The 144,179-nt window shown below is 39.9% G+C and overlaps 1 protein-coding gene and 1 long non-coding RNA gene across 2 annotated transcripts; both read left to right on the top strand.

Annotated features, from left to right (window-relative positions):
- Window positions 1-42,824: 42,824 nt before the first annotated feature.
- On the top strand, window positions 42,825-75,626 carry LOC129726795 (protein hedgehog). Its single transcript, XM_055683906.1, has 3 exons — window positions 42,825-43,840; window positions 60,902-61,163; window positions 74,021-75,626. The coding sequence occupies exons 1-3, from the start codon at window positions 43,487-43,489 to the stop codon at window positions 74,674-74,676; spliced, it is 1,272 nt and encodes a 423-aa protein (XP_055539881.1). The 5' UTR covers window positions 42,825-43,486; the 3' UTR covers window positions 74,677-75,626.
- A 2,565-nt stretch (window positions 75,627-78,191) lies between these two features.
- LOC129718128 (uncharacterized) lies at window positions 78,192-128,128 on the top strand. The gene is made up of 2 exons (XR_008726810.1): window positions 78,192-79,033; window positions 127,482-128,128. It is a non-coding gene; the product is annotated as an uncharacterized LOC129718128 (long non-coding RNA).
- Window positions 128,129-144,179: the final 16,051 nt, after the last annotated feature.

Genomic DNA, 144,179 nt, shown 5'->3' with positions numbered 1-144,179 from the left:
CTTTTCTTTAGAAAACGCCGAATGAATTGTTTTTTCGGGTAAAAACAATAAAAAACCTGTTTTATTTAATTTAATATAAGGCAATTTAACCGTACGATTCATGATTTCTTTGCTGAACGGACTACTGTCAAATTGTCTTCAATCATATTTTGGTGTCGGCAGGCACGTTATTTTGACTCACGCTGCATTTCACATCTACCGAGTTTCCGGGAATCTATAGATATTTATTTGCCAACCGGAGAACCTCAAGAAACCGTCCGCGTTTCGAATACTTACCAAAATTATAATATCAATCTCACTGTTGCGTATTTTAAAATATGCAAAAATGATTGCTCTAAGTAGGTACATCTTTCAACTTCGATTTTGCACACTCTGGAACTCTATCATGCAGGTCTCCAATCGACAAAATCTTTGCTCTAAGAGGATCTAGTAATCGAACCGTCCGAAAACAATTCAACCCAGGCTGACAAAATCTCGTTGTAAGAGAGTATTAGTACTATTCCATCTTATTGGTTGCATAAGAAAAGGCCTCCCGTTGCCATCGAGGTGCCCAATAATCTTTAGATTTGTTCGTGTTGCAGGTTTTCGCGGCATTTCGCGGATTTTTGGTAATTTCGCGGCCGATGCTAGATTTCGCGGAATTCGCTGTTTCCGCGAAATCGCGATTTACTACTGTCCCTAAATATGATGTACTTCTGGCCATTTGGAGTCATTTGAATAAAATGTATCAAAAAGGGCTAAATTTTTGTTAATTTTACTCAAACTGCGTAATAAGTTTTTGACAAATTCTTGAGCACAGGTAGTTTCACTGTTACGTTTTTGAAAAGATTGAATACTATATTATCAAGGAAAAAAAATGACATTACTGAAATATGGATTTCAAAAATTAATTTGGTTATGTACCTTCGCGGGAAATGTGCACGTTGGAGTTTTATTCAAACTGTGTTTCCTCTGTAAATTCCGATTCGTAATCGGGTAGAAACATGTTCCCCATCTTAAGTTATTCCTTTCACCTTTGAACATGCTTGATCTTTCATCCTTCTCTTTCAAACTATTCCCGAGTTGATGCCCGCTCGAAAGGTTTGAACAACGAACTAATCGCTTTAACACTTTTAAGTTCACTCTTCCAAAAATAACGTTAAATTGAATGGAACGGATGAGTACGGGAAACTTAGCGAGCGGTCGCTTCTGCTTGCACTTAGTATCGAAATGATCCAACCGAACCATCTCTATTTTGTGGCCAGGAGCAGAGCTTCGACGCCTCGCAGGAATTTCACGAGTAGCCTAACTTTCAAGATCGCGTGTCGCGTATCTACCATTCGACATTTCCGAGCCCATATTACCCACCGGGAGAGAAATGCCAACAATTACGAACCGGGCCTCGAGCTGAACAGTGAATGGGATACGATTACTAAGACCAACCGCAAGTGTTGACGCATCAAACATCACACCAGGTAAACCATATACACTGTATGATGCGCACTTGAGACCATCGGGCGTTGCGCATGAAAAGTTCTTTGCCGCCAGCGATAGTGTTTGTCTACACTTGTTCTGCCCTAGACGACAAACAGTGAACAGCCGCTGCTGCCATGAAAGTACCATCGGTGTGCGTCGGCTGAGTCCTACCACGGTAATGGAACCAACATCATTTGGCACGGGCGTTAGCGCTTTGATGCGTCAGGTACTTTGATGACAAATATTTGTTTATTTCGACGTGCCCGAAGCCGGCTTGGCAGAGGCTGTTGTTGAATTTATAATATGAGCTTGAGTTTATCAGTATCGAAGATACAGACAGAAAGCTTAGCAATAATCTGTTTCTATTATGATATCGTCAGTTGGATTCGAGACGGGCACAACTTAAAATCGATAGTTTTGAGAAAAACGTGTTTGATCATTTTTCATTTCCACGAAAACTTCAAATTTTAATTGAACCTATTTGAGTCTTTTATGTGCATAATGTGAACAAGTTGTACGAGTTAAATCTTTATTTTTTTAGGATATTTTGGATTTGTTGTATTAAGATACATCTACTGATAACTCTTTACTATTCGTTTTCGTCCCACTGAGCACTAATATGCTCAGTCATTTCTATAAACGTGTTATTGGATACTAAAAAGCCATTCTCAACTAACCAAAACCAAGGCTTATATTCGTTTCTTAAACTATTACGAGCAGATAACATACACACATACTGCCCTGCCTGTCAGCAAGGTCACTGTCAAATAAATTATGAACGTACTATATTTAAATACAAATTGATAAAGCAGCTTGGCTTCCGTTTAGATGTACTGCATATCACACAGATGTATTTATAACTATCCGTGGGTATGATTTGCAGCTGGGCCAGTACTTTTGCAAGAAAGTTTTCCTGTTCCACCAACGTCGTCTTTTAATAAATCTGTACCCTACGGATTGTCCAGCATATCACATTTCAAAATCACAGGCCGCCAATTTGCTTGCAGTTAAAGATAAACGATTTCCATAAATTATCTCCCCAACTGTGAGTCTCGCTGCCTATCGTTGAACCTCGTAAGAAGTCCATAATTTCTCATTTGGCTGAAGACTGTCACTGCATTTTCCCTTCTTCAGTTCCAATACCGGGCAGCAGAGAAATAGTGTTGAAAGGCTAATAACGACGTGTATTGATGTTTTCAGTGGTATGTCATCCGATACGAATTATATTCAAATTAGCAAGGTCATTAAAATATCTGATATCAGGTAATAAAATGTCACAGCCATAAAACGAAGCGAGTTAGGATTTGCACAACGAGTGTCACTGCACTTTATTTGTACAGCTTGGGGTAAATTTGACCACGAGCAAGAATGCCGCAGCTTCTCGAAAACAATACCCCATAACCTTTTACACACTCGACTATACCATTGAAAATTTTCAACCATGCAGTGAAAATTTTATTGACCATCTATTTTGAACCTTCATGAACAGTAAGTAAACCGAGCAACAGGTCATTATTTCCTCCGGTGCAACATGTACATCAAATCCGTTCGTTAGGGTCAGTTAGAAACAGGCAAACATTTTCCCATCAACTAATCATATGTGAAGAATGCCACTTGAGATACGCCTAAGCTTAGTTTAGTGGTTACCCTACAGTGCAAGCTACTAACGCCAGTTGAAGAGATTTTTGCGGTGAAACACGATGTAGAACTATACAGTCATAAATAATGCCTTCAGTAAGCCACGTTTCGCGTTATCAACAGGGAGCGCTTACCTGAGCTAATCGAACGTCGATGCCATTTCTCACCGATATGGCATCATGTCGTTTCGTTGTCGTAGTCGGCAGGCAATGCCAATGAAGTTGATGACTTGAAATTTCGATATGTTGTCACCATTCGTTCAACAACAAGAAGAATCTAGATTTTTGTTCTAGCGCAGCAAAAAATGCAGAACCTGCTCGTTAATTCTATGTTTTTACGGGAGACTGTTATTATTGGTCAATAGACCTTTTTACGTACGAATGTATTAGTGCCACTAGTTGAGGAAAATATTTACAAATAGCTGTTTTGTTTGCAATGCTATGTTTTTAGCAGCTGGACAAATATTCAGTTGAACACTCATTATATGTTTTAAACTTGTTTCGAATGATTTTTTTCTTTCGTGATCAGAAATCGGAAAAAGCTGCTGAACATAATCGACCAAAAATGTTAAAAAGTGATGAAAGTCGAAGCAACAATATGCAATGATTTACAGTTTGGTGGGAACAAAAGCAACTTTACACGGGTTTACACGTTTCCTAGTGTGCGTAGGTGAAAAGTCACTCATCTCCATTGTGACACCTTGTACAATGAAGCATTCTAATTGTTTTTTGGTCATTTCGGTAACAAATTTAAAACTAAGTTCACGCCTTAGTATATCATTGTGTTTCCCCAATCCACACTAATTTTGATTTTGCACAAAAAACGAAAATTTGCTGACCAACTCATCGAACGAAATCTTTATTATTCTCTTGCAAGAACATGCGTTATCCCCGAAAATCGAACTATAAAATTTAATATACTAATTTGTTTGACATATAGAATGCGCTGCATTGTTTTGTTTTGATCATCAGAATGTAGAGGTGGATCAATACAAATCTGTCTTATGTTTATTTTCGGGGTTTGTAGAGGGAAAGTCTTCACTGAAATATGCAAATAATTCATTCGAATGCGTCACTTAATTATTTATTAATATTGTTAGAGTTTCGAGCTTAAAAATCGGATAACATCGCAATTTGTTCGCGTGGATCTTACTTGACAACTTTGCAACTTTCGATGTAGTAATACTTCTTCCGATCGGCTGACTGAAGTTTAATTTACTACTGATAAGCATTACGTCAATAAGCGTATTAATAACTCAAACTATTTGTGTTGCACCCATACTTACAAATCTTAAAATAATTACCACTCCATATTATTAATCTGGCAATGTTAGCTAATCAAATCTAAATGAATAAGCCTGTAAATTACAACAGCTTCAAGTCTTGGCAGTTCTCAAATTTAAATCTGTAATAGGTATAATCAATTATCGATCTGCAACATCTAACAGATGTATCCCAGACATGATTGTTAAACACATCCGAGCAAACTGAGCAACACACATTACGATTCGAGTCAGCATATCGTCAGTTAGTACACAGTTTAAGTTGTGTGTATGTTTCATACACTTACGCAGCGTCCTTTGCTTTTCAAGCAAAGTGTGCATATGCGAAAGAAACACACGCATCGAAAGTGTACGTGTGAGTTGTAGGGCTATTTCAAGTATCGCGTGCAGCAAACTGTGTGGATAGATCATGTACACTAGGGTGGCAATGGGATGTATGGAAAACTGTCATCATCGAATTTAAAGAACCGACTATGCACATTTTGGTTATTTGCCCAAAATAATAACCTGTGCAAAGCTTGAGCGTAATCAGACATGATTTAGGGTGCTTCAAAGTGCTTAAAAGTTTGGTATTTTGTCCCTCGAAAATTAACATCTTTAATAAAATATTATGTTTAAGATGTCTAATAAACACTAAAATGATTTACATGTGGTTTGGTCAATCATTTTATTGTTAATTGTGCATCTTGAACTAAAAAATAGGAATCAAATCTGTTCTCGCATTGCAATGCATGTATGTGGCTTCCCTTTCAACATTTTTATGGAAATAAATAGCGCATCCATAAGCCTAGCCAAGGGAGTTCCCTCCCGATGCCCTCTCCCCTAGCTCTTGACATTAGTGCAGAATTTTAATGAGAAAATGGCCTTCCAATTTCTCAATATTTTTGAAAAATCAACCTAATTGTAATAACTTATTGTAATAAAAAAAAAAATTTTTTTTATCTCTCGTTTTTTCATTACAATACCAATTTAAATTTAACTTGTAAAATTTTGAAGGCTTGCTTGGTATCATCTACGAATTTGTGAAGCTGTTTATGCTATGCTATGCTATGGTTTGTGAATGGCTGAACACGTGCAGCACGAGACCCTGATGTGGTCGTTCAACCTCTGTCCAGCAACTCCTATCCCGACCTCTACGAGGTGCTGACCGAGATGCGAGTAACCTCAGCGAAAGTCGGATAACCAACCCTTGGTGGAAACATTGTTGTATGCTGACCAGGATAGAGGCGGCTGTGTCCGAATGTTAGGGACGGCTTATAACAGCGTCTGCGTCTCACCCGAAGCGGGCCGCTGAATCGTGAAATGCTGTATCCCTCCATTAACATCTAAGATAACAGCCGATGTAGATATAACGATCTTGGTAAGGTTGCTTACCGAGGCTTCTTCTAACCACAAACACAGACATTAGAAATATGGAACGGATCAATCGACAAAGAACTAGGCTACGAAAACGGAAACAAAAACCTAAATTAATCCACCTAGCGGTCAGACCCAGCCTTTCTCATTCAAACTTATTATTTGTAAAAATAGATTTACATGAACGCTTCAATTCAATAAAAGTATATTCACTCTTTGGGTTCTAAACTAATGATGTTGTAATTGAAGCATAAAATATGAAATTTGACGTCATGCTTAAGAAATAGCGAAATAAAAGAAATGACTTAATTTCGAACAATTTCATCACGAGCGATACCGGGAACGTTGAAATAGTACGAAACCGCATTAAAATTATGTTGAGTCCACGTATATTGATCAAAGCAGGTATAGTTTCAAATAGTCTTTGAATTTCTTTTCGTTCCATAACTTTTGAACCACATATCAAGTAGTTATGAAGTTAGTTGTTTGTAAGTTTAAGAGATAACTCATTCGTATGACGCTATTTATGTTGAATAAGTCGTGTAATCTTTGAGATAATAGACTCGTTGTTTTAATAATTTAATATAACGGTTGCTTAAGTTCGATTATAATCGAATGAAATGGGAACGTATAGAGCAGCCGAATTACGAAACCACTTGTTCAATCATAATTCATCAGTTGACCCTTAACTAGCCCGTTCAACTGATATCAATATTGTTCAAATCGGTTGTGTAGTTTCTGAGATAATGAAGTTTCGTGATTTTCACATTTCGATAAATTACAGACGAAGTTACAGTCCGATTACAGTAAAATTCAATAGGGTGTTATGAGGCAGCTGGACCTCTTATTTGACACTAATTTAGTGAAAATCGGTTCAGCCATCTCTGAGAAAAGTGAGTGAGTTTAAGTAGTCTTGTAAATATTTTACTTTTCATAGCTGGATTTCACATTTTTAAACATAACAGGCAAAGTTATAGTCCGATTGCAAAAAAAATCAATAGGGTCTTATGGAGCAACTAGACCTTCCATTTGACATTATGAAAATCGGTACAGCCATCTCTGAAAAACATGAGTGAGATTAAATAGTCTCGAGAACACGTTTCTTTCCATAACTTTGAACCACATGTTCAATCTTAATGAAATTCAAAAGTCAAGGTTTTTTCTGGGTAGTCCGTTCATTTGAAATTAATTTTGTTCAAATCGGTTGCGTAGTTTCTGAGATATTGATGTTTCGTGATTTTTACATTTTGATACGTAACCTCTAAACTAGAAATCCGATTACCATAAAATTCAATAGGGTCTTATTGGGCAAATAGACCTTTCATTTGCAATTAATTTCATTGAAATCGGTCCAGCCATCTCTGAGAAAATCGAGTGAGATTGGGAGAGCACACACACACACACACACACACACACACACACACACACACACACACACACACACACACACACACACACACACACACACACACACACACAGAAAATGCTCAGCTCGTCGAACTGAGTCGAGTGATATACGACATTCAGCCCTTTGGAGCACTTTTATACCTTTAGTTTTTTCAGTGATTGCTATACCTTTCTAGGAGAAATGCAAAAACGGCAATCGATTGAAAATTTGATACTTGGAACGTCCTATCTCTCAATGAATCGGCGCAAGCTGGTTTGCTTGCACAAAAACTACAGGAGTCGAAATCGCAGCAATTCAGGAGGTTTGGTGGCCAAAATTCGGAGGAAGGGAATTCCGTGCAGTAGACTCTATTGCACAGCAAGACGGGGTTTCGGTTTCGTTGTGCTCGGAAATCAGAAAACAAGAGTCAACCGGTAAAGACCCGTAGATAACTGTAACGTTTGCGGACCAAAATTGCCGATTTTTCATGGGTTTATACGCACTGATGAAACTACCCATGCAGCATCATTCATAGTAACCCATGAGATAGCAGAAAGAATTTAACAGCTATCTCAGTCAAACTCTAACCATGATGGCGAAGAAAAAAGCTTCTCCGTTCAGACGTGAGCGCGTTCAAAGAACGGAACCGCATCACGTCTAAAACGAACTTCGTGCGGCACTTTGTGGATGCCGGATACGCCCGTTCCGGCATCTACAACATCTTGGCACTATTGGACAACAATCAGACCATCGAGAAAAAGCCCGGTTCCGGACGGTCAACGACGCTGAGCGACAAGTAGCTCCAAAGGATGCCGAAGAGGAAAACCGAGGGAAAAATGGCTACATCGCTGCGTGCGCTTGGAAATGGAGCGGCTGAATATCGATGTGGTACCCGAGTCGGCCAACCCGCCCAACGTCCGTCGCATCTGGAATGAGGGTATGAGGTGAGACCATAATCATTATCATCATCATAATCAACCAATCTGGTTGGAAGGCCTCATATGCTCAACCAACAAGAATGTCCATCGACTGTATTGCTGCAACTATCGAGGCATCAAGCTGTTCAACTCGGAACGGAATCCTTCGTCGGCGAACACCGAGCAGGTTTTCGACAAGGGCGTCCAACGACGGATCGAATGTTCTATAAGATCCGGGAGTATAACTCGCAGACTCACCTTTGGAGATATTAAGGCGGCATACGACTCAGTGATAGGAAATGAGCTGTGCAGATTATGCTGGAACACGGTTTCCCGATGAAACTAATCAAACTGCGTCGTATGACGCTGAAAGGATCGAAAACATGCATACGGGTAGCCGGCGAAACATCAGTCGCGTTTGCAACATTGCGCTCTCCAACTTACTGTTCAACATCTCCTTTAAAGAAGCAGTACGAAGAGCAAACGTGTAAAGAAACGGTACGATCATCACGAAATCTCACATGCTTTTTAGTTTTGCGCACGACATTGATGCCATCGGTGTCAACCGTAAGGCCGTGGAGGTAGGAAAGAAGCGGCGAGATCGGGACTTGTCATTAACTCTGCCAAAACAAAGTACATGGTAGCTGGCAGGGAGCGTAAGATGATGGGAAACGATTTGAAGTGGTTGGTATGATATGAGCCGTGAATTGAAACGACGATTTGCAACTGTGAATAGGGCCTTCCACGAGCTACGTAACCAGCTAAGGTTCCGTAGTTTGCAAACTCGCACAAAACTTGCGCTGTATAGGATGTTGATCCTTCCGGTGGCCCTTCACGGACATGAAACAGCTCGGAATTTTTAAGCCTAAAGTTTTGCAATCTATACTTGGCGCTAAATTGAAAGATGGAGCGTAGTGCAGGTACATGAACCACGAGTTGTAGCAGGTAAACAAGCATAGTAATAAAGTGAAGGTAATACAGTGTGGCAGTTGGCTGGACATGTAAACAAAAAGCCTGACGAGAAAGCCGCAAAAGCTATCTTCAGCAGTGAATCAGGAAGGAACCATCGATTCCGCGGTATGCCTCGCACTCGGTGAATGTGCTCGGTGGAAAAAGATTCATTTAGAATCCGGATATATTGTCAGTTGTAGAGTAGCGCCCTTAGAGGTCGGATTGAAAACGTTTTGACAGCTGTTTGTTTGGAAATTACTCGCCTTTCAGTGCTGGAAGTTTCATCACGATACGTCAAGTTTGAAAAAAGTTGTGCTTAAAGGAAGACAAAAGAAGGAAATAACACTGGTAGACGCAGGGTTTGCCCTTGTCTAGTCTGGTCTAGTCTAGTCTAGTCTACACTAACACAGCCAGTACTTGAAAGGATCCTGAAAAATTATATCCACCATTTTAAAAAAATGGTTTCCATACATTTTTCTTGTCAACGGCGAGACCTACTGTGAAGCGCAATATAATACAATATAATCTAAGAACGGGGACAATCCGTACCAATCGATCGGTATGTAAGAAGTAATATAATTCGGTGGGAGTGACAAAGCTAAGAAAGTACACTCCTATGTTGACCAATCTCCTGGGATGGAACATAGGTATTTCCTCCTTATGTTCGGGTTCAGAAACCAAGGATATAGCGCCTTTGCTCGCTTCAACTGTTACGGTTGAAACTTGAGTACTAACTCTAGTTCTAGCATTTTTAGCTTATGCGCCCTTACTCGCTCTCTAAAAGGAATATGAAATAGAAAATATATTTCAGTTCAATATTTGCTAAGAGTGTGTGTATATCCCCTGTTTCTTAAGCAAAATTTATGGATCCCTTCGCTTGTGAACGATCACATGGAACGAACTCACCATCCAGGATTCCGTTCTTGTCGACGTTCGCCCTTGACGGACCCAAACTGCCACTGAAATCGAAACCAAAACTTCTTTGACCTTGAACGCCCGCAGAGACAGCGACGAAATGATGGTGGTCAACCTTTTTGATTTCCAAATTTTTCACTGTTGTCACTGTCACTTTTTCTGGGACGGCTTTTGTTCCAAAGCAACTCGAATCCAATCTAGAAATACTACCAAACATGGGGCTTTGATGCTACCTGTTTCTATTATTTCGCTGAAGGTTATTGTGCCAGATCGATCTGGGATGGCATTTTTTTCTATTCCTGAAACACTTTAATGACAAAACCTCAAGCACGTAACAATAAAACACCATTGCACTACTAGTAATTAAGAAAATGTACCACGAAGAACATAATTTGCGAATTTTTATAGTAAAATTAAAACCACGTCAAAAATTTCTGGTAAACGCATGGTTTGCCCTAGAGCCAAAACAAAAAAAAAGATTATAGTTTTTCAACCATTCCTGTGAATTTTGGTGCCCCTAGTAAAGATGACAGTTTCAGATACTTTAATGAGTATACCCGTACTTCCAATCAAATTAAGGGAACCAAAATTCACAGGAACGATTAAAAAGCTATAATTTTTCAAGGGAAGCTCGAGCTTTGGGGCAACATTGTTTCTGCTTTTGTCGGCCAGTGTAATTGTAATTTTACGCTCTGAGAATCGAAAAAAAACACAGGAATTCGCCAAATGACCTGTGTAGGTATGATGTACTCAAAAGTTTCCGGGAATACGATCCGTAGATCCATCTGTCTCTAGTTGTAAGTTGTCGTTAAGCGTAGAAGGTTATGATAGGCTTTTGCTTGGACATGGTTCCCCGATAAAACTGGTTAAGATAACACGTATTTCGAATGTTTCCATATCACATGAAGATAGCAGCTCAGGCGTCCGATTCGGGTTGTAAAAAATCAGCACCATGTTGGAAGCGGTTTTTCTTCGTGAGGGAATTAGAATAACTTTTACCATCGATGCTAACTTTTGCAATAAAACGTTTCATTGATAAGGAAGGGTTAATATCATTGAAAAAATCATTTCCAACGCTATTAAACAATGTTTTTGCTCTAAACCATTTATCATTTTTTCCTTTGCATTGATTGCTTTTGAAAAACCTCAACGCTTTCAAACTAAACATGTTGATATTCATAATGATCATTTAGTCACTTCTGGATACACTTGTGAACTCGTACATACTTTAGGCGAATCCAACAATTTTCGCCCGATTTATATACCCTTCACCTTTGTACAACAAAAAGGTAAACCATATCGTTTCGAATGCGCAAGTTCATTTCGCGCGGTAATATTTCTCTTGTCCGAGAAAAATGAGCCTGAACTGTCCGAACGACTAATTTTGACCGGGAAGATTTATTTTCACCCACAGAACTATGCATTCCATCAGTTCTGAAGCGAAGCGGTGTTTATCCGAGCTTCACGGAAGGCGATGGGCAAAGTGAAATAAATACAATATACCGAACACATTAAGATAAGATTGATTAACAAATCGTGTTTGTGTTTATAGTATGTGAATGACGCTTGGTTCAGTTGACGATTACCGTTCGATCCCTACCCAAAGTAAACGCCGTATTAAAAGTCGGCGAACGTTGATGACTAGTGAGAGATGATGATCATGACGGCTGGATGCCGTTCTCCGGTTTTTGCTTTTCGGTTCTTAAGCGACGCGGTTGCGTGCGGAGTTCGGATCTTTGGAGACTCTTGGCTTAGGACAGGTTTTTAGGATGACGACAACGAATGCCAAGCCCAAAGCAAAACCAGAAAAAGAGGTAGGTTCGTGCGATCAAAAACAGTTGATATAATTCCAATTAATTTAATAGTGTAATAAATTAGATAGCTGCTCACATATTTCATTTCTCCCAGTGCCATGGACAGGAGGTGCAGGCAGACAAATGCAGCGCTGCAGATTGTGCGTTCGCAAAGTAATACCGCAGACCTTTCCTGGACGAAAGCTCAACTTGTGGCGCCCTGCAAGTACTAGGTTTCCAAATCCATGCGAATCGTGATATTGTGATGGACTTTTTTTTTTCTTGCGGCAATATTTCACTAGCGCAGTTTGATTTTTACTGGGTATCGGAGATTTCAAACGACCGAAGAACTTCTATCTTGGTTCACACTGCTCCAGAGCAGAGATATTAGGCAGTAGTTCAAGATAAAATGGAAATAGATGAGGCGAATATATTCAAATAAATAATATTATTTTTGAATATTGAAAGATATCTTCGCTTCTGACCTATACCAAAAGCCAAGCAGTCTCTAGCGTGCAGTGAGAAATTATAGCTACCGTTGAAAATGCAATTGTTTTACGGTGCATACGAACGTCAAGAATTATACTGCAAACACCAACCGGTGTTAAATGGTTTTACGACATGAGCAATATTTCGTGTGATTTATGTCATAACATGCAAACGGACCCAGGGTTGAGAACATTCTGGTTAAATGTCGCAAGGTCATTGGAATCATTTACTTGTCGTCAGCAGCCAGCAGACCCATTATTTTGCAGCACCTTTTCAAAAGGCAAACTGTTGAGTGTGTTAAATTGGTTGTTTTTTACGACGCATTTGTGCACTTCCAAGCTTTATCTTACTTTGTAGTATAATGCGCATGTGAAGCTGGAAGAATACCGAGCAATTGTAAATGTATGGCGAAGCGTTTTGCTTGGAAACATTTCATGCATCAAAGTTATAGAAGAAATTTTATAACGTTATATATTTTACGGGATTTTAGACTAAAAAAATTTTACATCTCGAAACCAGATGAGAATTTCGTCAATAAAAGTAAATCAACGTATAGAAAACCTTATGTTGGACAACTGTGCGTCTATCAGTTGATTCTTGGAAAACTTAAGAAATATTGGGCTACTGTAGAATAGAATAATGATCTAGCAGATTTTATTTATATGTTGAAAATATGTCCATTGTAGAATACTTTACACCGCCAGCCACAAACGGTATTGTCCAGTCTCACCTTCTCTGTAGCACTGCTTCAATGGAAGAAGAGAATTTACATAAATAAATAAGCGCCACTTCGCATCTGTTAGAGTAAGCAGGATTGATAGAAAGCTACAGGTCCGGTAATTGTTTCTTATTATATATCTTACAGGTTATTCTGTATCCGCTTTCGAGTGTTTTTTTTTTCTTGTTTTCTGTGTTCCGTTCTCACCACCCATGCGAGATGTCCGATCGTTGAAAACGTTTCCACATACAAACCACATGAAAACAGGTTGGTATCTCGTCCAAACTGCGACATAACTTCTGCTGAACCATCTTCAGTCTTTCACTTTTCACGCCTATCACCAATACAATTGCAATTTCTCATATTCTCAAACTAGGTTTCATTGATATCAGTAATAAAAATCAACTAACCTAGATTGATGACGCAGGCTCAACTCTTGGAACATAATCCAAACAAGGTTGTGAGTGGGTCACGCATACCCCATCACCTCCAAACCCGGGTGAATGCTTTGTTGCCAGCCTGAAACAAAATGTCCTGCCGTTGTCAATAAAGAATTTCCTTTCAACAAGTACCAAGAATCGCCAGAGTACGACTTTGTATGCTGATAAATAACATTGTGCTACAGCGATTTAGAACTTCTGAAGTGACCTAGTGTAGGTTGTAGGTCTTGTTGAGTGTAACATTTGCTCATACTAGAAATTTTCCAAACACCCTTAAAACCTGAAGTTATGGCCAAAATACGGTTTTTTGGACCTCAGCGCATATAATATTTTTTAACTCAGTCATTTGTCAACCGATTCTCAATATTTAAGCAGTTTTAGAAAGAAGACAAATTGAGCTTTCAAAATATATACAGGTTTGTTCTAATACCAATGAAACATGTTAAGTTATTTGAGTTTATATCTAAATTTTTAGAATTTTTCACTCAATTCTTCAATTTAATTTTAAATTTGCCGTCTATTTTTGTAAGAAACATACCACAAATACACTATAATTTTGAAAGTATATTCAATTTCGAATCAAATAAAAGTAGTTTTGTGGAAATCGGTTGATATTTGGTTAAGTTATATATTTTTTAAGAAAACCAGAATTTTTGGTTCCGATCGCACAATTATTTTACGGAGCTACAAATGATGAAAAAATGCAAGAACTTTTGATGTGACTTAGTGTGGGTTGTAGCTTTAGTCAAATGTTACTTGCGCGTTTACTTGAAGTTTTTCAAATACCCCAAAAATTATTAGTTGTCGTCAAAACCCTGTTTTTTACCTTAGCTCACATTTTTTTTAATTCGGTTATTTTTCAACCGATTTTTTATATTTTGGCTGTTTTGGAAAGGCGAAAAATAGAACTCTTGAAACATATTAATATGTCTGAAGAGTTACTCTATATGTGATGAATAGTTTTAAATAAAATAAGATGATTCATATTAAATAAAATAAGATGATAATTTTTTAAAATTTTACCTATAAGTGATGAATAGTTTCAAAATAAATAAGATAGTTTATGTTATTTTCAAATTTTTCCAAATTTATTCACAATTTTTCACACATTTTTGTAATGAACGAGCTTTAATTGCTGTAGAATTTAAAAAGTACATTTAGTGCCAAACGAAAACAGTAGGTGTTGTTTATGAAAATCTGTTATAATTTGGCTGAGATATGACTTGATGTTTTCCGACATATACTTAGGTTTCATCAAATTATTTCTCAGCCAAATTTTAACAGATTTTTATTAACAACACCTATTGTTTTCGTTTGGTACTAAAAAGAACTTTCCAAATTTTACAGCAATTGAAGCTCCATCATTAAAAAAATGTGTGAAAAATTGGGAATAAATTTGGAAAAAAATTCAAAATAACATAAACCATCTTGTTTATTTTAAAACTATTCATCACATATAGGTAAACTTTTTATACATATTTATATATTTCAAATGCTCTATTTTTCGCCTCTCCAAAACAGCCAAAATATAAAAAATCGGTTGAAAAATAACCGTATAAAACTTAAAAATGTGAGCTAAGGTAAAAAACAGGGTTTCGAACAAAACTTATAATTTTCGGGGTATTTGAAAAACTTCAAGTAAACGCGCAAGTAACACTTGACTAAAGCTACAATCCACACTAAGTCACATCAAAAGCTCTCGCATTTTTTTTATCATTTGTAGCACCGTAAAATAATTGTACCATCGGAACCAAAAATTCTGGTTTTCTTAAAAAATATATAACTTAACCAAATATCAACCGATTTTCACAAAACTACTTTCATTTGATTCGGAATTGAATATACTTTCAAAATTATAGTGTATTTGTGGTATGTTTCTTACAAAAATAGACGGCAAATTTAAAATTAAATTGAAAAATTGAGTGAAAAATCCAAAAAATTTAGTTATAAACTCAAATAACTTAACATGCTTTATTGATATTAGAACAAACCTGTATATATTTTGAAAGCTCTATTTGTCTTCTTTCTAAAACTGCTTAAATATTGAAAATCGGGTGATAAATGACTGAGTTAAAAAATATTATATGCGCTGAGGTCCAAAAAACCGTATTTTGACCATAACTTCAGATTTTGGGGGTGTTTGGAAAATTTCTAGTATGACAATACAATTTCATTTAGAATAAACGAGACTTTATTGTCGGTATGTCTTTGTAGCCGGCTCTTACCGTATTTAGTTGACGGTGAAATTTTGTGCAAAGCCCAGCCGAGATGATAACATATCATTATCGGAACTCAATTTTGCTGTTTCATTGAACGCAGACTTTGTAACCTACTACAGGTACTACAAGAGAACTGACTACAAGAGATTATCACCATGACCTCATTGTCTCACCCAAGCCATGAATTCGAACACACGATTTACAATAACAACAAAAGGGTATGAAATGTACCTGGATATTATTCCAAAAGATGAAAACGCTTATCACAGTAATAGAATCAATACTAAAAAGATCCCGAAATATTCAAATATACAATTCACCATTCATTTTATGTAATCCCAATCCCCTATCTGTTTCGGTTCTTATCTAGTTCCGGCACCTGTGTTCGTTCAAGGTTTCAGTGATAAAATATTTTATTGCAGGTAGATCACAAGAGAAGTGCGATATTTGATGAGTCGTTAACGCTACCTCGCTATCGCCTGATTATCTCATCTTAGTTGTACAGGCGAAACTGATCACGTTCCTCTAGGTAAACTGAACGTTTATAGCCCCGACAAGATGATATTATCAACAAACCGCAAATTTCTCCGGAAAAACCATGTCATCACGGAATTACCGCAAATACATATACGCAAGTATGTCTACTGTTATAATGACTGTGTGTGATTCACACGGTAATTAAATTTGAAAGTTAACAGTATTAGTTTAGAAATGAGCATTATCAATATCAATGAATGGTTGTATGACTAATGTGTTGAACAAAGTTATTCTTTGTTTTGATACCTGTATAAAAATAATAAGCGAGGGTTTCATCAATATTTGTACAAATAGGTAATAATTATTTTGAATGCTCACAAAAACCATCTGAGTGGCGCCAGGTAAAATTTCAGATGGTATTGAGGTCGTGGGTGTAGTGTTTCGCACACTTCATGTATTGATCAATTATGTTCATAAACCATTTCTCGGCTGTGACAGAAGACGTTAATAAGTATAATAAATTTCAGACAATTTTACGGCTCGTTGAATTCGCAATAGCAATGTTCTTGATTTTAAAAGTGATTATTACTAAAAATGCAGTTAATGTTAGTAGGAAGCTCCTAATATTAAATCTAAGCCAGTTGGATTGGTTGTTAGTGGAAAACGGGGTTGGGATTCGAACCCATGCCACAAGCGTGGTTGACGAAGATGTTACCAACTACACTAGGCCCCCCCACCTAGCGTGAATAGATTTGTATTGGAAGCATTTTGTAGGTACTGCTTGTGACTTTAACATTTTCAGTGATGTCACAATTTTTTTCAATAATTTTGCTTATTCATGAGTCATTAAAAGTAAACTTTTGAGGGGACCCCATGTAAAACAGGTTTTTTGATACGTGGATGATGTTTGGAAATTATGAATTGTTTTAAACACGTTTTCTTACTCCTATGTCAAATCCAGAATACGCCTTTATAAAGCTCGGTCCTGGACTACTTCACTCCAGTCGCCTCTTATATCCGTTGGTCGGGCATCCTAGATGACAGCACACATTAAAATCGTCCGGAGTCTGCCTCGAAGTTGTCGACCTCTATACGGGTCACGGCTGAATATCATCTTCGTCGATCATTCATCAGCCATACATTCTACGCGCCAACATGTCTATTGACTGGCAACTGTGACCAGCCGTTTTTTCATCAGCCTGATAATATCTGAGAGTATTTCGTACAGCTCGTGATTTAGGCGCTTTTCTAGTTTGAGTACAGATCGCAGTATTCTACGCTCGAGTACCACAAGCGCCCGCTGATCGGGCTCCGTCCACGTCCACGATGCATGTCCGTAGAGAGAGTACCACCAGGAAGATAAGCGTCCTGTAGAACGGTACCTCAGCTGGCTACACAATGCTGTAAACGTGATTTTTATATGTCATAATATAAGAAGTAAGTTAAGTATCAATGAGTTTTAATGTAAACAGTCAATAGCAAATGAAATTCTGCATGTTTCTGTTCAAATTGGTGGTATTAGACCATCCGAACCAATCCTCATGAGTGACATCATTATGAAAATCATCGCTAAATTTCAACTTTTCAGCTTCCGGCAGTGCTGTTGCCTTTGTTCCAAGAACATAACTCTGTCATGTAATGGATGAGTGTTCTGAGAAGCATATTGAAGTCAAATTGAAGTATTTAGATGAAAGAATGAAAGCCGTTTTGTGTTGTCCAGTAGACAGAAGAAGACACAGTGGGAAATAATCCAGGCTGGCAGCTCATAAGAACATAGGTCCGTCGTATTCTACACTGAAGAAGGCAAAAACTAGCTGTTCTCTAGCAATGCTAGAGAAGAGAGTATCACTGTCAGCGAAACTTGTGTTGAGATTCGGCTTCAGGACTTGCTGGATCATACAGTGACTCAACAACAAAAACAATATCGCACGCAAGCCTGGGGGGTTTATGCGGTCTCGATCAACTAGATTAGTTGAGAGAATTCGTTATCGATATTGTTTTTTGGCACATTTTGCATGTGTAGGATAAGTACAACGATACACCGTGCCCCAGTGCTGAGTCGAGAAAATTTCCAGCTCGAAAAGATCCTCCTCGACCTGATCGGGAATCGAACCCGATGTCACAACCGTGTGGGAGAGCTAGCCGACCGACATCGCTAACCACAGAACCACGAGGACCATTGACAGTGACTCGCTTGTGCCAAATTACCTTTGAATAAATACAAGAAGAAAGCGTCTGTCGTCTTTTCTGCTTCGAAAACAAAATAATGGAAAATGTGATGCCACTAGTATGGATACCTCCTCAAGTACGAACACAATCTAAGAAATATGCCTGCCAGGTTGAGCCTGCTAGTGACCTTATTAATGAATATTAAAAAATAGCTACAATTGATCCGCATATACACTGTGCGTTGGATCGACGGTTAGTGATAAACTTCAGTCTTGATTCATTCAGCTTTTTTTCCTAGTATTCGGTTTTAAAAGTGTAAAGAAAATACTGTGTTCATTAAGTGAGAAATAAATCATCGTTAATTCACTGGAGTTCATGCGAATTTCGTGCTGTGCCGTGCTAAAAAGTGTTTTTAATATTCGATACTATTCGACTACCTTTATTGTTTTGGTATCTTCTGAGCATCGATCACGCGCTATTGTTCCGTTTCACTTCTAATCGCTGTTATTGCTGTAAGCAGCTGGTGGAATCGCCTTTGTTTATACTGAGAGCTGCCGAAAGCTTATATATAAATGGATAGGAACTGCTCTGAATGTTCTGAACCCATTAAGAACCTTAATTTGATAAAATGCTACTTATGCGAGCGCGCAGCGCACATGAAATGTTTCGGATGGGCTAGATCAAATCTTGAGTTTGTTAACGGCCAAGCTAATCTTTTATGGTTCTGCGCGAATTGTATCGAGTCAGTTGAGCTTTTAAAGTCACAAGGATCGCCTTGCAATGAAAATGCAATCACTTCTTCTGTTTCTGAAGCTATCAATGGTTGCTTAAATGCATTCAAAGACGAGCTCGGACAAACTAATGCTTCAATAAGACAGATGTCTTAGGAGCTATTGTCCGCCCCTATTCCCCCACCGTTATCTATACCGCGCAGAAGCAAACGTCCCAGAGTTGTATCACCCAGCGACACTCCGAAGCGGGATACAATTCAAACGAAATTGATTGTTGGCACGCGGTCTACTGATAATATGCCGAAAATAATTGAAACTGTGCCTAAGCCAGCGAAAAAATTCTGGATTTACTTGTCGAGAATTGCCCCACAAGTGTCTGAAGATGAAGTTGCTGCTCTAGTCGAGGAATGTATACCAAATTTTCAGCCGGTAGTAAAAAAAAACTTGTTAAGAAGGATGTAGATCTGGAAGCGTTGGCGTTCGTTTCGTTTAAAGTTGGAATAGAACAATCATTGAAAGATCAGTCGCTTATACCAGATAACTCAACCTGCAGTACAAATTCCGCAAAGATACCATGTACCAATGACAAAAATGAAACGAAGATTACAACGCCTGATAAATGCGAGTACGCAACTCGCTCATCGCTGCGAATGAATGAACATAGACACCACGATTGTTTTCCCCCAGGTAAACACCAAGAATGTATATGTTCTTCAGGAGCTAGGTGCTCGGATTCTGCCGTCGTTGAAAATCGATCCGCTTTTCGAACAAATTCTACTGCTGAGCATAGCGTTGATGTCGGGCCATTGGATTGCAACCTGCGTGAACAGAAACATCTTCAATTCTTTTACCAGAATGTGAGAGGGCTACGTACGAAAATAGATGAGCTTTTTGTTGCTGCTTTGGATGCCGAATATGACGTCGTCGTCCTCACTGAAACCTGGCTAAATGACCAAATTAGTTCCCTTCAGCTTTTTGGACAAATGTACACAGTTTACCGCAACGATCGTAACACAGCAAGTACAGGTAAATCTCGTGGTGGCGGGGTCCTCGTGGCTGTATCAAACAGATTACAGTCCAGGCGAAGATCTAGTCCCGAATTTGATTTCGAGCAATTATGGGTGGACGTTCGCACACACGACACTAACATTTGTGTGGGCGTTGTACATATCCCTCCCGATATCGCAGACAACGCATCTGTGATGCAAAATCATATCGACTCAGTGCTTGCTGTCACGCACTCGCATACTTCAAACGCATACTATTCACCTTCTATTCGGTGATTATAATCAACCAGGCCTTGTTTGGAAAGCTAGCCACTCTGGTCGCGTCTTTGCAGATCCTTCTGATTCGAATTTTAATAGTTCCAGTGTTGTACTATTGGATGGGATGTCTCTACTCAACATGTCTCAAATAAGCACAGTTAAAAACACTCGAAATCGCACCCTTGATCTCGTTTTTGTCAACGATGAATCCGTTTTGAACTGCAATATTGCCGAAGCATGCGACCCATTAGTTGGCATTGATGCTCATCACCCACCAGCCTCTGTCTCATTAGCTTGCACGCAGCCAGTTTGCTTTGAAGAGTTGTCTGAAACTAAGCAATACAACTTCTCTAAAACCGATTTTGATGGACTTCAGAGGGCTCTAATCGATTGGGAAACTTTGCTAAGCCGCGCACCTGACGTGTCGTGTTAAACTATATTGATATATTTTCGCACACGCTCAAACAGCAATTTTGTAATTTTGTACCGGCACCACGCCCCCGGTGAAAGCCTGTTTGGTCTAATCGACATCTTCGTGAGCTAAGACGACTAAGGGCAGCGGCACTTCGGAGATACGTCAAGCGACGAAACGCAATGACTAAACTTTCGTTTACTACTGCAAGCAAAAATTATAAAATCTACAATCGTTTCCTTTATTCTCAGCATGTACTACGCACCCAATCTGAGCTCAAACGAAGCCCAAAACGCTTCTGGTCATTTATAAACAGTAAAAGAAAAGAAAGTGGACTTCCTACCAGTATGTTTCTTGGGAATGAAAACGCGGAAACGCTTGATGGTATTTGTTCTTTATTCAAGAAATACTTTTCAAGCGTATTCAGTTCCACTACTGCAAATACATCTCAAATGGAGAATGCACTGCGAGACGTTCCTCATAACGTGGTAAACCTGAGTAGGTTATGTTTTACTGATGAAGATGTACTGAAGGCCACCACAAAATTGAAACCTTCAACTTCCACTGGACCTGACGGTATCCCGGCCATTATTCTGAAAAAATGTGCCATCGCGCTCTGTGTACCGTTGAGGATGATATTCAATAATTCGCTTTCGCAAGCGGTATTTCCTGACTGCTGGGAGAAGTGTGTTATGTTCCCGGTTTATAAAAGAGGCGACAAACACGATGTAACGAACTATCGAGGAATAACCTCACTATCCGCTGGATCAAAATTATTTGAGATTCTCGTCGGCAACGTTTGTCTTCGTAAATTCAAGACATATATCTCGTTAGACCAACATGGCTTTTACCCCGGTAGATCGACCACTACTAACATGCTTCAGTTCACATCTAATTGTATTAAAAACATGGAGAACGGGATGCAAGTGGACACTATTTACACCGACCTGAAGGCTGCATTTGATCGTGTTGATCACACCATTCTTTTGGCCAAATTGAACGTCTTGGTGCCTCACACCATTTCACAAAGTGGCTGAAATCATACCTCGTTGACCGCACACTCTGCATAAAGCTAGGCAACACCGAGTCAGATAATTTCGTTAACTTGTCGGGTGTGCCTCAGGAGAGCAACCTTGGATCACTGCTTTTTCCAATTTTTTTCAATGATGTTTGCAAAAGAGTCTGAATATACAGGAGTGTGCTAACAAGTTAATGGCATTACATAAGTTTTTGACCGATAAGCGAGAAAAAAATGTGGAATGAGCTATGAGCTCATGGCTGTGGAATGAGTATGCAGAAAAAAATGTACTGTGCTAGAAATTGATCCAGATCCACAAAAACGTGCTCATCGAAAGAAGAGATTGCCAGGTGAAGAAGCGCGGACGCTGGACTGAGCTATAAGGAAGAATTAAGACGAGAAATGATATCATCAGTTGACAGGATTATCCAGGAAATTGCCACAAGATCTCAACAGATTAATAAACTCGCACAAGAATACGCTTTTTTTACACTCGACATTCTATTCTTTTGGATCCTGTTGCGGAGCTGGATTTAGAGAAGGCTTCAGGAGAAATCGATAGAGACGAATTCATTATTGAACGAAAACGGCTCCAAGACTATGTTTCGGTTTCAACAGAATTCAACATTCATTATTGAACGAAAACGGGTCCAAGACTATGTTTCGGTTTCAACAGAATTCAACAATATTCATCTAGGTGGAGCAATATAAATCGCTCTCAGGTTTTTTTTAAACGATGGGAATTAGTATCGCAGCTTGCAAAAGAAGTTTCTCTAAAATTGATCAAGAACTATTTGAGGTCAACGATGAGTAACTTGAGATTAACAAATCTTGCCATTTTATCAATCGAACGTGAAATCACTGATTCCCAGTGGTGGGCACCGCTAGCTGAAAATTTAGCGGCGCTAATCGCTAATTCACTAAATAATCATTAAGCGCTAAATCCACACTGGCGGAGCTTCCGCTAATCGCTGCTCGCTAACTTATTAATACATAGATTGTCACATGGATATGTTTATTGCTCATAATAACAAACGAAAATATTTAGTTTTGAGTTTTATTTACAATAAGAGGTTCAAAATTCATAAAACACTCATACTTGAGAATTTTGTGAATATGAGGAGCAAAAAAGTGATTCTGCTTGTATGTAATACAAATGTTTTTAAAATCTCAAATATGATCTGTTTGGAAAAGGAGAACCGAAGTTGCGCATGGCAATAAGCAGTTTTTTTTTGGCATTCCAAAAGTTTAATCTAGATCACCTTGAGCTTGTTCTCCAGAATGCTACTGTAGCTTATACAATAAGGCGTCGTACACAAATTACGTAACGCATGAAGGGGGGAAGGGGATTAAGTTTGCGTTACTTATCGTTACATAGGGGAGAGGGAGGAGTAGTAGAGTCATTCACGTGACTGTGATGTTTGCTTGAAATTGAAAAATTTGGAGGGGGTTAGGTTGTTTGGCGTTACGTAATTTTAGGGGAAGGGGAGTCATATCGAACGTTACTTATCGTTACATAGGGGGGAGGGGGTCTAAAATCTAGATTTTTAGCGGTACGGAATTTGTGTACGACGCCTAACTCGAACCCCATTCTAGAGTAAAAAAAGTGGAAGAGGTTGTTTATACGAAACGACCGCAAGGTTAACGTAGAATTACGACAGCCTGTCTTATGTCAATAATTTTTTGCAATAGCTTTGGAAATACACTCGATTAGGGTTAATCATTTCAATGGTGTGAAGCGATATATTTTTCCGTATTTGTTTCGTATATTATTTTTGCTTTAAAAATAAACGGATTCCGTTGGAAACTAGCTGAGTTCAGAACTTTTGAAAGTGGGCAATATTCGTGACGCTCTCGATGCTTTCGGTTTTACAGTTTGTACCCCTATATATGTTGCCGTAAGACATAATTCTACGTCGAAAACGCACTAATCGATGTGCTCAAGTCGACTCTGTTGAAAGAAACATAAAAAAAATCGTATAATCAATTCATTAATGTTTGATATTAGTTGTTTTTACCAGACAATTGAACTGTGCAGTAACAGTTAATAATTTCAGCCTTGTTAAATGTTTAAAATAAACAAAGCAGAAAGAATGTTAATTTTCCGAAGGTATCGTCGGAATCCATGGTCAAGTATATGAATATGAAGATTGTTTGTATTTCATGATGCTGTAAGAAGACGGAGTTTAACCAGAGAAAGGCCGGAATCCTCAATCGGCAAAGATGCCCCTTCTGTAAATTGTTATGAACCATGAGTATGATCGAGATGCTGTAAGAAGTGACTGGTTTGTAATGATGAAAACTTAGTAAATTGATATTTAGGGATTTGTTTCACATATACCGCTTGTGATGCACAGTGTTAATGAATCGTAATATACATCACACTGCTGCGCAATTGCAGCAGCATCAAACTGCAATCAAAGTTGTAATTTAGTAATAACCATTCATTATGCTCTTCCAAATATATTTAGCAGCCTTGAAAAAGACTGGTTGCTGCAGTTGCGAATTTCATTCAATTATCGCATAAACGCTTCATGGTCCATATAGTGCGCGATATCCGCTCTGACAAAGATTTTTTACGCACGTTGTGGAATGAGATAACTGGAAAAATTGATTCCAGTTATATCATTCTACTACGTTCGTAAAAAAGAGGATGGGCTACGCTGCTCACAGTTTGTCGGTATATAAGCGAAATTTGAGCGTGAAAGCGCATTATTTTATCGTCAACTGTGTACCTGGCAACAAATGTATCATCATTGAGATGGCACCAGAGGCAAGCGACAAAGGAGCCAGGAAATTTGTCACAACAGGTCGTACCTCGTTGTAAGGAGAAACATTTTCGGTTGCTTCCCGGTTGGCGGATTACAACAAACGTTCTACTATTACACTTGCCGCAAGGTTCAGACCGCCGTACGTTTGCTGCTCCTAGTAAATTGTTACATTCCTCTTGTCAACCTATTGTTGCCTTATAAAAGCAACAATATAACATGTATAGTGTGTTGCACGGCTTGAGGGAAGAAGATGTTCCCGTTCTCGTATCGGATATAAGGGTCGTAATTATGCTGTGTTGTCAAGCAACAACCGTCTTCTTAAAGACGTTACATATTTGTTAATGAAGTGTTATGAATTTTCTAAAACGGACTCAGCGCCGTGAGCAGAACTTGATGAACTTTTCTGTTTGGAATCGGATTTGTTTCGCATATACCGCTTGTGATGCACAGTGTTAAGGGGGGACCCTACTCTGGAAAGCTGAAAAATAATAGTTTTGTGTCATTTGTTTTTCAGATGTTTAGGGTTAGGTAAAGTAATCGGGTGTTTTAGCTATTGATTGAGGTACATTTGAAGATGTATTTTGCATGTTGTAAGTGCAAATATAGTGAGTGTTACACAGTTGGCAGCGTTTCTCTCGAAACCATGTTTTTTCAACTGGTGGTAAATTTTTCTCAGCATCTACTGAACCGATTTTGCTGAATTTTTTTTTTAACATGTAAAAATGGATTATCTAGCTTGTTACGTAGCCGTTTTTTGCTATCTGAGTTTTTCAATGTTTTATGATTTTTCAAATAGTGATTTTTCATGAAAAAAAAACAATTTTTTTACTTAAATGGCCGCCATTTTGACAATTTTTGGAATTTTCAAAAACGGCTACGTAACAAGATAAATAATATGTTTCTTTATACTGAAAAAAAAATTCAGCCCGGTCGGTCTACTAGAAGCTGAGAAAAACTTACCACCAGTTCGGTACTGATTTAGAGAGAGCATCCGCGTTCCCAGCTGCCAACAGTGTAATACTCACTATATTTACATTCACGACATGGAAAATACATCTTCAAATATACCTTAATCAATAGCCAAAATAGCCAAACACTTCACTTTACTCTAGACAGCCAAAAAAAAAATATGAAAATTCATGATTTTTCGACCTTCTAGAGTAGGGTCCCCCCTTAATGAATCGTAATATACATCACACTGCTGCGCAATTGCAGCAGCATCAAACTGCAATCAAAGTTGCAATTTAGTAATAACCATTCATTATGCTCTTCAAAATATATTTAGTAGCCTTGAAAAAGGCTGGTTGCTGCAGTTGCAAATTTCATTGAATTATCGCATAAATGCTTCATGGTCCAGATAGCGCGCGATATCCGCCCTGACAAAGATTGAAACCCGGCTTTTCTTTCTTCTTCAAGATCAGCAACCAACGTCCGTGTGGTATCGGCACAATCATGGAATGAATTATACATAAAACACAAAGCGCGCATTCTTAGTCAACTAGGTATATTCTGTCGACCTTGTTAGGGAAAGAAGCATTGTGCGACCAATCAGAGGTCGACATTTGCGTTTCGACAAGGCTTGACAATTTTCAATAGTACAATCGTTCGAACAATCAGATTACAACTTTCTGCATTTGGACGGGTGCTTGGTTGATTTTCCAATCGATTACTGCAAAAATGACGAAAATCGGTTGGAAACTGACTGAGCTTAAAACGGTTGAAAATGGACAATTTTTGTGACGCTGCCGATGTTTTTGGTTTTTGAAATTTGCGAAATGGACTTATGAAATGGAAACGAGACAAAATGACGAATGCGATAATGACCAAAACAAAACGAATTGACAGCTATCCCATTATCACGCATACAAATGCAACGACACTGAAAATGTTTTATTTAAAGCTGCAAAGTATAGTCTGGAAAAAGTGTAGCTACACCGCGAAAACGAAAACAACATTAGATGCATTGGATATCCTTCTTATTAGAAAAAAAGTTTAACTGTGATAACCTACTATGGTTATCGATAGATAACCAACAGCCTGCGTTAATAATGATCCTTATGATACTCGATTTTTTTATTAAGTCATCGTTTCTGCTTTTAGCTCAAAACGACTGGATTAAACATTTAATTTTTTGCTGTTATGACAAAAACATTATTCTTATGGTTAATTGAAAAAATTATCAAAAATTAAATTGAAATCATGCAGGATCAGGTTAAAGGCGACTTGACTACCAATTCTTCATTGAATCGTTCTATAAGTGAAAGCAAATGGCAGCCTTGAGATTTGATATCTGTTTTTTATTTGTCCTTTTTTAACAACAGAAATATCTACCATCAATAAACGTAAATCAAGAAACAATTTCAAGCAATTAGTCGTTCAAAAGTTTGGCCGTATTACAACACTATGGAAATAGTTAACAGTTTATACTTACAAAAATACACAAAAAATATTTCAAGAAATTGCAATTTAATCTGTGATGGAAATTTTCCCATTGTTGGGACAAAAAATATTTATACCAATTTAAAAATTGCAACACCGGTTACAAGCATACTTTTGCCTCGGTGGATTGGACAAGAAGGCGGCACACAATCCAGTATTGCTCTTGTCAGGTACGTGACCGAAGAAACACCACCATAAAGCTCCCACCCGCTATACCATGGCAGCGGTGCTTCAAAAGCTAACGACATGCCACTTTAGATAGGCACCCTCATCGGGATCGTTTTGAGTGTGATCTGCGCCAAAGCTGTTTTTACGACCACAGCCTTCCGAAAGCGGGGGTAGCTCATATGGCAGCAAAACCACTCGCGAATGGCTGTGGAAAGAGCCAAAATATTAAAACCCACACACAACCACTGCACGGACCCAGCAGCCATCGGTGAGTGCGAACAGACACTGCGAGAGAGGCAAAAAACCATTGAGCGAAACCTCATTTATATAAATGATTAGTTTCAGAAAGGGCGGGATTTGAGGTATTTCTCATCTCTCGATCTTCGGGCTATTCAGCTGTCGACATCATTTGCCGTCTGCTGCTCGAGGATGCGTACCTTTCTGCGCTACGACCAGTTGGATGCCTCCATCGGTATACCTACATAGTTCTTTTTCGCGTTTTATTTCAATATATGTTTCATCTTCACAGACTCATGTAACCTGGCGATGGTCGCCGCAGCATAGTAACTTCGTTATCGCATTGCGCTTCCAATGGAAATGACCTCTCAGTTGGCTCAACACAGGTTTTTGTATTGCGACTTTTTAAACTGCTCCATAAAAAAAACCTGAAAAGGCTCTTGTGAGAGGGAGATAGTGGCTATTTATGTATACATGAAAAAGCCTGTCTAACAGTGTGACTCCATTATTTGACGGAATTTCAAAATTTGTAGAATTTATCGAACTTTAAGGCAATTGATGGCTTAGAAGAATTTTTAGAATAGAGTTGATTGCTGAGCGAATTATCAGAGAGAAATTTACAGAAAAATGCATGATTAATCGACTAGAAATCACTATATACGGGCTGCACCATTTCATTGTTTCAACGTTCGATGTAGAGAGGTGTGATGTAGAGACCAAAACCTTTTTGATGTCACTTTATTCTGGAAGTCACACAGATCCATGTGATGCAGTTCCATTTTCACTTTTCGTTAGGTTTTTTTTCGAAGTCTTTACTTAAGATATATCCAACATACAGAAACGATGATGGTAGTCTGTTGACTACTTTAAATTACCGCTCCTATTTAAGTTGGGTATGGCTCCCATTCCTATAGTTGACGTGATTGACCTTTCTACAGATAGTGCTCCGTTTTCCCTGAGCGCTGCTAAATTATCGGCACAAATTTAGAAGTTGACTTTTACATTTTCAACCTATAGTAGACAGCACTGCGGAACCGAAATTGATAATCCTGGCCACGGTAATTCTTAAAAGATTCTTATCATGTTTAGTTCGGAACTTATCAAACTAGTTGTGCAAGTCTCCTTTTTTAGGTAAATTATGTCCATGTCTTCATAATAAATAACGAGACTTGTCCGGAGTGAATCGAAGCATAGGAAAATCCTACTCTTGAAATGAATTAAATGAAGGTTGAGCCCAAATTCAAAACCTTCGAAAAGAAAGGATTACTACACCAATAAAACCTCAGTAAATCGTGACTCAGGCACTAAGTGAACAACGACACTATTGAGTAAATCAAAACAGATAAAATAAACGTAAACAGAATATGTCACCTTCAGGAAATCACCAAACAATGTAAATAGTTTCAGCAGCACCTATTTACGAGAAAGAGCTGCTGAACCGCGCATTTGAAATAAATTTTTAACGATTTCAAATTACATCATATGAGCCGTTGCGAACCAGAGTGGTCTATGTGACATCGAGCAAATTGTTAAGGAGAAGCAATTTTCGAAAAATCTCTGAATAAAATTCTGTTCAACGGATTCTTTCAAACAAAATGTTCTAATATAAAGGTTATGAAGTGGTTTATCATTGGGATACATGAAATTAACAGTTTCTTTGCGAAATCGGTGATTTTATCTCACCAATGTACATAGACCACTCTGACTTCATATATATATTCACTGGAATCTTCGAATCGTTTCGGAACAGAGTGGTCTATGTACACAAACCTGGTAAAAGACAAAGAAAATGACGGTAACTCTTATAGAATGGCTAGTGTCACAGGTTATATGGTACATATAGCATGTCACATGTAAGATGTCACGTGTTACATTACATGTAACACAAAATGTTACATATTATATAATATTTTAAATGTTACATTTTTCATGTTACATTACGGGTAACATGTTGCATATTACGTGTGACACGTACAGAACAAATGACATGTTACTTATCACATGTAATATGCTACATGTTACGTGGTACATGATAGTATTACACCGATTTATGTACATAGACCACTCTGTTCCGAAACAAAATGGCCATTCTGTTTCGGACGCAATTTCAACATGGTATAAATCACCTTTAAAGTTTGATTTTTTGAAATATTTTTGATCTCCCAATTACAGTTTTTTGTGTAGATGCGGAATATGCAAAAAACTCATTTTCGAAAAAAATGGTCTTTGGACCACTCTGGTTCGCAACGGCTCATACATTGATTGACAAAACTAAAGCTTTTGGCCACAACACAACAAAACTTATTGGTTGAACATAACGTGTTGTTGGATTCGTGAAAACACAAGAGCCGTCCACCGATATAAAAATGGTAAATTATTGCGAGAAGGAAGTTGTAATCAGAAAATATTGTAAAGCTTGAGTCATTCAATACATGGACGCAGTGTTTATTTAACTGCAACGCCCCTAGCGTCGTAGTGCAACTAAGGACCGGAAACTGCATGGGAAGGTGTTATGCACAGAGCAAACCCACGGCTGTTAGAATATGCACTCAGAAAAACAATTCAATGCCAGCCAAAGATTCGTCTGAGAAAAGGGTTTCGCTATTCTCGGGCCAAAGATTCGTCTGTGAAAAGGGTTTCGCTTTTCTCGGGCCAGTAAGCGACTAATGTCGTTTTCGTTTTCGCGGTGTAGCTACTTTTTCCGTACTATACTTTGGAGCTTCAAATAAAACATTTTCAGTGTCATTGCATTGGTATGCGTAATAATGGGATAGCTGTCAATTCGTTTTGTTTTGGTCATTATCGCATTCGTCATTTTGTCTCGTTTCCATTTCATATGTCCATCTCGCAAATGTGCTGAGAAAAAATTTACCTGACACTTTACCACGTGGAACAAAAACCAAAACAAACCAGTTTTGACACATACGTGTGAATGTGTTGGTAACTTCCTACAGTACACTCTGCTTTTTTGGGTGTCGTCAGGGACAGAAAAAGTGTAGGGAGAGACAAAAAAGGGTAGTCCGAAAAGTCAAATAAAACATTTTCGGTGTCAAAAGTGTCGTTTGAGTGTAGCTACACCGCGAAAACGAAAACGACATAAGCAGGATACTAAGGTAGAAACTGAAGAAAGGAAGCTTGTAATCTGGCAAGATATTTGCGGTTGCCGATAAAAAGCTCAGGATTTCGTGATCCTGGAATCCACAATGTACAAACATGAATGTCTGGAAAAACGTTTTTTTTCGTGCATTAGAGATTTGCAAGTTTTTCATTGTAGCCCTACCTGTATATCGAAGCTCCGTTTGTTATATGATGCTGCTTTGAACGATTTTTCTTGGACTGAACTCATGAACAAATACAGATGAACAGCTGGTAAAGCAAAATATGAAATAATATTTACAGAGTCTGCCAAAAAAGCGAACTTGGGTATTAACGTAAACAATTTTTACCTTCTTCCTAGAAAAGTATAACAATCACTGGTGAGACCGAAAGAATGGAAGTGCTCCAAAGGGCCGAATGGCATATATCACTCGACTCAGTTCGACGGGCTGAGCATTTTCTGTAAATATTCTGAAAATATTCGGACAGGATTTTAAGATAAGAGAATTTGCTGAAAACAATAAGCAAATCGCACATAAAATAACTATGCTATAGTAAGTGGATACCGTAGCGCAATATTCGCGATGGCTAGATTCAAAAAAACTGATATCTTAATTATTATTTTATTGCGTAAATTTACCAGTCCACATAAGCACTGATGATTACTGTATGTCGCAGTAGAAATACGTATTTGTACGGACTAGTAATATTTTCAATATTTACTTATCAAATTTCTAATAGTCTTTAATGGAAACTTATAATTCTTTTATCTGATTTCTTTTTTATTGCGCGTAAGAAATTGCGTTAATTCGAAAATCTGCGTAATAAAAACCACGTTAAAAAATCTCTATCCAGCTTTTTACGCACCATATTGGGGGTATGGAATTATTACGAACTTTGCGTCCCAGTACTTTTAAATGGATAAAATTCCATGCGGGCTCGAGTCCCGTCTGGATGCGTTTTTTTTTTCAAATCTGAAGCATATTTGATGAACCTGAATGTTGACGGGTGAAAAGTCGCTAAAATAAGATATGAGTTTGAAAATATCGATTTCTTGTTAAAATTTTTTTTTTGGAATTCAATATTTCAATCAAATGAGGGCTTGATAAGTCAGCATTTTACCTCGAGGCGAGCTAAGAACTAAAAATTTATGGTTATAGTGGATTCGATCATGCTGATTAGGGTGTCAACAGAACGCATGGGAAAATATAACCACCGAATTTCAAATAACGGTAGGAGTCAAAAGCTTTGTCTTCTCCAAAATTATTTATACTTAAGGATACATTTGCTCTCCTTTGTGCTTAAGTACACAAAAGCACAAGCATAACGTAGGGCTATGGAAATTAGAGTTATTATTTACCCTTATGTAAAACTCCTAATTCTAAATTATCCTTTAAATACATGGCGTTACAAAAAAGTATGCGAATGCTGTACATAACCGTACGGGTCAGCAGAAAACGCCAACCGCCAAATTTGCACAATACGAAACTACTCTATACCATTGCCAGTACATAAATTAACGACATTTCACGACGACCATACAGGGTGCGCCATATTTATTGCCACAAAAATGCAAAGTCGATTTTCGGGTCAATATTTGTTTGGCCCAGAAAACGATAAGACGGTGCCCCGGCTAACACAAAGAAGACTGTTCAAGACTGGTGCAAGTCCAACTTTCTCTCTGTCATCACCAAGGATGAGTGGCCTCAATCTCAACGTGATGGACTTCTCGATTTGAGGGATGTTAGAAGCAAAGACCTGCGCACGAAAGCACACGAATTTGGTCTAAATTATAAATTATTTTTATTTCGAAAGATTTCGCTTACTTGCTGAAAACATGGTTAACGTTCTGTTGCAATTATTATGGCACTCCCTGTACACATCCGCTTGGCTCAACAGGAAACACAAACTAGCAAATTACCTACAATACGAATGAGTTTTTATATCTTTTGCGCAGCTTGTCTTTTGCAGCACCATTCCGCTAATAATTTTTAATAAATGTGATACCAATCGAATGGCTTTGCCTGTCAATGGCCATATGGTTGAATATGTTTCGCCTACCATGTTGATGTCTGTGTTTGGGAAATAAGTACGTAACGTAAGGAAAATGTATGACGAGAGTCGAGTTTTGTGGTTAAATTTAATTCAACTTTACACTAGTTTACATTTGAAAAGACATCCCAATTATTATACCACAAATCTGCGAAAAGTTTTTACTATAGATCAAGGCATTTGCATTTGCTTCTCATGTATGTGTTTGTGTGTGTGTATGTGCAACTTTTTTTCTCACTCACTTTTCTCAGACATGGCTGGATCGATTTTCAAGAAATTAATTGCAAGTGAAAGGTCTTGTTGCCCCATAAAACCCTATTAAATTTCATTATAATCGGATTTTTAGTTTAGAAATTATGTATCAAAATGTAAAAATCATGAAACATCAGTATCTCGAAAACTACACAACTATTTTGAACAAAATTGGTTTTAAATGAACGGGCTACCTGGAAACCTCTCAACTTCTGGATTTCATGAAGATTGAATTTGTAGTTCAAAAGTTATGAGAAGGAACGTGTTCTGAAGACTGCTTAATCTCACTCATGTTTCTCAGAGATGGCTGACCGATTTCCATGAAATCAGTGTCAAATGGAAGGTCTAGCTGCCCCATAGAACCCTATTGATTTGTTTTGCAATCGAACTATTACTTTGCCTGTTATGTTTAAAAATGTGAAATCCAGCTATGAAAAGGAACATATTCCGAAGACTACTTGAACTCACTCACTTTTCTCAGAGATGGCTGAATCGATTTCCACAAAATTAGTGTAAAATGAAAGGTCTAGCTGCGTCATAACACCCTATTGAATTTTACTGTAATCGGACTGTAACTTCGTCTGTAATGTACCAAAATTGAAAATCATGAAACTTCATTATCTCAGAAACTGGACATGGAGAAACTAAACTTGGAGTCGACTGCAAATTAGTGTATGCTGATAACCTGAAATTGTATGTAGTAGTTCAATCTGTTAACGACTGCTTACGTTTACAAGCGCTGTTAGACACGTTTGTTGACTGATGTCGACGAATTCGGCTCGTCCTTAGTGTTCCCAACGAGTTATCTCTGAAATTTACAAATAACAAATTTCATAACAATTGGATATGTGGTTCAAAAGTTATGGAAAGAAAAAAAATATTCAAAGACTATTTAAAACTATACCTGCTTTAATCAACATATGTGGCTCAAAACATAATTTGAACGTTACCGGTATCGCTCGTGATTAAATTGTTCGAAATTAAAAGTCATTTCTTTTATCTCGCTATTTCTTAAGCACTAACATTACGCCGAATTTCATATTTCATACTTCAATTACAATATCAATATTTTAGAACCCAAAGAGTGAATATTCCTTTATTGGATTGAAGCATTCATGTAAATCTATTTTTACAAATCATAGGTTTGAATGAGAAAGGCTGGGTCTGACCGCTTGGTGGATTAATTTGGGTTTTATTTGGGCAACAAGTTTGATTATGTGACGCTATTTTTTAATTTTCACCAAAACTTTCTCATGTTATTAATTTTGACTTGTTAAAAATGTTTCAGAGGAACTACACTAATCAACACAGGAAAAATATGAATGATTATAGCTTTATAATCACTTTTGTAAATTTTGGTGACCCTTGCGAGCTCGGAAGTGCGTCAAAAGACCGTAGAGCAATTGCTCGCCGGGTTTTATGTTTGCTTACGGCAAAATTTCATTCAGGTCTCTGAAAAAAAACCTGTGAAACCTGTGCTAACAAATGTTCGAGTTAACAGTGAAAAAAATTACTTTGAGCAAATAGAAAAAAATAAAAGATTTTATTTTTTCAATTTAGTCCTCCTTACCTAGGCAGAAATGCGTAAAGTCTTCAGAGACTCAAGTTTAATTTGCCCATAAGCAAACATAGAAAGGCGTCGTACACAAATTACGTAACGCATGAAGGGGGGAGGGGGGTTGAGTCTGAGTTACTTATCGTTACGTAGGGGGGAGGGGGGTAGTAGAGATAATTACGTAACTGTGATGTCTGCTTGAAATTGATAATTTTGGAAAGGGGTCAAGCTGTTCAGCGTTACGTAACTTCAGAGGGGGGAGGAGTAATATCGAACGTTACTTCTCGTTACATAGAGGGGGAGGGGAGGGGGTCTGAAATCTAGATTTTTAGCGTTACGTAATTTGTGTATGACGCCAAACGACAATCACAGCGAGCAATTACTTTGCTGCCTTTTGACGCACTTCCGAGCTTGGGGCACCAAAATTGTCAAAAAGGATTAAAAATCTATTAATGAATGACAATTAAAAATTTGAAATTTTTAGAGGCCCTCTTATTCCCAACAAACACGCTTAGAGAAAAAACGAGAGTATATATATGAAAGCATCTCTCCTCTGTATGTCAGTACTTTTTTTTTCTTCATGCATGGTCAGTTCTGTTCAAAATAGCGTCGAAACAAGGAGCATTCTGCAAGCGCATTGTACAGTTAGCTATGAACTGTACAAAAAAATTGGAAAAAAATTTACGGTAAACCATTTTGAAAGAAAAAATCTTCCAGTTTCTATTGCGTATGATTTCCCGCAAACCTCAACTATAATCCGCCAGGAAGAAAGTGAAAGACCAGTCAGAGTAGTAGACAGAAAAATATTGTTTCGTTTTGTCTAAATCATTATTCAAGCCTTGTGTTTTGGCTATCAATCAAAATGTATACCAGATCAAATATTTGAACAACATTAGGATTCCATTCCTTCTAAAACACCATACCGATGAAAAATATGTGTTTTGGCCAGATAAAATATTATCACATAACGTCAAAAAACACAAACGTTTCTGAACAATCACCCGACTCCATTTGTTCCCTTAATACGTAACCTAACGAAACTACCTCAGTGTCGTCCAATAGAAGATTTCTTTATGATTTTGAGTTCCTTTGGTCCAAAAATAACTGGAGATCAACGAATTGCGAACGATTGAATCAGTAGAATCAAGAGATGCATTCGAAAAGGCCGTACAACGTTCTTGTTCCGGCATCATAAGAAAGGTTTGTCGGAAGGCCGGTAAAGGACCTTTCTCAAATGTTCAATAATTTTTGTTAGTTCATAATGAATGTATCTTCATGAGGAACAAATCGGTTGTTCTTTCAGTTCATCCATCTTTTTTTGACAGTAGTAAAAAAAATTCCAAATTTTTAGCTGTCACCCGTTATCTTTCATTGTTCTAGTTTCAGCTCAAAGACATTTTTTTTCTTTTGCCAGTGTTACTTTACAACGTCACGTAGAATTGCAAACAGAGAACTTTTGAACAACAACGTAGTCATACTTACCAAAGATGTTGAGAGTAATTATAACCAATGTTATCCTTTATTTTAATTTTTTCATTGTTACTACCACCAAATACGTAAAAAGGATATAAAGAATGAATAAAATATCATAAAAACGCTGCATAGTTTGAGTTAAAATTTCAATTTTTTTTTACAACAACGTATATTTAGGTCATTTTCAAGTCAATCGATTCTAAACTCCAGGGGAGAGATCTCGAATACTGCACTGACTCCTGATTTCTTTAAGGACGAATGGCTTTTATGCATTATAACTGATTTTACCTGCTGAAATATAGGTAAAATCATACCATAAATCACAATTTTTTAATACATGACTATATTAAATTCAAGTTTCAATATTTTCAAAATACTTGCCGAACTACAAGCTGTACCAGTAGCGTAGCATGACTAGGGTTGCAGTGAAATTATCTTGCAACCAATAAATACTGGAAAAACGGAACACAATTTTGACATTGGACTACGTCTTTGTTTTCTATACTGGGGTACATTCTGTAAAATTGGTATTGAAACTGGCAAATATTCCATCAGATTTCAAACTGTAATAAGAATATAACCACCTGATGGATAACAAAAACCATAGAATAAGAAATAATAAATGCTATATTACAGATTGTCAGCCCAGCCTGAACCCTAATTTCCACCAGTTAATCGACGGTGGGCTAACAACCTGAAATATAGCATTTCTTATGCAAAATTTGTCGACAAACTGTTTGGTGATTGTGCGGAGCACGGGAAGTTAACTATTCACTCAAAAACACGAAAAAATAGGGTAAAAAAGGGCGAATTAATCCCTTTCCCGTTTTTAACTTAAATAAACTCTAAATATTTTTAAACCTTTTTTTTAAATATGATTCAACGAAAAAGAAATACTAAAAATTCATAAATTTTAGTTATGTTATGAAGAATTTCGAGTAAAATTTCGATAACCTCGGAATTTCGCACAGCCCTACAACGTATCCCTTTTCAACGTAAATCGATAGAACATTGTTTTTTTTCTCTTTATAACGCAATTTTGAAATTTTGAAATGGTAATGAACTTTCTGCTACTACACTGCCTATAACCGCATACCAGTCCCATATGGATTTTCATTGTTTTTGAGTTAAATATCAAATTCCATCTATATCTTGCTTCACTATCGATTAAGAAAACCAAAAAGTATGTGATATTTGAAAAAGTCGAAAAAAATGTGAGGTCAAATTGTCCCATCTTAAAAATAATCGCATATCAATCAGTCCCATCAAATGTTTTTCCTGAGTATGGCCATATTTTTTTTCTTCAATTCACATAACAAATATTTGTTGCTGTTTTTCAAGTTTTTCACTGTTAAAAATTACTAAATAAATTATAAATGCAAGGTTGTTTCAAATAAATTCCACACAAAGATAATTTTAAGTAGACACTGAAACTGCAACTTCCTTTGAAAGTTCGTTCCCGAAAGGGCATATATCAAGATGGCTTGACAAAGTAATTTTTTTTAATTCTTTTATCACCAATATTTAGTGGTTAATTTGTGAGTTCGAAATCCAATTTGTGGTAATTTGTGGTTAAGTGGTTTCCGAGAAATTTTCAAAAAACTGAGTCAAGCCATCTTGAAACATGATTTTTCTTTAAATGAATCGGACAACGATGATATATACATCAATCGAAAGCTCTCAATTTGTGGTTCACGAAAATGTAATTTTTAACGTCATAATTACTAGTGTTTGTACAGAAATTTGTGTTTTATTGTTCACGTAGTTCTACGTTTTGTTTATTTGTTGATGACGCTGCTGTCCGCTAGTGGCGTTGGCTGTTTGCGGTGTTTGTCACTGCTATACTGAGCGTGCGTTTGGGGAATATGCTAAATATCGTGATTCTTAGTAACTAAGCCAACACACTTGCATTACAGGTAGCTTAACAGGCGCATAATGGATATGTGTAAATTTGTTGTCAAAAAGGATACCGGTAATGAAAATGTACTTTCAAAGGAAAGCAATCCAAATTCGACGGATTATTATTCAGAACCAGTAGGAATGGCAAACAATTATTATCACTTTTTCATCACCTAGATTCGGAGAAATGTTTCAGAAATATTCAAACAAATGTCGGGATCCAACTTAATGTTGCTCTTCTGTTATTTTTTCATGTATATGTGCTAACTTATGAGCAAAGTAATAAAGTAGATTTCTGCTGTCCGCGTGTCTGTCAAGCTACTAGTGGCACCGTCGCACAGAGGAGTACCTAGAACAAAAATCTGGCCAAAATAAGAAAAAAAATGTATGTCGCTTTTTGGTGCCGCTATATTTTTTTCTGCAGCTTAAATAAATGCTTCACAATATACCATCACTCTATCAACGTTAAACGGTATTATCATATGCTGGGAGAGCTGTAAACATTTCCAAATTTACAAGCATTTTTTGGGAATCGAACCAAGTTGTGCCAGGCGTCAAAAAAATGACAATTGATCAATATCATGCACCAAATGAATTCTTTATGTTCAATGCTAATAAACCGGTTGAAAAAAATTCCGATATTAAAAATTATAGCCACTCTTAAGAAGTTTTCGAAATTAGTGATTTTGACGTATTTTCGAGCGTTTTCAATATTGAATGAGTTATCAAATCTCGCGGAATCCGATCATATAATCATCGGGGGAATGGAAGTTCAAAACATCACATCCTCGCAAATATCTCATCCGGTAACGTCCGGATTGACATTTGCGACCCGTTTGAAAAATGTTGTTCATGGCATATTTTGACGAATACCTGCCTCATGCTTAAAACAGAGTTTCAGTTCAACAAAGATTAAATGAGATTAGTTAAGTGAATGAACTTCAACTAATTTAAGTTAACTTAAAATTAACTTGATGCACAGAATCAATAATCCAGGTAAATAACACTCCGTCCAAAAGCCTTTTTCCAACCTATTATTATTATTATTATTATTATTATCATTACTATTATTAAACAATTACATTCATCTGACAAAGATAAGTCTTAATGAACTAAAATTAAAATTAAAACTTTACCGTCACAGTCTGCGGAAAGCATCTAGGAGTCGTTGACGAAACACATTGATTGGCAAGTCGAAGTCACAGGTCGTATACCTCATTTAAACGGTGGCAAATAACACGAATTGGATCATGACAACCATAAAGTCGATTCCGAGGATCCAAATGCAGGAAACTTCTTTGACGCAACGGCCTCTCAGGCGTAAATTATACGAGCGCATTTCTTCATTTGTTCAATAACATTAATGAAGCCACATAGGCTATGTAAATGTAAACATCAAGTTATGTGCGTGATTATTAGAGTTACTCTTTGATACAATACTCGAACCAGCCACTTCCACTTCTCACTCAAATATTTTCCAACATATTACTAAACAGTAGTGAAAATAATTTTGGCCAGGCTTCCACTCGAGTTACTTCTCTGTGCGCTCGAAAAATAATCCGTCGAATTTGGATTGCTTTCCTTTGAAAGTACATTTTCGTTACCGGTATCCTTTTTGTCAACAAATTTACACATATCCTTTCTCCGCCTGTTGGGCTACCTGTAGTAGAGCAAGTGTGTTGGCTAAGCTCCCCGAATCTCGATATTTACCATATTCCCCAAACGCACGCTCAGTATAGCAGTGACAAACACCGCAAACAGCCAACGCCACTAGCGGACAGCAGCGTCATTAACAAATAATCAAAACGTAGAACTACGTGAACAATAGAACACAAATTTCTGTACAAACACTAGTAATTATGACGTTAAAAATTACATTTTCGTGAACCACAAATAGAGAGCTTTCGATTGATGTATATATCATCGTTGTCCGATTCATTTAAAGAAAAATTATTTTTCAAGATGGCTTGACTCAGTTTTTTGAAAATTTCTCGGAAACCACTTAACCACAAATTACCACAAATTGGATTTCGAACTCACAAATTAACCACTAAATATTGGTGATAAAAAAATTAAAAAAAATTACGTTGTCAAGCCATCTTGATATATGCCCCGAAAGGTTATAGGTCTCGTCAGTCAGAGGGATAATAGCCTTGAGTAATGCTGCTTTCTGTAAGGAAACTGTGGATGATCTGCCCACTTCAAATGATCATTCAAGTTGAAATTGTCAGAACTCAGAAAAAATCGTTTTCATCGCCGTCAACTTCCGTCAAGTCACTGTTGTAATGAAATTGGAAACTTCCCTTTCTCAATACCACTTTTCCAAAATGCTAAATGCATGGGCTAATGCAGAATAATTTTATCCAGCACATATTGCGAAACACTGAAAACGTAAGAAAGGATTCAGTAGCATATCCAACACTTCAACCTTATATTTTATTTCAACAACGACGACCTTGAAGTCGGGGTAAGTAATGGGTAGACGTCTCCGCCTTTCTCCATGCAACATATTTAGAAGCTGTCTGCGGTCATGAACGTCCGTCCATATTCAAAATACTTGAGAAAAATATGACTACTCCTACACTGAGCGATTGAAAGTGAGACTGGTATGCGATTATTTTGCTACGTGATGGCCTAAATAATCGCATATCAGTGTCTTCCTTATTTTTCATTGTAATTTTCTCGAAAAAAGCAATTCTTTGATGAAGAAGTTATAATTATGGTCTATTTCATTACATTATACCGAAAAAATAAGAATAACCCACCCCAAACAGGTGAAATACTCAAAACAAGAAAAATATCTTCAAGCGCTGTTTTCTCAACTCGATGATTTTCCAGATGGGACAGATATGCGATTATAGGCTGTACAGTGCATCTTATAAAGCTTGTATGATCAAAAATCACTTCAAGGTAATCGAGGGGAGCTGGGTAACCGCAATGTTACAGAGTCAAGCGGATGGTCGTGGGATCGAATATTAGTAGAATCAGACCATTCGATATCAAAAAGGACTTAAGCATGGGTTCATTCACAGGCTACCCCACAACTTACCCTTCCTTTAAGCTGAATTCTCTAGCACGGATAAATAATAAGCATGCCACTTCTCAATAGCGGTATTGCTAATATTGAAGGTGAGGGATACAGCAAACACCCGAGCATAGCTCGCAATAGATCGATTCTGGTCGATAAATAATGAAGATAAGGGTGCTTTAAAGTTGTGAATCATGTTTAAAACAATGATATTAGTCACTTTTCTGGTAAATTTACCATGAAAAACATAACTCGATACACCGTAAAATTGAGATAACGTATTGAATTGAAAAAGAAGTTAAGCTTAGCTTGACACGGAAAAAATTTGAAGCTTAAGCAGCGATGGCTGGTTAGGTTTAAAGAACGCCTTGAGCTACAAAGTTACTATCGTAATTTAGAAGTAATTCATAATTATCTGCAATAATAAATTGATTCTTAATTCGTTCATCAAGCATGTCAGAATACCGAATAATTTCTTTCAATTTCACTTGATATCGTTTACAAGATTTTCAATGCTGGAATATTAATCAGACAGTGATGCGAAAAAGCAACAATTCTCTAGTGGTATTTAAGGGCTTCATAATTTGTGCGAAAATAATATACACAGTGGTGAATAATAGGATCGGCGTTGCATGTTTTACAATTTAGTTACATTTTTCTTACACTTGCGTTAAATTAATTTCTAATAGGAATATTCAATCTTAAGTTGTAGTATGTTTTTCAAAAACATGTACCAGTATTGAAAAAAATGAAATTCATTGAAATAGAAAGGAAAATGTTATCGGCATTTTCAAATTTTAAATGCATTTTTATAGACTTGGCATACTTTTAAAAAACTTGATATATCTGAAATAGATTTTGATGTTTTCTCATTAATTTCAAGAACAGTTAAATAAGACATACAAAAGAAATCTGCAATGAATTTAAACTTTCAAGCTCAAAAAACTATAAGTAGTATGTAATATTTTTTATGATTATTTAACTATTGATTATGACACGAAACTAAACTGAACTGAATTTATTCACGGAAATTTATAGAATGATATTTAATGATCACTTCACCAAGGTGACATGTATTTGTTATAACAAAAATTTAAAGCCTAAACCGGCTTTTGATTTTTTTATTGAAATTAATGAGATCAACAATAGGATAATTAATACAGCCTGCAGCATTACCAAAACAGTTGCTTGAACTGCCAAGATATGCTAAATACCAATTCCTTGAATATGCTATATTACCAATTCCTTGAAAACAGCAAATAAGTTGAATACTATGCTTTCTGAATAACTTGAAACCTTGCTGATGTTTTCTACTACAATAGTTGTAACTACATTTAATTCGTCATTACTGTATATGTTATTTTACCAATTTTTCTTCTCTTATAGCAAAATTGATCAAGAATATTCAATCATCAACGACTTTTCTGTAGCCTTTTTTGATCAGATTTTTACTTGTTAATAATGATCTGAACAATTTTTGAATGCGCCATTTTGAAAGGAAGCCCATAAGGAATGAATCATGACTAATAAAATATTAAATTATCCAAAAAAAAAATCATTTTGTACATTCCGAAACAATTGAAAACCACTTGTCAAACCAGCAAGACACTTTCTTTAAAACAGCCTCAGAATTGGAATCACCGTTCTTCTTTGTAGCAATAGCTACTATTTACCAATAAATATCAGGGTAAGCATGAGCCAAACTATCAGCGTCAGGTTGAGTATAAAAATGTGCTTCAAAAATCCTATGAATGACGCATACTATAAAACTGTTCTGCAGCCTTCATTCACCATTCGACCATCATCGTTGAATAAAATCATTGTCATCATCAACCAGATTATCAACGAGATCGCGATCCTTTGCGACTCACCTGTGTGCAGCCATGTGCCAGGTCGCTCTCAATCGAACAACGCGCAAAGCGCTCAGTCTATGCTCCTTGGGCGGCTGTCTCGGGCGAGTGTCGCCTTAGCTGTCGAACAACCGCCTCTCTTCGGCACCCTTATTCGTTGCACATTTTCTACCGAACAAGTCGGGTACTCTCACCTAAACCAAGCAATCGCAGGCCAAGCACCTTCTCTTCAAACCTCCCGGACTGGAGCTTTTTTTTGTGTGTGAGCATATACCCTGTACGCCGTGAGCAACCAAAAAGCTCTTCACATTTCTTCCGTAGCTCTCTGGGATTTTCGCTGTGAGTTTATCGGTGCTTGTGCGAGACGACGGCTCGGTTTCGTGTATAGAGGTTGTCCTCTTCCACCCCAAAAGAAAACGCAGAAAAGAGCATGGCTACGAAAATTTTCAACCGTGCATCTACTTAGTTCTAATTTAGTGCTAGTCGAAATACCATCTTCTCTCGCCCAAGGAGTGGGTCAAGCAGGATCCTCAGCTGACGAATGCGAAACGAACATAGCGCGACTTTTCGAGCAGAGAATATCGCCGCAAGGATAATGCGATTTCGTTACGATTGATGTGAATTCGCACATTTAGTTAAGGAAAATTTCGAATTTAGGCGAGTGCCCAAATGCCGTTACGTTATGATGGATTTCAAGTGAACTGACCGGAGGTGCGCCCTATGTGTGTCAATTGATTTCATAGTGATGTTGCTGGAATAAATCGATTGCGCAAGACGAAAATGGTGGTTTCAGAAATTGAGATCGTGATAGATTTTGCCATTGTTGACAAGTGATTGAGCAAATAAATGTTTAGCCATAAATTGTATGCAGTTTCAATCGAAAAGGCAAGAGTGACAAGTGTTTAGCGGGAAAAGTGTGTTTATTTACCTCTACGGTGTACGGTGAATACTCAAGTGTTCTGCGCCTTGACCTGGTTCGAGGGAATAGTTCAATCATAAATTCCACATTCTCCACGCTCAAGTGTTTTGACAAAATGTTTAACCTAATCAACTCCAGTAGTAACATTTGCTGTCGAAGAAACTGTTTCAGTGGCCGAAGGAAATATTTCACAATGCTGCTCATTTTTCTGCTGTACATGGTATCCCAAGTGCAGTCGTGTGGCCCAGGCCGCGGAATCGGAGGCCCCCGAAGAACCCGGAAACTTCTGCCGCTGGTGTTTAAACAACACGTACCCAACGTGAGCGAAAACTCGCTCGGTGCTTCCGGTATGCAGGAAGGCTCCATTTCCAGGAATGATACTAAGTTTCGCAACCTGGAAACCAACTACAACAAAGATATTATCTTCAAAGATGAAGAAGGTACCGGTGCTGATCGCGTCATGACGCAGGTAAGTCCGACGACATTAATACCGACGGAATAACGCGCGCAAGAAAGACAGCCCAGCTTATCAGTCTCGAATGGGCGCTGAGTTGCATTTTTATAGCAAATGTGACGATAACTTTCTAGATAAGACGGCCGAAATTAAATTTCGATTAAGGTTAGCTTTCAATCAATGCGATTTATAAATGTTTCGCATAGGTGAATTGAGTGCAAGTCACGAAGTTGACGCGTGTTTCGGGGTAATCAATGGCTATACAACCAACTGACGGCGTTAATGAAGGAAAATGAAGGAAACTGTTTTCAGATTCGGAAGAAAAAAAAAACAAAGTTTTCATGAACACTCAAACTGGTTGACATTGCCACTGCCATCTGACAAACAAATGAGGATCCATAAATCTAATTGCTTCTCAGCACTGCTAAGGCGAAGGTCGCACGCGTCCAAACAGTCGAAGTATAATAAAATAAGTAGCAATTATATTGCTCTCTATCCTTGAAAATATCCTTGTTTTAGTTTTTAAATCTGAAGGACAAGTAGCCTCTTACAACTACTATATTTATTGCTTTACGGCCTTCGATTTGTCGACGCTGTGACAACAAAATCTAGCAAAATGCCATTGACACATTTTTCTGACTCTGATACGTTGATAACTTATCGCTGCGCTTATATGGAATGTGTTTTGAAGAAAATATTCCAAATTTAGACTCATAAAGCCTAGCCCAGATCAATTAAATGATGTGAAACGATTAGCGTACAATAAAATACACCAAGGTGTGATAAAAGAGGCAAACATCTACTGTACTGTAACTGCACCGTTATTCAATCAACAGACTTGAGGGATTTCCTGCCTGCGCGTAAGTGTGGCCCGTTGGTTTTATCGCAAAAATATAATTTTACTTCTCCGGTTCAAAATTATCAAAGTAATCGTACGATGCAGACCGCACCTTTTTATTGTAGACTCAAAAGCGCACACTTTTTAGGGTAATTGCTGCTGTTTTAAGACGAAAATTTCAACCAAACTGCTTTCATGAAAAATCAATTGTGAGCAAATGGTCAACGTCCTGAGTGTAGGTTTTAGGTAGGAGAAAACTGACTGTCGATGCTCAAAGTGAGGTTACTCACGCTACCTGACGTCAGACAAATTCCCGTCACTATCGATAACGCCAACCGCGTAGAATCCACACAACAGAGCAATTCGTTCCACTTAAATACTTAAGTGACACGACTTCCTAATGGATTACTATGTACTGCCAGAGGCAGACGCAAGTTTATCATCGATTACAATTGCTAATATTTGGATTCGGCGAACAAGTGCTCATTGTTCTTACCCCGAGGTTGTGAATGAGCGGCTGATAATGTTTATTCACATGACGACAACTTTTATTCGATCGAGGGTTGCAGATTACAGAATGTTTTCAAGGCGGATTTGCTCTGGACTACTTTTCAGAAATCTATACAATAATAAACCACTTTGGTTGGATTTCGTGTAAGATTGTGAAAACGATTCGTCGAGGCTGTGTGTGAACAGAAAAATGAACGCCACGTATTTATTCTACCTTTCTGAAGATGCTTTGACAAATCTCGACCAACAAAATAAAATAACTAGTCTGCGAATTCTAGGATATATTGATTCCCTAAACAATAACAAACTGCATCTCATCCCCGCTGTCTGCCAACCGATTGCAACTGTCGGCAGTACGTGGGAAAGTGGCCGGCTATCGCCAGACTGTACCCAGCTCAGCATTTACCATATGGATCCGCACGACAGAATCTCGGCCGCGATCGATCTATCGTCGTCGAATTTGCGCATCTGATTTCGACTTGCCATGTCACCATACCCGCCGCAGTAATGTGCACAAACAAATGGCTTTATTATAAATTTTCGCATTCATCTGGCCCGGCCAGGCTATCTTTCTCTCCCTCCCTGCGACTTTGGGTTAGCTGCGCGACACAATCATGATGTTTACACTCCACGCCGCCGCGCGCGGGTTTTCCGTTTAAACTATCTCAACGGAACGGGGCAGCTGGGGGCGGCGTTACGGCAGACGATTATATCAATATGCCATTATAACGGGCGCACATTAGATAGAGCGAAGTGTAAATAAAATATTAAAAAATCAATTCAATGAAGGCGAAGCTGTGTCTACTGCCGATTGAAGGAGATCTTTTGTGTCGGCTACCGACCATGATGGCGTGGGGAACCGGGCAATGGAAAGTGTCACCGCAATCGTAAATATGGCACACACAGTTCGGTTTTTTCAGTTTTCGAGGAATCGATAGCTGGATAATGCAGAGCTGTTTGTCCGGGGTAATAAAATTTATTTTATTTTTGGTACTATTAACGAGACCCTAACGGCGTAGTTAAAATTTTAGCAAAATCCATATGGGCGTGGATAATAATGCAATGTTTGTTTGAGTTGTAGGAATATCGAAATAAGCACAACTAACTAAGCTAAAACGAATACACAAACTTAGATCCCGATAAAATACTGCATTTTCTTTAATTTTGTCTCAAATCTCAACTCTTAAAAATTATCTTTGTTCACATTTTTATCTACCAATGTAATTATCTTATAATTGTGATCTGTCCAGCTTTTACTCGTTATGTTTATGGATACTATTAGGGGCTGGAAGTAGTTTGTAGCGTCTTTTTGTTGTTGAATGGTTTATCATGAAAATACTACTACACTGAAATTAATCAGAGTATTGTTCATCGTTTTCCTTTGCTTTTTGAAATCTTTCTACCAAAGAACGGATAGAACATCGAAGAAATTCTTCGTCTTAAGATGCATGCATGAACCAGTCCAAATGCAAATCAGTTGGTGCAATGTCTGGTGATGGAACATAACTTCCCATTTCAGCATTTCTACATAGGTTTTCACGACCTTTGCAACATGTAGCCTGGTATTGTCATAGAACTAAAGCACTTTGTGGTGTTGATCCTTAAATTGCGGACATTTTTCCTTCATCATACCCGGCTCAAACGCATCAATTTCTCATCTGTTGAGGTCCTTAGTGACGATTTCGCTGCTTGTACGAGCAGTTCATAATATATTACGCCCTCGTTCCTTTACTTCAACACTTGTGGGACCCACGTACCTTGCTTTGGTACCAAGTTTAGGACTTTGAGGCGTTTTACCACCATCGATGAGTGAAATACAAGCGCTTCGGATAGCTTTTGAAGTGTCTGATACTGGTCTTCATCGAGCAATGTCACCATCTCTTCACTCTCAATCTTCCTAAGCTTTCCGTGAAATTCTTTGTCTTCCATGTCAAAATTTTTGACTGCGCAAATATAAAATATTCTGCCAACCAACTTTGACACTCTTCATGTATGCCTCTGAAGGGCACTGGGTACAAGAGAGTCGATTACCTTATGACTGGCCTCGATAGCTTTATACAGATTACGAGGTACCCGTACTCATTGAATGAGTTGAGTTAGTTGATAGTGCCCCAATTTGGTATCGCATAGTCAACGAGACTACAAACCTGTTTGGGATTAGAGTTCCATACATGACATGGAGATAATCGTACCGATCGTCGTACCTCAAGACCGTCTGGAAGAGTGTGGATGTGTAGTTCAATATGATTGAGACCGAGAAGCCTCCTGGTTATTGCAGAGTGCGGAGAGATGAATTGTTTAGCTTGTCTACAGGCCTGATCCCTGTGTATTGTTCCATCGATTAGTTATTTCTAGCGTTTCCCATCTTTTGAGTTCATATCCACTGATATATGTGCTGATCCTTGTCTTGTGAGGTCGTGAGCATTTTCCCTACCCTCGATACCACAGTGTCTAGATACCCGGAACAGAAGAATTTGGTTCTACCGGATAGCTCCCGTATTGCTGCGCTACTCTCCCAAACTAATTAGGACGCACATTTTGCGGACTTAAAATAATTTTAACTCAGCTGTCCGAGAAAATGCCGATTTTTCATGTTTGAGACCTATTTTGACGCAGATTAGTAAAGCACTTCTACTTAAAAAACAATGAGCAATATTCCCATTGAAATCGTTTCCTTAACACCGGGCCAGTAAACCCCGCAAACAGTATTAGATCCTATTTTCGAACCATCTGTATCAAAACAGATGATGCCTCATGGAAATATAGGACCACCCCTATTCCATATAATATTTGGCGATTGGTTTTGATCACCTTACATGGAACGTCGAAATCGTTCTTGCTATTTGTCAACAGATGGCACCAGCTGGACTCTGACATATCGTAAACGTGATGAACCCATTTGATAAATTAGTAATTTCGTTATGGTGTCATATACTTTTAGTTGAGTAAACATTGACCAGACATGTGTGAACATTTGTGCTACATAATCGTCATCTGAGGAATTTTTTCAAAGACGCTGAATTGCAGAAATTACTCGATGAGGATTTATGCCAAACACTGGAACAGCTTGCTTCTGTACTAGGAGCCTCCGTTAAGCTATTTCCAAGCGATTGCATGCTTCGGGAGTGATTTCACAAGTGGGAACTTGTGTTTCTTATAATTTGATGCCAAGGAACGCTGAGCGTCGTTTTTTTCGCTTATGAATAACTACTCCAGCGGCGAAAAAGAAAGGGTTTTCTCCATCGCATCGCGACGGGTGATAAGGTGACAGGTTGGTGTTTTTTATTATAAGCTGTTGATACCGAACGAAACCATCGCAGGGGAAAATCATCGACCTTAATTGATGCGATAAGGCCGAGCAATACATGAAAAACGGCCAAAATACGAGCAGAAGCACGCAAAAGTGGTTCTACGGCATGACGACACTCGACCCCATACTGCCAAAGTTGTTAAAACTTACGTATAAAAAGGCTTTATTCCTGAATAGCCTTAAAAGACCATAACTTTGTAACGGTATTCGAACTCTGCCAGAAAGATGGGATACAGTTGTAGCCAAGGATGAAAAATATCACTCGCGTTCCTTTTTTTGCAAGCCATTAGCTCATTTAATAAGCACAATTCTGAACCACTTTGTATGACAAACTTAGAGTACTCAAGTCGTACTCAAATACCGGAGCAGTGAGAGGACATTCTTGCAAATTATCGCGTTAATTATCACGATCGCGATAATTTTCTCAAATCTACTCTCACGGCTCCGGTGTTTGAGTACGAGCAATACTCTCTTCGACAATGTTGAAGTACTACTTGAGGACACAAAGTTGTTCAAAACTTTGCTTATCGAATGAGCTATCGACTTGCGAAAAAAATGAGCGTGTGTGATAATTTACATCCTTGTTTGTAGCTAGCGACGCATAATCCTTTGAATAAGATATAGGTAACTATTTTTTGTTTGTTTTTTTTTTAATAACAGTTTTTTTATTTTATTTTTTGTGTGTCGGAAAACATAAGACGCGTTTGATGGTTTAATTATTTTATCGGCTAAGTTTTCAGTTTTTTGCTTGTTAAGGTGAAACTCAAATTTTGCCCGAATTTTTCAAGATAATTTTCTTGAAAATTATTAAAATTACTTATGTGAAACTATGGTCGATTCTTTGCACCGCTGACGCATGCATAGAATAGCAATTCGAGAGCTATTTTTCAGGTGGAAGATACGCTCAAAATCGTCAAGTGAAAATAAACCTAACCTCAAAATTGCATGGGAAAAGGCTATCGTTCAACTTAAGCCTCCAATAAACTTGAAAATATTACAGGCAACACTGAGCGCTATAAAACAGATTCAGCGAGATGAGATTTTTAAGAATATTTACCATTATGTTTAAAAAAAAAATCAGTTTTCCAGTAACCAAAAACAATAAATTTGATCAACTTGTTTATATTACATATTTTCAACACTAATTAAAAATTCAACCAAAATAGCTGCAAATTTCACTTTCCGCTCGAAATGTTTATGAACGTATATCAAAACTGGTTTTAATTCAACACAACATTTACACGATAAATGTATAAACTATTTATTGAGAAAACATTTTATCCAGGCAGCTCTCTTCCGATGCTGCCTGCCTTCGGTTGTTTACTTTTGCCGTTCCCGATCCTCTCACTTCTTTGTCGCTTCTTCTTCTTCTTTTTCTTTGGCACGAAACTCGAAGGTAAATCTTGGACTCTTAGGCTCGAACAAATCGTAAGAAGGCAAAAACAAACCGCGACCTCCAGTTGTCGTCTTTGCGGTCTCGAGCAGTAGTGGGACCTCAAGAAAGCGGCAGCTATGTGGTGGTTTGAAACATGCACCGCAACCCCGGCTGGAGAAAGCATCAGACGACAGCGTGAAATACCAACATACATGGTAAAATATTTAATCATTAAAATTAAACAAACGCTGCCTCTTCGCACTTCCTGGCCGAATTTATGTATCCAGTAATTACGAGATTTAATACGCCGAAAAGCTTTTAGTAGCAAAATCCGATAAATTATCATATCAATGTGCCCTATTGGCCCTGCCGTCCGCCGACTTCCAATATTTGACGCGTTATCCCAACACCACCGCTAAATTCCTCACGCTTTAGATGGAGTGCTATTCTTATGCGCTCTCAATGAACTGTTACATTTCTTCACAACCGAGTAGAAAAACACTTGTGAGAAAACCGACGATGTTAACAACGCACTTCACACCCTTGTGTTACTTATACATGCAATGATGATGCAGCTCATTTTAACCACCGGACCTACTTTAAGTACCCGACGATCGGTCTGTATGTCGGCATACGTAGCGAAAATACTCGACGAGGATTTTCAAAGAAAGAATTATCATTGGATCAATATTTGATACTTTTTTACCAGCTGGACGGGGTGGTGCAGCAAATATTTGACATCAAGCTGCGGTTTTACATACCAATACGGTACTGTTAAAGCCGAAACCCATTGCGGCTCCTCTCTTGCAAGAAATTTTTGAGTAAATATACAAATTTGACACTAGTACCTACATCGTACTCGATATCGCGGTATCAATTCGTAGTGATACCATTTGACGAATTGAAGCTGAGATGGTGAAGAATAAGTATTAGAATAAAAGTTATTATAATCATTTCGAAGACCACAACAAAAAACTTCGCGCGTGAGTCACGGTTATAGCTCAGTATAATCGCTCTTGACAAATCTTCTAGCAATCTTTTTTTTTAGTTTTAAGACACATAAAATTCCACTCGCAGATTAAGTAATCAATGCCGCCTTTAAAGTTCATCTCCGACAGGAGTTGCGATGCCGGCCATAAATAAATTTATTTTAAAGACTACGAAGCTATCATCTATCAAAGCAATAATAAACAGATTACGATAACTTACCGGTGGAGATCTAGATTTGAGGATATGACGAAGCTAACTGGCGGTTTCCGTCTGTCAGCTCCAGAGCTGTAAAATCCCACAAATATTTAATCAATTATGGAATTTATATCAGCACACATAAATCGCATCCCAAAACCGAAAGCGAAAAGAGATGGATGGAAAATTTATAGCATCGAAGCTAACGTACAATACGTCCAGCGGTCAGCTCCACTAAACACCGTTCGATTTCGTATCTGCAATAAAATTAAAGCAGAATTAGTTAATTTGATTATACACGCGTTTTTTCATTCTCGGTGGATTTCCGACCCGAAGTTCACTCACCAGTTGCAAATTACTGGACTGTCTCTTTAAAACAAAGAAGCCGGGTTTCACTTTTAAGCAGACTGCACAGACGACACAACGGAATCATTATCATAAAAACGAATAGTGTGCGCAATAAATAAATCCATAAAACAATAAAAGCTTTAGGGCTGTGGCTGGCGTATGGTCGTGATGAAATTGATGATCATCATCACAGCATCATTATTGAAGCTGTTAGAAACGCCAATTACCGAGGAAGGTAGGTAGCGAAGGTTCAGTTTTGAACTGCAACGCAATTCGAAAGCTTCCTAACTGCTGTGATCCGTTAGGAATTGAACAGACTAAGCATATATTTTGGAAACATCAATCCAAAAAAGTTAGGAGACCAAACCAACTCGAAGATGAAGTGTGATTTCTCTATTAGAAGTGCGAACGAAATCAAAAGAAGCCCTGCGAGATTCACAAAAAGTTACAAATTTAATAGGTACGTTTTCTTTTAAGACATCAGTTTTGAGTAAAGCTTCACCTTCAGGACATCCAATTGGTCTAGCCCCATGGAAACAAACATTATTTGGCCTGTTGGGATAAGAATATACATTTTTTAAGTCAGAAAGTAAAAATATAATTCTAGAATTAGGGTAAGGAATGGCTTAAGCAGTAGCGCCTATTTTAATCAGTCGAAGAAAACAGGCTTCAAACTCCTGCATTTTTATCAATATCGACAATTTCGATGATGGAAACGAAAACTTTGATTGTCTAGCTGTCTTACGAATATAAAAAATACCGTTAATCACAAAGAAATTTGTGAACAAACTCGTTCGAAACAAATCGACCTATATTGCAGCCATTCAGGAGCCACTTCGGGTGCTGAAAAAAAAACGCCTGCAAAACAGATGGAAACTGCTTAAAATAGGTTCGGGGTGATTGAAATAGTGTCCCTCGATTGGTAAATTTAATTGATGATTGTTAAAGTTTGCTAACTTAGTTTTACAATCTGAAAACAAGTTCTGACAGAGAAAACGATAGCGAACAGATTGATATACTACTGTTCGAATTTCACCCAACACATTTCGAGTATTTCGTCTGAATACACAGGCGGTTCCTTAAGCTGCTTAGAATATGTTCCCTACCCTACTTAAGAAATGTTATAAATCGAATTTCTCCGGTCTTGTTAAAAAACATCAAAAATAATACAATATCATGGTTTCTCTATATTAATAATGTAAGAACATTATGCACAGCGATACCAGACCGTAGAAATATTTTTTCTTTTAGCGGGTTACTGTCTCTACTTCCGAAAGATAATAAAATCTCAAAAATTGCTCCTTTTGTGTGTTTATAAGAGTTATATCAGTGCCATCAAATTTTCTTTCATACAAATACGAATTAACAGAAGGTAACTTTGAATTTTTTTCCTTTCACCAAATTTGGGCTATATGTTGTGAAAGTAATAAATCTTCAAGATTAATGGTCTACTTATGCGCGGTATTAAAAGAAACTATAAACTCGTTCTTTTCTGCATACAAAGTGATTAAACCTGCTCAATTGTTCAAAGATCACGAGCGTTAACCTGAAGCAAATGAATAAATATTTGGTACGACTCTAGTAGTTACGTAAAGAACACTGATGTGCGTTATGAAAACCTTTGATATTACTCCACTTAAAATGCCGCAATCGAGCCTGAGGGAGCAACTTGTAGCGGAGAAGCTGTATTAATCTTATTTTGCCTAAAATTGGCATGTTTTCGGCTCGCATTGAAATCCCGTTCTTAACTTGTGCGATTTCTGCAAGCTTCAACAAGCCGAAACGGCACACAGTATGAACTTTAAAGAGCGACTTTGTGTACTTCTTTAGCTCTAACAGATGGATCGGTACATCGAAAGTATGTATATAATTTATGTTCACGTTTTACCACACCATCACCGCTTGGAGTACGGTTTTTTTATTATTGTATTGGCTTCTCCATCCAACTGAAACTGACAAGATTTACTATTTCGTAGTCTTCTTTGTGAACCATCGGACGGCCGGCTTATGTATTTCGAACAACTCAGCATTCGCCCGTGTTACTGTGGCTAAACATTATTATGTTTTGTTTCATGTCTTTCACGCTCAGCTGCAAAACGGCAGTTACGATCACGGATGGACACATGAACTTGTTGGCTCCAATGCAAATCATCATGGGAGACAATTGAAGCTGTGGTTCATCGTGGAGTAGAGTACGAGTAGAGAAATATATGAGGCCGAAATAAGGTTTAAAATTCAGCGCGATGAATGCTCGCAGTGACTTAACGGGTTTATTAGAATATCAAGTTTTGAAGTCATAATCTCTAGCAGAACACTGAGTAGTTAACTCGTGCCTGATTAGTGTGCAACTACACATAAGCCATTGGGCCAAATGGCGTTGTTTTGCGGTCAATACTGGCTATCCACCACATTTTCCTACCACGGACGCCATGATCGGTAAAAGTCAAGTGGTTATTATTCTTCGCACACTCTCATGCTTCGAAGATGAATAGGACAGGTCTGCTACGTTTGCAAATAAACCGTTGGCGTGCTAGCCAATGGGTAAGAAATGAGACGCTGCGATGGCTGGCATTATCGATAATAATTTTACGGCTCGACATAACCACTTGTAAAACTACCTGTCTGTCGGTCGACGAAACGGTTGCCATAAATAATCGAATCCACACTCGCGATCTGGCAAGCGCAGTTATTGACACCGTGCGGAGTCCAACTCAACGCTATATATAAGGTTTACGTACGGATCTTCGATTAGAGTTCACTTGAGTACTTGTTTATTGGCGTTTATTTTGTCGTAACGTATCAAAGTACTTATCATTACAGTCTGAAAATCACTCTACTCAGCTATATAAATTTAATCCCTTTGACTGTTTGAGATTTCTAGACGGCTGAACCATTCAAATAAAATCGTTACGACATGATGGAAGCTGATTCGCGAGAATTGTACCAACCTTCTTCCCACCACAGAATTTTATTTTCTCATTCTACACCAAATTTGTTCCCACCAGCGTGCAATAACCTTCGAAGAAATTCCGTTACTGTGCTTCCAAAAATCCAACCACAAAATGTGTCGCATTCTTCGCCGTTCATCCGATACTTCCAGCCAGTGCGGTGAACCTACGGAGCAATCAGCTTGACAGTTTTCTCCCAAATAATATCAATCCGAACCTCCATGATTCCATCAAAATCCTGCGGCTACTTCAGTCTGTCGGTTATTTCGTCAGTATCTAATTACTAACTCCGGATACTCGCTTGGATAGATGGATAGTGATCTCCCAAAGTGAAGAGTACATGAGGTAAACTGTCTCATTGAACAGCTTTTTACCAGTGCATATGGCTGGCCGTTAACACTTGATACAAGATCATTTCCCAAAAAAAATGTTACAGAAATGACGTGTGTACGAACTGGCAGTTCGATAGCACCCCATATGACGGTACAGAGGCCACTTTTAAGGATTCCCCCATATCTAACTATCCAACAAAAGCAAATAACTAACCTTTCTCAATCGACTCGTGATCCATTATGACCCCTTTATCCTGTTGGTGAGTTGTTTGTGATTTGATTCCCCTCCTAAGCGCCGAGACTCCCGGGATCTAAATAGCAACTGATTCGTATCACATACCGTCGATCATCCGGCCGCTCTCACGCACCGCCCGATCGCCAACGAGCGTCCCGTCGAGTAAAGTTGATTGCCTCTTGCGTTATGGTACATTATAATAGCTGCTCAGCACCGCACAATTGAAACCTGATCCGCTTTTACCACCTCGTCCGTCAATGCCCGTGTCGTCTCTGATTGATTTTCCTTCGTCGGGTGCCGATTATAATCTTCAATGGCATTACGTGTACTGTTATATTTTACACACATGAAGATTTCCTCTGGACGGCCTTATCCACTTGCCCGTTTCGTCAGGCCAACCAGGCAAACCAGGCAAACGGTTGCATATTATTAAAGCAAGATTACATTTTAATCACATTTTTTCAATCTACACGTTTGGATCCGTACAGCCCTTCTTTGACACCAGTCGTCCCAGTCACCTTCTGTTGGATTCAGCAGGCGAGCCATTAATCACACCCGAGGTGTATTGTTGAACAGCCTCCGACGGCTGCCGGCTCGATGACACAACGTATTGTACCAGGAGCCTGTTTAACATAAATTACACGGCCCACTGAAGAAGTGCCCGCGCATACGATTGTGGAGATTCTCTCTGCCTGCTTCTCGGCTCTCCGGATTGCGCTGATCGTCCTCATGAACTTGAAATGACAAAACAAGTGAATTATATTAATGCGATGTAATTTAATACTTATCTCTTTTCGATGCAATCCCGTTTACCTTTTCACCCTATTCTGGAGCTGACAAATGTTTCTACTGCTGGCAATTTATCATCTCGAATGTAGGGAATTTGTCAGAGACGGTCAACACTCGCCGTGCCACCAGCGAGGGAAGCGACATACCACTGGGCTTCGATACTTCGAAAATCATTGTGCTGCCACGCATGTTCTACGGATCCGGTGGTTTTGGGTATCCCGTAGCGTCTGCGTTCGTCAAAATCCACCAATGACTCTCCAACGGCTTTCGCAGATTCATGATTCGATCACCCTATTTGATGAAATATTTCGGTGAAGAGAACGTTTTTAAGTTTAAAGCTTCTTCACGGGAAGGATGAAATTAGTCACTGAAACATACTGGACTCAGCAATGGAAATCTAGGTACTAACGAATTAAATAAGTTATGCCTACACAAACGAAATTTTAACATCGAATTTAGAGTTAATGTTTTCTGCGCTTGTGGATGAAAGTGAAAAATAGCCACCAGAAAAGTTTTTGTCACTATGACAAGGAAATGTTTCACTATCATGCAATGTTTTTTTTTTATTCGAAAAAAAAAAGAAAGTCAAGGCATTCGTCGCAGTGAAAACGGTTCCGATTGATTTACACAGTTTCAAATTTTCTAATATTTTATTACTTTGAGTATTGCTGTGGGAACTGTCATTTTGTGATTTAGTTCGGTTCATGTACTGTACAGTGGCATTACACGACTAGACGACTATATTACCACTAAAAAAACCCATTTCCGAAAAGTTCTCTCTCGGATCAATTTTGGTCTTTTCTTAACGCTTGCTGTTTGATTTTCATTTTCGCTTTACCAAAGAAACGGTGAAGATCATTTGGTTTGATTCTCATTTCATGAACAACGCGCGTGAAATATTTCATCGGAGTATGACAGCTCGTTACTCGTGCCTCAGAACAGGTGCTGGGTTAGATAGAAGTGAAAATTGAAAAAGATTGGTAATAATTTTTAAAGAACTTATAAAATAGTTGTTATCAGCTCTGGTCAATGCAATGTAATGCAAAACATTTGCCCTTATTTCAACGATACTCCTAGGCAGAGATGGAATATTTTTCACACACAAAATACGTAGCTTTAGAGTGACCTTTAAGTGTACTTTGATTGAAATGATTAAAAAAAAACACTTGACCAAAACCTTTATAAAGTGACCAATCAAAACAAAATTCTTGTCATACTTGATCGGATCGGCATAGGAGAGTGGAGTATTGTTGCGGTAATCTTCCGTTCGCAGCATTTAACATTTTCCGAAAAAATATCGATAATACATTATGGATTGTCTATTCTCCAGTGGATGAAAGTAAAAGTGCAAACACATTCACAGATAAGTCCATCAAAAACTTCACACGAGCTTGCGGCTCCCGTTGCTTTGCAACTCGCTACACAACCCTTCACCCTGCTCTGCTCGGCTGTGACTTTTCGCCCCAATTCTCTGGCCGGCATGAAAATGATTAAAAACGCAACACTTCAAGATTACCTCAAATTATACTTAATATGTTTCGCTTCTCGCCTCGAACGGCCCAACCCAACGGATGTAATCTGCCCGCTTCGAAATTAGCTCTCCATCGGTGCCCTAGTGTTCTTACTACCGCAACGAGCTCCATCGAAAAGCTGCCCCGGCTGCTGCCGTTGCTGAAGATGACGACGATGGCTAACCGAAAAGTCGTGTAAGTTGTCTCTTTTATTAATGCGCTTTAAGCCACTTAACAGTGTCTTCTCCGCCTTTATTTATATTCCGGTCTCCAGCGCGACACGGACTCGATCAACTACAGCGCTTAACAAATTGTTTACGACTGATGTGCTCATCATTTAGAAGTTATAGCCCTCGTCATAAACATTGTACCAGTTGCTTACCGCCGAAGTCAAAGCAAAAGATATTTTTGTTTTAACAAATCCTTCTGTCTATTCTTGAAAGGATGTCGGAGTACTAATAACAAATGTGCCACCTGAGATGCGAGGCTGCAGGTTGCAAAAAAAAACTATAGTGCCACAAATCTTGTTTGCGGCAGTTGTTTCGGGCAACAGCGTGGTGTTCGAGAGTAATCTAAGAAGGAATTCATTAGTCTTCATTAATACCCTGACTCGTTAGACACACCGTTTTCAGTATCAAAGAAAGTGACCGCACCTTCGGTCTCTATCTACTTTGCGTTAGTTGCGCGGCGCGAGACGCTAACCAACATAGCAAATAGTCAGCTGCCCCTAACTCGGTGCACCCAACCAGCGATGGCGAAGCATGTGTTCACCCAAACGACTAAGTAAACATTGTTAAACACGAAAATCGTGCACCAAACGAGAGGGGGAATTAACAAAATGGTGTAAATTTGCTGTTGTTTTACAATTATTATCCCTTGTGCTAACAAAAACCAATGAGAGCTTTTTTAAGTCCATTCAAAAGCAATAAGAGAAAATTAAAGAGGGATTTTTGGGTAAACATTTGGGTAGGATATTGAAGAGGAAGCGGCTAGATCTGAAAGTTATAGCTTTTTCTTGCAGTCTGCCAAAACTTACCCATCGGTAACATAGGTTTTGCAGGAAATTGCCTTGTGGTGTAGTGGCAATTTGCTGGCAGGCTCTTTTCAATGAAATGTACAACCAATTCGAGTGCATAGTGGAAGGCTATTCAAAATTGGTTCTTTTTTTGCTGCAAAGTTAATCCTCGGTTCTCGGGGGACCAGCAGCATGCACCGGTAGCAGCTGACGGTTTCGTGATCTGAGATTTTGCAGGAGAGAATCTAAACTCGTATGCCTCATTGATGTTTGCAAACATAAATCTTCTATTGTTTCGATTTTGTTTGTTAGTCACCTTTTTTCACAGGAAAGTGATTCTTGTTTTTGTGCGCTGCCACTCATTCAATTAGCCCTACAATTGACGGTAACGATGGCCGGGTTGACAAGGAGCCTATCATCCCTGGAGAAATGTTTGTTTTTGAATTTGTTTTCCAAAAGTGCAATCGAGTTGCAAACAAAAAAATAGTTTTTGCCAGAGGGTTCGTTGCTTGTTTCTCGCTAAGGTCTTTTGAATTTCTTTGCTTTTTCCTATCTTCCGGGACATATACAGCCAAGATGATGATTTTAATTGCAATTGATTTTCGTTCCTGAACTTGCAATTCGTTAATTTCAAGTTTTCACATATTTTGCAACGTTACTTCCGATAGTAACCTAAGATACATTACATGGAGAAATCACGAAAACCAGATGATCAAACGACAGGAACGAACCAACCGAAGCTGTCGCACGGAGCGGAGAAGAACCAGCTAACAAATAAAAAAGCAAAGAAGCTAAAACCTTAAAACGTCCAAATATTTAGACGCCGTAACAAATTCCACCGGCTCTGGGAGACCGAAGTGAATTGATTCCACGGTAGCCTTAAAACAAACAGCACACAAGACGGCTAGAGATCGGAAGGACGGAATTCGAGACAAGACAAATGATACTGAGACTATACAAATTCCTGGAAATCAACAACCAGCATTGAACGAAAGCCAAGACGGCAGAAGCGGTAACCTCTGTCGGCAAGACGAATGCAGAAACGGATGGCACACCGGTGGAGAATGGGACAAGTCTCGAAAATCGATTACATTTTGTGTCCAGGTTCCTTCTCCGCTTTGACCTCGTGTTCGTCTCGCTTCGAGGACACCGCACCGGGGTGGTGACTAAATAGCTCTGCCACCACCACAGGATTGGACGGAAAGCGAAGGCGAAACAACTCATCGGACACCCAGTTCAATTGACAACCGTGAAAACATTTAAATCTAATATGACATCTGTGACGAAATGTGTACCGGATTAACTGTGTTGTTGTGTTGAATCGGCCTTCTTTTGGACGTGGCTATTCAAGTTGCCGTAGCTCTGTAGTTACTAAAGCCTGTTCGACTGGAACGGCCATGAGCATAAATATAAACATAAATTTTAATTTGGTTTTTTTTTCTTCACATGTTTTCAGTGAAAAAGAAAAAAATTTGGTAACATCCTCCAGCAAATCGAAGAAAAAATTATGAAGCGGATTTTATTTCTTGGCAAATCACTGAAATAATGATTCAGTCGGTCAAAGGAACGCTTTTATAGGCAGATGCAATGACCTCGGCTGATTCAGCCGCTTTATTGTTTCAATCTTACTTACATTCGAGTCTCATCTAATCAATTCTTCCCAAAGAGAATGAAAAAGCCTAAATTATAAACCGGAGAGACATACACAAAATGAAAATGAATTTAATGACTTAAGCCACGCCTTCACACTTCTTCGCGCTTTCATAGGTGGAGCCATCCGGCCTAAGTGGCACTGTCTGAGACATTTCGGTGGCGGCGGCACCCGTCAGAGATGAAGAAAAAAAACAAGCAACCGAACAAGCTGCGTCTTGTAATTCCGTGCAGCGACAACGACGAACAGCAAGAAAACCGTTATGGTGGCGGATGTGTAATTCGACAGTTATTTCAGCTTCAACACTGTCAATTTCCTCTTCACTTCTCGGTCCACCAGTGAGAATATAAGGAAATGGTGAAAATTAGCAGCCGATGGCGTTTGAGGTGCTGCCGCTTTCGCACCGAAAGTGAATGACTTTTGCCTCGACATCGCAGTGGCAGTTGAGTGCAAGAAAGATTAATTTTTATTTTTATAGCTACACGCACCTCGTTAATCAGTTGCTAGCCGGCTGAGAAGTCATTATTAAATGCAAACGAGGTTTTCACTACAGTGTTTCATCCCGTGCGTAGCTGCTAATAATAAGCAATTGAGCTCCGATCATCGTCATCGCTACTAGGTGCTAGGTGCTGGGGCAGAGATGAAACCAAATCATGACACGCTTTGGCACTGAGCTAGTATATAATATTACCGTTAACGTATTTTACTGATCAAGTGCAATTCTCCTATATATTTTTTTCTTTTTCAAATAAAACATCTATTGCAAGGAGTCGAAACCTTGTGTCTGTCTATTTGAAAACGTCAAAATGCGTTAACGATGCTGCAGAAACGAACAGTGTCTCTGCATTGGCATTGGTTTTTTTGTGGGGTGGCTAATCGGTTTGAGATACTCGCAGTGTCAACAAGTAACGCAATCCACTTATTCATGGCAATTACCTTGTTGACAAATAATTATCGTTATTATAATTTAATTTAATTATCGGAAACGTGCCTTTATTCCTAACTGCTATGTTTGTGTTCTGTTTGCAGCGCTGCAAGGAAAAACTCAACATCTTGGCCGTGTCGGTTATGAACCAGTGGCCTGGTCTGCGACTGATGGTCACCGAAGGGTGGGACGAGGACCACATGCACGCTCGAGAGTCTCTACACTACGAGGGCCGGGCAGTGGATATTATGACATCGGATAAGGACCGCTCGAAGATTGGAATGCTAGCGAGGTTGGCCGTCGAAGCGGGCTTCGATTGGGTGTACTACGAAAGCCGCAGTCACATACACTGCTCCGTTAAGTCAGGTAAGATCAAAATTTAGCACGTTTCCTCATTGCTGTTGTCTGCTTGCAGTAAAAAAGGTATCGCTAAGGTGTACGCGTACGCGAACCGTTGTAACTCTAGCTCCCCGAGTGATCTGTTTCCGACCTCTGCCGATTGCCCGGACGGATCGTAACCGGATACTTTCGTATCGGCGTTATATTTGTACAGACATACTCCTACATGATACGGTTCCAGAGCGTATCATTTTTCCAACTAGAACGATGTTTTGTGAGCGTTTCGAATTTGACGGCGAAAATAAACTCAAGTGTTGACCTTTGATGTCAATTCTAAGAAGCAAACAAAAATATTTCATGTTACTGCTCCTATAGAAAATGTTATTACACTGTACATTAGGATGCATTTTAAAAGTATCTTTTTTCCTGAAAGTGCATACCAGTCGCTGTTTAAAATTTGTAGCGAAAATGATGATGTCTTGTATTAGTCGAAATCTTCTCACTCCGATTTTCGATATACAAAAACCAATATTTCAGTTTTTTAAATGTATTTTGGTAATCTTCCAGCTCTAAAACAGGGAAATTTCTGGAAAAATGGCTCAATTTCATTATTTTGTTTCAATTGTCATTTTTGATTTGGCTGAAACTTTGCACAGATCTTTATATGGGCTAAAGATGTCATTGTATACTAATAGTATTTTTTTTCAAACATGAGTAATTTTTCTAAAAGGGTTTTTGTAAATGAGAATTTATGTAAAAAATTGATAGTTATTTGAGCTTGAATTAATAAAAATGGTAAAAATTATTCTGATAAAAAATATGTTTTCCAATTTTTTTGCAGCATGATCCGTCTCATAATATTTTTATCATTGAAAGGCACTTTGCTCAGGATATACTCCTAAAGTTAGATACCCGCCAACACAAAGAACTTTGTGCTGGCATATAAATCAAATTGACTAAACCGAGTGCCTGTCAATGACAAAAATATTTTTAGAGTCAAAATAGTTTGTTTGATCGGTATTGTGTCTTTGGCAAAGTTGTAGATAATAATTTTGTCCTTACAAACAATGTAATCTGTAAAAAAATTGGAAAACATTCGAGAAAAAAAATTTTTTTGTTTTGAAAATTTTATGTTATTTATTTTTTTAGGATCAAACAACTATCAATGTTTAGCTAACTTTGTGTAGTTTGAGAGAAAAAAAGCACAGCTCTATGGAAGATGAACGGTGTGTTCAAACAAACCGTTATGATACTAAAATTATTTGAAATTATCAATACTATTAACACAGATAAACAGACGTAACACTCCGTACAAATTTCTAAAAAAGTTATGGTTCCTACTAACTTGTAACTAACTTGACCTAACTAAGAAAAATTTTCAGCTTTTCTGCTGTTTTGGCAGCGCGGTGCGCGACAACTGTCAACTGATTTTAACGGTAAAAAGCGCATAAGTGCCACCACCGCACAGTGGTCCAATAAGACAAAAAGTGGAACATAATTCCATAGCGCTTTTCACCTTCATCATAGCTTAATAATGTCTTTGGAACAATTGTTTGTATAAATGATCCTCATAATCTCAAATTGTCAAAAAATATGAAAAGTTTACTATACCAAAAATAAAAATAAAAATTTTGTGTTAAGAGATAGAAGAAAAGTTTATACAGAAAAGCTGCAGAAGATTCGAAAATATGAAACTTTTTTGAACAAATGAAAATCCTATCTGTTTTCGGTACAAAGTTATAAAGTATATTACATGGAACTTACATAAAAGTTTGTTTTTTGTACATAACTTTCGTAAGTTGCATTTTACACGACAGTGTTGTTCGGAGGAATTGTTAGAGCACACAAAACACACATTTTTGCCAAAGACCATATATCTCCAGGACTTTTCCTTAGAAAGTTATATCGTATTTTAGCTTATTTTTCCGATAACTTCAAGAACGTATAGGTTAAAAAGGGCAAGTGAAATCATGATGTCAATACTTTTCCTTGAAGTTAAGCTAAAGTACTATAAACTCCGTTAGGTTCCATTTTTCCAAATCCACCCATATAAGAGTACGGCGAGCATATGTTACAGTAGGTTTTCATATATAAAATATACTAACTTTTTTGTGTTAAGAGATAGAGGAATGGCTTATTCGGCAAAGTTTTAGAGCATGCAAAAAAAATGAAACTTTGCTGAACAAATAATATTCCTATTTTCATTGGGTACAGAGTTACATAGTTTTTTCTATAAAAGTTACTCAAAAATTAGTTTTTTGTGCCTAACTTTTGTTAGAAGAAAAAGTATTGACACCATGATTCCACTTGTCCAATTGTATGGGTGGATTTGGACAAATGAAACCTTGTATGCCCTAACAATTCTTGCGAACAACACTTTTGTGTAAAATGCAATTAACAAAAGTTATGTATAAAAACTAAATTTTAAGTTAGTTCCATATAATATACTTTATAACGTTGTACCGAAAAAAGATAGGATTTTCATTTGTTCAACAAAGTTTCATATTTTTGAGTCTTCTACAACTTTTCTAAATAAACTATTCTTCTATCTTTTAACACAAAAAAGTTTTTTTTTTTATTTTTAGTATAGTAAACTTTTCATATTTTTTGACCATTTGCGATTGCGGGTCATCCATACAAACAATTCTTCCGAAGACACTATTAAGCTAGGATGAATGTGTAAGGCGCTATGGAATTAAGTTTCACTTTTTGCCTTATTGGACCACCGTGCACCGCTGCGACGGGAATATTTCGCAAAACTGAAACTCATTTGAATTGACTGTTATTTTGATCCACGAAAATAAACTTTGTGGTACGTCTGTTTGTTTTTGCTTTTAAAACATAAGTCCTTTCAAAAAAATTGTCGTTAATTTAAAAACTCCTAATAGCACAAAATGACATCTTGAGCCTATAAGAACGTCCGTACCAAGTTTCTGCCCGATCGAAAATTAATTTTATTTATGAAATTGTTCATCATTAGAAAAAGTATAACCTTTATAACTTTGGAAACAAATCTTTTTACATAGTCGTTAACATTAAAAAACAGTTTAAATGATTAAAATGGTTTACGTAATACAAAAATGTATCATATTTTATTGATAAATTAAGTGCGAATACTGGCAATTGCTAAAATTTCGCAGAAAAAGTTATCCTAAAAAAGCTCAAATTGGTAAAAACGAAAGATTATAACTTTTTGGTCATTCCTACGAATTTGAATTCACCAGTGTAATCGAGATTAGTGAAAGAAAAATAATTTTATTATTTGATTAAATAACACATTTTTACTCCTAACGTTTAACTGAGCCTTTCGACCGTGAAATATTCGGTGATCAGACATCATCGATAAAACTTGCAACACTGTCGGCCATCTCACTGACAGCTATATTTGGTTGCGTGTTCATTTGATCGCGTACATCATCACTTTCGAGAATCATTATCAATGTAAAATCTAGGTTTCTAGGTTCTTCAATTTGCAATACTAGTTTTGAATGCTCATTTTTACTCGGCTGCTTTATCTCGTGGTATTTACCTGGGAGGTAGAAGTGATCAACAAAACTTTGTCATGAAGTGAAGTAAATGAAGATCACACAACACATCAACAATCAATTCCCTCACAAGACATCAACCTTCCCTTTATCCAGTTCACATCGGATGAAGTGAGGACTGCCATCGATAACCTCGACATCCCATCGCTGTTCCTGGAAAAATGCTATGCAGAACTGTCAGCTCCAACCGCTACGTGAAAGGACGTTCCCGGCAATTTGGGAAACTGCATCTGTCACTCCAATTCACAAGTCCGCTAACGTAAATCGAGTAACAAACTATCGTGGTGTTTCCATTTTGTCTTGTTTGGGCAAAGTCTTTGAGAAACTTGTGCACAACTTACCGTATACGGCATCAGCACCTCTCATCTCCGACAGCCAGCACGGTTTTTGGAGACATCGTTCAACGACAACAAACGTGATGTGCTATGTTGTACCACACTATCAAGGGAAATGGAAATGGGGAGGCAAATCGACGCGGTGTCCGGCCGCACCTCATATGTCGTAGTCAACTCAGTTCGATCCCACTCATTTTGCGTCACATGTGGCGTGCCCCGAGGTAGTGTTCTTGGACCGCGGTTATTTAAAATCTACGTGAATGATCTGTACCTGCTCATATCCTCTTTCAATCTCTCCTCCGTCGATGACCTGAAAGTTTTTCGTGTAGTTGCGTCTACGGATGACCACACAAAGACATTAACATTCTGCTGATTTGGTGCGATGATAATGTTATGCGTGTCGACAGTACAAAATGCACTCTGCCAATCCAGTTTATCACCAGTACAGTATAGGAGCTGAAGCACTCCAACGTGTCTCGTCTGTCTGCGATCTCAGTGTGGCCATTGACGAAGATCTCATCAATGACCATATTGGAGTTATGACTGCCAAACCTTTTTCTGACTGAGATGTATTCGTCGTCACGCTTCTGAGTTCACGGACATTTTTGCTATAAAATCACGCTATTGCACGTTGGTCCGCAGCATTCTGGAGTAAGTTTCGCCTGTTTGGCCCCTGCACTGCGTAGGACAAAACCTCGCAATTAAGCGCGTGCCGAAGAAATTTGTACGGTTCGTGTTATTGTCACTCCCTTGGAACGACCCAGTCGAGCTTCCCCCTTACCCTGATAGATGTCCTCTTATATGTTTAGAGTCGCTGTCAGTCAGACGTGATAAAGCGCAGCGTCTCTTCGTTTTTGATGTTTTTCAAGGAGTAATTGACTGCTCTGCGTTACTCCAGCAAATGCCGATAAATGTCCCTCCTCGTCGTTTCCGGAACTATACTACCACAGAATTATGGAAACAACAATCCCTTGGAGAAATGTATTTGCTCGCTCAACGATGTGTACGACCAATTCGATTTCAACGTGGTTAAAAGTGTTTTTAAAACCGCACTAGTACCGTGCTGGATCGAAATCCGTACACTTAAGCACATGATAATCTTCAACGGTCAATATAAAATCAAGAAATTACATATTGCTTTAAACTGACATGTTAACTTATAGGTCTACTTATATTTTGTCACTATTTTCAAGCGAAATGATTTAAACTACTCTGAAACTCGAAAAAATCATGTTTGAATAGAACATGTTTTGAATCGAAATCCGTACGCAGTTTTTCGTCTGAACCGAAATCCATACAGGAACCGAAATCCATATAGGACAACACTTTTGAATCGAAATCCGCACGCACGCGATATAGACTGGATTAAAGACCGTACAGCAGTGAATCAAAATCCGTATAGATATAGAAGTACGTAAATGAATTTTATTTTTCAATTTATCTTTAAATTTACGAATAAATATATTATATTTATTTATTATTTGTTTATTTGAGCATGTAGAGTAAGAATTACTTCTTATAAAATTCTACACAAAGCAAAAAAAACAATTGTGGCGGTCCATTGGTTCCTAAAGTTTTACACGATTTTCTAATTTTTATATCAGCTGAAATAGTGCAGCTTTCTGTGCAAAACATGTTTTTAAAAAATGTTTATCGTTGTCCTTCAAATATTGAATGTCGAAATGCCCAAAATTTCGAGCAATTTTTTATTTTTCGTCTAAAAATCGAAGGAAAACGATAAACTTTTTTTGAAAATCAAGTTTTGCGGCTTTCTTTTAATGATATTTAAGAACTGGAATAGCTATAGGTCCCAATTGAATGCTTCGACATAAAAAACAAATTTTTTCTCAACTACCAGCTGCAAGACGCCTTCTTCCAGGCCCAGATTTAAGGAGGGGGCAAATGCCCCGGGCCCCCCGATTGCTATACCCCACTTCATGATCCATATCTTCCTATCCACCAGTGAAGGTTGGTGGAACTCGTTTTGATTGAGATTCGTAGCCATAAGTTACGGCTCTTTTATCGTAGTCACTAGAACGCCGGAACCTCTCGAAGCTTCCCGGTTCGACTTTCCCTCGCGCACTTCTGTCACAGCTCTTTCGGGATCGTTTGCCGTATATTTATGCTTGTTTTCTTCCATGAAATGCTGAAAACAAGGATGAAAGTTCAACAAAATATGCATGATACACACGCTGTACGGATTTAGATTCAAGCGATTACCAAGGATCAAAATCCGTACGGCACAGTTTTTGATGAATAAATACAGTTTACACTATTTACCAGACAATACACAGCTCGAAAATGACAAAGACTTACCTTTTCAATCGATTTCAAAAAGATTCACAGAGTAAAACACTTATATCCCACTTGAAAAACGGTTTTATCTGAAGAACGTTTCCTTAGTGAAATCTCTAACGATGCGACGAAATGACAACTGAAACCGATACACGATTGATTTTTATTTTTAATATTTTTATTTCATGGCCTACTGGCGCATAGTTCAATTTAACAGAAAGCCAATAGTTCAACGGACATGTACATGTAACTTTTATATGAGTTTTCATTTTTGTAATGCTTAAAACTGAAGAAAAACATCAAGGTGTACGGATTTCGATACTGTACGGGTTTCGATCCAGCACGGTAGACTAGTTTAGTTGTTAGAATATTATAAAATTAGTTTACAGCCTGTGCGATATTTTTGTCGAAGATGGTGATGTTTAATTAATAAATACCAGATGTGTAGATTTTCTTGCAACATGTCTAGCGTCTCTGGATGACGCTTAAAGCGCTGATCATTTAGAATAGCACCCGGGCACAGTTAAACAGAAAATCAAGAAAATAATTCCAGCATTTCGGATAACGATTTGGCGAAAAAAAATTAATGGTGACTGCTGTACAAATTTCGCCGAGCAAGTAGATAACTCAACCGAAGTCTGAAGCAACATAGACGAACGCATAGGCTGACGAAACGCAATCCGAAAACCGTTTTAAAACAAATCCCGGGGGTCAGGGAGGCGGCAAGGTTCCAGATTCAAGTTTATTTTCGTTGACAAATCCGCCAAAAAGAGAAGTCCATAAATTCGGATATTTTCAAAAGGAAGAAGCGATTTTTGCCCTTCACTAAGACTCATAGTATAGTTACGTATTCGCCAGATCTAAGCAGTTACCATTGCAGTAAGGGCTGCAATGGGTAGAAACTGAAAATTAAAGCTGCGGTCACCGGCGGTGTTGGTCAGATGAAGAATTGGAGGAATCGGCTGGTCAAGAGCGTGACGAAAGATGGTGTGCGCCGGTTGATGGAATGTATCAACGGTAAAAAGAGAGAATTTCTTCGAAATGAATATTTTTTTCTCTCTTTTGATTCATGAAAAAAAATTAAATTATTTTTGTTTTATCTTCAGAAAGCGAACGGTTTGAAAAATAAACGCATTAAAAACTTCCGTCTGCGTCATTCGATGCATTACATCTTAAACATTTATGTAAAAACACTTAAAAACTACTTTTGTAAATTCACAACCAAAACGCAAAAAACACAGTGTTGCGAATTTAAACCGTGCTTCATTATTCTATTATACTGGTTATTGGCTCCCTACTTTTGATTACAAAAGATAATTGTTACTTTATAAACAACAATAATAAGAATGTCGCATGGTAGCCATCATCCTTGGCTTGAGCTTCTGTTATTTTACAAAGTTTGTAGAAATTTGTCAGTGTACTTCTCACACTAAAAATGTAAACGTGCGACTTCTCACGTTTGAGCCACAGTATAGTTCCTCGAGATAATCCGTTAGGTCGTAAAGAATCTTCCATTTTCGTAATTTCGTTCGCAATCCCCACAGACACTCAGTTAACCAATGTTGCTTCCTGGATAACGTTTAAAACGGTTTCGGGCCATAGCATAAACATTGATGAAGAATTACCTGCGGCAAACTTTGGGAAGGCTGTTTCGTTAAGTTAACGAGAGGAACGAATCTCATTTTCTCATTACACTCGGCGAATTCGACTTCTTTAATTTTCGGCGAAACTCGAGATATAAAGTAGGCCAAAAACATTACTCCCGTCTGGCTACGAGTCGAGCGCGTTTGCGTGTCTGTATTGCAATATCTGCACACGGATACGAGTGAGATGCAGCAACTGTGAGCGAAACAAAAATCAAAACGTTACTTTCATAATCATTCAGTTTAAGTTTAAGTTTGAAATCATATTCAAAATTAGAGAAAAATAATTTTGGATTCATTTACTCGAACAAGTCACGACATATATTTTGCTGTATAAGCATGTGAAGTTCTCCCTCCCAGTAGAACATCCATAATCATTTCCCAGCAAGGTCCCTGCTTAAGGATATGTACAATGACTTATAGACAAGTTTCTGATATGTCGATATCCGTGTGAAAATAAATGACCGATACCCTCGAACCGACAAATTTAAAGTTCCTTTTTACCATCGCACTTCCTCAAAAAGTAGAAACCGCAAACCACGCAAAGTGTATTCATGCCAGCCTATGGCTTACCCGAGCAGCATTTTTTCCTCTCGTTTGTAGTTTCCCTCTGTTCGAAGCCGCCCAAAACATTGGGCATCTTGAACTCAATGAATTTTGCAGTCGGTCTCTTTCCCACACCCTTGCGGTGTGCAGCCTTCGTACTCTTCTTCACCATTTTACTTACGCTGCCCGCTGTTCGAGAGCCACTAACAAGAAGAACTGAAGAGGAAAAATGAAACGCGCACCAGCAGGCAGTGGCTCGCATCTTATAGCGGCTACATCGTCTGAAATATATCAGCAGCAAAAAGGCCTCAACCGGAATGCACGGGAGAAGCGCAAAAGAATTTCAATCAATAAAATGGCGGCAGACCCTGACCCATGCTTCGTCATCTTCGGCAGCCAACAACGTCTGGGACCGTTTGCCAGATACCTTTGGTTAGGTACCTGCAATCCACGCATTGCTTTAGGTGCGTTAACGGCGCAAAACTTCTTCCGCCACGCCAGATCAGCGAGCGCGGTTAGCTCCCCTCTCCATATAGCTACAATAGTATAATGAAAGTTGTCCGTGGTCATATTGCTACGCAATAATTTTACAGCAACCGCTGTTTTGAGCAGTTGTTAGTCACACGAATAACTTTTGATAGATTTCTATGTTACTTGTTTTTTGACATGTACCTTCGAAAAGCCCACAACCATTCTCTTTTTTTTTTCTCACTAAGTAACAAGAGTATTCATGCTTGATGGCAATGTGCTAAACAACAAGCGAATCGATTATTTTTATTGTTTTTAACTGCTGACGCAAGGTATCACCTGTTTTCCTCTAATTCTGTTGGTACCGTTATCTTACAACATAAATCACAGGCAAAATCGACGATAACCGCTCAGTTTGTTTGATTGTAATTAAAATCAAGAAGCAGGAAATATTTGATAAAAACTTATCGAGAGAAAAAAGTGTGACATATATGACGGTGTGATGTAAATTAAACTTACACTTGTTTTAGGTTGATGCTAGGTTATGATGCTTAACTCATCTAGTACATAATGTGAATAAGTGCATCTGACAATACATTTTTGCCAAATGTGTTGCAACTGTGATTTATACAACCCTGCAGCAGTGCGGATTGTCGGAAATCTTTCACAGCATTCGGTACGAAAATGGTAACGGATCGCACAGTGCAGTGCCGCTGGAAAACGAAGACGTTTAGGTTGTCCCTTGACGGTACTTCTTAAAGGAGAATCCCATTAAGAAACCTTAAATCATGCTCGTTATGCAGGCTGACACGACGCCCTGCCTGGCGTGCCGGTTCGAGTCATAATAACTCAAGACTGGCGGCAACATGTAAAACGCAACGATGAAAATAAATTTAATTTCGATATCGTGAGAATGCAGATTGCCTCCTCGGGGTTTCTTGTCACATATCCATCCTTTATCCATATGAAAAGTACCATCCGTTCCATTCATCTTCTTGCCTAACTGAGCAAGACTGATTCAAAGGATTAAGTCAAAAATCATTCATACCACCAGCGCTAAATGTCAAGATTTATTTGTTGTGAAATTATAACAATAACAAAAGCATTAAGTATGAGCGTGAGCTCGGTCTTCAATCCCAGCAGTAATACTCGATGAGAAATTTCCATTTTTTTTCTTATTTGGTCCAGACTTTGCAAGTGGAATTGCAAAGGCCTTGTGAACTGGCTTACCGTGTAGCAAGCAGTTGAGCTTCGAAATGGGCGTTCTGTCATCCTACTTCCCGCCCGACGTTGTCGTTGTCCAGCGCGTAAAATAATCTTGTCAAGTGTTTATTTACAGTTGTAGACATACAAAAACACAAACATTGAAATGCGATTCCCTTGGCTGACCTTATCGGCAATGTTGAACTAGTGGCTCTCCGGCATATGGTCAGTTTTTTATATATGGTATGACAAACAATTTCGAATGTTGTTTGTTTTCGCAATTTAATAAGCTGCCAATATTGGAGGATTACAACTTCGAGTGTGGCCCCCCGAATCGGCTTAGTGCATATAATATTCGAAGGCGTTTATATGGCAACCGTACAGTGGCTTGTAATAAACGACGGGAATTTTATATTGTAAACCTCTATCGGAACCTTGGAAAGTCCAAGATCTATCTATGAGCTTTTCTTCTATTATCAAACGTCTCTCTATAATAAAATAAGGTTAAGTTATCTAAAAAACAACAACAAAAGGATTTCTTCGAGTAGTAAACTGACAACCACAAAAGTAATCTTGTTCTTCACTTTCGCGTGTATAATAACAACGCATAACACGAAAACTCCGATAGAAGCTCATGTCCGCTCCATCCACTCGCTGCGGCAAAATTGTCTCGAAAGTATGTTGATCAATGAAACGCCTTCCATTGGTCGCCATTTTATGCTTAAGTTGTCTTGTGTAGACAGCGGGCAGAAACAAACCAACGAAGCGAATCGAATTTGCATTTTTCTCTTATAAAAATATTAATATTAAAGCAAATCGACAGATTATTATCACATCGCGGTGAAACTGGTTATCGCCAATCAAAACTTCATTCATATGTGCCTTTTTTGGAAGACTTACCGAGCTTTCGAACTGTTGGATATTTTTTCCCCGATGTCCATCAGGGCTAACCGATCGGACAGTACCCTGCAGCTAAACGGGGAAACAACCCCGCTAGAGGCAAACTGGTTTTCCCGGCAGGATGCCTCTCTGGACATGGGTGCTTACTCAGCATACGCATACAGCGGCAGTCCCAGCGATTGACAGGCAGCACCCAGCGGCGCTGCGACCACAGCTCTGAGGACGGGCCGTTTATTTTATTGAGCACCACAACAGAACACCTCTAAAAATTTTGCTTTCGCTTTGTGTTACTCGCCTCGACTGCAACTACCGGTGAGAACGGAATATGGAACTGAGAAACCACATGAGTTGGCATTTTGAAACGCTGTAACTCACTCGAATACATGAAAACGATTGCCAAACAGAAACGAAAGAAGAGAGGACACCAAAATTTACATTTAAGATTTGTGGTTTGCTTATTTTTATGCTCCGCTTTCGCCCGGTTCTCGTGATCCTTATGAGGTTATCCGAAAACGATAATAGCAAACACCTGAACAAATCTTTACTTGCCGCAAAGATACCGCACAGTGGTTAGAGAGTGCAACTTACGAGAGCTTAACAAATACTATCCTTGTTTTCTCGTCAATCCTTTTTCGTTTCTCAGAATCATCTGATCCCGTTCACGCTGTTAAATAAAGACCAAGCTAATGCCAGTGATCTAGGACAGATAATGTTATTAGAAAATTGATTTTTTGACAGAATTATGAACGGTATTCTTTTCACAAAGTTGGTTAGCCAAATGGATTATCGTGGACTTTCACTCGTCGCTGAACATGATCGGATTGAGCACGATAGGATTATTTAATTTCTATTCGTATACTTTTCCGTTACTATCTTATTCTGGAAGTTTTAAACTCGCGTCACTGGAACAGAGTTTTTCCAAAATGCTTCGCAGATTGTTCCAAATCTTACAAATGTACGAAAATTATGTTTATATAATTAGGTATGTTGAAAACATACTTAAACTCATGTGATATGACAGACTACTCAATACTTGTCAAAACATGAAAAGTAATTTATGACACATCCTCAAAGAAGGCCGGCTATTTTCATAAAACATCACAGCATAAAGAAAAAATAAATCGAAAATTCGGCCAAATCTCTTCCTTCCTACCGTGATTCAATTAACCATTGAACTGCAGGGCGCATACACTCGCCAGTTCTAGTTCAAAAGCGGCAGAATGTCCTTACTCCTCGGCCTTTCGGTTTGAAAAATCATCGCACAAAATGCGCAACCAGAACGACAGTAGAGCGATAGCGATCACATCACCACACATACACACACACACGAGAGCACGCACCTAAAAAGGCAACCATTCGGTGTTCGGTGTCCCTTGATCGAGAAGACCTCACACAGGATCCGGCCGAGGCTTGTCAGATCCTCTTTCCACCTTCTTTTGTTGCCGATGGGCTATTGTTACCCGTCATTGTCATTGATACAGTTTATTTTCCCTTCTGGCCACATTCATGTAACCTCAAAAAGCCAAACTGTTTTCCCGCATGAAAACCAAAGTATTAAAGGAAAGGAGATAGAAATCAGCTCAAACGAAGATGAGCAGCCAACCCACGCTGATAATTAAATCTTGTTACGTTTATTCATACAAACCGACCTGAAAGAGAAAATACGACCCCTCCAGACTGGGATACTGTGGGAAAAGGAGGAAAATACTCAGGGCGGCTGGAGGAGGGTGTAATAAATCTACAGATAGTAAAACGTAAACCACAGCATGGCGCCGCGGCACCTTTTCTGCAGTTTTTTTTTTTTCTTATATATGTATATCCTATTAGCTTATTGCAGTACTTTGTAGAATTCGATACTGATTCCCTTAAAACCCTTATCATTTTACTTTCTTTTATCCAGCCATTTCACTAGTAATGATTACTACAATTTTGTCTCTTTCTGTTTACAGATTCCTCACAATCCAATCATGCTAGTGGATGCTTCACCGGTGACAGTACGGTGCTAACCGTAAACGGCGAAAAACGAAAACTAAGCGAGCTTCAGATTGGTGAGAAGGTATTAAGCGTGGACAGCTCAGGAAACACCGTCTACAGTGAAGTGATGATGTTCATGGATCGAGATACCGCTCAGAGTCGAGAATTTGTACATATTGTTGCCGAAGGCGGAGCGCAACTTACCGTCACTCCTGCTCATCTCGTTATGGTGTGGCAGAAGGAACTCGGTCAAGTACGCTACTTTTTTGCTGATCGAGTCCAGGAAGGAGACTATATGCTGGTCAAAACAATCGATAATACCTTAGAACCTCGGAGGGTACTCCGGATATCTACCAAACTATCGCAAGGAGTCTACGCGCCGTTAACTAGAGAGGGCACGGTGGTTGTCGACTCAATAGCTGCCTCGTGCTACGCCCTCATCGACAGCCAAACGGTAGCTCATCTCAGTTTTCTACCATACAGAATGGTACGAAAAATTATGAATCTTTTTAAATTCAGCAGCCAAAACAACAGCTTAAGCTTGCCACGACACGAAGGCATCCATTGGTATGCCAAATCGTTGTATGCAATTAAGGACTACGTGCTGCCGGCAAACTGGCTTTATCATTAGCAGACCCGCGCAATCTCTGTTTGCGAAACAAATTGTGGTCTATTGTGTACATTCTGTAAAGTATTCTGTTTTTACATATAGAAGAGCTTCATTTGTTTTTGAAAAAATATTAAGGGAAGAAACGCGATCGTATGTGAGAATCACTTAAATTATATGTGACTGAATGTGAAAATGAGAACGCATGAAACCCTTCACGATGTTGTCAACAGCGTTGGGGGAAAGGTAAAGTAATGGAATTTGCTTAGCAACCTTCGGAATGTTTGTGAAACGCTCCATGATATTTAAAGACAGCAAACCGTGGCACGAAACAGCGGTTAAGTGTGTGCCTTGTGTCAGAAACGATGTCTAGTTTTTGTAAGTAGGCCCAATACTATAAATAATTTATTCTAATTGTAAAAAGATTTCAACCTAACTAATTTTGTAACTCTTGATCCAAAAATATAATTGTTAATACTGTTTGAGAGAATTCGGCCAGTGAATAATCTGTTTTTCTTTCCAAGCGAATCGATATGAAAGAGCCTTTTAGTGTGCGCAACTGAAAACAATTATTTATTAAGTAGAAATATGTAACTACAAGAAAAGTGATATCTAATTATAGTTTGAATATAACTGAATATTATTTATAATCAGATAGTAACTGAAAGCTCTCATGTGAAACGTAATCGAATGTAGCAAGTCAAAACTTGCCAGGCTTGCAATTTTTCAGCACATGAAACATTTCCTAAAGCTTCGAACAATGAATTCACGTGAAGCTTCGACCAAGCGTTCTAGTTGAAATATTTCATAGTGAGGACTCAAACGCACAAGCGAAACGAAAATCGAGGCATGGTATAAATAACTACTTACACAAACTGAAACCATACATTCCTCTGGCGGAGAATGTTTTAATCTGCCATTGCATTTTGTAAATATATCAAAATACGAAATTATGAAACTTCTGACTTCGATATGATGAGTTGTAATAAACAATCATAGAATCTGTTACTTAACCAAATAGATACTAAGCAAAGAAAATGTGAGAAAGGCCCTGCATCGAAAGGTAAAAAAATCAAGATGTACAAACCTTGTACCCCAGACTAACAGACGTAACACTGGAACCTAGCTCAATCTCCACAAAAACGATCATTTCAAATTTCCAATCGAATAACAGTCATCGCGTGACAACGCCGTCTGGGGCGCTGCCATTCAATCTCATACATATTTTGTAATTCCTCATTTGACGCATGCAGTAACGCTGGCGCTGATGTCGAAACACATGACGCAGCGCGAATACGGCAGCAGATGGTATACGCACAGACTAACAGACGTAACACTGGAACCTAGCTCAATCTCCACAAAAACGATCATTTCAAATTTCCAATCGAATAACAGTCATCGCGTGACAACGCCGTCTGGGGCGCTGCCATTCAATCTCATTCATATTTTGTAATTCCTCATTTGAAGCATGCAGTAACGCTAGCGCTGATGTCGAAACACATGACACAGCGCGAATACGGCAGCAGATGGTATACGCACAGACTAACAGACGTAACACTGGAACCTAGCTTCACAGACTAACAGACATAACACGTGGAACAAATTTTCAATAAAATCATCGTTTGGATGATTCCAGTGCTTTACGTTAGTAACACTAGCACCATCTGCTGTCGTGTTCGCGCTGCGTCATGTATTTCGACATCAGCGCCAGCGTTACTGCATGTGTCAAATGGGGAACTACAAAATATGTATGAGATTGCATGACAGCGCCCCAGACGACGTTTTCGCGCGATGACTGTTATTCGGTTGAAAATTTGAAATGAACGTTTTTTGTGGCGATGGAGCTAGGTTCCAGTGTTACGTCTGTTAGTCTGTGCTAGCTCCATTAAGAAATCATAAACCGAAAGAGAAAACAAAATTGACTTGGTGTGAACATTGCTGTGAAGCGACATGTCACTTGTTCTTGCGCGGCCGCGGAATAATGAGCACTGATATTATTCAGGTACTGAAAGAGTCAGGCAGTTAGTTGGTCGTCTCACATCAGATCGCGTTTGATAAACAAATGATTTCAAGTGTTTTACGATGAACAAAGCAAAAGCAATCATGCGCTCACTGACGTCCGGTATCGTTACTGTGAAGCATTCTCAGCTGTCAAAATTCTGTTTGGTATAAAGAGCGAAATTTCGTGAACCTCTTTTCTTTTCAACTGCATACCAAGCTTTAAGCGTGCCTTTTTTACCAAACGGAATTTTGACAGCTGAGTATGCTTCACAGTAAGGTTTTCTGTCGTAAGTGAGCTGGGTTCCACTAGGTTGCTCCTTTTTCTAATGCAAGTCAAAACATCTTGGGACTAAGAGACGATCAAATGAGCGAACAATTGACTGCCTGATTTAATTTGCACCTCATTATTCTGTTCCAAAAAAAGTGAAATTTCGCTTCACAGCAGTATGCATACCAAGAGAAATTCATTGGCACGTTCGGTTTCTGATATCTTTTTAGCTGCGTACCGTTCATACGAAGAAATTTCATTGCCTGATTCAGTGCTTGTGGATTGAGATAGCACAAGAAATTTCTTTTCGACACTGCATACCGCGCATAATGCATTGAATATTTACTAGTTAGTTGACAAGCTTTTCTACTAGATGGCGGCTATATGTGAAATATAGTTACAGTACTACGAACGGGTTCTTGTCATAGCTTAGATGTAAACATGGGGTGCCGCTAGTTTGTTTCAGACGGTTTTGTAAAAATATTGTTCTTAAGAAAAAGTCTGATCTGTGTGCTTTGAAATTTAAGATGATATTGCGACTTTTACGCCAAATTGGACTACCCTGAAATACACGATTATCACAGTCGACTCTCGCACACGATTTCGCAGTTTGGATGATGGGTATCGATACTAGCGTTATCGAAACGCTTGACAAAAATATTTTATTATATAGACAAAAGAAATCTCTATCATGACTGCTACCTTGGTAGGTTGATAAGAAATCACTCTAGCAATGGTCAGTGCTTGATACTTATATATATTTATAAAGTATACTTGAAACCGTGAGGTCTGGTATCGATACAATGACAATCGAGAAAGTATCGATACTCAGTATCACCCAATCAATCATGTAACACTTAATTTTGTTTTGATATTCAACCTAATTTTCAACTGAAGCTGCTCAAAAATGTATACTTAATGTTGCAAATGAAAAACAAAACAAACAATGAACCCAAAAAAAACTGCCACTGCGCTACTGAGGTTTCAATTTGATAGAGCGAAATAAGAAATTAAGCAATGAATGATTATCACAGAAGTCCAAATAGTCATGCAAGGGGCAATAAAATTTGATCTAATTTTCTTCAAAAGTTTTCAATGAGGGCCAAAGGTTAACTAAAAGTCTGAATAATAAAATATGCAGACATATATGAAATGTTGGCATCGCTGAACAATCATTGACTCTGAGAGAACGTAGTATTTTCGCTCTGGTCATGAGATGGATCTCGACCGGCAGAAGAATCAAAAACGCGCGAAAATTAAGAACCGAAAACTCGTTATCGGCGTTTTATTTCTTCCGTGTTGCAGATCTATGTATTTGTCAGATATCGAACAAAACTATATAAAGTTTGTTTATTTACAATGTCAGTGTTACGCAGAGAAATAAAACGGTGAAATTTTCATCATATGATACTAGCGTAAATTTGAATGCTGACAGTCCGGCAACCATTTGACGCTCTCCGGTATAAAGCGGGCGAATCCTAGTTTCAAACAAAACAGAGAAATTCAGTCGTGTAACAACTTTCGGTGGGGTTGGGTGTATTTTGTGTTTCGTGAAAAAGCGCGATAATTTTCCGAAAAAAAAAATCTAAAAGTTTATCGTCTGCTTCACAAATAAATTATAATTCTAAAGCTTTTCATAGGATGCTCGCTCAGATAGCTGTTATTAAACGTTGCAATTTGCACCGCTTCGTCGCACTTTCTGACAGAGTTTTCCCGAGGCGTATATTTTCAAACAACTAGATAGTGTTCCTACGTTCGATTGCAAGAAGCCTGGTGTGAATCAAATCAACTTGAGCAGAAAGAAAAATATCCAGGAGTGACTATTTGCGGCGCTATTGCAGTGTTAGTATGCGCTAAACAGATAGAAAATCTCGGCGCCATCCGTGTCGTTAGTTAGAAGAGAGGGCGGCTGGTGTGTATTTCAATCAATCTGAGTTTGAATAGAAACGCGGGATCACAGCTAAATTAATGGAAGGTAATAAAAAGCGGATATTGTGAGACCTACATTGCCATAATCGACGACAGCAACAACAAATGAACAGTCTACTGCTATGCAGTTTTGATTGGGCTGCTGGTTAGGCAAGAGATGGAAGTAACCAGTGACAAACTAGGGTGAGTGAAAAGTTAATTTCCTCGTCCAAGTTTATCAGGATAAACTTACATAGGTACACAGCTCACTGCATTTACACAGTCACTACATAGATAACGACCGGTTTGATAGCTGATTGCTTGTCTTTCGTTATGTTGCTCTTGCTGACTCTAATGCATTGAAACATATAAAAACGGGTGTTATAAACATAAACGTCAATCTCCAAAATTTTGTATTCTTAATTGGAAACCGAGATACAACTCATTTAGTTAACCGGCGCACAGTGGGACCAAACTGATAAAAGAGAGACAAAAGACTTTTTCGACGTCTTAGCATATAGGCGTCTTCGGAGAAATATTCCAATATGCTCTTTAAAATATTTTGAGATAGTAATTGAAACTATTATTAAGGGAGTATACAGTTATATTTAAGGCAACAACTCCCAGTTACAAGATATCAAGTTTAGGTCTTCGGCAGAGTTGCAGATATATAAATTTTATAAACTTTTCTCGAAGACACTGGACACCTTTTATAAGACCTACGAGTTCTAGCTAAATTACTGTTACCACCCCCTTAAAATCAATTTATAGAGTTTTTTCAGTTCAATTCGCATCTGATCGAGTTGGCATATTCCAAAAATTTGTTGATATCATCAAGATACATAACTTTTCCTTTTCAACTTCAATATCGTATATTGTATAGTTTACTTTAAAATCTAGTTTTAAGTCAAAATTGTACCCATTTTTAGGGTATTATAATTCAGTAAATGGCACTTTGTGGCAGCCAGAATTATTCTCATTTAATCAGTCATCAGTACACTAGAAGTGTCAGTTTCTGATGGTTGATTTATAAGTTTACCTGCTGGTAATAACTGCCTTGACTTTTTGATAGTTGGTCGTCTTAAACTTGCTATGAACAGGTCTGATCATCAGTAACCGGTTAAATAAATCTTCATTTGTTGCTTTCCTGTTCAAAACCCAAAATTATTTAATAATTTTGAAGTCATCTTTTTATCATTGTCATCATACCTTGAACACTTTCGTGTAGCAATATTCCCTAAAACCTGCAACGTCGATTTTTTTCCACAGGCCAATACACTCACTATCACAACAAATTTTTCAAGAATTCCAAACCTGTTATATTAGCGGTTATTTCTGGCTGCTCAAAAAATCTCCGAGCGGTGTTCCCATCGTTACTGGAGCCAGAGCCTTGTTTCGGAACATCTTTTATCAAGCCAATCCCACGCTTAAATTTTTCTTTAATAGCTTTTTTTCCTCTTTCAAAACTTTTTTTGTGTTTTTTTTTACTGGACAGCGCCTTATCTATAGCCTATACGCGATATGCAGCAAGCATTCCATAAATCTTTTGAAGACACAGAAAAAATATTTATTTTGAAAATAACCAATAGCACTGGCCAACAAAAACGAAAAATAAGTTGCCCCAATGCTCAAAAAAGTTTTCCTAAAAAGATAGTAGCTTTTATAGCATTCCTGTGAATTTTGGAGCTCCTAGTGTATGCAGAAGTTCGTCAAAAGACCACACAGTAAGTGATCGCCAAGTTAGTCGCTTCTACGTAGGCTTCCGAGAAAACTCGTTTAGGTCTCTGAAAAAGTTATCTACGCTAGGTACACCAAAATTCATAGGAAAGATTAACAAGCTCTTATCTTTCATTTTAATCCAGTTTAAGCTCTAGCAAAATTTACCAGTGTCATCATTATGTTTCACCTTATTCGGGCATGAAGCGGAGACAAACCAAACTCTAATATTGATTTGTTTACCGGCCTTGAAAGCTCTATGCTGTTAAATTGCGCAACACTTCTGAAAAGCTATTCCGGTTGAGACATTGCATACTTTCCCATCAATCATGCTACATATGAACGTGTTATGAATTCTAAAATTCCATAACATGCTTGGCACCAGCTTCTAATTTAATTTAATTTTATAATTTTGCGGTTTCATTTCCGAACTGCACTTTTATCGAACGACATAATCTAGTGGAGGTAGGCATTTGGTTCATCACCGAACTTTTTCAGGAATGTCTTGGAGACGGAGTAGCAGAGGGACCATTGAAGTGATAGAAATCGAACTGTCAACCTCCTTATCACCCTCAAACTTCTGTTTGTAATTCGATTGATCCGATGATCCATCGAATCCCCATTTGGAAACAAATTCAAGATCCTTAGCAGCCAGATTTTTCATACTCTCCATTTTCAGAGCCAATATGCGTTCAACTGTGTGATTCATCAACGCCTGCAAATGAACCTCTGCAGGTATTTCGGTTATTTTGATATGTCTGTTATCGGGTAAGCATCTTTGTCTTGCTTCTACAATCTTCTTATAGCTGGGGTATATTTGTGGTGCGTTGCAATTCGCCGAAGTATTTCTTAGCAATATCCATTGAATTTTGCTGAATTCACCATCAATGAAAAAGCCAAGGCCTTCATCAGTATTTAGTAAACGGTATTTCTGTGAAATGCTTTCGGTTTTCCATGCCTGCCGAATTTTCCCTGGTGTAACCTGATTAAAAAAGAAACATTGAATGCCACATTTATTTCCCAGTTGAAAACAAAAGTTGCGGACTCATTTTGGAAATTGTTCTCACCTGTATCTCTCGAATAAGTTTAGCAGCACCCTTGCACCCCTCATTTTGGGCATTCATTCCTGCTGCATAAGCTAATTTAGTTGCTGTTTCTTGCTGCCTAAACGCATTGACTCTACGTCTTTTGTGACGTTGACTAAGCGTGGAAATCGTTTTCCGTGGCCTTCCGAGTTTCACACTATCACGAAAAATGCATCAGCGTAGCAGTTAAGCCAGCGTTCATTTTGGGACTCAAAACGACATTGCGGTGTTTTCCTTGTTCCACCGACTATTGAACCTTGAAATATCCTTTTTTAACTTTATACTGTCGTTATCCACGAATCTTCTCTCTTGCTTTGAAATATACCTACTCGCGAACGTGGTGCATTCTCGTGATGCTTGAAGAACCAGGCTCTTGCAGCCACACTTTAAATAAATTTTTTCGCAGCATCTTTTCAGAAGTATGTATACACGTTGGATGAGTTTTACTTGCTATATACCAAACACAGTTGTTTGGCATCCTAGCAACCTATTATTGTACGCGGTAAAACAATCTGCAGTCCGCATAAATGTAATAGGTATGAGAAGATTGCTGAGAAAACGATAATGTCCGACCATACCCGGCTATGATTTTTTTTTGTACACTTCTAGTGTACACAATGACTGATTAAATGAGAATAATTTTGGCTGCCACAAAGTGTCATTTATTGAATTATATTACCCTAAAAATGTGTATAGTTTAGACTTATGAATATACAATATACGATATTGAAGTCTTCATAAAAGTTGTGTATCATGATGATATCAAAAGATTTTTAGAATATGCCAACTCGATCAGATGCGAATCAAACTCAAAAACTCTATAAATTGATTTTAAGGGCGTGGTAATAGGAATTTAGCTAGAACTCGTAGGTCTTACAAAATAGACACCTAGTTTCTTCAGGAAAAGCTTATAAAATTTATATATCTGCAAATTTGCCGAAGACCTAAACTTGAAATCTTGTAACTAGAAGTTGTTGCCTTAAATATAACTGTATACCCCCTTGATAACAGTTTCAACTATTTTTTTTTCTTCATCTATAGTTTATTTGACACGGCACAAATACAATTTAATGTTTAACGACGCCAATTATATCTGGTAGCTTACTTTCTAAAGTATCTTAATAACTAAAAGCAAATTTTTTATCCTCGCTGCCGACTACGAGCTGAAACTAAATCTAACTTAAAGCTAGAATACTTTGCATTAAAAGCACAGGTTTGCTGTTTGATGGTTTTCATTGCCATAGGTAAGCAGCATATTAAATTTGTTCCGCTGCTGGGCCAAGATATTACGGACTGGCATATTGGGTTGTTTCCATCGGGCCTTGAGAGTATCGTGCGGGTCTGATTGCTGTTTCCGGATCCGGGGTCTTAACGTGTTCTTGTCGTTTGGTTGGATGTAGGCGGAAGGGGATAGGACTAAACTGGGGCGTGGATGGATTTCAGGAAAACGTATATAAGGGACATGTAGGATAGGTCACGGCTCGCCAAGACATCACGAACAGGAACAGCCGGCTGCCTACCTTCGGCCTGCAGGGAAGCTATTAATCTAGACCTGGCGTCACGGTGTACAGGGCATGACCAAACAACGTGCTCTATGTCGTGATAACCTTCACCACAGGCACAGATACCACTTTCCCCGAGCCCAACACGACGGAGATGCGCGTCAAATCTATAGTGATTGGACATAAGCCGGGACATCACGCAAATGAAATCCCGACCTACATCCAACCCCTTGAACCACGGGTTCGTCGACACCTTGGGGATTATGGAATGTAACCACCTTCCCAGTTCCCCCTTGGTCCAAGAATTTTGCCAACTGATGATCGTATTCTGACGTACAAATGCGAAAAATTCAATCAAGGCAATTGGTCTTTCATAAATATCACCGTTTGTTGCGCCCACCTTAGCCAAAGAGTCCGCTTTCTCATTACCCGGTATCGAGCAGTGAGAAGGGACCCACGCTAAGGTAATCTGAGTAGATTTTTCGGATAAAGCACTCAGATGTTCCCGTATTTTCCCCAGGAAATACGGAGAGTGCTTAACATCTTTCATCGATCGGAGAGCCTCAATGGAACTGAGACTGTCCGTAAAGATGAAATAATGGTCCGTGGGCATTTTTTCGATAATCCCTAGGGTGTACTGAATTGCAGCTAATTCTGCGACGTAAACAGAAGCAGGATTATCGAGCTTATGGGAGACGGTTAAATTGTTATTGAAGATACCGAAGCCAGTGGACCCATCAAGAAGTGATCCGTCAGTGTAGTACATATTGTCGCAGTTGATGTTTCGATATTTATTGGAAAAAATTTTGGGGATCTGCTGCACGCGTAAATGATCCGGGATTCCACGAGTTTCTTCTATCATGGATGTATCGAAAAACACAGTAGAATCAGAAGTATTTGATAAGTCGACACGATTTGGAATATTCGAAGAAGGGTTTATATTTTGGGACATGTGATTGAAATACAATGAGAATTAAGTTCGATTAACCTTTCAAAATTTTCAATCACGGGACGGTTCAAGACCTCACATTTGATTAGAATACGAGAATACAGGCTCCAGAAGCGGGTTTTCAATGGTAGTACTCCAGCTAAGATCTCCAAACTCATCGTATGGGTCGATTGCATGCAACCCAAGGCGATACGCAAACAACGATATTGTATTCGCTCCAGTTTGATCAAATGTGTGTTTGCTGCGGAGCGGAAGCAGAAACACCCGTACTCAATAACAGACAGTATCGTTGTTTGGCAAAGCCTTATAAGGTCTCCTGGGTGGGCTCCCCACCATTGTCCGGTTATTGTACGAAGAAAATTCACTCTTTGTTGACATTTTTTCATCAGATACCTCACGTGACAACCCCAGGTGCCTTTAGAGTCGAACCAGACACCAAGATATTTGTGTACCAAAACCTGAGAAATCGTTTTACCCATTTATTGTGTTTGAAGCTGAGCAGGTTCATGCTTCCTAGAAAAAACTACTATCTCAGTCTTCTCCGGAGAGAATTCGATACCTAGCTGTAAAGCCCAAGCAGACAAATTGTCCAAGGTATCTTGCAATGGTCCTTGCAAATCGGCAGCTTTGGCTCCTGTAACAGAGATTACACTGTCGTCTGCAAGTTGTCTTATCGTGCATGAATTTGCCAGACATTCGTCGATGTTATTTACATAAAAGTTGTAAAGAAGGGGGCTTAAACATGAGCCCTGGGGAAGACCCATGTAGCTAATGCGAAATGTTGCCAAATCGCCGTGCGTAAAATGCATGTGCTTTTCGGACAACAAATTGTGCAAAAAATTGTTCAAAATTGGAGAAAATCCTTGTCGGTGAAGTTTACCCGAAAGAATGTCAATAGAAACGGAATCAAAAGCCCCCTTCAATGTCCAAGAACGCAGACGCCATTCGTTCTTTGCGAGCATAGGCCAGCTGATTATCTGTTGAAAGCAACGCAAGACAATCATTCGTCCCTTTGGCGCGGCGGAAGCCAAATTGAGTATCTGATAGTAGACCATTTGATTCGACCCAATGGTCTAAACGACGGAGTATCATTTTTTCCATCAATTTCCGGATACAGGATAGCATTGCAATCGGCCTATAAGAGTTGTGATCAGAAGCTGGTTTCCCTGGTTTTTGGATGGCGATCACCTTCACTTGCCTCCAATCCTGCGGTACAATGTTTTGCTCCAGGAACTTATTGAACAAGTTCAAGAAGCGCCTCTTGGCATTGCCGGGAAGATTCTTCAACAAGTTGAATTTGATTCTATCTAACCCAGGTGCGTTATTGTTACAGGACAGGAGGGCAACTGAAAATTCTGCCATCGTAAAAGGTGATTCTATCGCGTCGTGACCCGGAGACGTATCGCGAACAAAGTTTTGCGCAGGAGCAGAGTCCGGACATACTTTCCTGGCAAAATCAAATATCCACCGACTTGAAGACTCCTCGCTTTCGTTGACCGTTACGCGATTCCGCTTTCTTCGGGCTGTGTTCCAAAGAGTGCTCATCGATGTCCCCCTCGACGTCTCGTTCACGACACGACGCCAATATCCGCGTTTCTTTGCTTTAGCCAGGCTTTTAAGCTTGGTATTAAGCTCCGAATACCGTATATAGTCGTCGGGTATACCTCCCTTCTGGAAGGCCAAAAACGCGTCGGATCTTTGCGTGTAGACATCGGAGCACTCTTGGTCCCACCACGGAGTGGGAGGCCGTTCTTTGATCGTTACGCCGGGATATTTCTTCGTTTGGGCTTGCAACGCGGCGTCGAGAATCAAGCCCGCGAGGAGGTTGTATTCTTCAAGTGGTGGATGATGATGAATCGACTCGACCGCTTTTGAAATCATTTCCTCGTATAACTTCCAATCGACATTCCGTGTGAGGTCATACGGAATGTCAATTGGTCGCATGCGAGTTGACCCGTTTGTAATTGAAATAAGAATAGGCAGATGGTCGCTACCGTGAGGATCGAGGATTACCTTCCATGTGCAATCCAACCGTAGCGACGTCGAACATAAGGATAGATCCAAAGCGCTTGGGCGCGCTGGAGGTTTCGGGATACGTGTCATTTCACCGTTGTTTAAAATAGTCATGTCGAAGTCATCGCAAAGGTTATAGATTAAAGGGGAGCGGTTATCATTGTAAGGGGAACCCCAAGCCACACCATGAGAGTTGAAGTCTCCCAAAATCAAACGTGGCGAGGGAAGAAGTTCTATTAAATCAAAGAGCAGCCGTTGCCCAACCTGTGCTCTGGGAGGAATATATATTGAGGCAATACAAATCTCTTTACCTTGTATTGTCATTTGACATGCGACAACTTCGATGCCTGGAATCGAGGGGAGGTTAATACGATAGAAAGAATAGCACTTTTTAATCCCTAAAAGTACTCCTCCATTTGGGGTGTCTCGATCAAGGCGAATAATATTAAAATCATGGAAGTTGAGATCAATATTTAAAGTAAGCCAAGTTTCACAAAGGGAAAATGCATCGCATTTGTTTTTATTTATCAAAACTTTAAACGAATCAATTTTTGGTAAAATACTTCTACAATTCCACTGTAAGACAGAGATAGAATCCTTCATATACGCAGTTGAATAAGGCATCGAAGGATACAATCGCTGCAAGGAGGGGCCATTGGGCAGTCAACTGCTTCAAAAATGATCTAACTGTTGGGAGGAATGCTGTAAGAAAAATTTTAATTGGATCGGGTACATTGAAATTTTCAAAAATCCAGTCCACAATATCAGAAAATTTCACTAATCCAGAATTTGTTTCATCAACTGGATGTGCAAAAGGAACAACTGGGGTTTCAGATGTTCCTGGCAGTGCTGGAAACTCCTTCTGGGACTTTAAATTTGCAAGCCCAGGAGGAGTTTGCTTCGGTTTTTCCGCAGCACTGTTTGGTTTGTTCGTACTTTTCATTACACTTTGGGAAATCTTAGGACCTTTACGGGGAAGTTTAGGAGAAGAAACATTTTTCCTCTTCCTAGACTCCCCAGGATTGGCATAAGATGTACCCGCTGATGAATCGTCAGAATCGGTTTCATCAGAGGACAACACATCAAAGGGGTTCGATGTTATGGTAGAAGTGGTCACGGTCTTCTTCAGCATCTCAGCATAAGAACGCTTTGAACGCTCCTTAAGTGACCGCTTGATTTTATCTCTGCGCTGCATGTACACCGGGCATGTGGAGAGCTCATGTTGGTTTTCCCCACAGTGAATACATTTTTCAGCATTAACACTGCAAGAATCTTCCGCATGAGTCTCCCCACACTTGCTACATCGTGCCTTATTGCAGCAGTAGGCGGCTGTGTGGCCTAACTGCTTGCAATTGGTGCAATTCATAACACGGGGTACATACAATCGCACAGGCAGACGAACCCGGTCGATCGAGACGTGGCTAGGGAGTGCAGATCCGGCAAACGTAACGCGAAACGAGTCTGACGGAGTGTAAACTTTTTTACCGCCGACGAGAGACATGGACCGCAATTGCTTACAATCCAAAATCTTCGCCTGTGTTTCGGTATTTTTGAAGCAACCGGTTGCGCTTTTTAGGATACACTCGACAGACAGACTCGAATCGGTTATGACACCGTCGATCTCCACGTCTCGTGCGGGTATGTAAACGCGATACTCGCGTGTGAAGAGCTCAGAGCAAGCGATAGCATTGGCCTGTGTCAGATCACTGACCACGACACGGAGCTTGTTAGGTCGGACCTTGGAAATTTCGGTCACGGCCTTGTACCCCTTCGTCAGGTCTTTCGAAATTTGCAGTATGTTTAATCGCTTTGAATTCACTCCTGCCTTTGGACGAAAATAAACAGTATAGCTGCCCTGTTGAGATCCGTCTGGGTAAAGCCTGGGGCGAGGGGGGACTGGAGAATGAACAGGGGAGGGGGTAACAGAAGGGTCAGGGTCAGGGGGGCTCGGGGATGGTGGCACGGGAGGCGAGGGATCTATATCCATCGCGCTAAATGTAGTGCACTAGCGCACTAGCGCCGACAAGAACACGTACCTATTTACTTCTTCCTTCCAGCAGTGGTTGTCCGATCGTTCGAAGCTGCACCCGAAGCAGCCAGCAGCATCCGGTACAACAGCACCAATACAGCCACCAGCAGTGAGCCGGGTGTGAGATCACTCAGCACAGCGACACGACTCGACTGTCAAATGATGGCCTTGAATTAGAAAGATCTATTCACTGTGCACAGATCAAAACTGCAGCTGGTATTTTGCACCAATACAGCCAAAGTACACACGGACCGGATTGTAATAGAACGACCACTTTGCGCGTCCGTTTCTGTCGAGTGTTCGACGCGGAATGAGTTTCAACTATTATCTCAACATATTTTAAAGAGCATATTGGAAAATTTCTCCGAAGACACCTATATGCTAAAACGTCGGAAAAGACTTTTGTCTCTTTTTTTTCAGTTTGTTCTCACTGTGGTGCAGCTAAACTGAAACCAAGGGCCAAAAACATTATTTCGTGTAATCAGCGAACGTTCTAACCCATTCCCCGTAGGTGATACCATCACCTGACATCTAAACTTTGATCACAGTTCAACAAATATACTTGAGTTTTTTAACGATGAAATTAATCAATACGGTTAGAGAACCGATCGATTCTTAACTTGCAACAGAGTTTGTGCCAATTATGTATGTGGTTGCTGGGTAATATGATTTTGAATGTCATTTTCGAGGTAAAAACTAGTTTCTCTTCTCAGGGATAGAGTTAAGGCGAATTTTAATCATCCCGTATGTTTTCTTCATGCATATTTTACATATTTCACATATATTACATGAATTTTTTGTAAAATTCTTGTGAACCGTCGAAATGATTTCGAAATAATATCAATTTTTACATCCACTGGTGTTAATAACTCAATTGAAAAAATGGCGCTTGGTTCGGTTAAGTCGTACACCAATCAGTTTTGAAACGTATCTTTGGTGTATTATCACATTACTCTCGATTCCGCGAAATTTTGAACAGGTTAGCAAAAAGGTTACCTTGGAAGCGCTCACCGCTGATTTACCAAATCAAGCATCTCAAACATTGGATTCATTTATATCTTGTAACACGACGCAGAAGCTAGAGGCTGCAGGGAAACGCGGGGAACAGCTGTGCGTTGCGTATCTGAATTTTGACTGGTTCGGTTTGTGGCCTTGAATTTACTTATTTTCAAAAACAACATCAGTGTTCGGTACAAACGTTTGTGATTTAGAGGATTTTGAATGTCGTGTTCAGAAGGCAGACGTCCTTCCAATTTCTTTCATCAAGTTCGAAGAAAAAAAAATTGAATCGTGACTGTACAGACTGTACTTGAATAGAATAAAATAGTATTCCATGTTTTGATATTTTTAGACTTACTCTGTCAGCAGCAAATATTAGACCCTGGTATCGGAAACTATCCTTCTGTTAACTGTCAAAACACGTATAGACTTGGCAATAAATGTTGTCCCCGTTTCCCCACCGGTGCTTTCGTAAAATTGCTTGAAATTCAAGAGACGTTGCTTAAACGATATTTTGCTAGTACATCCATTTCGGCAACCGCATTGATAATCATGTTGAATGATTTTGGTTGGAATTTCCTCTTCTCTTCTATTGATGTATGGTTGTCAGCACATCGTAATTTTATATACACATTTTAATACGTGGTGACAATCTTAAATTCTTTACTTTATCACACCCCACATTCTTATTTGAAGAGAGAGAAAATTTAAAAAAAAGTTATTCTAAATAGCACCGAATAATATTGTCTGGTCTGTCTGGAGTACAAGTGCATGCTATGCTTCTACTGTTTATGCCATTTACAATATTTCTGCTCGTTCTTTGAATTGTTTCAGATTGCGAATCTGAAAAGGTATATATCGAATCATCAGAAAGACAAGTAAAAATTTTATTTTCTGTTCAACTGAATCGCTCCAAGTATACGCTATTTTTTTTTCTTTATTAGAGAGGTTTTCAGCTTTTGGCTGGTTCGCCTCTAAACATATACGCTAATTATTAATCTAGTACCAGAGTGAAACGCACTAGTCAAATCCTTATGGAAATTTGGGAAAATGATCTCAAGATTTTTTTTTTCGATCTTTGGAAAAACAAATAGGTATATAAACCCCTAATGGAATAATTTTTTTTCAAGTTTTAAAAATAGTTTATTTGACCGGCACGATACAATTTAGTTAACTGAGCCAAGTACATTTTTTTAAATCCTAAATTGGCAGGGAAAAGAGGGAGGCACATTTTTTATATCTCGCGGCCGACTACGAGCTAGTGGGGATTTAAGGTGAGAGGAGGGGAGTTACAATTTTGTTTTTAACTATTTTATATTACAGATGCCTCCCCAGCTGGTCTCGAGGTACGATGGTGGCCTAACAAGCCAGTTGTCGTAGGTTCGAGTCTCGGCTCAGGAGAGACTGTTAGTGTCAGTAGGATCGTAGCGCTAGCCCCGCAATTGTCCTGTACACTCAACAGTTGGCTGCGAAGTCTGTGTATAGTAAACAGAAGGTCAAGTTCCGAATCGGAATGTAGTACCATGGCTTTGCTTTGCTATATTACAGAATGTACTCATTTGTACGTGGCTAACCAGTGATGTTCTTTGAGCAGTTTTATCTGAGGTGTCTGCGTGAACATAAAGATGCCGAGTCTTCGTCTTAGTGTCTCCAGCATGGTGTGTCATTTTCTTTCAGTTTGTGACTGGAATTGTAATCTAACAAATAGATAAAAAATTCGAATTTTAATCTCAGCATTTTTTATAAACCGGTATAGCTGTGTCATGTACTGGAGATCACCGCTTCCCAGAATGTCTCTAACGGGTACGTTCGGTTGTTTTCCTCGGGCCCGAAGGAAATCTATAAGCTCGGACCTAACACCACAGTATTCGGTACACGACCAAACAACATGCTCGATGTCATGGTAGCCATCGCCACAAACGCAGTGATTACTGTCTACAAGCCCTATACGAAAGAGATGCGTGTTTAACGTGCAGTGATTGGACATAAGTCTGGACATCACGCGAATGAAGTCCCGACCTACATCCAACCCCTTGAACCATGCTTTCGTCGATACCTTAGGAAAAATGGAATATAGCCACCGTCCCAGTTCACCTGAGTTCCATAATGATTGCCAACTGTTGAGTGTCCTCTGACGCAAAATGCTATAAAATTCATCATAAGCAATTGGTCTTTCATAAATATCGCCATCAATAGCACCCACCTTAGCTAAAGAGTCATTTTCATTATTCGGAATCGAGCAATGAGAAGGGACCCACGCTAAGGTAACCCGGTAATTTTTATCTGTTAAAGCACTTAAAAACCGCCGTATTTTCCCCAGGAAATACGGGGTGTGCTTCACAGGCTTCATTGATCGCAGAGCCTCAATGGCACTGAGACTATCTGTGATGATGAAGTAGTGGTCTATGGGTAGGGTTTCGATGATTCCAAGAGGGTACTGAATAGCAGCAAGTTCTGCGACGTACACGGAAGCAGGAGCATCGAGTTTGTAGGAGGCGATAAAATTTTCGTGGAAAACACCGAAGCCAGTGGACTCATCTAGATTAGATCCGTCAGAGTAAAACCTTTTATTATAACTAACATGTTTAAACTTATTGGAAAAAAATCTTAGGGATCTCTTGGGGTCGCAATTGATCCGGGATACCAGAAATGTCTTGTTTCATGGTGGTTTCGAAGAATATAGCATAATTAGGAGTATCTAAAAGTGCGACATTGGAGGAATCGTATGAAGAAGGATTAATATCTTGAGCCATATAGTCAAAATATAAAGTCATAAATCTGGATTGAGATTGAAGGTCGACCAACCTCTCGAAATTTCCAATAACTAATGGGTTCATAACTGTGCATCGAATTAGCAACCGGTAAGAGAGATTCCAAAAACGTTGTTTCAACGGAAGAATACCCGCTAGCACTTCAAGACTCATCGTATGGGTCGACTGCATGCAACCCAAGGCAATACGCAAACAACGATATTGTATTCTCTCTAATTTTATAATGTGCGTGTTCGCGGCGGAGCGAAAGCAGAAACAGCCGTACTCAAGAACTGACAATATTGTTGTTTGGTATAACCTTAGAAGGTCTCCTGGGTGGGCACCCCACCAGGTTCCGGTAATCGTACGGAGAAAATTAATCCTCTGTTGGCATTTTTGTGTCAGATACCTAATATGACAAGCCCAGGTGCATTTAGAGTCGAACCAGACCCCGAGATATTTAGCGACTAAAACCTGAGAGATCGTTTTACCCGTTAGTAGGAGCTGCAGCTGAGCTGGGTTATGCTTCCTAGAAAAAAACGACAACTCGGTTTTCTCCGGAGAGAATTCGATACCCAGCTTGAGAGCCCATTCAGACAAATTGTCTTAGATATCTTGCAATGGTTCTTGCAGATCGTTAACCTCGCTTCCAGTAATGGATACAACGCTATCATCTGCAAGTTGCCTTAGCGTGCATGAATTTGCAAGACATTCATCGATGTCATTGACGTAAAAATTATATAGGAGAGGGCTTAAACATGAGCCTTGGGGAAGACCCATGTAACTAATTCGGGAAGTTGTCGAATCACCATGTGAGAAATACATATGCTTTTCTGACAACAAATTGGGCAAAAAATTATTTAAATTTGGTGAAAGTCCCTGCAAATGAAGTTTCTCGGTTAAAACTTCTACAGAGACACAGTCAAAAGCCCCTTCAATGTCCAAGAATGCAGAAGCCATTTGCTCTTTTCGAGCAAAGGCGAGTTGAATTTCAGTAGAAAGCAACGCTAGGCAATTGCTCGTTCCATTGCCCCGGCGGAGACCAAATTGAGTATCTGAAAGTAAACCATTTGTTTCGACCCATTTGTCTAACCGTAAGAGGATCATTTTCTCCATTAATTTCTGGAGGCAGGAGAGCATAGCAATCGGCCTATAAGAATTGTGATCAGAGGCAGGTTTTCCGGGTTTTCGAATAGCAATGACTATTACCTCCCTCCAGTCGTGCGGAACAATGTTTAGCTCAAGAAACTTGTTGAACAAGTCCAACAAGCGTCTTTTTGCAGAGTCGGGTTGATTCTTCAACAATCTGATCTTAATTCTATCCAACCCTGGAGCTTTATTGTTGCACGAGAGGAGAGCCATTTTAAATTCCAACATCGAAAATGGAGGCTCTTCCGTAGCTACTAAAAACGCGTCGCGAAAGGTCTTCTGTTCGGGGACAGAGTCCGGACAGACCTTTTTGGCGAAATCGAGTATCCGGCGATCTGAATACTCCTCGGACTCATTCGAAACGTTACGATTCCGCATGCGCCTGGCGGTATCCCAAAGAGGCTCATCGCTGTTTCCCTCGACAACGCGTTCACAAACCGCCGCCAGTATCCGCGTTTTTTTGCTTTTATCAAGCTCTTCATTTGTCTATCCAGTACATCGTACTTTCGGAGCAAATCGATAGTGCCTTGTTCTCGGAAGGCCAAATACACCGAGGACCTCCGCGCATACAGGTCTGAGCACTCTTTGTCCCACTACTTGGAGGGAGGGCGCCGTCTCATCGTTACCCCGGGTATCGGTTTCGTCTGAGCTTGAGTCGCGGCGTCGATGATCTAGCCATAAAGGAACGCGTATTCTTCCTTCGGAGGAAGTTCCACGTGGGACTCGATTCTTTGCGATATTATGATCTCATAGGACTTCCAATCAATGTTACGTGTGAGGTCATACGCAATATTGATTGGATCCGTTGGAGTTGACCCATTAGCAATTGAGATAACGATTGGTAGGTGATCACTACCGTGGGGATCATTGATTACTTTCCACTGGCAATCTAACGCTAGTGATGTCAAGCAAAAGAATAGGTCAAGCACGCTTTCGCGTGCTGGAGGATTAGGTAGGGGCTTGTGAGATTGAAGTCGTCGATTAAGTTACAGATTAAAGAAGATCGGTTGTCGTCGTACAGCGACCCCCATAGCGAACAGTGAGAATTAAAATCTCCCAATATCAAAAAAGGCGCGGGAAGCAACTCTGCTATATCAGTGAGATGCCTCTGTTCAATCCGCGCGGATGGAGGGATATATAACGAAACAAGGCATAGGTCTTTTCCATTCATATTCGTTTGAATGGCAACGACTTCAATATTCGAGATCGAGGGGAGATCGATTCTGAAGAAGGAATAGCACTTTTTAATCCCTAAAAGTACCCCTCCACCGTGTGAGTCTCGATCTCGACGAATAATGTTAGAATCGTGGAAATTGAGTTGATCGTTTGAATTGAGAAAGGTTTCACAAAGCGCATAAGCGTCACAATTGTATGTATTTATCAAATGAGAAAATAGATCGAATTTGGGGATGATACTTCTGCAATTCCACTGTAATACAGTGATAAATTCCTAACCTCTTTCGCCGTATTAGTCATCGAAAGATATGATAGCTGAAATAAGGGGCCAAGTTGCTGTGAGTTGCTTCAAAAAGGTTTTCACTGTAGGAAGAAGGGCAAGAAGAATATTTTGTAGGGGATCTGGTATGTTGAATGTTTTAAATATCCAGTCCACAATATCAGAAAATTTTTGAACCCTGTTTCTTTCTCATCTTCTGATCGAGAAATGGGTGCACGAGGGGTTTTTGGTGCCCCAGGAAGCGGTGGGTACTCCTGGTTTGATTGAAAATTAAAACCGGGAGGTACTTGCTTCGGTTTTTCTTCACCGCTTCCTTTTTGTGTTGGCTTATTGGTCATTCCGCTAGGGGTTATCTTGCGACCTTTGCGAGAAAGATTAGGAGAGTTGATCATTCTCCTCTTCCTAGATCCTTCTGGCATGGCATAAGAACACCCTTCGACGGGATCGTCAGATGTACCCTCATCGGTTGGCAAAAAGGAAAAGATGTTTCCTGTCGAGAGTGGCTCAGCACTCTTCAGCATTTCTGCAAAAAAACGCTTTGATCGTTCCTTGAGGGAACGCTTAATTTTTTCCTCGCGCTGTTTGTACGCGGGACATGCCGAAAGGTCATGCCGAGATCCCTCGCAGTAAAGACACTTTTCAGTATCCTCACTGCAAGCGGTCTCAGCATGATTGCCTCCGCGCTTGCTGCAGCGTGCCTTGTTGCAGCAGTAGGTGGCTGTATGACCTAACTGCTTGCAGTTTTGGCAATGCATGACCCGCGGTACGAACAGGCGTACAGGCAGACGAACCCTGTCCAAAGAGATGTAGTTCGGCAGTGCGGATCCGGCGAATGTTACACGGAAGGAGTCCGAAGGGAGGAATTTCTTCCTCCCTTCTTCGATGGATACTGAATGCAATTGCTTGACATCCAGTATCTTTACATCTTGAATCAGGGGGTTCTTGAAGCAGCCAACCCCGTGACGCAAAATGTCATCGACCGTGAGGCTTCCTTCGGTAACCACACCGTCGATCTCCACGTCCTTGGCAGGGATGTACACGCGGTACTCTCTCGTGAAGAGCTCGTAGCTAGCAATTGCGTTTGCTTGCTTCAAGCTACTCACGACAACTCGCAGTTTGTTCGGTCTAACCTTTGTAATTTCGGTTACGTCTGAAAACTGTTTTGCCAGGTCCTTGCCTATTTGTATGATGTTAAGCAATAGCAATGAATAGCAACTAAACCTGCATGTCGTCCATTTTGCGGGAGCCTTACGCTCTACCGCACACAAACGATAAATGTTCGAATGTGGGGGGGGATCAAGTAGTTGATATTAAATTTTAAAAACAATTTTTCAAACTACAATGGATCAAAATAAAAAAAGACAGTAATACTAATACTAATAACAATAGTAATAATAGTAATAATAATAATAATAACAATAATAATAATAATTATAATACATTCCGAGTTGTGCTCTCGTCGTGTTTGGTCGCAATTTCATTTCGATCTCGATAGTGCCGACCAGTTAATCGCCTTCAAGGTCACCGTGCATTGTATTGCGTGTGCACTGCTGCTCGTTGCCGTCGTCTATTGAAGACAAAGGAACGCATCATCGCCTATTGCTACCGTACGCCACAGACTGTACGTTGTGTCGCTACTGCGAGAGATCCAGTACCCGGCGTACTGCTGTTTGGCTGTACTGGTGCTGCTGTGTGGCTGGAGCGGCTGCAGCTTTTGCTAGCGGACTCTTGTGTGAAGGACTGGAGATTGGCATCGCCCGTGCGCTGATTGCGGTGGAGAGCGGCTGCAGAAGATAAGTAGTTTTTTTTCTCTTGGTTTTTTTCTACAATATTATTTGTTGATTGGCATTTTGCGTGTGTGGCTTACGCGTCCAACATGGACGACGAACGCGGGGATGAAAACCCGCTCGTTCTACCGCCTAGCCCTCCCGGATACAAAGTTCCAAGGGTTAAGAATGGAACCCCGCAGGAAGCTACCCATCGGCTTAAGCAGTATCCGGAGGGCAAAGTTGGTATTGGGGCTGTATTTTTCCGGCCGAAAGTGAAAGCATTGAACACAATGCAAATATGTAAAGATCTGGCACGGTTTACAGCCGTGACTGGAATTACCAAAGTACGCCCGAATTAGCTGCGTGTTTTGGTGTCCGACCTCAAGCAAGCAAACGAGATTGCTGCTTGTGAGCTCTTCACGCGGGAGTACCACGTGTACATTCCAGCTCGCGTAGTTGAGATTGACGGTGTGGTCAGCGAATCGAGTCTGACTGTCGAGGACCTGTTGAAGGCTGGAAAAGGCCTTTTCAAGGATTCTAGCCTTGAACCTGCCAAGATACTTGAATGTAAGCAATTACATTCAGTATCGCTCGACAAGGTTGTTAAAACTTACACCCCTTCAGACCCCTTTCGCGTGACTTTCGCCGGGTCTGCTCTGCCGAGCTATGTGCTCGTGGACAAGGTGCGTCTGCCCGTGCGCTTGTTTGTACCGCGGGTAATGAATTGCCTCAAGTGCAAACAGTTGGGCCATACGGCCTCCCACTGTGGCAATAAAGCACGTTGTGGCAAGTGCGGAGAGCAACATGCGGATGACGCCTGTAATAAGGGTGCTTAAAAGTGCCTTTATTGAGGGCAGACTCCGCATGAGCTGTCTGCATGTCCCGCGTACGAACAGCGCCAAGACAAGATCAAGCGGTTTCTGAAAGAGCGCTCTAAGCGCACTTTCGCAGAAATGCTCAAAGAGGCCGCTGCCACCAAACTGGTTTCCCCGAATCTCTTCGAGGTCTTGCCATCCGATGAGTCTGATTCTGACGATTCAGTTGGGGAATATTCTTTTGTTGAACCCGGGAAATCTAGGAAGAGGAAAAACCTTTCTTCTCCTAGGCTTCCTAGGAAAGTACAGAGAAGGTCTCCATCTGAAATGACCGATACTAAGAAACAAAAAAGTGCTGTAGAAAATCCGAAGCAAACTCCTCCGGGATTGGCAAAACTGAATTCAAGTAAGGAGTTTCCGGCACTTCCTGGAACATCAAAAAACCCAACTGTTCCTTCTTTTTCGTCCAAGATTCAGCCAGAATCTGGACTGCTGAAGTTTTCAGATATTGTGGACTGGATTTTTGAAAATTTCAACATCACTGATCCTCTTAAAAGTCTTCTGCTGGCATTTCTACCAACAGTTAAAACGTTTTTGAAGCAGTTGACTGCTCAATGGCCCCTCCTTGCAGCGATCGTATCCTTCGATGGCTAATTCATCGGCTGAGATGAAGGATTCTATCTCTATTTTACAGTGGAATTGTAGAAGTATAATCCCCAAAATTGATTCATTTAAAGTTTTGATTAATAAGCATAAATGCGATGCATTTTCCCTCTGTGAAACTTGGCTCACTTCAAATGTAGATCTTAGCTTCCATGATTTTAATATAATTCGCCTCGACCGAGACACCCCTTACGGAGGAGTACTTCTAGGGATTAGGAAGTGCTATTCCTTCTATCGTATTAACCTCCCCACGGTACCAGGCGTCGAAGCTGTCGCATGTCAAATGACAATACAAGGTAAAGAGCTTTGTATTGCCTCAATATATATTCCTCCCAGAGCACAGGTTGGGCAACGGCTGCTCTTTGATTTAATAGAACTTCTTCCCTCGCCACGTTTGATTTTGGGAGATTTTAACTCTCACGGCGTGGCTTGGGGTTCCCCTTCTAATGACAACCGTTCCTCTTTGATCTATAACCTCTGCGACGACTTCGACATGACAATATTAAACAACGGGGATATGACACGCGTTCCGAAACCTCCAGCGCGCCCCAGTGCTTTAGATTTATCTTTATGTTCAACATCGCTACGGTTGGATTGCATATGGAAGGTAGTCCTCGATCCCCACGGTAGCGATCATTTGCCTATTCAAATTTCAATTGATAATGGTTCAAGTCGCACGCGATCAGTTGATACTCCGTATGACCTCACACGGAATATCGATTGGAAATTATACGAGGAAATGATATCAGAAGCTGTCGAGTCGATTCAACATCACCCACCACTTGAAGAATACAACCTCCTCGCGGGCTTGATTCTCGACGCCGCGTTGCATGCCCAAACGAAGAAATATCCCGGCGTGACGATCAAAGAACGGCCTCCCACTTCGTGGTGGGACAAAGAGTGCTCCGATGTCTACACGGAAAAATCCGACGCGTTTAAGGCCTTCTTTTGGGTGAAAGGTCAACCCGACGACTTTAAGCGGTATTTGGAGCTTGAGACCAAGTTCAAAAGCTTGGTCCGAGCAAAGAAACGTGGATATTGGCGCCGGTTCGTAAACGAAACGTCGAGGGAGACATCGATGAGCACTCTTTGGAACACAGCCCGAAGAATGCGAAATCGTATAACGGTCAACGAAAGCGAGGAGTCTTCAAGTCGGTGGATAAGAGGCGCTTGTTGAACTTGTTCAATAAGTTCCTGGAGCAAAACATTGTACCGCAGGATTGGAGGCAAGTGAAGGTGATCGCCATCCAAAAACCGGGAAAACCAGCTTCTGATCACAACTCTTATAGGCCGATTGCAATGCTATCCTGTATCCGGAAATTGATGGAGAAAATGATACTCCGTCGTTTAGACCATTGGGTCGAATCAAACGGTCTACTATCAGATACTCAATTTGGCTTCCGCCGTGCCAAAGGAACGAATGACTGTCTTGCGTTGCTTTCTACAGATATTCAGCTAGCCTATGCTCGCAAAGAACAAATGGCATCTGTGTTCTTGGACATTAAGAGGGCTTTTGATTCCGTTTCTATTGACATTCTTTCAGGCAAACTCCACCGACAAGGATTTTCACCAATTTTGAACAATTTTTTGCATAATTTGTTGTCCGAAAAGCATATGCATTCTACGCATGGCGATTTGGCAACTTTTCGTATTAGCTACATGGGTCTTCCCCAGGGCTCATGCTTAAGCCCCCTTCTTTAGAATTTTTATGTGAATGACATTGACGCATGTCTGGCAAATTTATGCACGATAAGACAACTTGCAGACGACGGCGTGGTCTCTGTTACAGGAGCCAAAGCTGCCGATTTGCAAGGACCATTGCAAGATACCTTGGACAATTTGTCTGCTTGGGCTTTACAGCTAGGTATCGAATTCTCTCCGGAGAAGACTGAGACAGTAGTTTTTTCTAGGAAGCGTGAGCCTGCTCAGCTCCACTTACAGTTAATGGGTGAAACAATTATTCAGGTATTGGTATCTAAATATCTTGGTGTCTGGTTCGATTCGAAAGGCACCTGGGGATGTCACGTTCGGTATTTGACGACAAAATGTCAACAAAGAGTGAATTTTCTCCGGACAATTACTGGATCATGGTGGGGCGCCCACCCAGGAGACCTCATAAGGCTTTACCAAACAACGATATTGTCGGTGCTTGAGTACGGATGTTTCTGCTTCCGCTCCGCTGCAAACACTCATTTAATCAAGCTGGCACGATTGCAGTATCGTTGTTTGCGTATTGCCTTAGGTTGCATGCATTCGACCCATACGATGAGTTTGGAAGTTTTGGCGGGCGTTCTCCCATTAAAACACCGCTTTTGGGATCTGACTACTCGTATTCTCATCAAATGTGCGGTTTCGAACCCCTTGGTAATTGAAAATTTCGATAGGCTAGTTGAACTTAATTCTCAGACCCGTTTCATGACTGTGTATTTCAATCACATGTCTCAAAGTATAAATTCTTCCTCATACACCTCCAATCGTGTCAACTTATTAGATACTTCTGTTTCTACTGTGTTTTTCGATACATCCATGATGGAAGAAACTCGTGGAATCCCGGATCATTTACGCGTGCAGCAGATCCCTAAAATATTTTATAACAAATATAAAAACATCAACTGCGACAATGCGTTTTATACTGATGGATCACTTCTCAACGGGTCCACTGGCTTCGGTATCTTCAACAATAATTTTACCGCCTCCTACAAGCTCGATAATCCTGCTTCTGTTTACGTCGCAGAATTGGCTGCAATTCAGTATACCTTAGGGATTATTGAAACAATGCCCACGGACCATTACTTCATCATTACGGACAGTCTCAGTACTATTGAGGCTCTCCGATCGATGAAGGATGTAAGGCACTCTCCGTATTTCCTGGGGAAAATACGGGAACATCTGAGTGCTTTATCCGAAAAATCTTCTCAGATTACCTTAGTGTGGGTCCCCTTCTCATTGTTCCATTCCGGGCAATGAGAATGCGGACACTTTGGCTAAGGTGGGCGCAACAAACGGTGATATTTATAACAGACCAAGTGCCTACAATGAATTTTTAAAATTTTCACGTCAAAGTACACTTGTCAACTGGCAGGCCTCGTGGAATAAGGGAGAACTGGGGAGGTGGCTACACAGCATCATCCCCAAGGTTTCCACCAAACCTTGGTTTCGGGGGTTGGATGTAGGACGAGATTTCCTTCGCATGATGTCTCGGATTATGTCCAACCACTACGGGCTAGATGCACATCTCTTGCGTATTGGGCTGGCGAGCAGTAATCATTGCGTTTGTGGATTGGGGTATCAAGACATTGAACACGTGGTTTGGGTGTGTGCTGAATTCTGCGGCGCCAGATCTCTACTTTTGGATACCCTCAGGGCCCGAGGAATACAGCCCTATGTGCCAGTTCGTGATACTCTCGCTCAGCGAAACTTGCCATACATGCTACATGTTTATAGCTACTTGAAGAGCATCAAAAAAGCAGCGAAACAAAAAAAAACATGTTAGTTTTAGTATTAGATTTAGTTTCAGCTCGTAGTCGGCAGCGAGGGTAAAGAATTTGCCTTTAGATTATAAGATATTCTAGACCATAAGGCATTAGATTTAATTGGCTCCGTAAAACATTAATTTGTATTGTGCCGTGTCAAATAAATGTTGTGTGAACAAAAAAAAATAATTATAATAATAATAATAATAATAATAATAATAATAATAATAATAATAATAATAATAATAATAATAATAATAATAATAATAATAATAATAATAATAATAATAATAATAATAATAATAATAATAATAATAATAATAATAATAATAATAATAATAATAATAATATTGATAGTATTTATTTATTTGGTCTATTCACCAACAGGCGAGCAAGTGCCCCAATGGTGTAACTTAAAGCTAACAATAAAAAGAATATCTTTAGAGAGTCAATACATATAAAGAAACGGGAATACAACAATATGACATTACAACTAGTCAGATCTTAAAAAATATAAACGATATCGCCGACGAAGAAGCGTTCGAGATAAATTGAAGTCGAATAGAGCGGATACTCTACTAAATAATCTTTGGAGACCAACTATTGCGCCAAAAATGCTGTAGTTAGTTCGTTGAGCAGGTAATCGCAGCATCGAGTTGTTTCGCAGAGCACGAGGTTGCACGTTTATATTCACTTGTTCCAAAAGAGCGGGGCAGTCTATGCGGCCTTGCAAAAGGTCTGTGGTAAACAACGCCCTGGCCGTGTCTCTACGGACAGACAAAGGCTCCAAACGTATTAGTAAGCAGCGACTTTCATAGCTTGGTAGGCGGAAACGATCCGTCCATGGCAGTTTACGAAGAGCAAATCTCAAAAAGCGCCGTTGAACTGATTCTATTCTTTCCGCGCCATTGTTGTAATGAGGGGTCCAGACAAGCGAGCAGCACTCTAATATAGAGCGAGATATTGCGCAATACAACGATCTGAGGCAGTAAATATCTGTAAATTCTTTAACGGTCCTGAAGATGAATCCCAGAACTCTAGAGGCTTTGTCGATGGTAAACGAAATGTGAGGCTTGAATGTTAGCTGGGAATCCATAATAACCCCCAAGTCTTTAACTTGGTTTACGCGCTCGATTTCAGTTCCTAGCAAAGCGTATTTGTAATGTAAAGTCTGTTTTTTCCTCGAAAATGATATAATCGAGCATTTAGATGGATTAACGTCCATACGGTTCTGATGGCACCAATCGGCAAAAATATCTAGCTGACGTTGAAGGAAGTGGCAGTCTTCAATCGTGTGAACTTCAAGATAGAGTTTGAGATCATCCGCGTAAGACAACCGTGGTCCTTTAATAACTAGGTTCACGTCATTAAAATAGAGCAGGAAGATAAGTGGTCCTAGGTGACTTCCCTGCGGTATTCCAGACGTAGCGTCAAAATAAGAGGATTGGCAATCCCCAATAGCAACGGTTAGACGGCGACCGGTAAGGTACGGTTGGAACCATAGTAACAGATTCCCATTGATTCCAAGATTGTCAAGTTTTACGACGGCTATGCGATGGTTCAGTTTATCAAGGCAGCTGCCAAGTCAGTGTAAATGACATCCGTCTGAGCACGTTTCACCATACTGTCACTGATGTACGAAGTGAGACAAAGCAAATTAGTAGCGGTGGAGCGACCGGCTGTGAATCCATGTTGGTCAGTGCTTATGAAAGCTTTACAGTGAGCGAGCGAGTTTTGCGACAGCACAGAGTGAGGTGATGCCACGTTAATTGCTCACATCGTGTTTGTTTCCCTTCTTGTGTACTGGAAACATGTAAGCCAATTTCCAGCATGACGGGAAAATACCGGAAGTGACAGATAGTTGGAAGACATGCTGAAGCGGAGAAATCAGGTTAGCAATCTGCGTTTTCAGCAACTTCGACGGAATCCCGTCAGGACCCGGGTTTAGGGATGATTTAAGTTTGCTGCAGGCTCTGGAAATCATTGTCGCGTCTAAATGAATGGTGCTCAAAGCTTGATCGGATCGTGGGGTATTACTGGCGGCACGTTCAACGTGATGATCGCTTAGTGTCTCATCAGTGAACACACTGGCGAATTTCTTTGAGAAAAGCTGACAGATGTCTTGCGAGGTGGTTGCCTCCTTACCGTTAAATGTCATAGAGGATGGTATTCCTCCTTCATGTCGCTGTTGATTGACGAACTTCCAAAACTGCTTGGGATGAGACTTGAGCTTCCTCTGTAGATCTTGTTGATAACGAAGAAAGCATCGTTTCGCAACACTTTTGTATGTGTGGTTGATTCTCACATAATGGCTTTTTAGGGACAGTGAACGGTGCTTAGTGAATTTCTTCAAGGCAGCTCTCTTCTCAGATTTCAGCTGTCGAAGTTCTCTCGTTAGCCACGGCTGTCGGGGCGCGGGATGTCGGATCTTCTTTGGAACGTATCGGTCGATGGCATAGGCCAATACGTTGGAGAGAGTTTGAGCGGCGTTTTCGGCATTGACGGAGTCTAGAATAGAGTCCCAGTCGAGCTCGGAGAAAAACTCGGCGATACCCTGGTGGTCGGCATTGCGGAAGTCGTAAGATACGGTAGCGGATGCAGTGTCAAGATCACGTTTCAGATCGACATTAATGGTTACTAATAAAGGTGGGTGGTGGGGGACTATTTTTACTAATGGAGCAGGGGCTTCGCACAAATATGGGGCCGTATCCTGGGCGCTCACAAAGCAGAGGTCTAAGATGCGGATGTTCTGGTTAGTAATATGGTTGATTTGGGTGAGTGTGGCTGAGCTATAACAATCCAAAAGTGAAGCAGCGTTTGGATGGATACTCGAGTGATCCAAGTCCGGAAAGAAAAAACCCGTCTCGATATTCTCTCCATAGTAATAACATTAATAATAATGATAAAAATTCTATAGTGAATACTTCACCGAACGTCTAAGTCACGACCTCGCGGCTGATAGTAGGATCAATCGAGTGTCTCCGCAGAACAAACAATGACGATCCAGCTTCGTGTTGTGACACAGTGGCCGTATCTTACACGCGACCTTGTAGATGCCACTTGTAGTTGACTTCGCCTAATGGAGTTATGTAGGAAGGGATTATGCCAAGTAATTATTCAATAGAATTAGACTAACAAACCTTAGAAAAGTTTTCTCACTTTTTCACTACAGTATAGAAAATAACCGAGTTTGCACTATGTGGTCTGGTTCACGTGTGAGGAACATTCTTCAAAGCAAGCATGCGTTTAGCATTGCCAGAATTATTTCCCCCTGGGAGATTGCGGATATCAGAGTATAACGGACTAATAAAAAGGTATCTGATTCTCATCATCTTTTTTAGCTTCCATCCGCCATCCGGAAACACGCATCCCTAGGCTGCCAAAACTCTCCTATCAAAGCTTTGTGGCTCCATCCTACAGTGCTCTGCTAAGCTATAGTAGTCCCAGATTGGAGCTCACCAACAAGCCTAGAGGTTAAGCGTTCCTGGTGCCGTAGGGAGTAAAACGTAGCTTTAGCTAAATGTTGAATAAGACGTTTGAGATCTCTCATTGATTTAGCCAACATGTGACATTCGCATAATAATTCTTATATCTGGCTTCTTACTCAGGCAAAATTTATAATAGCTTTTCACTGCAAATGCCATGGGGAAGAATCTCCTCATAGCGATGCGTGGTTTTTTTCGCCCTGTCATTTCAGTTCATACGAAAGAAAGTTAACAAGTAAACACAAATTTAAATACCTAGGCACTGACGTTAAAACGCCACTAACCTGCTGGTAGTCTTCAAAAAAAAAAGGGTGGTCGAAAAAACACAAGCTTTGAAGCTTTAGGCAGTCAGAGACTAATCCACAAGCAACCGAAAACGTGACCTGTTGGACAGTTCACCGTACTGATGGTTTTCGGTGAAAATGAACTAGCCTCATTGAAAGATCTGGAAAAAGAATTTACCGATAGGAGTTAAAGCACAGATTTTAGCTTTGGTTTGCGTAATTTGGCATTTTTATTGTTTCGCACAGAGCAGCTCTAAAACTCCAAATGCCTGAAAAATGCTATTGTTAGAGCAGCTAGTACCGGAAAGAAATTTAGCTCTGGCAAAATTCCTATCCGGTACCATTTCCATACATTTAAATTATTGAAACGTGACTAGACAGTGCAATTGGAGCTAAGTAAAATGAATTTATATTCAATTGATGATTGAATCTTCATTTTTTAGCATTTTTTGTTTGCTTGAATCAAGTTATTCACTTCTCCGTTCAAATCTTGAAAGTGGAAAAATATCTCAATGCTAGAGTGAGTATAATAATTGAGTGAAACTGTATTCCGTTTTAAACGTTGGGTTATTGGTCGACATGGAACACGGATAGATAGATAGGTCAATTCGCATTTCGCTCGGTGTAGGTACATAGATACTGACATAGCTATTGCGTGATAACAGAGCAGTATGTCGAGCAACGTTTCAACGCAGGTATTGATATTTGATTGCCTGATTACTATTATGAATACATGTCAAGTTATAAATCTATCAATTGTCCAAAGTAATTCATTTCGTTGACAAATCGATGATTTATACGCAAAATGTGCTCGCAAAAGCTCACCCTAATCAGTTGAAATCGCATAACTTCTCATATGATTTTGCACGAAATTTGTGTGCAAATCATAATGCAACGATTATCCAGCAAACAGATTAAGGTAGTATTAATTGTATCTCCTCTCCTCTCAACCTAAATCCAAACTAGCTCGTAGTCGACCACGAGAAATAATATTACAAGATATACAACAGCCCTAAGGGTGGTATGAAATTGTGACGTAGGACTAAACACTGTAATTAGAGGAATATTTAGTTACAAAAGATACAGAGTCCGCAAACAGAATAAGTTCAGTGATTTGCGTATTTTTATTCTAAGCCTTTCCTTAATTTTTTAGAAAGATTTTCGTTTACACTTGGCGATATTGTGCCTGTTGTGTTTTTTTGCTCAAACAGCATTTATAAGACATAAGCCTGTCAACGGTATGTTGTTGAATAACCACCAAGAATCTGAAATTATTCCTATTACTTCTAAATCAGAATTAATTACATTTTCTCACAGACAAAAAATTTCATCTATGAAATCCAACAAAATTTACATTATCAAGATGAATGGAGTAACCGGCACGTGCAGGTATTCTGGCTACACGCAAAACTTTTCCTTATTACTTTAGAAACAATAGCGCAAAATTACCTTTTAAGTAACAAATCCATTACTAAAAAAGCAATAAAATTCTTCCCCAGACAAGTAACAACACATACTGTCATATATTTAGCACGTGTTATGAGAGTACGACTATCTAATAATGGTCGTTTCAACCACATGCAACGTTTTTTCTGCCGAAAAATGCTCCCTTTCCACCTCAAGTCAAAAAAAATCACACACCGTCGCATAAGTTGCACATGTTACAAGTTTTTTCAATCTCCAATTCATCCGGTGGGCGTGTATTAGTTCGCTCGTTGTATGCATACGGAGTAGCGAAAAAATATGACAAGAGCTGCCAAGCAACATTACCCGGCCATAGAGTATGCAAACGTTGATGATTTCAAAGACTTTAAATGCGCCTTATAATGACATCACGATCTGTAAACTGCGTCAGAGAAAAATAAAAATATTCGCTTTCTTGTAAGCTATTTACAGCACATAATCATTGGTTCATGGAAACTCATTTGGACCTGTTTGAATATACAAAACTCGTGCCCATCCAGAACAATATTCGCAACTTCGGCAACTCTGGTCAGACAGTATTACATATTTCCATTTCAAGTAAACACTGGGGGACGAAACGAAAGTGTTTCTAATTGGACATTTGAGGTTGACGGTTGAGATTCTGATTATGTGTGGATGAAGGGAGACAAAAATGAACCAGATCGTTGCATCAATACAAATGCAGCGAGTGAAGTCTTGCCAACACATGCATTGCGGTGCTTGGCTGTATGTTCTCCTGCAGAAACACATACAAGCGTGTGGCCGTCATAATTTTTATTACTTTTTGTTTGTTACTTTTTGTGTATAATGCGCAGTCATAAGACACAAAAAGTAATAAAAAATTGACCAAAAGTAATAAAATATTCCCCGTTTACGTTGGGTGTAGAGACCTGCCACCTGCGGAAGATACGGGGGCCAAAAACGGGAGAACGTGAATTCCAGGCAATAGATCTTAATGCGGACACTCCATTTAAACACAACATCTACTACAGTGGCGGCGTCGGAGCAGGAAGAGGACGAGGAGGAGAGTCCCATGACTTACAGTAAGTGCCCAGGACATGACATCAGTGTCGTCATCGGCAAATGCCCAGGTCGGACAGGAAGCCTTCTTTCACCTTGTAGATGGTAGAGAAAGCTTCCACTCTACTACGAACAATAATGACCTTAGGGTTATCAATCACACTGCAGCCAGAGGCCATCAAATATACAACCGTTAGATAAAAAAAAATATTAACCCATTCCCCGCCATATAAACTTTAACAGTTTAACAACTATACTTGAAATTTCTAACGATGAAAATATTCTAAACAGTTAGAGCATAGATTGATCTTCAACATGCAATACAGTTTGTGCCAATTATGCATGCGGTTGCTGAGTAATAAGAGTTTGAATGTCATTTTTCGATGCAAGATCTAATTTCTCTCCGCGGGGATAGGGTTAAAGTAACATGAAGTAGTCTTGATGGTCCTCGAATATTAGTACTATGTAGTACAACAATACTGAAACGAATAATTATCTTGTTAAAGAAAAAGTGTGACCGTTGTCCGTTGATCGTTGTGATTGTTGTCCAGGTTTGAGAATTGATTGAAAAATGACGCAACCGCAATTTTGACATACTTTAGCATTGTCAAACTGTGTACTATTTACAAAAGAACTACATGAAACGCCTTACATACGAACGACTTTTGATTTTCTCATTTCTTCTGTTCCTTTTTTATTACTGAAGTTACACAGTTTAGTATATGACAATGACACACAATTTAGTATAATGACACTTATGCATTTATTGCTGAGTACGCTTATTCAAATAATTTGCTCGTTTTCATCGGTTTCCTTATAATTAATTCATCTTCATACTTTCAAAACAATATTTCCATTTAATCCTATCTTTAAACAGCCGGTAGATGCAATCGATGGCTACGCCGCCAAATTCATCAATTCTATTAAGAACTTCTCCGAATGTGCCTCCGACAGTGATGATAGTATCTGGCAGGAGAAAATCTATACAATTATGTTCTCTCTTCTACTTTCCTGCGTCCTCCAACATAGAACAAATACAGATGTTTGCACTGCCGAATAACTGTGTCTCCTACCCTCGTCGAGTTCTTGAATTTCCTCGTATTGTAACCAGCGCGAAAACTGCAAAACACAGGCTATTAAGAGATGCAAAAGGTGGAAACTCTCCCTCCATAGGAAGTAGACCTCATCTGCGTTGAGGAACTTCGTGTTCGATAATTAATGTGACATTGAATTTCACGGCAGCAACTTACGTGAATAATTATTTATCGCTTGGAACGTAGATTTACGGCGAATTGATACTCAGTTTGTGAAATCTCACAAAGAAAAGTATTTTTTCAATAAAAAAAAGTCTGTTAAAAATAAATACTGCAAGGTTTCATTTGCATAATAACGAGGTTTTGGAATACAATTCGAAGCGTACTTTTTATTTTCTTGAATAATAAATAAGTTTACAGCAGTATTGTGCCGTGTCAAATAAATGTTGTGAAAAAAAAGTTTACAGCAAAACATAACTTATGCGAAATTGTTGTGCACATTTTTGTCGTATTAAACATTGAAGAATGCATTGATCAAAATTCTATTTCAGGTTTTTTGATACTAACTTGAACTAACTCAAATTTGCTCAAACTGTATGAATAACCCTTTCGCACACATCTATGTGCGCATTTTCAATACTTCAGTAGCACCATCTAACAGTAGCTCGCAAATAGAAAGACGACCTACAATCCTTGTATGTTTCACCGCCATCAACAAACATATCATATTACCAGAGTGAATTTGCTTCGTAAACAACGGCATTGAGATATTAAAGCAACTGTACATTAGGGTGTCCCAAAATTGCACAAGTCTGGGGCTCACCCTCCAAATGATAGAAAATGGTGTTACGGACAAACTTTTGTTCGGCGGCAGCTCTAGAAAATAATGTTTTCAACTGGCCCCGATGACTTATTTGAAAAAATCGGCTTTTCCTATGTTAAATCCAAAAAACATGTCCAGTTATTCAATTTTCCATGAAACCTAATCCTTTTATTTTTTTTACAGGTTCCTTAGGGTCTAAACTACAAGGGGAAAATTCGTTTCGGGTTGATTATCGTCAATTTATTTTCCTAAAAAAAATTTTATCGTTTGGAAAAGAGATTTTTCAAGTATACTTTGACATTCAATCAATAAAAGTGGGTATTATACCAAATGCTCTCACCAACTGAATACCATTAAATGTTGGGAAATTTTATGGGTTACAACATTGCCAAAGACTACATGGCTCTGAAATAACTTGATTTTGAGTTATTCGTGATTAACTGTGGAATAAAAAGTTACATTTTGATGTTTTCCAGTACTAAAATGTTCATTTGCCGTATCATATAGTATTATAATTTCAACTAAATCTCCTACTACTCAAAAGGCCCGTTCTGCAGGGTCATTGGTAACTGTTAAGCTTCAACATTTCGATTTGGCATCAAGATAATTCTTTCTATCCAGGCCTTGGGATCTTCCTGAATAAAAAAAAACTTGATATCAAGCCGTAGTCTATCGAAATAACTTTAGTGACTTCTTTGTGAGTCCACTAAGTTTTTTACAGATGAAAATTTTTTCACTCTTGAATTGTCGTTTTCACTGCTCACCTTTTTCAAGTTTTGTACCACCTTCCTCTTCGAGTCATCATTTACATTTCTATCGAAAAATAACAGGCTAACATCTGAAGATACCACAAGTGCAGTCTGCAGACCCGGCACCGTACCGAAGTCATCGGAGATTGCGGGTCCGAGTCCCATCTGAATAAGTTTTTTTTTTCTAATTTTAAGCCGCACTTTCTGTTCATGTTCATTTCTCGCATCCTCGTTAAATTACATACATTTCCTCCCCTTTAGTAAACTTGATAATATTTATTCAATTTCTTCACTTGACCTTGATTATTGTAGGAAAACATTAAAATTCAACTTTTTATTTCACAGTAAATCACGAATAACTCAAAATCAAGTAATTTTAGAGCCATGTAGTCTTTGGCAATGTTCTTCCCCATAAAATTTCCCAACTTTTAATGGTATTCGGTGTGCGAGAGCATTAGGTTTAGTACCCACTTTTATTGATTGAATGTCAAAGTATACTTGAAAAATCTCTTTTCCAAACGATAGAAATTTTTTTAGGAAAATAAATTGAAGATAATCAATCCGAAACGAATTTTTTCCTTATAGTTTGGACCCTAAGGATCCTGTAAAAAATATAAAAGGATTAGGTTTCATGGAAAATTGAATAACTGGACATGTTTTTTTGGATTTAACATAGGAAAAGCCGATTTTTTCAAATAAGTCATCGAGGCCAGTTGAAAACATCATTTTCTAGAGCTGCCGCCGAACAAAAGTTTGTTCGTAACACCATTTCCTATCATTTGGAGGGTGAGCCCCAGACTTGTGCAATTTTGGGACACCCTACTGTACATACACATCAAGCCACGATTCAGGAAAATCGTTTTCCATCTTATTTGTTTTTATTTCCATCTACGAAACTGTAGCTGCTCTTGACAGCTTGAATTGTTTCGGGTAACTTAACTGCCATTTCGGGCCGTCCTGCCTTGCAAAGGAGAATAAATAAAACGTTTTGAGATAGTCACAAAAATTTTAAAAATTCATCAGGAAACTCAATCTGTTCATTCGTTGTTTTGCTTTCGTCTCGATTAGACGCAAATTGTTCATCTCCGTTTGAGTTTGCAAAATAACAATACACGAGTTATCGTACGGGTGTTTTTTTGTCGATTAGTTCTTGTGCTGCGCGATAACAATAGCCGGTAGTTTATCGGCAGAAACATCTTCTGCACACTGGTAGGGGCAGGCTACCCCGCCAGTGATCCGATACGCAGCTGATATATCAGCAAGAATAATTCTCCCGCACCGCTGTTACCCCGCTAGCAGCACGGACCACCATACGATCGAGCGAGTGGAAGTCAACTACAAGTGGCATCTACAAGGTCGCGTGTAGGATACGGCCACTGTGTCACAACACGAAGCTGGATCGTCATTGTTTGTTCTGCGGAGACGCTCGATTAATCCTACTATCAGCCGTGAGGTCGTGACTTAGACGTTCGGTGAAGTATTCACTTTAGAATTTTTATCATTATTATTAATAGTATTATTATTATTGTTATTATTATAATTATTATTACTATTATTATTATTATTATTATTATTATTATTATTATTATTATTATTATTATTATTATTATTATTATTATTATTATTATTATTATTATTATTATTATTATTATTATTTTTATTATTATTATTATTATTATTATTATTATTATTATTATTATTATTATTATTATTATTACTACTATTGTTATTAGTTTTAGTATTACTGCCTTTTTTTATTTTGATCCATTGTAGTTTGAAAAATTGTTTTTAAAATTTAATAGCAACTACTTGACCCCCCCCCCCCACATTCGAATATTTATCGTTTGTGTGCGGTAGAGCGTAACGCTCCCGCAAAATGGACGACATGCAGGTGCAACTATTCCTGGATGTGGAAACAACTGGGGAAGAGATTGAGATCTCCCCCATCAATTCCCCTCTACCTTCCCCGCTACCTAGCCCCGTACCAAGGGTACCGGCAACACGGGTGAAAGCTAACCCAGATGCTTCGAAAGGTCCGTTCGTAGTTTACTTCAGGCCCATAAAGAAGCCTCTAAATATAATTCAAATCGGCAAGGACCTGGCAAAACAGTTTTCGGACGTAACCGAAATTACAAAGGTTAGACCGAACAAACTGCGAGTTGTTGTGAGTAGCTTGAAGCAAGCAAACGCAATTGCTAGCTACGAGCTCTTCACGAGAGAGTACCGCGTGTACATCCCTGCCAAGGACGTGGAGATCGACGGTGTGGTTACCGAAGGAAGCCTCACGGTCGATGACATTTTGCGTCACGGGGTTGGCTGCTTCAAGAACCCCCTGATTCAAGATGTAAAGATACTGGATGTCAAGCAATTGCATTCAGTATCCATCGAAGAAGGGAAGAAGAAATTCTTCCCTTCGGATTCCTTCCGTGTAACATTCGCCGGATCCGCACTGCCGAACTACATCTCTTTGGACAGGGTTCGTCTGCCTGTACGCCTGTTCGTACCGCGGGTCATGCATTGCCAAAACTGCAAACAGTTAGGTCATACAGCCACCTACTGCTGCAACAAGGCACGCTGCAGCAAGTGCGGAGGCAATCATGCTGAGACCGCTTGCAGTGAGGATACTGAAAAGTGTCTTTACTGCGAGGGAACTCGGCATGACCTTTCGGCGTGTCCCGCGTACAAACAGCGCGAGGAAAAAATAAAGCGTTCCCTCAAGGAACGATCAAAGCGCTCTTTCGCAGAAATGCTGAAGAGTGCTGAGCCACCCTCGACAGGAAACATCTTTTCCTTTTTGCCAACCGATGAGGGTACATCTGACGATCCCGTCGAAGGGTGTTCTTATGCCATGCCAGAAGGATCTAGGAAGAGGAGAATGATCAACTCTCCTAATCTTTCTCGCAAAGGTCGCAAGATAACCCCTAGCGGAATGACCAATAAGCCAACACAAAAAGGAAGCGGTGAAGAAAAACCGAAGCAAGTACCTCCCGGTTTTAATTTTAAATCAAACCAGGAGTACCCACCGCTTCCTGGGGCACCAAAAACCCCTCGGGCACCCATTTCTCGATCAGAAGATAAAATAGAAACAGGGTTCATAAAATTTTCTGATATTGTGGACTGGATATTTAAAACATTCAACATACCAGATCCCCTACAAAATATTCTTCTTGCCCTTCTTCCTACAGTGAAAACCTTTTTGATGCAACTAGCAGCAACTTGGCCCCTTATTTCAGCTATCATATCTTTCGATGACTAATACGGCGAAAGAGGTTAGGAATTTTATCACTGTATTACAGTGGAATTGCAGAAGTATCATCCCCAAATTCGATCTATTTTCTCATTTAATAAATACATACAATTGTGACGCATTTGCGCTCTGTGAAACCTTTCTCAATTCAAACGATCAACTCAATTTCCACGATTTTAACATTATTCGTCGAGATCGAGACTCACACGGTGGAGGGGTACTTTTAGGGATTAAAAAGTGCTATTCCTTCTTCCGAATCGACCTCCCCTCGATCTCGAATATTGAAGTCGTTGCCATTCAAACGAATATGAATGGAAAAGACCTATGCCTTGTTTCGTTATATATGCCTCCATCCGCGCGGATTGAACAGAAGCATCTCACTGATATAGCAGAGTTGCTTCCCGCGCCTTTTTTGATATTGGGAGATTTTAATTCTCACTGTTCGCTATGGGGTCGCTGTACGATGACAACCGATCTTCTTTAATCTGTAACTTGATCGACGACTTCAATATGACAGTTTTGAATACTGGGGAAGCGACACGTGTACCTAATCCTCCAGCACGTGAAAGCGTGCTTGACCTATCCCTTTGCTCGACATCACTAGCGTTAGATTGCCGGTGGAAAGTAATCAACGATCCCCACGGTAGTGATCATCTTCCAATCGTTATATCAATTGCTAATGGTTCAACTCCCCCGAACCCAATCAATATTTCCTACGACCTTACACGTAATATTGATTGGAAGTGTTATGAGTCTATTATAGCGCAATCTATCGAGACTCACGAGGAACTTCCTCCGGAGGAAGAATACGCGTTCTTAGCTGGCTTGATAATCGACGCCGCGACTCAAGCTCAGACGAAACCGATACCCGGGGTAACGATTAGACAGCGCCCTCCCAACAAATGGTGGGACAAAGAGTGCTCTGAGCTGTACGTGCGAAGGTCCGCGGCGTATAAGGACTACCGGGAGTACGGCACTGTCAACCTGCTTCGAAAGTACGAGGCACTGGGCAGGCAGATGAAGAGCTTAGTAAAGGCGAAAAAACGCGGGTACTGGCGGCGGTTCGTAAACGCGTTGTCCAGGGTAAGAGCGATGAGCACTCTTTGGGATACCGCCAGGCGCATGCGGAACCGTGACGTTTCGAATGAAAGCGAGGAGTATTCAGCTCACTGGATACTCGATTTTGCCAAAAAGGTCTGTCCAGACTCTGTACCGGAACAGAAAACCTTTCGCGACGCGTTATTAGTAACTACGGAAGAGCCTCCATTTTCGATGTTGGAATTTTCAATGGCTCTCCTGTCGTGCAACAATAAGGCTCCAGGGTTAGATAGAATAAAATTCAACCTGTTGAAGAATCTACCCGACTCTGCAAAAAGACGCTTGTTGAATTTGTTCAACAAGTTTCTTGAGCTAAATATTGTTCCGCATGACTGGAGGGAGGTAAAAGTCATTGCTATTCGGAAACCCGGGAAACCTGCCTCTGATCACAATTCATATAGGCCGATTGCGATGCTCTCTTGCCTCCGGAAATTAATGGAGAAAATGATCCTCTTACGGTTAGACAAATGGGTCGAAACAAACGGTTTACTTTCAGATACTCAATTTGGCTTTCGCCGGGGCAAAGGGACGAACGATTGCCTAGCGTTGCTTTCTACTGAAATTCAACTAGCCTTTGCTCGAAAAGAGCAAATGGCTTCTGCGTTCATGGATATTAATGGGGCTCTTGACTCTGTCTCTGTAGAAGTTTTAAGCGCGAAACTTCATTCGCAGGGACTTTCACCAAATTTGAATAACTTTTTGCTCAATTTGTTGTCAGAAAAGCATATGTATTTCTCACATGGCGATTCGACAACTTCCCGAATTAGTTACATGGGCCTCCCCCAGGGCTCATGTTTAAGTCCTCTCTTATATAATTTTTACGTCAATGACATCGATGAATGTCTTGCAAATTCATGCACGCTAAGGCAACTTGCAGACGATAGCGTTGTATCCATTACTGGTGGCAAGGCTAGCGATCTGCAAGGACCATTGCAAGATACCTTAGACAAATTGTCTGAATGGGCTCTTAAGCTGGGTATCGAATTCTCTCCGGAGAAAACTGAGCTGGTCGTTTTTTCTAGGAAGCATAACCCAGCTCAGCTGCAGCTCCTACTAACGGGTAAAACGATCTCTCAGGTTTCAGTCGCTAAATATCTCGGGGTCTGGTTCGACTCCAAATGCACCTGGGCTTGTCATATTAGGTATCTGACACAAAAATGCCAACAGAGGATTAATTTTCTTCGTACGATTACCGGAACTTGGTGGGGTGCTCACCCAGGAGACCTTCTAAGGTTATACCAAACAACGATATTGTCAGTTCTTGAGTACGGCTGTTTCTGCTTTCGCTCCGCCGCGAACACGCACATTATAAAATTAGAGAGAATACAATATCGTTGTTTGCGTATTGCCTTGGGTTGCATGCAGTCGACCCATACGATGAGTCTTGAAGTGTTAGCGGGTATTCTTCCGTTGAAACATCGTTTTTGGAATCTCTCTTACCGGTTGCTAATTCGATGCACAGTTATGAACCCATTAGTAATTGAAAATTTCGAGAGGTTGGTCGACCTTCAATCTCAATCCAGATTTATGACTTTATATTTTGACTATATGGCTCAAGATATTAATCCTTCTTCATACGATTCCTCCAATGTCGCACTTTTAGCTACTTCTAATAATGCTATATTCTTCGACACCACCATGAAACAAGACATTTCTGGTATCCCGGATCAATTGCGACCCCAAGAGATCCCTAAGATTTTTTCCAATAAGTTTAAACATGTTAGTTATGATAAAAGGTTTTTCACTGACGGATCTAATCTAGATGAGTCCACTGGCTTCGGTGTTTTCCACGAAAATTTTACCGCCTCCTACAAACTCGATGCTCCTGCTTCCGTGTACGTCGCAGAACTTGCTGCTATTCAGTACTCTCTTGGAATCATCGAAACCCTACCCATAGACCACTACTTTATCATCACAGATAGTCTCAGTGCCATTGAGGCTCTGCGATCAATGAAGCCTGTGAAGCACACCCCGTATTTCCTGGGGAAAATACGGCGGTTTTTAAGTGCTTTAACAGATAAAAATTACCGGGTTACCTTAGCGTGGGTCCCTTCTCATTGCTCGATTCCGGGTAACGAAAAGGCTGACTCTTTAGCTAAGGTGGGTGCTATTGACGGCGATATTTATGAAAGACCAATTGCTTATGATGAATTTTATAGCATTTTGCGTCAGAGGACACTCAACAGTTGGCAATCATCATGGAATTCAGATGAACTGGGACGGTGGCTACATTCCATTTTTCCTAAGGTATCGACGAAAGCATGGTTCAAGGGGTTGGATGTAGGTCGGGACTTCATTCGCGTAATGTCCAGACTTATGTCCAATCACTATACGTTAAACACGCATCTCTTTCGTATAGGGCTTGTAGACAGTAATCACTGCGTTTGTGGCGACCATGACATCGAGCATGTTGTTTGGTCGTGTACCGAATACTGTGGTGTTAGGTCTGAGCTTATAGATTCCCTTCGGGCCCGAGGAAAACAACCGAACGTACCCGTTAGAGACATTCTGGGAAGCGGTGATCTCCAGTACATGACACAGCTATACGTGTTCATAAAACACGCTGGTATTAAAATATGAAACTCTTCTATCTATTTGTTAGATTACCATTCCCGCTACACGCTGAAAGAAGATGATACACTAAGCTGGAGACACTCAAACGAAGACTCGGCATCTTTATGTTCACGCAGACACCTCAGTCCAAACTGCTCAAATAGAACATCACTGCTTAGCCATGTACAAATAAATAAGTCGTATAACTCAATATAGTTAAAATCAAAATTGTAACTCCCCTCCTCTCACCTTAAATCCCCACTAGCTCGTAGTCGGCCGCGAGAATAAAGAAAAGGCCTCCCTCTTTTCCCTGCTAATTTAGAATTTAAAAAAAAATGTACTTGGCTCAGCTAAACATAAATTGTATCGTGCCGTGTCAAATAAACTATTTAAAAACTTAAAACTTAAACTCAATCTGTTCAATCTTATGCTTCTGCAAAAGATAAGAAGCGTAACAAACAAAAAGTCTTCTATAACAAATGGTGTCCAAATACACCTCAATAGATTAAAGCTGTTGGAGGCTTGCAAACTTCATAGGAAAAGGAGGATTAACCCCTAAAATTAAAGGTTTAGATGTTGAAGACCATGCACTTCGTTAAAGAGTTGATGTTTCAATAAATTTATCACATTTATTGTTTATTCTTATGTTTTATCATTTTTCGGCAGTCGCAAAGTGGAACAAGCTCAAAGTCGTAAGCTTTCTTCATTTACTTTCTAAATACTAGTTTTATTGATACACTAAGAAGAAATTTAGTATATAAAAAAACTTCAGAGAATGACAATAAGTTTAAGCTCGGAACTTTACCGCTAGTGGTGCTACAAACTCTAACTTTTCAGTCGTGAAATGCTGCCTTTAGCGAAATTGTAGATAATGTTGTCACACAAGACTTTGCTTTACTTTTCTTCTTGTTTTAGAGATATAACGTTTTATATTAGACAGGTCCTTGAAAATCAAATAGCTCTCAAATAGCTGCAAAACTTGTGGCATTTTGAAAGCAAAAATGTTCAACATTTATTTGTATACTAGCTGACCCGGCAAACTTCGTCCCGCCCATTTTGTGTTTAATTAAATAATTTTAAACATTCCAAATTCATTGAATTCTTGCGATGTGTTTATAGTCTGCAAATGCACGACGAATCGGCCATAGGATATGATCAAAGTCAAAAGACAAATCGTTTGAAATGATTAGTTTTATCGGAAAGACAACATCCTCGACTTTTGGGTTCTGTACATCACCTTTATTCTGAATCATGTTTTTCTGACATCAATCTGACCCCGGAAATACTCATATTGGGTGGTATTCAGTTATTCTGGTTGTTTTCCAGAAACTGCAAGTGGTCATCTTTAAATTCAAAATGGTGTCCAGGGTCAATGTTTGGTTTCTATGCATCATCTCGATTACAAAAATATCCTTATTGAGTTTTATTCGGTCATTTTCGGCTGTTTCCCAGACGTTGCCATCTTATAATTCAAAATGGTACCTGAGGTCAATTTTTAGCTCATTGCATCATACTGGTTCCGGAGATACTCATATTGGATGGCATTTGGTCACTATAGGCTGTTTTACAGAAACAGAAAGACGTCAACTTGGACTTCAAAATGGCATGTGAAATCAATTTCTGTCCTCTGAACCATTCTGGTTCCGGAAATATTCATATTGGATAGTATTTGGTCATTTTCGGCTGTTTGTCAGACACCGGAAGTCGCCATATTAGGATTCAAAAGGTGTCTGTGACTGATTTTTAGCTTCTGTGCGTAATTCTGGTGCCGGAGATAATCATATTTAATGGAAAGCCATTTTAGGTTGTTTTCCAGAAACCCGAAGTTGTCATCTTACAGTTCAAATTCAAATGTTGTCTAAGGTCGATTTGGGGCTCCAGTGCATCATTACGATTCCGTAAATACCCGTATTGGGTGGTATTTGGCCACTTTCTGCTGTTTTTCAGAAACCGGAAGTCGCCATCTTGGATTTACAAATGGCATTTGGAGACAATTCCTGGCCTTCAAGCGTCATTCTGGTTAAAGCAACACTCATATTGGGTGGTATTTGGTCTTTTTCGGGTGTTTTCCAGAAACCGTAAGTCGCCATCTTAGAGGTCAAAATGGTGTCTGTGGTCGAATGTAGCTCCTGTGTATCATTTAAGTTCCGGATATTATTATATTGGGTGGAAATCGGCCATTTTAGGCTGTTTCCCAGAACCGGAGGTTACCATCTCACAATTCAAAATGTTTTCTGAGGTCAATTTGTGGCTTCAGTGCATCATTACGAATTCAGAAATATCCACATAGGGTGGTGATCGCGCACGATAGGACCCGTTGTGTAAAACAGCAGCAAACGACACAAAGACGGAACGGTGATACAAGACAAAACAAAAGCTGCTGTTGTGTTGAGTGCACGGCCAGCCGACAGCGGCGGTGGCTCCGAGCGTCACTTTATTGTCTATTTCTTGTGATCGTGTAGATAATACTCGAATTGGATTGCCGGCTGGGGAGCTGCGACAAACTGCGTTCTGCCGCAACAGGTGGTATTTGGTTACTTCCCGCTGTTTTCAGAAACCAGATGTCGCCATCTTGGATTTAAAAATGGCATTTGGAGACATTTTCTGACCTCTAGGCGCCATCTTGGTTCCGGAAACACCAATATTAGAAAACGGAAGCTTTCATCTTGAATTTAAAAATGGCGTCTGGAATAGAGTGTTGGCTCCTGTGCATCGACCTGATCATTTTAGGCTGTTTTCTGGAAAACCTGGTTGAAATGGTGCGAAATTTGTGTTTTATTTGTATGGGACTCATAGAAGAGAGAGTGGTGTCAAACCATTATGGACATATTTGTTACCCGTAGAAACATTCACCTGCCAAATTTAGTTCCATTTAGTTGGTTAGTTTTCAAGATGTGCAGAAATTTGTGTTTCATGTGTATGGGACCCCTCCCTTCCAAAAGAGGGAGGGGTCTCGAACTATCTTAGTCATCTTTCTCGGCCTCTAAACCCCGGTTCAGCAGTTTCCAAGCCTATATGGATCAGACAGACAGAGCTTCATTTTTATATGTTTAAATTATAGCAAGAAGTCTTAAGAAAAAAAAAAAAAAAAACAAAAAGTGTGCACAAACGCAGATTTGAATGAACTAAGAACACGAATGTTATAAAAATTATTTTCCCCACGAATCGTATAAGATTCAAAGTTTCAACTCTTTCTAATTTTTACACAGAATAACAAAAATGATTGCTACTAAGACCGCACACACTCGTACGTGTCAGCTGCCAAGTAATTTTATTTCGTGGAAACTTGAAGTTATTGAGAACATTTCTACAAAATTTCATAAAGATCTGGCCGATAGGGAGAAAGTTAGCGCGATTTTCATCGCGCCTCGACACGGCCGCATAAGCTAAACTTGAATCTTTATATGGAATTCTGCCGTGTTTACGATTGCGGTGAAACTACTGAACCGATTTTTTCGATCTTTTTTTAAAATGTTCGTTAAAATTCCCCGGATCAATCGGCAAAGACCTAGGCTACGAACACGGAAAAGGATTAGGATAAACGATTGGAAATTGGGTACTTGGAACGTCCGATCTCTCAATGAACCGGCGTGGGCTGCTTGCTTGCTCGAGAACTACAGCGGCAGGGAGTCGAAATCGCAGCGATTCAGGTAATTCGATAGCCAAATTCCGGAGAAAGGGAATTCCGTTCACACACTTCTTTCAAGTACCACATCTACTACAGTGGCGACAAAGCAGCGGAACGGGGCGTCGGTGCCGTAATGCTGGGAAAATAGAAAACAAGAGTCATCCGGTGGAGGCCCGTAGATGACCGTATATGCGTGTTGATGATTAATAGCAAACTCTTCAACTACAGTTTAATCAACACCTACGCACCGACAAACGACAAATCCGATGAAGTCAAAGATGAGTGCTATGACAAGCTTGAACGAGTGCCCAAAACAAGACGTAAAAGTCGTCATCGGAGACGCAAACCACAGGTTGGGAAAGAGGAATTCTTCCGTTCAGTCATTGGAAGACATAGCCTCCACTCGTCAATCGATCACGTGAGCAAGATCGCGCCAAATCACCGATGGTCGAATATCGACCATTTTCGATTTGAATGAAACTTTGCACACGTATTTGGCTCAGAAAACTGAGCATTTTCCACGGATGGAGCGATTTTGTACACCCATGAGTTACATTCTAAAAGGGCGTATGCCTTTTGGCATAGGTTTTATTCGAAGCATTGTAGCCCAGAAACCGTTGGTTGTATAGAAAAACTGTCTGAGAATGAGTTGCAGGGAATTAAAAATGCATCATAAAAAAATATACACTGTACAAAAAAAATTTTTTTTGACCAAAAAAAATTAAAAATAAACATTAAGTTTCAATTAAAAAAAAAGAGTTGATTTTTTTTAATTTTTTTTTTTTTTAAGAAACTTGACGTTAATACGCAACTTTAAAAAAAAAAAAGTCCAGGATGGAGAAATGAAAAATATTTTTCTTATGGTAGATTAATTTTTTTATGAAAATTCTAATTCAAACATTTTTCAAAACATTTGTATTCTGATGATTTTAAAAGATGCAAAGAGTCATTTTAAATCAAAAAGTTTTCAAGTTATTTCTAATTTAAGCTCGAACAATTATTAAAATTTAGGAAAATACACGTTTTTCTTAATTTGTCCATGGTTCTCCAGCAAAAACCATACGTTCATTGGAATGCTTCATCAAAAATATACAATTCATTCTTTGACAACAAAACGATTGGGCGAACGGTTCTCAAGAAAAGAGTTAAATGTTCTAAGTGATATAAATATATATAAAAATCAAATATTTATTTTCGAGTTTTATTATCTTAGGAACATATTTTTTTATGACATAGATACTTTACAGAACTAGTTTCACCTTATATTTTATATACATCATAAGTAAATGATTCGTCATCTTTTGAAAACAGCTTCGTTTGTATCTTATTTTCTGAAATCGGAACAAACGAGTGATACTTTTGTGTGCCAGCTATTATTTTAGATTTTTTGAAAATAATGCTCCATTCTGTTACTCCTTGTTTATATTCTTCATATGATACCCAACTAAATGACATTTTTGATGAATTTTCATTACTTTTCTGATTAGCCCAATCATTCAATTAATTTGCGCTTGTAATGGGAAGTTCATGTTCTTTAGCTAAACTTGCATTTCTTGCCATTCGTTTTAATGTGCAACCAATTGCATCGCATGGGCCTTTACCATGAGAAGTCGCAAAAAATGCCACTCTGCATCGACGTTATATCTTGTTTTGAACTTGCAAAGTTTTTTCTATTTTTGTATTGTGAGGCAAAAAACACCTGAAAAACACCTGAACCGCAACAGTATCATGATGGAGTACTTCCGATATTATGATGAAGCTGATATTCTTAAGTGTTCCAGATTCTGAATAGTAAACAACGAAGGGATGAATGATGGCTTGACTATTATTCCAATAACTACATGAATCACAAATTGATAGAGACGTATTAAAATGAGCTTGACTGTTCAATATTTTTAATTTTGCAATAACGTTTTCGTTTATTTGCGTAAGCTTGATGAGCACCGATGATCAGGAAAGGGTTTACAGCATTTGGGCTTGGTGTATTCCATTTTCACTTTATTCATCTTCACAAAATGCAAACTGTTACTAACACTCCTGGAGAAGTGCAATCGTATTTATATACGGAAACAGATATTATAGGTTACCCAGGAGGTAGGTAGCTTACTTTACAAACAGTTGTTATTAGTAAACAAGTAGATAGTGTTGCACGACAATCATACGTGTAGGTAGGCTAAGGTACAGCGCCTGAGTTATTTATCCAATCGTTTTGTTGTCAAAGAATGAACTGTATATTTTTGATCAAGCTTTCCAATGAACGTATAGTTTTTGCTGGAGAACCACGGACAAATTAAGAAAAACGTGTATTTTCATAAATATTAATAATTTTTCGAACTCTAATTTAAAATAACTCGAAACCCGATGCCTTTAGAATGTTAACTACCAAGAGCTTTTTGATTCAAAACAACTCTCTGCATCTTTTAAAATCATTAGAATACAAATATTTTGAAAAATGTTTGAATTAGAATTTTCATAAAAAAATAATCCACCATAAAAAAATTATTTTTCATTTTTCCATCCTGAACTTTATTTCAAAAGTTGCGTATTAACGTCAAGATTCTTTAAAAAAAAATAAAAAAAAAAATCAACTCTTTTTTTTAATTGAAATTTAATGTTTATTTTTAATTTTTTCTGTCAAAAAAATTTTTTTTTGTACAGTGTATATTTTTTTATGATGCATTTTTAATTCCCTGCAACTCATTCTCAGACAGTTTTTCTCTACAACCAACGGTTTCTGGGCTACAATGCTATGCTAAAAGGCATACGCCCTTTTAGAATGTAACTCATGGGTGTAAAAAATCTCTCCACCTGTGAAAAATGCTCAGTTTTTTGAGCCAAATACGTGTGCAAAGTTTCATTCAAATCAAAAATGGTCGATTAAATTTTCGCGTATTTCCAGGCGATTTGAAATGATTTTTGCTCACGTACTGATTGACGGTCGGCACTTTTTGGATGTTTCTGATGTTAGGTCTTTTCGGGGACCAAACATTGACTCTGAGCATTATCTCGCCGTTAGTAAGATCCGCGCACGGTTGTCGAACGTGCTGAAATATCGCACAGAGAGGACGACGCGTTTTAACATTCAGCGGTTGCAAGCTGATGGCGTGGCAGCAGAATACGCCAAAGAACTGGATCGACAGATCGCAGAACAGGAGGAGGAAGGAGTGGAAGACATAAATTGACTGTGGAGCAGTATTCACGGTGCCATCGAAACGACTGCGAGAGAGGTGGTAGGTACGACGCGTTGAAGACAGCGTAATGGCTCGTTCGATGCCAAGTGCCAGAGAGCGACAGATGAGAAGAACCGTGCCAGGAGCCGCATGCTCATTGCGGCTACGCGTCAGTACAGAGAGAGTTACAGGGGGCAAGAGCTGGTAAAAATAGAACCAACCGTCGGAAGAAGCGCGAGTACGAGGAGCAGGTGCTCGCCAGCGCAGAGGACAGTTATGCTCAAAACGACGTGCGGAGCTTCTCATGTGCGGAGCCGGACATGTGTAATGACAAGGACGGCAACCTGCTTACTGATAAACCGACGGTTGCAGCCAGGTGGAAGAAGCATTTTCAGGCGCTATTGAACGGTGAGGAGCCGGATGAGCAGAGCAGGAACAGAATGACGATTATGAGTGAAGAACAAGCTGTGGAGTTACCAACACTTAGGAGGTTAAAAAGGCGATTAGTGAACTGAAAAACGGCAAGGTCGCTGGAAATGATGGTATCCCGGCCGAACTTCTAAAAGCGGGAAGCGAGCGGCTGTACTATGTGATCCAAACGCCGAACGACTGGTTGGAAGGCCTCATATGCGCTATCTATAAGAATGGTCATCGACGTTGCTCAACTCCGCATTTAAAGTGCTCTCCTGAATCCTGTTCTTCAGATTGAGACCGTAGACGGAATCTTTTGTAGGTGAACACCAGGCTGGTTTGCGACAGATCCTCGATAAGTTCCGGGAGTATAACCTGCAGACGCGCCATCTGTTTGTGGATTTCAAGGCGACATACGACTCAGTGAAAAGAAACGAGTTGTGGCAGATCATGCTGGAACACGGTTTCCTGACGAAACTAAATAAGCTGGATCGTATGATGCTGGTGGGATCGAAATCATGCGTGCGGATAGCTGGCAAGACATCAGCCGCGTTCGTAACGTTGGATGGACTGAAGCAGGGGGATGCGCTCTCTAACTTACTATTCAACATCGCCCTTGAAGGTGCAGTACGAAGAGCAAACGTGCAAAGAAACGGTACGATCATCACGAAATCTCACATGCGTATCGACCGTAGAGCCGTGGAGGAGGCCTTCGTACCTTTTAAGAGGGAAGCAGCGAGATTAGGACTTGTCATTAACTCTGCCAAAACGAAGTACGCGGTAGTTGGCAGGGAGCGTGGGAGTTCTAGTGGTGTTGGTGCTGAGGTGGAGATAGCTGGGGAACGATTTCAAGTGGTTGACGAATTCGTTTATCTTGGTACGCTTGTGACATGTGACAACGATATGAGCCGTGAAGTGAAACGACGAGCTGCAGCTGCGAACAGGGCTTCGTAACCAGCTAAGGTCCCGTAGATTGCAAACTCGCACAAAACTAGCGCTGTATAGGGCGCTGATGCTGGTAAAGTGAAGGTAATACAGCGAGGCAGGCTTCAGTGGGCTGGACATGTAGCCAGAATGCCTGACGAGAGAGCCGCCAAAAACTATCTTCAGTAGAGAACCAGGAAGAGGCCGTCGACTCCGTGGTAGGCCTCGCACGCGGTAGATGTGCGCGGTTGATGTGTGCGGTGGATGTGCGCGATGGAAGAATGTGCACGATCTGCTGGTGTACGAGGAGACTGGAGAACGGCTACCCGAAATAGAAGAAGCTGGACATCTCTTATTCGTTCGGCCCTAGACCAGGGAACGGTCCGTTAGCCAAAAAGTAAAGTAAGTATTTTTACCACTGCCTTACAAGTGAGGACGGAAAGGACGACGAGACAATTGTTTCGTGCAACAATATAACAATATAACGAAAATATTATCATTCATAATAATCTCACAATCCACTTTCCTGTTTCTTCTCATCACATCCAAAATGAAATTTAAATCTTATCTTTAATATTACTTCTAATCGAAAAGCTAAATAGCATTTTCAAGAACGTAAAGATTTATGACAGAACGAAACAGTCACACGTTTTGATCATTGAGTTTCGCAGCACAACAAATAAATTTATATTGCATCATATATTCTTCGTAAAAATAGTAAAATTTTATGTAAGGGCCTTACGATCGCTTCTCTGTCGCCAGTAACCACCAGGCTACAACACACTTTCGAAAGTTAGACAAAACAAAGTACAGTCATAATACACTGGGTCGTGAACATGACACAGGTAGAAACATATTGGATATTAGCCAACTTCTCAATTATTTTGGATATTAGCCAAAATTGTTTCACATTTGCTGCCTTCCCAAATGCATTTTTTGACAATCGGCTTCCGTAGGGACCTTGTTTAGGGTGTTTACCATCACGAGAAACTGTTTTCTCGATTTTGGTAAAAATGGCACATTTGCCAATTTTTGAATTATGGGCAGTACACGCCTCTACAAGCAATTATAATTGCTGATACTTGTCGGGAGTATCTAACAAGGCTCGGTAAAGAAGAGCAGTAAAGGTAAAGGTAGATAAAGAAGGTAAAGGAGCAGTATAGTTAAACGAATAAAAGTATGAAAGTCCGTCACTTACCACGGTGGCTTTCATTCTTTAACAGTTGTTAGAGATGCGGAGGTGAACTTGGTCCCTGGCATCAACGATTGTAACACTTCCTTCCTTGCTTCCCTAACCGACCGTAAGAACGTAGTCGACGCCGTTATCGATCTATACAAAGCGGAAGCTACCGAATTGTTATTGTACATTGAAGATAGTAAACAATCTCAAATTAGCCATCTCACAGTGGTTCTCTGTGCAATTGTGAAATGAGCCAAAATCTATGGAAATATTCGATCTCGAAACTACTCATTTTTCCCTACGTAGTGAGGAAACGCTCGTAATAATTATCACAATAAAAAAACTTATATTTTAGTAGCACATTTTAGCTTTCCAACCACTCATTGATTATTACATTTGGTACAATTTTTGGAAAGCTATTAGCGTTTCAAATCTTGCGACATTGAATCCTTGCATGCTTAATTCAGTGTTCACAGGATGTGCCTTAGCGTTGTAATGAAAGACGCAGTCCTGAGGCAAAAAGAATATTTATTTGCTGGTATTTAAACTAGTATTAATTCCGGCCAGTATAAATACTCTAACCTACTTTTTGGTATTATTGAACCATTGAAAACAGTCAGAGCTGCTATGAAAACGTTTGAAGAAATAAATAGGATAAAGTAATTATAGATGTGTTACTTGAAATAGCCTTCCATTTTAGTATTCGCAAAACAAAATACGCTCAAGTGTTTGAAACGAATAGTAGTTGTGTGTATGTGCTCTGAACTAATTAGTTGATTAGATGTTAATAATAATCGAAAAGATGAAAGAGAAACTGTGAACGTACCGTCATTCACGTGGAATTTACTGAGCCATCACTACCGGCTCTACAGTCAATCTTCTTGCATGCGTGGGCAAAGCTTTGTTTGAATGGTATTTTCACGCGACACATGTATACCTACATAAGTAGTATATAAATAACGATGGTCAGTCCAATCATGCATAATTAATTTTATTGTTTTCTTATCGGTCTCGGTATTGCTGTAGTAGCCCAAGTTTTTTTTCTAGACCAGATTCAGTTAGTTGGATGAACCCATGAATTAATCATAAGGCGATAACATCACACACTACCCAATTTTTAAAACAAGCTGAATAGAAAACAAAACATTGTTAAGAATCAATATTGAAATATTCTGGAAATGAATAACGTTATCGTTCTTTGGTTTCCTTTCCAGAGCTTGATAAATCCATAGTCCGGAAACATTGCGATTGCTAGCGGTACCCGGTGCGAAACATACTTTCGCATTCCTTTCTTTTCGGTGGATTCGCCATGGAAGGCGAGGTGAGTGTTCTGCTGGTGATAACGGTGATAATCGGTACAGTACTCATGACATCCTTGCTTGCCTGCTATATATGCGTTTTTCGGCAACTGTGCTGCTCCAATGACATGGATCTGGACCGGGGGTACAGCCAGAGGAGCTCCAAACGAACCTACACACATCGCGATAGTACTAACATGGCAGAAATCACGAACATCACTAGTCAGCAGACGGAAATCGAGAAAGTCTAGCTACGGTCGGGCGAAGCAATTACTTCGCTCTAATGAACCCAATGTATGCCTCCTTAAAATAGGCGCACGTAGTTTTCAAATTGAAAAGCAGTCACGCGATATCGGTTTGTCAACTCCATAAACAGCGACGAAACGATATGAGATCGTGAATATTTGTATACTCTGTGTAGATAAATGTTAGGATAAAAAAAATGTGAAACTACCCTATCGCTGATCTAGCGTTATTGCCACACAACAAACCAATCATCATAATAAAACTATCCAACTATTCGTGTCAACGAAAAAGTTGTGAAAATTTCCAATTACTACAAACCGGTAACTTTTGTTTGACATTAGAATGATTATTGAGAACAATTACCCTAATTTTGTTGTTTACTAATCTTATTTAATCATTTATAGACAATACTGGACAAATTTTAGAAAAAAATATTGAAATGCTATTGAACTCTACAGTAATTGTCCAATCTGACGTGATTGAGATGAACGGAAAGAGCCAACACATCAGGCATACTGAAAAGATCCAAACGACTTTGCAATTAATCCGTTTACTACCATGACACTACTGCCTGAAGTTAAACCTGTATCTCAGAAAACATCTACTAGATCACATTAGGGACCATACTTAAATGACGTAGCATTTATGGGGGGAGGGGGGATATCATCATTTTGTGACAAGCTGTGACAAAAGGGGAGGGGGGGTTCAGTAAAATCGACGTAGCATTTTTTTTAAAGACTGATTTTTTTTGCAGGAAAGATGTATACTAAAAATACACTAAAACATTGCACAAAGTATTGCAGCGAGATCCACATACATAATCACTTAAATTTCCAAACACACAATCTGTTTTGAATACAAAAATCGTTGCTTTTTTGTGGCTTTTAATAGTGAAGATTACAAGATACTCGTTTCATTTCCGGAATAGTTTCTGTGTTTTCTGCAGACACGGATCATACTAAGTTGTTTAAACACCTTTACTCCTTGTACCAGAACACAAGCCCTTCGAAGCAGAAGATGCAGTCACGAGTCTATAAGTTGTAAATAAATTGAATTAGACACGTTTTTTTTTTCAAATATTTTTTTTTGTATGTATGTTACTACAGTAAGGGTTTTTATTACGCGGGGGATACTACCTCGTAAAAAAAACCGCGTTAATTCAAAAATTCGCGTAAAAACAAGGCACTAATTCAAAAATCCGCATGAAAAACCGCGTAATTCAAAAATCCGCGTAAAAAAATCACGATAATTCAAAAATCCGCGTTAAGTGAACCAGCAAGAAGGGCTTTGAAAATAACCCGAGACGCTCTAGAACCAGTATTTAAAATTGTCCTCTTTGACGGTCATTCCGGATCTTTCGAAGGGCGTTGAGTATTTTTTGGACTAAGTGTTATACTAGATAAACACTTAAACGTTTCTGGTCCCAAACCCACGTTAATTCGTAATTTCGCGAAAAAGTTTTTGAATTGGCGCGGTTTCGCGTTAAAAAAACCGCGTTAATTAAAAAATCCGCGTAAAAATCGCGTTAATTCAAAAATCCGCGTGAAAAAAACTCGTAAAAAAATCCGCGTATAAAAAACCGCGTGAAAAAACTTGTATTTCTGTACGTTTTTTCAGAAGCGTAGAGGGGGGGGTTGATCGAGTGCTACGTTTTTTTTTCAGGGAGGGTTTAGGTTTTGTGACCAAATGCACCGAGGGGGGAGGGGGGTCCTAAAAATCATGCAAAAAATGCTACGTCATTTAAGTATGTTCCCTTACGGTGATTTCGACATAACGTATATGCGCACCTGTTTATCCAGGCCAAATCGAACCAACACTTGTTGATAAAATCGTATGACTAGGAATAGTTATATATATATATATATATATATATATATATATATATATATATATATATATATATATATATATATATATATATATATATATATATATATATATATATATATATATATATATATATATATATATATATATATATATATATCTGGCAGAGCTGTATGCCACCACGGGTCGGTATTTGGCGATTACCGTAGGCCACGGAAGTGCTCACTGCAAGCAACTGCAAGTCCCGGACCATCAGCGAGAGCTAGCCTAGGTTGTGGTGAGACTCAGGCATTGGGCCGCCGAATTCTCGTAAAAGCCACATTCTCCGGAAGCAGCTCTGACGGAGCGAATAGTGCCGCTCCCACCACCCAAATGCACTAATTCGCCCATTGGGATTGATGCCAGTAAGTTCCCAATTACGGCAACTGGTCGCAACGTCATATGATAAGAGTCGGATTTTGTTTTCGTACTACGATTCTGGGCTGGCACCTGCGCCGAGCTCCCTTAGTAAGGTCGTGTGACAACGGCTTGAAACGACGAGACAACAACCGGCGCAGGGGTCTCCGTCCCGTAAAACCTGGCAGGCCTTCCAGTACGTTCCAAATTCATTGCCCGGTGGGAACCGGGCAGGAGTGGGATCAGATGTCCTTTCCTGACTTGCGCCGGTCGGGGGTGTCATTGTTGCTCATAAGGCGCTATGGCAGCCGCCCCTAGCCATGGCCTCACTGCTTCGGCATAGACTACCATGGGACCAGATAGGCGACCACTCCAGTATGGATAAGGATAGCGGCTGGAAGGGGGACTCACTAAACAAAAATGGATTCAACTCTAAATAATCAAGAAATGGACGCAGATGGGTTGAAAAACCCGTTTGCACGAGGAGGCATCCAGAGGTCTCCGCCGAGAAAGGCGGAGATGGATGCAGTAAAGGACGCCTGCGAAAACGGCAAAGGCAGTACGCCTACCGGATCGACGCAAGACATCGCAGTGGCTGGTCCACTGTTGATAAAGGCGGTCGGAAGACAGCGAGACACGCTACCGAAGGTAGTAGCGCTGTCGGAGCAGCTCGATGCCATAATAGAGTTTGCGAAAAGTCACACCAACACGACGAAGTACCTGAAGCTCTACATGCTTCGGTCTTCCGTCGATGCTGCGAAGAAGGAGCACGCCGAGCTCAAGGCTAGAGCGGTGGCTGCAGAGAAGAATGCAACGGAGGTGACCGGAAGGGCGACGAAGTCGGTCCAAACGGACACCTGCACGTTTGCAGCGGTTTGCGCCTCCGGGTCAGCCGCAAAAAGAGCAAGGCAGTCTCCGGGGGAAGCCCCCGAGAACAGCAAGAAACGGTTGGTTGTGCTAAGCCCGCGAGACAGCACACCAACGGCCTCCAAGTCCGCCGAAAAGTCTGCCGAAGTGGCAGCTACGGGAAACCCTTGGGTTACCGTGGGAGGAAGGAAGCGCCAAAAAGACAGCAAGCGCAACGACGAGAAGGCGACAAATCGTCCAAAAATGGGAAAGAAGGCGCGAAGCAGGGGCGACGCCCTCATACTCAAGACGGATGGGTCCAAGTACTCCGAAGTCTTGAAGAAAATGAGAGGCGAAACCCAGCTCAAGGATCTGGGAGCGGATGTGCGGACCATCCGTCGTTCTCGCACCGGCGAGATGATCCTTGAGCTCCGTAAGGATGCTAAAAACAAGGGCGCTGCCTACAAGACGATAGCCGAGCAGGTCCTCGGGAAAGATGTGCAAATTCGGGCACTCACCTCAGAGGTGACTCTCCAGCTCAAAAACCTGGATGAAATCACCGAGAGGTGCGATATTGCACAGGCCCTCAAGGAGAAGTGCGGAGTGGAAGTAGCCACTGAGGTAATTCGCCTCCGAAAGGGTCCAGCGGGGACCCAGGTGGCCACTTTCCGGCTTGCATCGGCCGATGCAACTCTGGCCCTGAAGACAGCCAAACTTAAGGTTGGCTGGTCAGTATGTCCCCTGAGCATACTCCAGCAGCCGGACGTTTGCTTCAGGTGTTTCGAGGGAGGACCTGCAAGGGGCCCGATAGGAGCCAGTTATGTAGGCGTTGTGGTGGTGCTGGCCATAAAGCTAAAGACTGCGGGGAGCCTCCCAAGTGCTTGGTATGTACTGGAAAACGGGACGCCAAGCACTTTATGGGAGGCCCACGGTGCCCAGCTGGTAAGGCGGCCACGAAACCACGGGCGTGAGGGTGACACAATTGAACCTGAACCATTGCTATGCGGCACAGCAGCTGCTATACCAAGCAGCATCTGAGTCGCGGTCGGACATCGCAATCGTATCGGACCCCTACTGCATTCCTCCCGGAAACGGTAATTGAGTTGCAGATAAGTCCAGTACGGCGGCCATATGCACGACCAGCAAGTTCCCGGTTCAGGAGGTTGTGTCAACCTCAAATGAAGGATACGCGGTTGCCAAGGTGGACGGAGTGTTCTACTGCAGTTGTTATACTCCGCCGCGTTGGTCTATCGAAAGGTTCACCCAGATGGTCGATTTGTTATCTATGGAGCTGACGGGACTGACACCCTTAGTAGTGGCGGGCGAGTTCAACGCTTGGGCTGTTGAGTGGGGAAGCCGCCGCACGAACCGGAGGGGTCAGGTCTTGTTGGAAGCTTTGGCAAAGCTCAACCTAGATCTGGCCAACGTTGGAACCAAGTGTACATTCAGCAGAAATGGTGCGGAGTCGATCATCGACGTGACGTTCTCCAGCCCAGGACTGATCGTGAACTGGAGGGTAGACGATGGCTACACCTATAGTGACCACCAGTCGGTCTGCTATAGCGTAGTCCAGAACGTGAGGCGGCAGGCGACGGGTAGAGCCAATACTCCGACCGTCCGCGGGTGGAAGACATCGCATTTCGATGCCGAGGTATTTGCAGAAGCAATGAGAAGAGAGCGCGAGGGGGGCAGTTGGCTCCGCTCGAATGCTGACCAATTAGTTGCCACATTATCGCGGGCGTGCGACGCCACCATGCCTAGGACCCGCCAACCTAGGAATGGTAAGTCACCGGTATACTGGTGGACCGACGCGATAGCGGACCTCCGTAGCGCGTGCCTCCGTGCAAGACGGATGTTGCAACGTGCACGTACCGATGCACAGAGGGTAGAGCGCCGTGTAGTATTCGGATCTGCAAGATCGGCGCTTAAAAGTGCGATAAAGGCGAGCAAAAGGGCCTGCTTCGATAGGCTATGCGCGAGTGCCAATACGAATCCGTGGGGCACCGCCTACAGAGTCGTAATGGCGAAGACCAAAGGCGTGTTGGCACCTGCAGAGCGATCACCAGCGATGCTGGAGCGTATCATCGAGGGACTCTTTCCACGACACGAGCCAAATCCTTGGCCTCCGGTTGCTGAGTCTCACGTCCGACGTTCCAGTATCTCAGACACAGACCAGGGATGGTCGGCCAACCTGCCGGGCATCCAATCCGTGAGAGACAGCAGCCGTGCCGAGGTTGTGGAGGAGGTAAGGGTTACGAATGAGGAACTCATCGTGATCGCCGAATCCCTAAAGGTGAGCAAGGCACCGGGACCGGATGGAATCCCGAACTTGGCCATCAGGACGGCCATGAAAGTGGCCCCCGATCTATTTCGAGCAGTCATGCAGAAGTGCCTGGATGACTGCCTCTTTCCGGACAGGAGGAAGCGACAGAGATTGGTGCTGTTGCCGAAGGCTGGAACCGCCAGGGAACCCATCGGCATACAGACCTATCTGTCTGCTGGACACTACGGGCAAGGTGCTTGAGAGGATTATCCTCAACAGACTGGTGAAGTACACAGAGGGTGTAAACGGTCTGGCAAGTAACCAGTTCGGCTTCCGGAAAGGTAGATCCACGCTGGATGCTATTCTCTCTGTCACCAAGACGGCAGAGGTAGCACTCCAGCGCAAGAGTTGGGGCATTCGCTATTGCGCAATCGTCACGCTTGACGTGAAGAATGCATTCAATAGCGCCAGTTGGGACTCCATAGCGCTCGCGCTTAGGAGCATCCACGTACCGGTGTCGTTGTACAAGATTTTGGAAAATTATTTCCAGAATCGGGTACTAGTTTACAACACGGAGGAGGGTCAGAAGTGCGTCCCAATCACCGCAGGGGTACCGCAAGGTTCCATCCTGGGCCCGGTGTTGTGGAATGTCATGTATGACGGGGTGTTGAAACTAAAGTTCCCTGTAGGGGTTGTGATCGTCGGTTTCGCAGACGACATCACGCTAGAGGTCTACGGCGAGTCGATCGAAGAGGTCGAGTTGACGGCCGCGCACTGCATACGCAAGGTCGAAGACTGGATGCACTCTAGGAAACTGGAGTTAGCGCACCATAAAACGGAGGTTACGGTTGTGAACAACCGCAAATTAGAGCAACAGGCGGTGGTCAGAGTCGGTGACTGCACCATTACCTCAAGGCGTTCCTTGAAGCTCTTAGGGGTTATGGTTGACGATAAGCTCACATTTAAGAGTCACGTCGACTATGCCTGTAAGAGGGCTTCAACGGCCGCTGCAGGACTATCTTGAATGATGTCGAATAGCTCAGCGGTATATGGCAGCAAGCGTAAACTTCTTGCCAGCGTGGTTTCGTACATACTTAGGTATGGTGGGCCAGCGTGGTCCAAAGCGTTAGGTACCAACAGTCATCGTCGTAAACTGGAAAGTACCTACAGGCTCATGTGCCTGAGGGTTGTGAGCGCGTACCGTACAGTGTCATACGACGCAATCTGCGTCCTGTCCGGCATGATGCCTATCAGCATAGCCATTAAGGAGGACGTAGAATGCTTCGATCAACGTGACACAAGGGGTATACGAGGCACCAGAAGGTCATTCTCGATGATCAGATGGCAGCAGGAATGGCCCAATTCCGTAAAGGGTAGATGAACGCATCGACTTATTCCGGACGTATCCGGATGGGTCGGGAGGCGCCATGGAGAAGTTAACTTCCACTTGACACAGATTCTGTCAGGTCATGGTTGCTTCAGGCAGTATCTACACAGATTCGGGCATGCGGGGTCCCCCATGTGTCCCGAGTGCGCGGATGCGGAAGAAACTGCTGAGCATGTCTTCTTCGTGTACCCTCGTTTTGTGCATGCGCGGAGGGACATGATGGTAGTGAGCGGGCCAGACACCACTCCGGACAACCTAGTTCGGAGGATGTGTAAAGACCCAAACATTTGGAGGGCGGTTTGTACAGCCGCCTCTCAAATAGTTTTAGAATTGCAAAACAGGCGACAGGTTGACCACCGACACGCCAGTGTTAGCTAACGGCCAGTCTCCAGGTTAGTTAGCTAAGTTAGCTAAGATACCTAAAGAACCAAGAGGGTGCACAGAGCACAAAAGCCGCAAGCAATACCTAGCGGTGGCCCCGAAGCAATACCTAGCGGTGGTCCCGGGGAGTATTATGGGCTGGAGACTGGAGGGGTCTTAGTGGGTCCGGTCGCTGATTCAAACCAACCCCACACTCCCTGAGGTTGGTCACCTCAGGGGTTTGAATGCAAATTTCCCCTCCACCTGAAACAAAAAAAAAAAAAAAAAAAATATATATATATATATATATATATATATATATATATATATATATATATATATATATATATATATATATATATATATATATATATATATATATATATATATCAGTTATCAGCCTCATGCTTTTAATCCTTACTCTAGTTTTCCATAGCGAATGGAGGCGGTAGCAAATATATTTTGTTCAATTCATCAGAGGCTAAACTGACAGCTGGATGCACTAGACTCTGACCGTCGGGATTCAGCGAAATTGTATCCCTTGTTACTAGTGCGCTCGTTTCCATTGGTAATAATTCGCAGCTTGAATAACGGTGTGGATATACCTTTGGCTCGGTAAAAGACATAACGCGATGGACAGAGCAAAATGTGCATTTGTTAAGGCACCACAGACCATGTCGGATGCACGTTAAAGCGAACACCAATCAAGTGAAAATATAATTGAATTTGATATAATTGAAGTACGGTATGGCAGCTATGAAAACACATTCGCATATACTTCTGATTAAAACCAATTTGCAAACCACATGCAACCGTGAATCCTTCTAGGCATAATTAAATGAATGTTCTGTTTTCGAAGTTTTAGCTCCACAAACAGGTGGAAGTTGATTATAAAGATTTTGGTTTTGAAGTAGAATACTTCTCTCAGGAAGTTCGGCTACATAGGGATGTGAAATGAAAATCTAAAACCGAAAAAAGTGAAAAATATGTCCAATTTCAAATGCTAATAAATCGGTTAGTATTCGATGGATTTCCTTCGTTCTTGCAGCAATAGATTGGAAAATCTTCTAAGATTCTCCCCAAAAGAAGATAATTGTAATTTTATTATTCACACTATTGTACTATTGAAAATAATCAAGCCTTGTCAAAACGAAAAATTCGACCTCTGATTTGTCGTTATATGATTACTTCCCAAGCACGGTCAACAGAATCATATACCTTGCGATTGAAAACATGCTATTTGGCCTATATAAGAGCCTGTTTCAACCGAAGCCACTCATAATAGTTCTAGACAGCGACAACAGCAGTCGTCCTCCCTTAGCAGCAGCACTAGCATTGCAGTGGATACCAGCGATAGCGGATAGCGGCCAAAGCTGTGGCGTAGCAATGGATAGTGCACTATTTGCAGTGGATCCCAGCAGCTGGGCCAGCTGATGCAGGGACAGCGGATACCAATGGCAGCATATAGCGGTCACAACTGTGGTAGGCTATGGATAGCGCACTAGTTGCAGCAGATCTCAGCATCGATAGCGGCTGATGCAGTGAGGCACTTTAGTGAAATGCAGTCTCTGTGCGATGGTGGGCACTAGTAAATGTATTCATTGAAAGGTTGACTCATTTTGATAACACGTGAGCCGTCTAGTTTTATGTGTTATATGAGCATTTCACTGTTTACTTTATCACAACGAATACTTTGTTCGCACTGTCAGTGATAACGCAAATATGTAATCGGCATCTTATCCGATACTAAATTGAACAACAAATTGTCCTTTTTAGGATGAAATAAAAACTTGAATGAGGAGTTAATATTTTCTAATGAGTTAATTCACATTTTTAAATTTGTAAAAGTTATAAATGTTACTTTATCTCCGTGTCTCAGAACGTACTGAATTATCTTTTCGTTCAGTCATGAGCACGACATCAAAAAAAATTCATTCAAAAATTTAAAAATTGTCAAGCCCCAACCATGACAAGCAAGTTACTATAGTATTGAAAATGATCAATCCTTGTTGAAGCATAAAATTCGATTGATCTGATTAGTCAACGTTTATTTACTAGAAAAAATGACTGACACGCAAACATCTTTCTTGTAAAAGTATTCTACTTCAACCTTGCGGTCGTGGCTTTGCACACAACCCTCCTGTTTTTTTTTTTTGTTGATGCGGATGCGTTATGCGTTTGATGCGTTAATTTAGTATACAGTTAATTAATTTATTTTTTTTGTGATAGTTTTGCATTCAAGTTTGCTAGTATGTGTTACTGATAATGCGGATTTGAAATCATGACACCAATTGTCACCCTAAAACAAGCAGAACAAAAAATTCAACACCTGATGACTGATCGCTGTATTTTTATAAAACAATTCATATCATAAAGTTTCTGAAGCTGCCGTTTTTAGTTCCTTATTCATTTTCAAGTTTTTAAACACATTTCATTCTGTATCTGTTGTAGTATAAGTTCGCAGCCTAATAACTAGCTGTTGAAGCTGAGATTCACGTTGTTCCCAACAAGTTAATTAATTGTTCATAAATTAATTAATGAGAAAATTCTGGGAAATTTAAATACATTGGACTAGCAACAGGTCACAGTCTTTTTTTTGCGACGGCATAGAAAAAAGTAAGTTTAAATTCATTACTGATGCTGGGGATTTCTCCTTTTTACGTCTAATGGCATCAATTACGCCTCTGTAAGTCCTTTAACTGTTTTTTTTTGTCTGACAACGGTAATACAAAGCGTACCCGATGAATGGCAGAGCAACAGTCCGAAGCCTATGAACGCAGGTGACCTGTATCAAACACAGCATCAGTAACTGGCATATTTATTATGTACAGTCGTTCCTTGCTTATTCGAAGACAAAGCATAAGTGAGACGCGACTATATAACATACTTTTCTAGTGAAAAATCTCGTTTTGAAAGGGCTATCAAAAATTTTAGTTTATATCGGATTATATCATAAACCAAAAATTAACTGAAAAATACTATTTCCTGTAGCAGAGTGGCTATGGGTGTATTCAACTAACGAGTTAGATATAGGTCCTATGTCAAGCTCAAATAGGAGAGCCACGGGTAATGGAACCAGCTGAGGTAAGCAATATTTATACCATTAGCTTTCCAGTTGCGTTTCGCTGCGATAATGAAATTGTTTACGCGTTTGTCAAACAATGGCCAACTCGCAGAACGCTTCAAATGGAGTCATGTTTCGCTACGGAATGACGTAGAAAGTGATTTACAATTTTCAAAATACAACGCAATGCTTCTCCAAACAAACATGTGCATCGCGGCATCAAACAAGTAATAATAACTACTCATCAAACAAATCTGCCGAGATTTTTGCGTGCAGCTTGAAGTCTGTGCAAACCGCAGGTGCTGCGTTTTCCGGGAAACTAATGTTTTTAGTTTTTTTTTTTCGACAAAGATGGTAGAATACCAAATTTCCAACGAACAAACATTCTTTTAATTTCGAACCAAAACGTATGATACTTCATGTTAACGGTAGTATTCCACCGTTTTGGTATTGATTTCGACAAAAATTATTTGCGTCTCGGCAATTCTGTATTCCACATTTTCTGTGGGTTTCATTAACGCTTATTGACTGTTTACTGTACAGGCAACACGCCGCCACCGTTTGGCGTTGCTAAATATAAACTGCACATATCCGTGAAATATTTATTTAAACAAATATTCAGCGGGTACTGTGAATTTTTTTTTGGGCAGAAGAAATCAAACGACCACCCATTTCAACCGTCATATCGGTTGGACCAATGACCAGTTTACGAATGTGTGGAAGGCTAGAAATCCATCGTAATTGCAGTAAAATTTAAACTTTTTAAACTTGGCTTAGCAAACTGAATATTTTTCACAGTCGAAGGCGTATGCATTCTGGCATAGGTTTTATTCAAAGCATTGTAGTTTAGAAACCGGTTATTGTATATAAGTCTGAGAATGAGTTGTAGGGAATTATTGATACGTTGTAGAACACACCGAAAAAATATTTTTTTCACTAAAAAATGAAAATGAACACTAAACAATAATTTCAAAGCAAGAGTTGAATTTTCTCTTGATTTACTTGTAAAGAAATTCAAAGCTATAACGCAACTTTAAAAAAAATGACCCAATAGAGAAACAAAAAAAAACATTTTTTTCATGGAATTGAAAAGCATTCTAATGTTCGAGACTACGACTTTTCAGCTGCCTCCGTCATCCATTCTTGAATTTTCCGCTAGAACCGATTATATCGTTTTCGCAGTATTGCGCGATCCATGTTCTGCCTTCCGTTTCAAATTTTCACACTTTTTTACTGATCGGATTACGCAGGATCCGACTCGTGATTATGGTCGCTAACGCCCGACGGTGCTAACCATCTATAAAACTAGTAGTGGCCATAGTACAACATCAGTCCCAGGTATACGAAAAAGGGAACTGATTTGATAAACGAACATCAAGGCGCTCAGATACCAAGATATATATTACAATTGCTATATTTCATCCACTCCCTATTAAAGTCTGATGGAATGGATGGCAGATGTTTCTTGATAGAGAGATTTGAGGCTAGGTAAGAAATGATATTTCGAAAACCTCTCCAAAACTATACAACTTTTATAAAGTTTCTTACAAACATATCACTAGCAGGTGCAAAATAAATATGCATCTCGATTCGCTATGCACCGCTTTCATGTTGTTATTCGGTTATGCGAAATAGTAATAGCACAGATAACAGACATCCAAGCTAATGTCGTTTTCGTTTTCGCGGTGTAGCTACACTCAAACGACACTTTTGACACCGAAAATGTTTTATTTGACTTTTCGGACTACCCTTTTTCTGTCTCTCCCTACACTTTTTCTGTCCCTGACGACACCCGAAAAAAGCAGGGTGTACTGTGGGAAGTTACCAACACATTCAAACGCATGTGTCAAAACTGGTTTGTTTTGGTTTTCGTTCCACGTGGTAAAGTGTCAGGTAAATTTTTTCTCAGCACATTTGCGAGATGGACAAATTAAATGGAAACGAGACAAAATGACGAATGCGATAATGACCAAAACAAAACGAATTGACAGCTATCCCATTATTACGCATACCAATGCAATGACACTGAAAATTTTTTATTTGAAGCTGCAAAGTATAGCACGGAAAAAGTGTAGCTACACCGCGAAAACGAAAACGACATAATTTTACTTCATGTGTAAAAAGACGCAACGCACGTAGCACAACACTTGCGCCATGGTGGCCTCGATCATTCGAGCCAGTTTATCCGGAAAACCGTTGTCGTGCATGATTTGCCGTAGCTGTTCTCGATCGACTGTATCAGGCCGCTGTGCAGTCGATGAAGATGCGATGTGTGGGCACGTTGTATTCGCGACATTTTTGTAAGATCTGTCGGATTAAGATGATCTGGTCCGTTGTGGCACGGGCTCTCACGAAGCCCGCTTGGTACTGTCCCACGAACCTCCTGGTTAGAAGTGTTAGACGATGGAACAGGAACTGTGAGAGTATTTCGTTAGCGGCAAGCGAGATACCGCGGTAGTTGCGACACTCCAGCTCGTCGCCCTTCTTGTAGATGGGGCAGACGACTCCACCCATCCACACGTCTGGCAGATTTCCCTCCTCTCAAATCCTGGAAATGACCCATTGCAGCGCTTTAGCCAGCACCTCTCTCTCATGTTTAAAGAGCTCGCTCGGCAGTCCATCTTTGCTTGCGGTTTTGTTGTACTTTAGCTTCCCGATCTCACAAAGAACTTCATGAACATCGGAGGCTGGTACTCGGCCATCTGCTGCTGTTGCTCCTAGATTTGTTCCTGCTCCGCTTCTGTTTACTGTATCGCCATTCAGGTGGCCATCGTAGTACTTCTTTCACCTGTCGGCTTGTGGCACATAGCCTTTATGAGACTAGTTGACCTTCGTATCACTGGCACAATAACCCTGCTCCAGCTCCTCATGGTCACGATCCTCTCTCTGGCGCTTTTTTCGTCTGATAATCGTGGTCATGTCGTTCCGTGCCCGTTTATAATTGGCCTTGTTCTCTCTCGTTGACCTAGGTTTATCACCCAGGTCTGGTTCTTCTCATTCACCGCTGCCTCGCACTTCCCATACCAGGCGTTTCTGCCACTCGGTGCTGCTACTTCTAGTGTCGCCGTTGTGATCTAGCTGTGCGAATGCTGCACCAGCCGTCTTCGAGAGGCGTTGCGCCAAGTCCCACCGGCGTAGGTTGTACCGCTTCGAGCCGTTGCGCGTATTCCTCCGCAGTCTGGGGGTCCCGGAGCTGCTTGATGTTAAGCCGCGGAGCTCGACGATGTCGCGCGTGGTATACAGTCGACAGTTTTGAACGCAAAGTTACCGCAACTAGGTAATGGTCCGAGGCAATATCCGCACCGCGATTGGTGCGTACGTTTGTACGTTTACGATGAGAACATGGTCAATTTGATTTTCTGTACGTTGGTCAGGTAATCTCCAGGTGGATTTGTGGATGTCCTTTCGGAGAAAGATGGTGCTTCGGACTGCCAGTGCTCGGGAAGCTGCGTACGCATCGCGGACCGTTGTCGTTTGTCACGGTGTGCAGGCTGTGCGGGACGATGACCGGCTTGTATATGTCTTCCCTATCTGAGCGTTCATGTCCTCGATGACGATCTTGATGTCTTTACGCGAGCACATATCGTAGAGTTTCTTCAACTGTGCGTAGAACGCTTCTTCCTCTACATCGGGTCTTCCTTCCTGAGGATAGTGTACATTAAAGATAGTATAGTTGTGGAACCGGCCTTTTATTCAAACACAACCTGTCGCTGATCGCCTGCCACTTGATCACACGACTTTGCATCCTGCCCAGCACTATAAAGACGGTACCCAGCTCATTGGTTGTGCCGCCGCTCTGATAGTACTGTGCCCTGCGGCCACAAATCCTCCGTACCTTGTCTCCTTTCCGGCAAAGCTCCTGGAGCGCAACGATGTCGAAGTGGCGGGTTTCTAGCTGATCCAGCCAAATTTGGTCGCCACCCGGGGTGTTCAGTGACATACAGTTCCATGGGCAGAATCTCCAATCGTCGTCCTTATTTCGTCACCTAGGTTGCTGCCGATTGTTCCGGTCCGTATTTAATTCTTGATTGTTCGAAGTATTTTAGTATCGGCATGCTGCCATACTAGAGCTGCGGATGCCTAGTCTCGCGACGGGCTGCCGTCTTGGGTGTAGCTGGCGCGACACCGCATTTCGTAGTTCAGCCGTCTGCTTCTGAAAAAACGTTTCTGGAAAAACGCGTTTTTTTATACGCGAACTTTTTTACTAGGTTTTTTTTACGCGGATTTTTAAATTAACGCGGTTTTTTTACGCGATACCACGCTAATTCAAAAACTTTTTCGCGAATTTTTGAAACAACGTGAGTTTGGAACCAGAAGCGTTCAAGTGTTTATCTAGTAGAAGACTTAGTCAATTTTAAACAATTTTAAAAACTAGTTCTAGAGCGTCTCAGGTTTTTTCAAAGCCCTTCTTGCTGGTTAACTTTAGGCGAATTTTTGAATTAACGTGATTTTTTTACGCGGATTCTTGAATTAACGCGGTTTTTTCACGAGGGTTTTTGAATTAGCGCGTTTTCTTACGCGGATTTTTGAATTAACGTGTTTTTCTACGTGGTTTTTTTTTCGAAGTACGTATCTCCCGCGTAATAAAAACCTGACTGTAGTTACATGCATACAAAAAAATACTTGAAAAAAAAACTGTGTCCAATTCAATTTATTTACAACTTATAGACTCGTGACTGCATCTTCTGCTTCGAAGGACTTTTGTTTTGGTATAGGAGTAGAAATGTTTAAACAACTAACACACTTAACTGCGTAATGCTTTCTCGGTAAAGTAAAATACCGAACTACTTGAAAATATGTTAGTTTACGGTTGTTCGGTAAAAAAATTACTGAGAAATCGGAAACTCAACGTGTTTACCGCAATATCGTAAATTTACCGAAAAAATCCGTAAACCCGAAAACTTCTGAGTTCAGTAAACTAAAATACCGAATCTCGGAAACCTGACATTATTTAACCGAGATTTCGTCGAACAAAAACGCTCTTAACAAGATTCCTGAAAACTGAGCTATCAGAATAACGCGTGTTTCAGGACACACACTAACAGTTTTTTCGTGTCCGGGTTTAGAAAAAAAGGAGCAGATTTTGCGGCTAATCATTATTTTATAAAAAAATCTGCATTGATCTGATTAACTAAAATATTGAGTGAGTATACACTATTATTTCTCAGAGCTTGTTTTTTTGCTGCGAAGGAAATTCGAAGAAAACGATTAATTCTTTCTTCACTCAATTTGGCAGGTTATCAACTCTCTTCGCAGGATGGAAGTTGCAGAGTGATAGATGTTTATTTATTTCTTGGAAGCAATAAAACTCTCCAGTTTTTAATAATGCTGTATTTAATTGAATCAGTTGACTTAGGGCATCTTCAGCGGTGGTCCAAATCGTTGTTTTGTTCTATTTTTTTGGAACAAACTCAAATTCACTGCTGCACCGGTGGTGTAAATTTTGTTTTATACCAGATCTAAATTGAAAAAATTTGAAACTGGTATACGTTTTGGTCTATTTTTGTCACTATTTGGAACAAGAAATAGAACGTTCTAAAACCCATTGTACGCTACCAATAGGTGGGTAAAATGTCATATTTTAATTGAATACCTCATTTCTAGCTATTTTCATATAAGCAAAAGCGAGTGTTGGGGAATAAACAAAACAAAGATTTTTTACGACAATTCCGAATTCATTTTTGTGGCTTTTCTGAAGAAGAAAATGAACAGGTTTGTCGTTTTTGGCTTCAAGGAAACCGAGCAGCAAAAGGGGGATTTCTGGAAGACCATAACCGTAGGCTCAACTACTTGGTTTGCAACCACCAGGATAACAAATATGTTGGCTATTCGCACAGAACGGAAGGTCAACTTCAGGTATATGATCGAACAGAAAGTGCACACAAAAAGGACTGAAAAATGACAATTGAATTTTCTGTGCTCTCGGGCAATATATATTTGTCGTGTACGTTTATGCCGCTTTGCCAGTGGTATAATGTGGCATAATTTATTCGATGTTTTGAATTGATGGTTATTTCAACAGTTTAACCCGTTTAATACAATCTATTACGTTCGATGCAAAAACGTATTGGGAAAAATTCGCAATTATTAACATTTGTGGAGTTTGTCATATTACAATAGTGTAACGAAGGTATTGTAATCGACAAGTGTTGATTTGAAACACGAGCAACAATCAATGTTATTGAAAAATCGTGCGTTTTAAACCGTTAATGTTGCAATTCTTCC

Source organism: Wyeomyia smithii, chromosome 1 (assembly GCF_029784165.1).
Source record: "Wyeomyia smithii strain HCP4-BCI-WySm-NY-G18 chromosome 1, ASM2978416v1, whole genome shotgun sequence".
Taxonomy (NCBI): domain Eukaryota; kingdom Metazoa; phylum Arthropoda; class Insecta; order Diptera; family Culicidae; genus Wyeomyia; species Wyeomyia smithii.
Note: the sequence above shows the minus strand (reverse complement) of the source record. Positions and strands in the feature narration are given on the sequence as shown.

What these genes read in the sequence shown, in the direction of transcription:
- LOC129726795 (XM_055683906.1), top strand. Translation starts at nt 43,487, where the DNA reads ATGTTTAACCTAATCAACTCCAGTAGTAACATTTGCTGTCGAAGAAAC. An exon ending in CTGATCGCGTCATGACGCAG is followed by an intron (nt 43,841 to 60,901) that starts GTAAGTCCGACG and finishes TTCTGTTTGCAG; the next exon opens with CGCTGCAAGGAAAAACTCAA. An exon ending in ACACTGCTCCGTTAAGTCAG is followed by an intron (nt 61,164 to 74,020) that starts GTAAGATCAAAA and finishes TTCTGTTTACAG; the next exon opens with ATTCCTCACAATCCAATCAT.